General features: G+C 37.1%; 6 protein-coding genes and 1 long non-coding RNA gene across 13 annotated transcripts; 3 read left to right on the top strand and 4 right to left on the bottom strand.

Annotated features, from left to right (window-relative positions):
- Window positions 1-2015: 2015 nt before the first annotated feature.
- Window positions 2016-37441, top strand: LOC123877671 (probable sodium/potassium/calcium exchanger CG1090). 2 transcript variants are annotated; one of them, XM_045924518.1, is made up of 16 exons: window positions 2016-2380; window positions 25846-26020; window positions 27126-27259; window positions 27627-27734; window positions 28342-28483; window positions 29195-29305; window positions 29566-29743; window positions 30529-30675; window positions 31300-31394; window positions 32227-32333; window positions 33318-33434; window positions 33805-33889; window positions 34422-34586; window positions 35106-35208; window positions 35998-36128; window positions 37040-37441. In XM_045924518.1, the coding sequence occupies exons 1-16, from the start codon at window positions 2366-2368 to the stop codon at window positions 37237-37239; spliced, it is 2013 nt and encodes a 670-aa protein (XP_045780474.1). In that variant the 5' UTR covers window positions 2016-2365; the 3' UTR covers window positions 37240-37441. The 2 variants fall into 2 exon arrangements, with proteins under 2 accessions (XP_045780474.1, XP_045780475.1); XM_045924519.1 differs by lacking the exon at window positions 2016-2380 and adding an exon at window positions 24822-24964.
- Window positions 20421-33508, bottom strand: LOC123877692. Its single transcript, XR_006798649.1, has 3 exons — window positions 33497-33508; window positions 27818-27823; window positions 20421-20617 (listed from the first exon to the last, which is right to left on the bottom strand). It is a non-coding gene; the product is annotated as an uncharacterized LOC123877692 (long non-coding RNA).
- Window positions 37442-47033: 9592 nt separating the features above from the next.
- LOC123877678 (casein kinase I-like) lies at window positions 47034-71644 on the bottom strand. 4 transcript variants are annotated; one of them, XM_045924530.1, is made up of 9 exons: window positions 71153-71642; window positions 60135-60241; window positions 56515-56636; window positions 54630-54824; window positions 53910-54009; window positions 53522-53624; window positions 52797-52883; window positions 51078-51257; window positions 47034-47875 (listed from the first exon to the last, which is right to left on the bottom strand). In XM_045924530.1, the coding sequence occupies exons 1-9, from the start codon at window positions 71282-71284 to the stop codon at window positions 47873-47875; spliced, it is 1029 nt and encodes a 342-aa protein (XP_045780486.1). In that variant the 5' UTR covers window positions 71285-71642; the 3' UTR covers window positions 47034-47872. The 4 variants fall into 4 exon arrangements, with proteins under 4 accessions (XP_045780486.1, XP_045780483.1, XP_045780485.1 ...); XM_045924527.1 differs by lacking the exon at window positions 47034-47875 and adding an exon at window positions 49302-49926 and having other exon boundaries at window positions 71153-71644; XM_045924529.1 differs by lacking the exons at window positions 47034-47875; window positions 71153-71642 and adding exons at window positions 49302-49926; window positions 66429-66679.
- Window positions 71645-72031: 387 nt separating this feature from the next.
- LOC123877676 (4-hydroxybutyrate coenzyme A transferase) lies at window positions 72032-87145 on the bottom strand. Its single transcript, XM_045924525.1, has 10 exons — window positions 86590-87145; window positions 79718-79880; window positions 76831-76969; window positions 75863-75953; window positions 75400-75588; window positions 74954-75080; window positions 74455-74543; window positions 73724-73843; window positions 73165-73311; window positions 72032-72999 (listed from the first exon to the last, which is right to left on the bottom strand). The coding sequence occupies exons 1-10, from the start codon at window positions 86777-86779 to the stop codon at window positions 72815-72817; spliced, it is 1440 nt and encodes a 479-aa protein (XP_045780481.1). The 5' UTR covers window positions 86780-87145; the 3' UTR covers window positions 72032-72814.
- An 822-nt stretch (window positions 87146-87967) lies between these two features.
- Window positions 87968-96808, top strand: LOC123877675 (V-type proton ATPase subunit B). The gene is made up of 11 exons (XM_045924524.1): window positions 87968-88148; window positions 89293-89411; window positions 90580-90709; window positions 91218-91349; window positions 92063-92187; window positions 92634-92864; window positions 93910-94012; window positions 94667-94821; window positions 95521-95658; window positions 96392-96520; window positions 96628-96808. The coding sequence occupies exons 1-11, from the start codon at window positions 88064-88066 to the stop codon at window positions 96763-96765; spliced, it is 1485 nt and encodes a 494-aa protein (XP_045780480.1). The 5' UTR covers window positions 87968-88063; the 3' UTR covers window positions 96766-96808.
- A 2770-nt stretch (window positions 96809-99578) lies between these two features.
- Window positions 99579-108437, bottom strand: LOC123877673 (serine/threonine-protein phosphatase PP2A 65 kDa regulatory subunit). 3 transcript variants are annotated; one of them, XR_006798645.1, is made up of 7 exons: window positions 108045-108437; window positions 107289-107523; window positions 106565-106751; window positions 105477-105631; window positions 102477-102594; window positions 100740-101877; window positions 99579-100158 (listed from the first exon to the last, which is right to left on the bottom strand). XR_006798645.1 is itself a non-coding variant. In XM_045924520.1 (6 exons), exons 1-6 carry the CDS (start codon window positions 108268-108270, stop codon window positions 101026-101028), a joined length of 1773 nt encoding a protein of 590 aa, XP_045780476.1. In that variant the 5' UTR covers window positions 108271-108437; the 3' UTR covers window positions 99579-101025. The 3 variants fall into 3 exon arrangements, 1 of the variants encoding a protein (XP_045780476.1); XR_006798644.1 differs by having other exon boundaries at window positions 99579-100246; window positions 100824-101877; XM_045924520.1 differs by having other exon boundaries at window positions 99579-101877.
- Window positions 108438-109069: 632 nt separating this feature from the next.
- Window positions 109070-111292, top strand: LOC123877684. Its single transcript, XM_045924538.1, has 2 exons — window positions 109070-109509; window positions 110854-111292. The coding sequence occupies exons 1-2, from the start codon at window positions 109353-109355 to the stop codon at window positions 111270-111272; spliced, it is 576 nt and encodes a 191-aa protein (XP_045780494.1). The 5' UTR covers window positions 109070-109352; the 3' UTR covers window positions 111273-111292.
- Window positions 111293-119150: the final 7858 nt, after the last annotated feature.

Raw genomic sequence — 119150 nt, 5'->3', positions numbered from 1 at the left:
TTTCATCTCAAATTAATGTTCGTCAACGCGCTATCTAAAGTATGGCAAGATGCCAGACGTCGTGACCTTGTGACCTTTGGAAGACATAAGGGTCAAAAGGGATATCTACTCCTAATAGACTCAAAAATATAGATTATTATATTTTATATTGTGGATAACGGATACATACCACGATTAATTTGGTGTTTTTTACTGCTGATATTTCGACTCAGTTGCTTGAGTCGTGGATTAATTTGGTTTTTTTAACTGCCGCTAACTGAAACTAATAGTGGTATGTACTAGTTATCCACAATATACAAGTGTAAATTAAAAATTTATAATACCCCCGACAAGTGAAGGTTATAGTAACTAGAAAAGAGCTGATAACTTTCAAACGGCTGAACGATTTTCTTGGATTATAGCTAAGAACACTCTCGATCAAGCCACCTTTCAACCAAAAAAAACTAAATTAAAATCGGTTCATTAGTTTAGGAGCTACGATTCCACAGACAGATACACATGTCAAACTTATAACACCCCTCTTTTTGGGTCGGGGGTTAAAAATGTCGTTTAACAATGAAGTAAGCTTAAAATCATTAGATTTGTTTTAGAACTATTTTAAATGCACAAATATGTACATGTCGTATTTACCTTTGCTCTTAACTTCACCTGCGTGTTTTATTTTATCTTCACATCCATTATAATCTTTTAGCTTTAGTCTAAACTAATATTATAAAGAAACAAGATTTGTTTGTTTGTTTATAATCGTTTAAATTCTAAAGACCGATTTTAATAATTTTTTCACCATTAAAAACCTTCTTTATCCAAAAATAATATACGTTATAAAGTATAATACATTATGTACCGAGGAAAAGCAAGTAAGTTTATAATTTATTAGCAAAGTATGTCTTGTTTTAAGTATTTCTTATTATTTAAAAGTTTCAGGCTATGTATTTTGGCTGCAGAAATAGAAATTTAAAAAAAATGTTCTAAAATAAGTCAATTGGCTTCGTATTAAATAAATTAAATTTGGCCTAGGGCCTAGATTTGGCAGAAATATGAGTTTGTTGTACATATAAGTACATTATACCTACAACAATTTTCCAAAATGAAAGCCGAATAAAATATAAAAAGCGAAAAACAAGTATCCACAACAAATCTATGATAATCAAATATCGAAGCAGCTACACGCATGATGTAGCGATATGCTACGCGCGTAGCAATCCGGCTACGATATAACGTAGCTCGCGGCATCATTCAATTTCGTAACTTGACTTTCGTGTGTGTTAATTCGCTTTTGCTTTTATTTTTAACCCCCGACCCAAAAAGAGGGGTGTTATAAGTTTGACGTGTGTATCTGTGTATCTGTCTGTGGTATCGTAGCTCCTACACTAATGAATCGATTTTAATTTTGTTTTTTTTTTTTTTTTGTTTGAAAGGCGGCTTGATCGAGAGTGTTCTTAGCTATAATCCAAGAAAATCGGTTCAGACGTTTGAAAGTTTTAAGCTCTTTTCTAGTTACTTTAACCTTCACTTGTCGGGGTGTTATAAATTTTTAATTTAAACTTGTTAGACAAGCTTTTTAAATTGTCACTATGGGTATTTTTAGCCCCCGATGGATGACCTACAAGAGACCATATCCAGCAGTGGACATCCATCGGTTGACAATGATGATGAAATCTAGTACTCATGTTTTACAAGGAATTCACTAAAACAAAAGGGCAGACAATTAATCACTATACTTTTGAAAAGTATGTCGACGCCAACATGTCTGTTCCATCAATTCTAGGACAATGGTGGCATCCAATATCACCACATTATTCAACGTAATCTTTTACACAAATCTAGCTTTAATCTCCCAGATTTAAGGTTCAGTGAAACTGCAGTTAAGTGTTGCTAGTGACCGATATTCAGCGAAAATTGAATTTCAGCTGTATGATATTAAAATAAAGTTGATAATCGAATGAATTAATATTTTTGTGTGGACGTGAAAAGCCGCGCAGTCGCCCGTTTTCCACCGTCAGTCGGCTCCGTGGCGCCACTGAGCACGGTTGTGTTTAGGGATATTTAATGTTAAGGCATTTCCCGTGATTCCCGTCAATTGTGCATTAAAATCTACCCAGTCAATTTTCGCCTTCCACTTAGACAATAGCTTCCATAATCCCTAATTAACTAGATATTTATTCCAGTCTCGGTATATCATAGGTTCGCTTTATGTAGGTATAGGGTTTGACAAATATCGAAATGTGCAAGATCTTATGAAAACCGGCAGCGTCAGGGGCGCCAAACCTTCGGTGTGTGTAAGTTACGTAACGGTTCCGGGGAAAATCGATAGCTGGGCGTAAATAGCGACCTAGGGTTGGAAACAGCTGGCCGGCAGCCAGCCATGATGCAGCCCGCGGTAAGTTGGAGTTTTTATTGAAACAGTTTCGAAATTAATAATAATTATGATTAATTATGATTTAAAAAAAAAAAAAAAAAAAAAAAAAAACTTTTATTGCATAATGCCAAAGGTATTATTAGTTACTCATTTTTTAAATCAAAGTACTATAGGTACTTATTCTTTATTGTACACACTTAAACAAAGAATAGTAAACGTTTGAACAATAAGCGACCTTATAGCTAAAACAGCTAAGTACCTATCTTTTCTAGATACCCTGAGAGATAAGGGATATTCAAATATAATGTACAAGTTCAAATTCAAAATCTTTTTATTCAATCAGACGTTTACAAGTACTTTTGAATCTTCAAAAGCAATACACTGGTTCGGAATGCCTTTCCAAGATGCCAAGATGTACTTACGCAATAAATCACACTATAAATATTATAAAGGCGAAAGTTTGTGTGTATGTTTGTTACTCTTTCACGCAAAAACTACTGGACAGATTTGACTAAAATTTGAATTGGAGTTAGATTATACCCTGGATACATAGGCTACTTCTATCCCGGAAAATCAATGAGTTGCCACGAGATTTTTAAAAACTATATCCACACGAACGAATTCACAGATATCAGCTAGTGTTTCTATAATTTATAAATCCCATTTAACCGACTGATAATGAAAAATCAAAAAGAGAATTAAAACTTAAACTAAGTTTAACATAGGTACCGATTCGTTCAATAAATGTGACGTCATCTATCGCATTAAACCACATAACATTGTAATATGTGTACCAGATATAGATTATATTTCTCGTTCCATCTTTTGTTACCTATAAATAACCTACGATGTTCAAGTACCTGAAGCTAAAAACATAACATCTGCATGGCTGTTAAGGAATAAGGAATTAAAATCAGTTTTCTTTTAAGTTAACTTCCCAAACAACTCAACACAACTTCTTACTTTTTATATCACAAAGTCTGACTTTTTATACATAAAGTTTAACTCCACTTATTAAATAATCTGGTTTACGAGTAAAATCCTTCTTTCATTTATTTATTCAAATACAAGTTAGCCCTTGGCTGCTATTCCACCTGATGGGAAGTGATGATGCAGTCTAAGATGGAAGCAGGCTAACCAGAAGGGGTAGGTATGGCAGTTTTTGTTAAACCCATACCTCATTGGTACACGATATCGCATACAAACACTAAATCTGCCTAGGAAATATGACTAGGAAATTGCTTTAAGAAATTATTAATCAAAAAACTTAAATCCATTCGAAGAAGCCGCGGGAAAAAGCTGATATCTTAATGAAAATCAATTGAAAATTCCATTTAAAAGGACGTGATTGTTATCAAAAGGCTTTCACGCTGACAGGATTACAAAAGGAGCCTTCGAACGCAGCCTGAAAATGAGATTTATTCAAGCGCTTTTCCCATTTTTATATGCACTTTTGAATCGACGAGAATCTGTCTCCTCGAATGTTGAATTTATTCAATCGATTTTGGAGATGTCCTCATCCTATTTTATTTCTTTTCATTTGATTTTTATTACTTTATATTGATAGCAGTGACGTGCAGCTCATTGAGGTATAAAAGTACTGCCTACCCTAGTTGTAATACCTAAATTAACACTTATTTTCCCTTATGACCTGCCAAAAAATAAGTTCATACCTTAATGCTTACCCTGACTATAAAATCTGTGCACGCCACTGATTGATAGCATTTCAAATTAAATATTTCAAGAAAACTCTTGGGGCTTGAGAAAAGTGTGTTTACTAATATGTTATATAACATATGTTTAAAAAAAATTAGTCATGTTAATGTGCCTTAAATTGAAGCAAATATATTATTACTTATTACAATTGAAAAAAAACGACATTGATCTACCTACATGATATTATGTACCTAAAATATGATTAGGTATGGGTAGAAATGAAAATGGAAAAGCCTATATGGCAGATGGATATACAGGAAACGGTAATATACCTGGGCTACCAATAGTTTAACCCTCCAATGAGCCGTAATGAAGCTTATTCTGTGATGATAATAGTCCGATAATTGGGATTTCAACCTACCTCTTTAGAATTCTCATCCTTTTCCCTAAGCCTTCGAATACATGACTCAGGTACTCATCCATACTAATATTATAAATGTGAAAGTGTGTCTGTCTGTCTATCTGTCTGTCTGTCTGAATATCTGCTACCTTTTCACGGCCTAACAGTTTAACCGATTCTGACGAAATTTGGTACAGGGTTAGCTTAAATCCCGGGGTCGGACATAGACATACTTTTTATACCGGAAAATCAAAGAGTTCCCACGGGATTTGGAAAAATGTAAATGCACGCGGACGAAGTCGCGGGCATCAGTATATAATAATCGTGCTAAAATTTCGAAGCCCCGTGCGTAGATTCAAAATTTCGTGCGTATCAGAGGAATTATTGTAGACCGCTTTTTTATTTGCACTGTTAGAGAACTTAAATCCTACTTAGATTAGTTAAAAATATAGTTGGGTGCCACGATAATGTAACCAAAATAATTATTCAAAACAGAAAAATGCAGAAACCTTTTCCTACAGTTATATTTATCCTAACATTTCAATTAGAGATGGCGCGCGAGTGTTAGTGCGAAAATTCTTTTTCCGCGAAAAGCCCACCTGTGTAATCACTGTGAAGAACAAGATAAATAGTGGAGTAAATAAAGCCGTAAAATAGCCAATCTTAGGAAGTCCTCAGAAACAGCTCCGATTTTGATGTTTTTTTTTTTTAAATTCTTGTTTTTTATACATTATTTAAAATCAGAAACGTATTGAAGCGGGGAAATAATTTTTTTATCCATATGTGCGATATTTATACACGAAGTCCAGAAAAACGCTACCTTCTCTTTGAGAAGTTGTAGAGGAGGTCAAATGCTACAAATGACCTCTAAACACTTATGGGCAAAAACCGCCCGTTTTTGAGTTATTGATCGTTTTCAGAAAAATACGTATTTGTTTCTTTTAAAATTCATTAAAAAAAAAGTAAGGCATATTGCCGACTTTTTATTTAATTTCTAAGTACTAGACATCTCAATTAATAAGTGTGAATACTAAAATAAAAATAATCTTTGTAGGTTCCCCGGTTAGGGATCCAAGACTGTACCAGTTTCATAATTTCTATTGGGTTACTTTGCCAAAAAATGGATTTTTTTTTAAAGTTACAGAAATTTTTGGCCTGCAAATTATTTGCAAAGCTTCTACACATTTTCAGCTATCTAATGATGTACAAAACTTTAAAATAAGTTGAAAATTAGCTAAAAAAACGATAAAATAATAGCACAAGGAAGAAATTTCTTAACACTTAAATTTTAAACAAATCGTTTTTTCTTTGTTTAGAGGTAGTCTCTACTTAGAAAGAGGTAACAGTTTACTGTGACTATATAATCTGGTCAAGTCTGATCATAAAATCGGCCACGGGATAGCTCAATTGATCAATAGGAACGATTTGTTTAAAATTTAAGTGTTAAGAAATTTCTTCCTTGTGCTATTATTTTATCATTTTTTTAGCTAATTTTCAACTTATTTTAAAGTTTTGTACATCATTAGATAGCTGAAAATGTGTAGCTAAGCTTTGCAAATAATTTGCAGGCCAAAAATTTCTGTAACTTTAAAAAAAAATCAATTTTTTGGCAAAGTAACCCAATAGAAATTATGAAACTGGTACAGTCTTGGATCCCTAACCGGGGAACCTACAAAGATTATTTTTATTTTAGTATTCACAATTATTAATTGAGATGTCTAGTACTTAGAAATTAAATAAAAAGTCGGCTATATGCCTTACTTTTTTTTTAATGAATTTTAAAAGAAACAAATACGTATTTTTCTGAAAACGATCAATAACTCAAAAACGGGCGGTTTTTGCCCATAAGTGTTTAGAGGTCATTTGTAGCATTTGACCTCCTCTACAACTTCTCAAAGAGAAGGTAGGGTTTTTCTGGACTTCGTGTATAAATATCGCACATATGGATAAAAAAATTATTTCCCCGCTTCAAAACGTTTCTGATTTTAAATAATGTATAAAAAACAAGAATTTAAAAAAAAAAATCATCAAAATCGGAGCTGTTTCTGAGGACTTCCGACGAAAATGCTTCGTTTACTCCACTAAAAGTTGAAAACTAAAACCCGACTGCGATCGTCTTAATAAACGCTGAAATATTATAGTAAAATTGTTTTTCTGTCGCTTGGTATATTTTAATATTGTAGTAACATTTATGAACTCAGAATTTTTTCCTCTTTCATTCCACCCCCACTTCTTACCATGGAACATACCTACGTTAGGTCAATTTTTTTCGTGTAAAGTGTAGCCTATGTCACCCGGCACTAGTAGTTTAGACGCTGCGGTGGAACACACAGAATCTGGATACAACAATACATATCCACACACATACCCACATACATACATTATTATTATTATTATTATTAAGCCTTTATTTATTCCTTATCTTACAAATTTTTCCTTATGTATAATCTTAACTATTACAATTTAGTTTCTTAACCTAATTAATGTTAGTATAATATGCTAGTGTTAGTCTATATACATTTATTTTATCGATAAGGATCCCTCATTGGGTATAGGCCTCCCCCAGTTTCTGCCATTTAACTCTATCCTTTGCATTTTTTATCCAGTTTTTACCCGCTATGGGTACTAAATCGTCACACCAGCGTGACCTTGGTCTTCCCACTCGTCTTTTTCCTGCAGGACCAGGCCATGTTGTAGTTGTGAGTGTCCATCTTTGATCAGTCGTTCTAGCAAGGTGTCCTGTCCATCTCCATTTCAACTGTAATGCTCGTTGCAATGCATCGGTCAGTTTCGTCTTTTTTCTTATATTTTTGTTTGTGACTTTATGCAGCCTGCGTAACTTTAAAATGCTTCTCTCCATAGCTCTTTGGCAAACGGCTACCTTCTGCTTAATTTTGTTGGTGTAGACCCAGGTTTGACTGGCGTAAGTTAGCGTAGGGAGTATGCATGTATCCATTATAATTATTTTTATATGCATACTGTAGTCTCCTTTCATAATCTCTTTTTGCGCCCAGTATTTGTTCCAACTTAATGTAATTCTTCTATCTACTTCTTCTTCTGTATTTAATTCGCTAAATGAGACTTGCTTTCCCAAGTATATGTAGGAATTTACGTATTCGATTTCTGTGTTGTTTAGATATATTTGTTTGTGGTAACTGTTAGTCATAATTTTAGTTTTATTTGTATTCATATGAAGACCGACTTTTTTACTTTCTGTATCTAAGGATTGTATCATTTTTTCAAGGTTGTTACTATTTTCTGCAAAAAGGGCGATGTCGTCTGCGAACCGTAGATGACTTAGGTAGCGTTTTGAAATTTTGATACCTTCGTGTGTCCAGTCTAGTTTTTTGAATATGTCCTCCAATACTGCAATGAACAACTTTGGAGACAGCGGGTCTCCTTGTCTGACTCCTCTCCTAATTTGAATTACATTGCCTCTGGTCTCTAGTTTGATTCTACTGGTACTGTTATTGTAGATTGCTTTGAGTATGTCAATATATTTTCTGTGTATTTGACATTCCATTAATGCTCTCCAAATTGAGTCATGAGAGATAGTATCGAACGCCTTGGTGTAATCGATAAAGGCGATATAGAGGGTTTTGTTAAATTCTTTGTATTTTTCGATGACTTGTTCCATTGCGTGTATGTGGTCTATTGTACAGAAACCCGTCCGAAATCCAGCTTGCTCAATCGGTTGGTATTTATCGATTTGAGGGCCAATTCTGTTCAATAGAACACTAGTGAACAGTTTGTAAATGCTCGAAAGAAGACTGATTGGTCGGTAATTGGATATGTCCATCGGATCGCCTTTTTTATACAGTAATATTATGTCCGATGAGGTCCATTGTTCGGGAACGGTTCCAGTATTTAAAACCATATTGAATAAGTGAGCTATTGGTGTTGCTAATTGATAAGCTGCAATTTTTAATAGCTCATTAGGTATATTATCAGGTCCTGTGCTTTTTTCCGTCTTCAGTCTTTTGATACATTTTATTATTTCGATTTCATCTATTGGTTTTAATTCGTCCTCTATATAGTCTTTTTCCATTTCTATTCCCGTATTTTGTATTTCTGGTAGTACCATATAAAGTTGTCTATAAAAGTCGGTAGCGCAATCCAGAAGTTCTTTTCTTGTCTTTGTTTCTCTTTTACCTGCTTTTAGAGTCTGAATCCAGTCTTTATGTGTATTTAGTTCTTTCAAAGCCTTCTTGCAGCTTCTAAATTTATTAACATTCTTTACTATTGTTGACTGTCTATGTTTTTCATAGTCTTTTCGGATTGCTTTATTTGTCCTTTTGAATGATTCACTTAATTGACGTCGCGCGTCTCTATCTTTATCTGCACTTTTTATAAGTTCGGAGCGCTGTTTTATGAGCTTTTTGGTTTCTTCACTTAGAATGTCATCTTTGTTCTTACTCTGAATGTTGTTGGCTTCTAAACTATTTTTAATAGATGTCTCTAATATGTTGTAGTAGATTTGAATAGCATTTGCATCATACGTTCTGTTGAAGGAATCTAGTTCTTTAAGATTTGTTTCTAGGTTTGTGATATATAATTGGATTTCTGATTCGCTCTTTGGTATGTATATAGAAGATTTGTAAGTTTTCCTACTCTTTTTTAAATGTTTTATTTCTAAAGTGACTCTCACTAATCGGTGGTCAGATGGAAAATCAAATTTACTAAGTACCTCGATATTTGTGACGTATTTCAGTAAGTTAGTCAAAACGTAATCTATTTCGTTTTTAATTTTTCGGTCTGGAGAGATCCAAGTCCATCGTCTATTTGCCTTTTTGTTGAAATAGGTGTTAACAATGGCTAGCTTATATTCGTAGGCGTATGAAATTAAAATTTCACCTTTTTTATTTCTTACTCCGTAGCCATATCTGCCCATTATTAGCTTTTCACTACTCTTTGGTTGACCAATTTTGGCATTGAAATCGCCAATCACTATAACATTTTTATCTGCAATTTCATGTGCTTTTTCTAAAGTTTTGTAAAAGTGGAGTATGTCCTCTTCGGTTGACGAATCTGTTGGTGCGTATACTTGTATAATAGAAATAGGTAGAAAGTTAAATTTTAACTGTAGGAGTGCTACTCTTTCTGAGAGGCCAGAGAAATTAATAATATTCTTCTTATATTCTTTTTTCACTATAAATCCTACTCCGTGTAATCCTGGATGTTCTCCCTTATAGAATAGAATAAAGTCTGTATGTTCTTCTATACCACACCCTTCGCGTCTTACTTCAGCAAGGCCTATTATATCGAAGTTAATTTTTCGTAAGGCAAATTTTAGTTCTAGGAGTCTCTCCGGAGAAGCGAGAGATCTAGCATTGTATGTGCAAATTTTTAATGTTTTGAGTTGAAATGATGTAGATGAAACTGGGGGGTTTGGGTCGTACTCCTCCGCGGTGACCAACCGTGTTGGAGGAGGGGGAGGGTCCTTAGATGATAATTGCTATTCTGCTGCGCCACTATTATAGGATGCTACTGTGGATTCTGGGGTAATGTTTTTCTCATTTTTATTTGGTGTATGTTTGTTGGCCCAGTAAGATGTCAAGATATTCTTTTTTTGTACTTGGGTCGTATCTTTGGTTTTTCTTATAGATCCGCTATTATTTTCAGGAGACGTTTCAGGAAAATTACGTTTGTTTCCTCTGTTTGTGTTGTTTTTTGTCTCTTCTTGTGGAAGGATAATCATTTTATCATATTTAATTATCACTTTTTTTCCTTTTTCTCTCTGTTCTTTCGCTTTTTCTCGAAGTTTTTTTCTAATTTCTAAAATTTTCGGCGGGTAGTCTTCCTTTATGTAATAGTTCACCTTTTCTAGTATTTTTTTCTTTCGTAAGATTTCAATTTTTCTTTTTAGTGTAGAAAGTGTTACAATAATCGGTCTAGCCTTTTCGCCTTTTTTACCCAGTCTTCTCGATGATTGTATTTCCAAACTCGTACAATCTATCTTCATTATATCGTGGAATATTACGAGAATCTTGTTGTGCAAGTCGTCGTAGTTTTGCTCTTTTTCCTCTACGCCGAAAATGACAATATTTCTTTCTCTGGCTTGTTTCTCAAGATAGTCAAGTCTCTGTTCCTGCGAACTAACCGTAATCTGTAGGTTTTGCAGTTTACTTTGAACTTCGTCGAATTTCTCGTTTATTTTGTTAATAAGGTTAGTCTCGCTTTTCGAGACAGTGGAGGGCGCTGCAGTGCGCAGAGCATACTGGATCCGTATTTAAAGTGAATAATAAATTCGAAATTCGCGAAATTCGAGTATTTTTAGTGGAATAAGTGTAAAACTCCATACAACTCGTGAGTGGAAGTGTTATCTAACATATACAACGCAAGATTACTGTGAAAAAGGCTAAAAATACATTGGCCGTTAACAATCAATAGTGGAAATATGGATTGTAAACAAAAGTGTTAAAGGACTACAATACACTAAAATCTGTGCTAAGGTAATTAATAAACATTATCCTATATATTAAAGTACATTATAAACAGTAAAACGAACATATAAAGTGAAATACAAAGTTTTATAATTATTAAACTAAAAAGTGAAATAATGAGGGTGGTCTTAAATTAAAATACACTGACAAGTACTATTCAGACTAGAAAATAACACTTACATATTTCATCATAACAAGTGAGAGGCCTGGTGGCGGAATAAGAACAACGTCGGTCTTCACATAGGATAAATACCGAGTTCGATCCCCAGTCCCGGACTAGCATTTTTCGCATTTTCGGTTTTTTAAATTTATTTAACTGAACAAAGATGGAAGAAATATTACAGCGTCTAAAAAATATTCAACAGGACATCAACGAAACAAAAGAGAGTGTCCGAAAGAGCGAAACATACATACATAGAGTGCTAAAATCATAACCCTTCCATTTGGCTTTGCCGCAGTCGGGTAAAAATAATAATTTTACTGAATGAAAATCATTTACTAGTAATAATACGTAGTAATAATACCCATCTCTCTGACAAAAAACCGAAATAAAATTCCACGTGTATTTTCCGTTCATCAACTCTGCTCCTTTGTTCCTAGTCTTATTATGACTCTCGACAGCCGTTTCAATTCCCTTGGGTACATTTTATTGCCAGTGCTAGATATAACTTATCAGAAGGTAAGCACGTCAATTTTTTTTTTTTAAAGAATATTAGCCATGCTAATCATGACTAATACTCCCCTTTCCCCTCCAACTAAGCGTAAAGCTTGTGCCAGGAGTGGGTACGACAATAGTGCAACGGGTGAGGTTTGAACCGCCGACCTTCCGGAATTCAGTCCGCTCCTCAACCGTTGAGCTATCGAGGCTCTGTCAGTGTCAATTAATATTGTTCCTTTGTTCTTTATTTATTTTAATTGTTATTTGGCTTGTTCTTTATTGTTTGCTGTGCTTTTTCGGATACAAGTGTAGTAGCTACGATGCCACACACAGATACACAGATACACACGTCAAACTTATAACACCCCTCTTTTTGGGTCGGGGGTTAAAAAGACATCGCCAAAAGAAGCTTCATCAGATATTTATCATCCGTATAAGCGTCACATTAAACATGGCGTAAAATCTCGCCACAAAGTCGCCCTCCCATTTACTGAGGCGGCGACCTCGTTCCGAGAGACGTAAACATATACACATATATATACCCACTTAGTTCATATGTAAACCTAATTCGACAATCCGCATTTAGGTCGTTTTATGATGCTTGACTTTATCCCACCTACTAAACCTTGAACCTTTTTTTTAATTACCTGAAAGCCAACTGAAGTTTTTTGTCCACTTATACAATGTTGTGGGCAATCATTTTTACTTATAACTGCATTTAATTATCGCTATGTAGGTACTACCAGATCGGGCTCATTTGGTCACGTAACCCGAGAATATGCCTACGGCGTTGTGCTTCTACGACAGCTTATTTCATAAGAGAGAGAACGAAAGAGACAGAGAGAGTTAAAAGTTTACGCGATAGAAAGAGAGGCGTTTATTTAATTTTAGACTACAGAGCTGTGGGAGATGAATTTCACTTTATTGCATCGTAACAAGAGTAGTTATTAACTCAAGTTCGTCCATAGATTGTATACTAGAAGATGCCCGCGGCTTCGCCTGCGTGGGTTTCGGTTTTTTAAAATCCCGTAGGAACTCTTTGATTTTCCGGGATAAAAAGTAGCCTATGTGCTAATCCAGGATATTATCTATCTCTATCCCAAATTTCAGCCAAATCCATTCAATAGTTATTGCGTGAAAGAGTAACAAACATACACACGCACACACACACACATACAAACTTTCGCCTTTATAATATTAGTGTGATAGTGTGATAGTACGCGACAGGTCAAGATGGCAAACGGGGTGGGGACGCCCTACACACCCGCACAGCCCCCGCTCTACACCGGTGCTGGGTAGCGCGGGTAACGTGCGGATGTGCGGCGTGTCTCCCCGCCTCATACTACAATTGCCATCTCAACCTGTCGAATACCATCTGGCCAGTTTTTCTAGTGAAAACCTTGCAAAATAAAAATCGGTGGTACTAAATGAACGACTTTGAATCAAGGACCTCTATGTGTATTTAACTCTAACGTTATTATATTTCGACGCTCGAATTCTATCAACGAGATGTTAATCTCATACTAAGCCAACTTTCTGAGGCTGCCTCCGCGCACTTCTGCCACAATATGAGTAGATGTGCTTCTGCGGTAAGGGGTAACGTGAGTTAGTTGAACTATTTAGCTGTTCAAGCTATCAGTCTAATGGAAATACATGTAGGTATTCCATTAGATTGATTGGACCAAATTCAGTTTGAAAAAACTTGGCAAAAAGTACAATAGAATAAACCATCGTAACACATAGTAAGAAGTACAAGGATTTCTCAATCACACATCTACAATACATGATCGTATTTTCGTAACCATTCTGTTCCCGACCCAAGAAGCACTTCTCAAGATTGGACTGAAATACATGTCTTATTTAAAAGATTCGAGACGCTACGGCATTTAGGTACAAAGCGTGTTTTTATTTCCAAGAATTCCTACCGAATACGTAGTGGCGTATAGATACATCACTACTCTTATCACTAACCACATTACCAGTTTGTATATGAACAAAAAAGAAAAATAAAACCGACTTCAAAAACCACAAACACTAAAAAGCACAAAATAATTTTTGTTTAGCTACACGTGTAATGTACCTAGGTATCTTCGAGCGAGCATAGGAGCTCGCCCGACTTTATACCTAAGTACATTACACGTGTAGCTAAACAAAAATTATTTTGTGCTTTTTAGTGTTTGTGGTTTTTGAAGTCGGTTTTATTTTTCTTTTGAAAATTTTTTATATCACACTTTCTAGTGGCCCCACTGTACTATAATATGCTGTGCCCAGTTAAAACCCTACTGTTTACTAAGCTATTACACTGATCGCGAGCAATTTGCTCTCCATTGAGGAGTTCTGTTCTCCATCTCCGAAGATATTCATCAGATCTTCACCTTTATATGGGACCACCTGCACAGTATATATACCCTTTCAAACAAAAAAATAATAATTTCCAAATCGGTTTAAGGGTCTTTAAGTAATCGGTGAACATACATTAAAAAAAATAAAAGATTCTGACGAATTGAGAACCTCCTCCTTTTTTGGAAGTCGGTTAAAGATCGTAAAGAGGATCTGTATAATAATACCGATTCACTCGTAAATATTCCAATAAGATATTTTATCGGTAGTCAAGGCTGTGACGCCACTTGACACCTCTTTCATATCACCTTCAGACATTCGAAGACTCGTAAAAGCAATAATTTGAGTATTAAAATTATCTGTGAAAATCATGAATAAATATTTTTTGCAAATGTGAGATCGATTGGAACTTTTCACAGTTCATTCATATCGGTATTCCCAACATTCGTACCAATTTTTAGCTGTATGCGAATTATTGTATCCTTGAATGGCTATTTTGACCGGACTGTAATATATATTATATTCCATAGTCTGAAATAAGCTTATAGCTTGATGAAATTGGCAACAAAATAAGTAGAGAAAATAAGTTTTTCCAAAGGCCTGGAAAAAATAAGTTTTCTTTGAGTTTCCGTCAGAATCTAGTTAAAGTAATTTTTCTATGTCAATCGTGACTTCCTGGCTAAGGCAAAAAGTAAAAAGCAAAAGAAATTTCCAGCAAAATATAAGGAAAAGTAATGCTGGAAACATACTTATCACTAGCTATCCGTACAAACGCCTCGAACCTTCGTTCGAGTGGTGATTTACAAGTATGACTCTAGTTTAAAAACTTTGGATTTTTGTTATTCGTTATATTAACCTGTCCATATCGATTCACTTGAAATGTCATTGAACCTCCGTCCGAGTGGCGTTTCGAAAGTATGAATCTAGCTTAAAAGCTCAGGTTTTTGCTATTCTTGATACTGACCCATCGATTCACGATTTACAACAACATGGGAAGATCACGTTAATTGATTTGAAATATCATTTAACCTGCATTCGAGTGGTTTTTTAAAAGTATGAATCCAGTCTAAAAGCTCAGGCTTGAAGTGGAGAGCAAAAGCAATTCCAAACAAATAAAGAAAAATAAATTGTCTCATCTTATTACGACTCTGGGCACGCCGCGTCGCCTTTACACCTAAATTACAATGTTTCACAATGTTTTACGTTCAGTGTTTCATTCAATTTCTTTTCACTTCGTCTCGCTTGTGGGTGTCTTCTTTGTAGTATCTACACACATAAATAAGTCAATTATGTTAAACAGCATGTTGTCCTTTGTACAAAATGTACACGTCTGTTCACAATCTCTCTAAAATATTTTGTAGTAAACAAGTGTAAATTAAAAATGTATAACACCCCCGACAAGCGAAGGTTACTGTAATAACTAGAAAAGAGCTGATAACTTTCAAACGGCTGAACCGATTTTCTTGGATTATAGCTAAGAACACTCTCGATCAAGACACCTTTCAAATAAAATAAACTAAATTAAAATCGATTCATTAGTTTAGGAGCTACGATGTCACAGACGGATACACAGATACACACGTCAAACTTATAACACCCCTCTTTTTGGGTCGGGGGTTAATGAGTACAGATAGAAACGTAGTATTTAAGAGACATTAGTTGTAACTACATGAAATAAATATATGATTTTGATTTTGATTTCCACATTTTTATTTCGACGGGTAGACCTACCTACATTCCAGCTAAGTTGTCTTCGCCATCAGAAAGTTTACGAGTTTCAATTATGTGTACTCTATTGAAAGAAGATTTCAAATCAGCAAAAAAATAAAACACCACTCAGGCCATTGTGACGTTATTCGTAGGTTACGACGATATTTTATACCTAGTTCAGAGTTTTGCCAACAAAGCAACAAAATGCCGTTTCATTTTGAAACATGTAATAAAACTAAGTCTTCTAAGTTGCTTAAGTTACTTAAATCAGTTTAATTTTTAATTGACTCATGATCATTAAAAATAATGCTACATAAAAAAAATTGAACTATTCAAAATAAGACCTCCAACTTTTGGGGTGATCGGCACCCTAAGATATGGAAATCAAGTACCTATACTCTCTGAGGTAAAAATTTAAACCATTTCAATTACCGCTATTATAAAAAAAACTGTACATAGATTTCCGTAGAAAATAATCACCATCAGCCATGACCATCTCGAGGACAAAGTGACGCATCAATTAATACCTTCGCTGATAAAGCCTTTTAAATGAAGATGAATTATTCCATTAATTACATAACGAATACTTTAGTCTAAAGCTATTAATTCTTGTTCAGATTGTGCAGATTTGAAGAGATTTGCAGTTAGTAGGTTACGAGAAAAGATTAAATAGTACTAGATGATGTCCGCGACTTCCTTCACATGGATATAGGGTTTTAAAAATCCTGGGATGAATAAAGGGTGTTAAGTCAGCGTAAAAGCTCTCAAACAGCCATATTGTTTCAGTCATTGTAGCGTAAAGGAGTAATAAACCTCCAAACCTTCACATTCATAACAGTATATTATTAGGATTAAGTATAGCCTAAATACAGGTCAAACACATAACCTTCCTTTGGGCTTCGCCGCAGTCGGTTAAAAAAGGACGACTACGCGATCGCTATAAACGGGTTGAGCCCACTTTTAGTATTTAACTAGCTGATGCCCGCAGCTTCGCCCGCGTGGATTGGTCAGATCCCCTGCAGCATCAGGATTGAGGAGTTGGAATCCAAATTTTTTATGAAACAATGTCGCAAAGTTCCTCTATCGATTAAAAAAAAATTACGCAAATCGGTTCAGAAATCTCGGAGATTTCGGTGTACATAGGTAGAAAAACACAACTCCCTTCTTGAAAGTCGGTTAAAAAAGTAGCCTATGTTACACCCTGGTCAATCCTCTACTTGCCTGTGAAAATCCCGTCAAAATCGGTTCAGCCGTTCCAAAGATTAGCCTTTTCAAACAGACAGACAGACAGACAGACAGACAGACAGACAGACAGACAGACAGACAGACAGACAGACAGACAGACAGACAGACAGACAGACAAAATTTTTAAAAAAGTGTGATTCAGTTATAGTATCGTTCAAATAACCATATGACCTTAATATGCGGTAGTTATTTCGAAATTACAGACAGACACTCCAATTTTATTTATTAGTAGTATAGATAAACCCTTACAAGTTAACAGAGATGGTTAATTTTAGATTCAAATCTTACTAATGTCGTTCTTTTTGTTATGAACGAGAAGTCCTTAGAATGAAATAAAAAAAGAGAAATCCTCCATCAAAACAACAATGATAATAATTATTGTAGACGGTAAGTACGTAATAGGATCATATTTCTCGAAGTCCTCGAGAAATCAAACTGATCGCTAAAAGCCGCAAACGGCAGAGCATTGTGGGCCGATGCCGAGTGACGTCCGAGAGCCCTCGACACGACATCGGATCCCGATGGGTCCTACTAATAAAAGGGAGAGAACACTTTTCCCCGAAGATATTTTTATTGTATGGAAACTTACAAGTATTATACGAACAATCCTATCAAATATCTTAGATAGAATTAAAAGTTTTGTTTTTGTTAATTTTTGAAGATTAGGAGTACTACCTACTCTCTTTGAAAAAATGTTATTTTCAACGATGCTTACCCGTCAAGGCTGAGTAGTGAGTAGATTAAAAATTGTAGGCTCCTATTTACTTATAATATTATGAACTCCCATAAACATATTTATACTCATACTCCTTGCTTAGATCAAAACTTTAAAAAGTTTATCAGAGCTAAAAATTTGCTTTTCAGTTTGACAGAGATAAAGTTCAAAACAGCCAGAGCGCGAACGCAGCGAGTATAATTAATTTTTTTCTAGAAAGCCAAAAGGATGCGAACACAGTCAACGTAAAAGGTAAAGCACATATTGTGAAGTATGTAAAACACTAACCGAAAGCGCGAGCGCAGCAAGCCCGAATTTTTTTTTCATTTTTGTGTAAAAAATTTCAGAAATTCAAGAACAAGTGTAGATAATGCATTAATACATTTTAATTCATTCGCTTCATGTCTGGAGTTTTAGTTTATTTTTGAAGTCCCAAAAGCCTATGGTCTTGTGAGTTGATAAATATTAATAACTCAAATGCAACCTTTTTATCTCTAAACAATCTATGCAAGCAAAACCACGGGTAGCACATAGTCGATGATAAAATGGATCAGACACGTTATCAACAAGCGGGGGCAGCGTGGAACAGAGCGGAATAGATACCCCTGAGGTATTGATCCGTTCTCGGTTTTCTATACAATACAAGATATTGTGATATGAACTTTAATACATGGATTTTAGAGTTTAAAATAACTTGGATTGTACAGTATTATAGTATTCCTGTATGTCATCATTTAACATATTGTATGAAATAAAATGTAACGGTTAGCGAGCGTTTAATTGTTACTGTACCCATTAACATTTAAAATTCTGCAGTTTGTATTGTAAAAACCGTAAGTGAATTCATAGCACCGAGTAACGCATCGCCAGGTTACTACTGAACAAGGATCTCCTCTCAGTATGAGAAGAGTTTAGGCCACTGTCCGCCACGCTGGCCCAGTGCGGATTGGCAGACTTCACATACCATTGAGAATATTATGAAGAACTCTCAGCCATGCAGTTCTTCACGATGTTTTCCTTCACCGTTAAAGCAAGTGATATTTGATTACCTAACACGCACACCCCGAAAAGTTTAGAAGCGCGTGTCCGGGATCGAACCCCTGGCCTCCAGAATAAGAGGCCGACATATTAACCACTAGTATATCGTCACCTTGTATGTTGCAGTATGAAATCAAAATATCTAAATAGTCATACCAATAAAACGTAAAACTAAAGTTAGAAAAACGTTTCATAGTTCTTATTTTTGTGTACCAACAAGTGTCGGTAGGTAAATTAAATTTATACTTATAACACCCCCGACAAGTGAAGGATATAGTAACTAGAAAAGAGCTGATAACTTTCAAACGGCTGAACTGATTTTTTTGGATTATAGCTAAGAACACTCTCGATCGGCACCTTTCAAACAATAAAACTAAATTAAAATCGGTTCATTAGTTACGGAGCTACGATGCCACAGACAGATACACACGTCAAACTTATAACACCCCTCTTTTTGGGTTGGGGGTTAAAAACGTTTCGTAGTTCTTATTTTTGTGTACTAAAAATAATCGCAAACGAAGACGGTGTGTTCAAAAGAGTGGCATACGTCTTCAAAGCGAAACTGAATAGGTATCTTTATGACTGAATGGCTAGGTTTACCCGCATACCTACGCTCCACATCGAGGCTATACTGCATTACTACTTACTAGGGCCCGTTCATCTATAAACTAGTTTTTCTTAAATCTGACTTCAAAGGTAAACAAGCTTTGACATGATAAATTTTACAAACCACGGATACAGTGCCACGTACTTATAATAGGGGTTTGAAAATAGTCCACGCGGACGAAGTCACGGGCATACGCTAGTACTCAAATAAGTGGATTATGGCCAAAACCTTCTCATTCTTAGAGTAGACGCTTGCTCAGTAGTGGGCCAGCAATCGGTCGAGGGTGATAATTCAAATAAAAAACAAACTTCGTTTGTATGAAGCTCCGAACACACTCCCCATGAGCCACACACGGGTGAATCGTAATCGTTGCCCTCGGCCTGTAACAAAAGGCCGCGTCAGAGTCAACTTACAGTCAAACGGGACACTATCAGGGCTTCAGTAAATGGAACGTCATGAAAAAATTTAAACACTCTATAATCCTTTAATCTTAGATTGTCTGATATACGAAAGGCTCTACAGGGCTAATGTTTTGGCGCTATAGCACTAGTAATCCGAGAACCGTGTGATTTTTTTTTATTTTTATCTAAAAATTTTAGTCATTTTAAACATGACTAACATTCCCCTTTCCCCTCCAACTGAGCGTAAAGTTTGTGCTAGGAGTGGGTACGACAATAGTGCAACTGGTTGGGTTTGAACCGCCGACCTTTCGGATTTCAGTCTGCTCCTTTAACCGTTGAGCAATTGAGGCTATATATTTACTAAATCACATCTCAATAGTCCGTCCGTCATTAACTTGCAGTGTACTACATAAAAGTGTTAGGTTTTGGTTTACTGAACCCTTCTAATGCCAATCCGACTCGCACTTGACCGGTTTTTTGAAGTCGGTTTTTTGTAAGTTCAATCCTAAATTAAAGGTCAAAAATGTTCAGTCCAGTGTCATCATCATCATCACAACCCATCGCTGACTCACTACTGAGCACTCTCCTCTCAGAATAGGCCTACTATTCTAAAACCCATAAATCTGCTTGAATAAATGTAATTTGCCACGTACTAAAGTGAGCGTATTTATTTATAACTGTTTAGGCCTCGAAACCTGATTCAAGTCCCTCGGGGCATGTTAGCGTTAACTTGCGCCACGGGGCTACACTGAGAGTCCTTTCAGACATGCCACACAAATATACGAATAGGTATGTAATATGAAGACTGGTCCTGACTGACTGACTGAATCACCAACGCACAGCCACCAAACCGCAAGACGTCGGGCGAGTTTCCATCCTAATGTCGTCAACATTCCATCTACACGCACAAAACGTTTTGCGTCATCATTCCTCATACGCATGGTTAAGGTTTGAAATACTCTTCCACGATCTGTATTCCTACCAATTACAATCAGGGTCTCTTTAAAACAAGAGGTGAATAGGCATCTAGGTAAACGCGTCCCATCTTAGGCCACATCATCACTTTCCATCAGGTGTGATTGTCGTCAAGCGTTTGCCTATAATGAATAAAAAAACCTCCCACCTAAACCGTTGGAGTTAGATACTTGAAATTTTGACGGTAGGTTTAGGTTGGAATCATGTCAATTATGGATTGTGGCAATCAGTTTGATTAGTCTTCTGAATTCTGGTCAGCAAACCCCATAGTTCGCAAGTGTCTAGTTAGAATTCAATTTTATGTCCAATGACAATGTTTAACATATTTAATTATAGCTAACCTGTTTCAGTGTAATAGTATCGGTGTGAATTGTATTCTATTTACCTTTTATTACTATACAGACCTCGCGTGCCACCTGTGCATTCCATCGCACGTTCAGTTCACAAATTCTATATTACTTAACATTCACAACTAATGTAATGCGCTAATTGAGGTATAAATACTTGTAATAACGTGAGGTCTATGCCCACTGTATTTAAACGCAATGTTTAAATAAAGTAAGATTATTTATTGTATTTTTTTTTAAATCTACAGTGACTGTGTGTGGCGAATTAGTCCAAATAAAACACACTACACACACTATTTCAAAAAAGCAATAAATTACTGCAAAAAAAATAAAACTTAAGTACTAGATTTTTAATGACTAAAGGGCGTCTGCTAAGTGCTAACATTGGTCGTCAAGTACAAAATTGGAAAACACATAGGTGAGTAGATAGTTTATTCGCATGAACGATGAATTTGTGTTCGCGTTCAATGGCTATCGCAAACCTGTGCTGATTTTTGTTTGTTATACGGTCCGTCTAAGCAGACATTAATTTGCAGGGTTGTTCAAATATTTAAGCTGGAATCCAAGCGGCCACGAATTTAAACAGATTTATATGAGAATCTCTGAAAATGTGTTTCTAATTTTAGCTTTTAAGGATGTAGATTATATAAGACCTCCCTCTGGTGGTGCTGTGGTCTTCTTAGTGGAAGGTCTCGGGTTCAGAAAACGATGGTTATTTTTTGGGCCAATTCGAAGCATCCCACGAAGCCACGAAGCATACCGGAAATTTAAATTGACACTTTGTGTCAAATGGTCTTCGTGTTGGCATTACGTTGACCGATGTCTCATCATTTAGTTCAAATGAATGACGCTCGCTGCTGTTATCAGCTATTTTTCCTCAGTCATTACGCATGACTAAGATTTGGAATACTATTCCGTGATTTGTATTTCCTACCAATTAAAGTCCTAGTATCTTTCCCCCATCACCATAATTGTAAAACGACTCAGTTTAAAAAAAATCAGTTTATTTCATCTTTAAAACAAGGCGTCTTCTAGGTTAAGGCTCGACCATCTTAGGACACACTAGCGACCCGCCCCGGCTTCGCACGGGTGGACATTTATTTTTTCTATTTTCCGGGATAAAATATAGCCTATACGGATTCGGAAGAATCCCTCTAAGTAATGGTAAAAGAAATTTTGAAATCGGTCCAGTAGTTTTTGAGCCTATTCAATACAAACATACAAAAATACAAAGGTTTCCTCTTTATAATATTAGTATAGATCATTACTTTCCATCCGGTGTGATTGTGGTCAAGCGTGTGCCTATAATGAATCAAAAACCCAAAATGCCTAAAATCAAACTACTTCAAAACAGGGTCGGCAATCGCAGTTTCAGATCAGTAGAAACGTTGAATTGTGTAAATTTTATCGTCCTCTCGGTAGGTAACGTAATTTTCTCGTTTACACTGTAACAAAACAGGCCGCAAAGCTCTTCAACTTGAACCGTTCCCCGGGGACTACTAGTTCGGTCCGCAAATAAGAATAAACCTGGTAAGCGAAAATTGTTTATTTTCTAGGTTTAAATAAAAAACAAGAGTATACAGTACTTGCTGATGCCCGAGACTTCGTCCGCTTGGATTTAGGATTTTAAAAAACCAGTGGGAATAAAAAAACCGAATAAATGAATACTAAAAATCCGGTAAAACCGACTGTGGTTTTTGTGGCACTGAATTTAATTAAAAATGCCCTGTATGTATATTGTATAAGTTTAATAAATATAAATCTAAAAAAAATTGCTTTTCTGGAGAAAAGTAGCCTATGTCACTCTTCCAGTCTTTCGTGAAAAAATCCACGTCGATCTGTTGCTCCGATGCGATGCGTTGAAGGACAAACTGTCAACAAACTTTTGCATTTATCATATTATTAGCTGTGATCAAGGCTGTGATGTCCAGATTTTTCGACAGATGATTTTATACTCAGATTATTGCTCTTACGGGTCTTGATATGAAACGTGATATGAAAGAGGTGTCGAAAGACTCAAGACTCAAGAGGCGTCGCAGCTTTTACTACCGATAAAATATCTTATTGGAATATTTACGAGTGAATCGGTATCAGGTATTATACAGAGGATCTGTATCTGTAGTATATACGATTTTTGTTCATCTAAAAGTTCATAGTTACTAGATGTACTAGACCATTGATTTGATATCTATTGTAAGGTTACTTTTAAAAATTGATTTGAATTGTCAACAATAATATAAAATTATTAATTTATCTAATGCAGGTAGTTTGATAAAATCGATATTTGGCTCATTCGATGTCATACAATCTGTTGCTAGGAGGCCAACAAGATTGAACTTGCATAAATACGGGTGTTTTGAAGGTTTTAGTTTAGTCTCCTTCTGAGATTCGGAGCGATATCGCATATTTTCGGTATTTGGATTGTGAACTGAATAATTAGATGTTGTGATAGCAATCACGCTCTAATTAAATTATTTATTTTGGCATTAGTTTGTTTAGATTAAGAGTCTCGGATAACCTTTACACATTGAACTTGTGTTTTTTGTGTTGGTTTTGAGAGGACATTCCAATAATTCGATAAAAATATTTAAATAATACCTGCTTTTCTGAGTGACGCCAATACTATAGTAAGTTTGAGACATAGAGATGTTTTAATGTTCCGGTTCTGTGACTCCAATAGTAGTAGACTATGGACTTAAAAATAATATCTGTTATTTAAAACGTTGCTTGTCAAATGTCCATGTCAATTTGTCTGTCATACCTATGTACTCGTAAAAAAGAAGTAGGTAAGTAGTGTTCTACTTACTTCTTTAAAAGTGAAGACTTACAATTTAGTAGGCCACTATCTCTTCTACTCTCATACGTTTTTATCTTCTGTCTTACTCATCACCGAGCACAATTTTTATATACTCGTAGGTACGCCATGTAATGATGAACATAACAGTGAATAAATTTTGCTGAGAATTTACCAAACATCCGGTAAGCAATTATGTCACTAATTCACTTACATAATTATTTTTAAATACTTTGTTATTGTAGACACTTGTTGTTTATCGTATTATGATAAACCCAGACGATATTTTCATAATAAAATTTGGTAATCATCTTGTTTTATGTAGAATATTTAAATGATAAGTATTTAATTATTATTACATGTCATCTTACGTCCATTTGTAATTATACTAAGCCAACAAATAATAATATTATTACTTGAGTTATATCTTAAGCAGACCACCCTGAAGTGCGTCGTTGAGATATTGAAATCAACTAGACCCATTTTGAAGCAAATCAAAGTGCATCATCACTCACCACCAGTTGAGAGTGCAGTCAAGGGCTAACTTGTATCTGAATAAATAAAAATCTCTTGCACCTAGAAATGTGAAATTTTCAACCTCTCTTACCTACAATGTAGACAGAAATAAAACCGAATTCAGCGCGTGGATTTAAGTTTCTAAAAATCCTTCTACTTCTATTCTATTTTTTGGGCAAAAGTAATCTAACCTGTGTCCAGGATGCAAGCTATCTCTGCACAATATAAATGATTCCCATGACTTCATCCAGATAGACTTAGGTGCTTTGAAAATCTCTTGGGAAGTCTTTGATTTACCGGGATAAAGTATTTTATCCCGGTAAATCAAAAACTACGACAATCTATGTCCTCGAGGACGGACATAGGCTACTGCCTTTAAGTCCGTCCTCGCGATACAATCTCTGTATAAAATTTCGTCAAAATCGGTTTAATGGACAATGTGAAGCAGACAGACAGAAATTTCCGCATTTAGATATTTAACATAAATATTAATATGGATGGATTTTTATTCCAAAACGTCACAAACTCCAAGATGTGCCATCTTATCCCCTACCTCTATCGAAATGATAACCCGTAGAGGTCTCCTAATCAGTAAGTACTACGTAAACATAAAAAGCATTCGCCGCGGCATCTTGTATTCAACGGTGCGATCAGTCGCGAATTGTTACGTTTGATAATTTCAATTTTAATGAATTTAGTTTTATCTGCTCCTCGTACCTGCAGCCTTCGTAATTCTTGCAAGAAGTATTAGCTAGTAAAGGTAAGCTATCTATTTCCCAAAGACAAAGGAAAGGGTTTTATTATACTGAACAATTATATTCATAATTTTTTCATTGTACACAATGTCGATAAACCAGTATGTCGTTATACCATTCCCATCAACTGCATACTGGTACCATTGTCATACCAGTATGCAGTGACCTCTATCAATACACGCTGGACCTGCGATTGCCGACTCTTTTTTGAAGCAACTTGATTTTCGCTCTTTTGGCGCTGATAACAGCAGTGAGCGTCATGTGAGCGTACTCTGAATTAAATGTTAGTGATGAGAGACGTCATTTTGACACAAAGTAACTATCAATTTTAATTCCCGATACGCACGGTGATTCGCTTTGAATCAACACCAAAAATAACTGGACTTCCACATACCACGGTCTTACACCGTCTAAATCTTTTTATTTTATTTTATAACATGAATATTGGCCATGCTAACCATGTAAAGCTTGTACCAGGAGTGGGTACGACAATAGTGCAACGGGTGGAATTTGAACCGCCAACCTTTCAGAATTCAGTCTGCTCCTGAACCGTTGAGCTATCGAGGCTCTTAACTTTTTGATGTCGTCTGCACACATAGGCGAAGGACTTCCAACGCTACTCTATCTCGAGGCGTTAGAATAAAGCTCTAAACCTGACACTAGACAGCAAAGCGTTGGAATTATTTATTTGTATTTTTCTTATTTTTTTTTAAGGCCTATACCCAATGAGGGATTCTTATCGATAAAATAAATGTATTTACACTAACACTAGCATATTGTACTAACATTAATTAGGTTAAAAAACTAATAAGGAAAATTTGTAAGATAGGGAATAAATAAAGGCTTTATAATAATAAATGTTCTTATTATTTGTTTATTGTTGCAGAGAATGCGGAAGCCTCGTCGGCACCGCTGGCTGACCCTGTCGGTGATCATGATCGCTTACTCCATATTCCAAGCCGTGATGAGCAACCCCTCCGAGCCACCGGAGAGCCCGGACAAGCCAGAGCCCCCCGTACCGAACGTGCCTGAACACTCTAAAACTAGTAACACAATCAAAGGTAATCTAGACATCTGTGTTGGCGTTTGCTGGCGCGCGTGCGGTGCCTTTTTGAAGTGTTTTTTTTTTGTTAAGTGGCCGGTTTTTGTGTTCCACTGGTCTTTTTTAGTGGTGGAACTGACCTGGGAAGCACTCTAAGGAGGCGCCGGGCGTGTATCGGCGAGTGCCAGCACAGACGAAGTCCATACTTATATAGTTTCCCTAACTTGTAAATAACTACAAAATTGACATTGGCTAATCTTTGTAAAGCCAGACGAGAGAAGAAAAAAAAAGCTATTCTATCTAAGCTATCAAGATGAGCTATGGGGATTTGGCATAATATGGACGAGACATGGCTTACTATGGTCCTCATGAGAAAGCTTAGAGTCACTTAACGAGTTAAACTTGGAGTCCATATAGGGTGAAACCAGAACGCTAGCAAAAAGAAAACAGGTGATAGTACTGATGATTAGTGATTACTGATAAAATACCATAAAAAACTATTTTTTTTTAAATCCTGTATTTTTTAAAAGTTCACAATATATTGCAAATAAAACATCTGACTGACACTAGAGGTCAACGAACGTTCCGTAAATAGGTCATTCGAAGTCAATGCCACGTTGTTGGTGGAGCATTGACCCGAGTTTTGCACACCATACAATGCAGGTTTGAAAAATAATAAATCACTAAAACTACAAGATAAGGCAAATTAATAAAGGTTATTGACATTGGATAATAATAACGCTAAGTTTTGCTCGCGTTCTGGTTAAACTTTGTATGTGATCAAATCAGAAATGAAGAGATTCGTAGGGGAATCAGAGTAACCGATTTATTTCAGCGGGTTGCGAAGCTGAATTCGTCATGACGTTTCCCTCCTGCGGTGCAGAAGTGGTGAATTATCTAATCGTTAAATATATCAAAAACATTACTTTTACGAAATATATTATGAAGATACAAGTACCTACCTACAGGTAAAAGTTTCAGTCATCAACAGTCATCAAGTAATTTTCTGTAACAATGTTATGCCACAAATAGGTAAACCACTCAGTTTTGTGTTACTGGATTTAGGAGATCAATCTATCTCAAAAGTCTACTCACCTTTTTATAAAAAAAATGCATTTTCCTAGAATCTGATGTGTCTCCAATCGGCCCCAAAGAAGAAAACACACACGAAACAGATGGCAAGAAAGCTATGAAAGGAATAGAAATAGAACCAGAAGAGGGAGAGAAGAAGAAACAAAAAGATGCTGGATATGAAGAGGTAAATTCACAATACACATTTATCATCGGTAGTTTAGTCTTGAATGAAGTTTCTGAATCAATCAATATTCTACTCAAATACGAACAAGAAAACAATATGGATAGGTGTTATCATCATCATCATCAGCCTATGGAAGTCCACTGTTGGACATAGGCCTTCCCTAAAGAGCGTCACCACATCCAGTCCTCAGCCTTCCTCATCCAGCCACTCCCCGCCAGCCGCTTTATATCGTCGGTCCATCTTGCTGTTATGATAATCTCAAATTCAATTTCATATTCAAATTGTAAGCGTTCCGTTTTGGGGCAACATACCTATAGTTTAGTAATCAGTTTAGCTTGAAATGTATATGAATGTGTTTACTTGAAAGGGAGAAGAAGCGGTAATTGTCCGTGAAAATGAGAAGATAGAGGAAGAAGAAGATGCTATTCCTACCGTGCATCCTCTCCGAAACTGTACACCACCGGCCATTGAACAGGTAAAGTTTCTTTTATTTAAATAAAAAAATGGACAACGAGCAGGCGGGTCCCCTAATGTTAACTGATTACCATCACACATGACCATTTGCTCAGGAACCGCCAATGCGTTGCCGGCCTATAAAGAATTTGTTATAATCTATTGGGAACTCCGCCGAAGAGAGTTTCATACTGATGTACCAACAAATGCCGATCTGCAATAGTGAACGCTATGGTCTTGGAGGATCATAACTTCTAATTTTACTGGTCTGGACTGGTGGGAGACTTCCAGCATAGTTCAGTAGTTACCACTCTACCAGCAAAGACATGCCAACAAGTGATTTAGCGTTTCAGTTCACGGTTTATTAAACTGCCATACCCCTACCAAGTTAGCACGCTTCCATGATAGATTGCATTGTCAATTGCCACCAGGTGAGATCGGATTCAAGGACTAACTTGTCATCGAATCCAAAAAATCTATATAATTTTTTGGAACTAGGTTTAGGTTACGTTATAATATGTCCTCCATCCATTATTCCATTTATTTCTTCCATAAAGGATACATGAGCGAAAGTTTTCTTTGGATAACAATGTGGTCAGTTCCCAGATCTTATCAGAATGTTTTTGCAGTTCCCGCGTCCACTGATGGGTCAAAACGCGAGGAAACATGGAGGCTTGATCATTCACATTCTGGTAGCGGTGTTCACTTTCATCGGCCTAGCGATCGTGTGCGACGAATATTTTGTCTCCAGCTTAGACAGGATTTGTGAAGGTGAGATTATAATAAACCCAGATACCTTTATTAGGGTCGAGACTCAAAACCACAATGCAACGTTGTATCGTCATAACCTACGAACTCAGAGTTATACTCTTCTGAAAAATTTCGCTTTTACGCGTTGAATATTCACCTTGCAGTTTTGAGTTTAAATCCTTTTACTTAACATGTCAATTCTGGTTCTTTTCTGGTTGGCAATACGACGGTTGTAATGAAATAATACCTATAAGTACTTAGTTTACGATATTTCCTGAAACTGTAATGTACTGTCACCACGCTATTTACCTACAAACAACCAATTGCCCATTGGATTTTAGACCATTGCCATTTGCCCTCTGGCATCAAATATACCTACAGTAAATCTTCGGGCCAAGACGTTCACCTATTGACCACAATCAATAGTCCAACACGTAACAGAAATACAATTAAGGTATAAGAGAAAAAAGTATCTGTAGACTAGACTAGACTAGAAAAATGTAGCTGTAGACTAAAAAACTAAGGAAAAATGTTCTAAAGTCTAAACTCTTCTTCTTGTCCTTTATCCCATATTATGTGGGGTCGGCACAATATGTCTTTTTCTTCCACTCATTTCTTTCAACGCATTTTCCACCCCTTTTACACATATATCCCCTTTCACGCAATCCCTCCACCTTTGGTCTTCCTCTCCTCTTTTTCTTTCAATGTTCTAAGCATTGATTTTATTTGCAGAACTAAAACTGGCGCCAGACGTAGCGGGTGCCACGTTCATGGCTGCAGGCAGTTCAGCCCCCGAGCTCGCCACTGTAGTCATCGGCGTCTTCTGTGCACAGGACGACATTGGTCAGTATATTTTTTTTTAAATTTCGAATATAATAAGTTTAGGTATTACATAATAAGTTTAGGTTTCCGTAGAAATTAGAAACACGTAGGAAATGAGTGAAGTTGTGAAAATTGAATTGAATTGAGTTGAAAACATTAATAATTTCATTATCAATTGCACGTGTAAACGTCTTATTTCGCATCCATTACAAAATAAGATGTTTCGTAATTTTTTAATTTCGTAATGTAAATTCCGTTTTACGCATGTTGCTTTCTTGCAGGTGTTTCCGGAGTGATCGGTTCGGCGGTGTTCAACATAATGTTCGTGATATCCGTGTGCGCGCTGTGCGCCGGCACCGTCTCCCACCTCAACTGGTGGCCGCTCTGTCGTGATTGCTTCTTCTATGCCATCTCTATACTGGTCATGCTGTGCACTATCGCCAATGGATACGTGTCCTGGTGAGTTGATGATTTTCGACGCTATGTTGCCGTCGCAGATGTACACGTTCACACATGTGTAAGCGTAGACGTAGCGCGTACCATTGCGTTGTAATGTATGGAACTGTATGAAACATGGCATACCACTTGCGTGGCGTGAACGTTCACGTAGACGTAATGCGTGCAGTTACGTCTACGGGTACACGCGCGTCACTACGCACTTTATCGGTCTTTATACTTCAACTGGTGGCCCCCTATTGTGACTTCTTCTATGCCATCTCTATACTGGTCATGCTGTGCACCATCGCCAATGGATACGTGTCCTGTTAAGTCGGTGATTTTCAACACTATTTTATTTATTTACTAGAGGATGCCCACAACTTCATCAGCGTGGATTTAGGTTTTTTAAAAATCCCGTGGATTTTTTCGGTACCTCTAAAGGAAAAACGGAACCCTTATAGGATCAATTTGTTGTCTGTCTGTCTGTCTGTCTCTCCGGGAACCCTTATAGGATCAATTTGTTGTCTGTCTGTCTTATCTGTCAAAATAATCTATAGGGTACTTCCCGTTGACATAGAATCATGAAATTTGACAGGTAGACAGTTCTTATAGTACAAGTTAAGAAAAAGTTCGAAAACCATGAATCAGTGGTGAAAAACGTGTTCACGAAAAATTTCACATCTAAATCACATTTAGATTGCGCCGACCGTTATTAACTTGCAAAGTTCTACATAAAGATCTTGTATGATGGTACGGAACCATTTGTGTACGAATCCGACTCATACTTGACCGGTTTTTTCTTACAGGCCAGAAGCCCTGTTCATGCTGATCATGTACGGGGTGTACTGCGTGGCGCTGCGCTTCAACAGCACGCTGGAGCGATGGGCCTTGACGATTCCCCTGCCATTCAAGCTGCCGTCCAGGGAAGAGCAGGCTGCGCTCGTTACATACAAGTTAATATTATTTGCAGTAGTTTTTAGACGTAAGATTTTGTAAACCTTTATTAGATACCTGTTAACTCTCAAAGTCACCATAATCCAAACTTCATAGTCACTGATCGTTCCTCCCCGTGTTGGACATAATACGCAGAGAAAGTTGCCATTCCATTCCATCAGCCTGAATGCGCCCACTGCTGGACATTGGCCTTTTCAAGAGCGCACCACCAAACACGGGTCTCTGCCGTCCTCGTCCACCCGTTCCCCTCCACCTTCTTCAAGGTCATCGGTCCAGCGGGCTGGAGGTCGTCCCACACTGCACTTACCGGTACGCGGTCTCCACTCCAGAACGCGTCTGCCCCATCGGCCGTAGGTTCTGCGATAGACATAACCTCCCCATTGCCACTTCAGCTTGCTAATCCTTTGAACTACTTATGTCGGTCACTTTCGTTCTTCTGCGAATTTCCTCGTTCCGGATTTTATCCCTGAGATTGATCCCAACATAGCTCGCTCCATAGCGCGCTGAGCGACTCTTAGTTTCGTTTGAGAAACTTTCAGCTGTTATAAAATAACGAAGGTCTGGCACGCACTGGCTCTCTCTCTTTATGTAGTTACTCTTTTTTAATATTCACTGTATAACAGAAGCGGCGCAGGTCAACCAGATGCAGCGCCGGCGGCTGAGGGGCAGTACACGCAAATGGAGGGACAGAACAACGACCTTCCGCAGAAACCTGCGGGTAAATCATACTTAATATTATAAAGGAGAAAGTTTGTATGTGTGTATGTGTGTGTGTGTGTGTGTGTGTATGTTTGTTACTCCTTCACGCAAAAACTACTGGACGGATTGGGCTGAAATTTAGAATGGAGATAGATTATACCCTGGATTAGCACATAGGCTACTTTTTATCCCGGAAAATTAAAGAGTTCCCACGGGAATTTTAAAAAACCTACATCCACGCGAACGAAGTCGTGGGCATCAGCTAGTCAATTATATTATGCCATAGATATCATAATGGAAATATTTCATAACGTATATCATCGCTTTAATTGAAATAGATTTAACGTATGTTTTTGTCTTTATCGCTTTTGGTTTTTGTCGTAAACTATCAAAATTCTAAATTCTAAATAATTTTATTCAATTAAACTTTTACAAGTATTTTTGCATCTACCAGTGCTTCGGAATGCTTTTGCTGTACAAATAATGTATTTATGTAACGTGTATCTAAGTTTATTTATTTTTATACATATATGTAAGTCTATTATTAATATTACCTTTCGGCTTTTATATTATTATGTACTTATTTTGTACTCGGTCGTGAGAGCAAAAGTATAAAGAATGCCTTTCGGTATTCTTCTCATTTTTATTGCACAGTTCTTTAATAGAAAGAATGGCACTTATACAACCTGGTATTCTTTTTTGTGGGTTTTTTTGTATTTATAAAGAGAGTGTCATATGCTACTTTTCATTCCAGAAAATCAAAGAGCTCCCACGGGATTTTTAAAACCTAAATCCACGAGGATGAAGTTGCGGGCATATCACCTGATAAAAATTATAATAATTTCCTTCAGAATACAACCCGGACGGAGCCTACGTGAACGCGGCTTACAACGCGGAGTCAGCTTGGAACCCTAACACGACTTGGGACCCCATGAACGCCTGGGATGAAACCTCATTGGTGAGATATATGCTTTTGATTATCATCACTTTTTGACGATTTCCCTGCCGCGCTGGTCTTATAAGACTGCTTTTCCACCAGAGATGTGCTATGCTACGTTGCTATGGTTGCGTTTGATATCCACCAATCATATTCATTGGTGCACATAGCACTGGTGGAAACGGATTCAACTAAGATATGTTTTTTATATGGAAGGATGCGTGCTATGGATGCCTACTATGGGCCGTCGCGAGTGGTGTAGCTATGTGCAGGCACGGCAGGACACGTGAGCGCCTCTCTCCTCACCGCTTCCCTACTATCGATACATCGCATAGCTCGAGCTGCGCATCTTTCTCGCGCAGCTACTTTGCGGCGGCGCATCTTCATAGCGCATCTTCCTCGCATAGCTACATAGCTTAGTATTGGTGGAAACGGTCACATATTTTCGTAGCGTAGATTTCACATCTTCGTAGCATAGCTGCATAGCACATCTCTGGTGGAAAGGCACCCTAAGCCGAACTTCCAGGTTTGATACTTGACAGGATTCATTACATTTTCAAACATTTGCAAAATATCGTTCCTGTTCCTGCGCTTTGTGATACCTACCTCGAACCTTATTTTGGTGTGTGCTCTATATATTATTATGTACATTGCTTGATAAAATTCAGACCCATAGTAAAATTGTTAATAATGATGTGTACATTGACCCATTTTAGGGTAAAAAATTAGCCTTCCAACTAACTTTTAACTAACTAACTATAACCACACTTATAATTATGCGAAAGTGTGTATATCTGTCTGCTAGCTTTTCCCGGATTGACGAAACTGAGTAGGCATAGCTTGCATCTCTGGGACATAAAGGTTACTTTTGTTAAGGTTAAAATCAAACAGTTCCCACTGGATCCTTAAAAGTCTAAATCCGAAATCGCGGGCATCATCTAGCTCCGAATAAGATAAACTAGCATATTTTTACTTTGGGGGCATTAAATGTTCGTGATTTTTCAGCAACAACCGCCGACCGCACCTGCACAGAGCTGGGGCGAGCCGGAGCCAGCACAACAGTTGCAATCCCCCAACCAGAGCGAGCCCAAGCAGGAGGGACAGGCCCCGTCCGCGCCGAAGGTGATAAGACCATAAAAAACCGGTCAAGTACGAGTCAGACTCGCACACGAAGGATTCCGTACCATCGCACGAGACTAATGTCTTTTATCTGCAACACTGCAAGTTAATGACGGACAGCGCCATCTATGTGTGATTTAGTAAACTATATACTATTGAGATATTTTCACGCCATTCGAAAATAAGTTTTCTGCACAGGTATATTGGCGTAACTTATAAACGTGACAGGTACCTAGTGCTGTAACTGATTTTTCGTCTCTTTTCAACTGTTTGATCGAGTTGAAATTTTACGAACATGTGCGTGTAGTTAGGATGGCAAAAGATAAATATTGTTGATGAAATAAATAAATGTGAACTAAAAATTTTCATTCAGGCTCCCACACAACCGGCCTATTACAAAGCCAAAGAATACAACGCTGAGACCGCGGTTAATCCTCTCGTCAAACCAGTTGGAGCAAGTGAGTTGTGATTTGTTCATTATTACTTACATATACCTTTACTTCAGACAACACTGCCCATAAAAACTGTTTCCCTCCTCATTAACATCTGGTAATAATTAACTGTAAAACCTAAGAATCGAAATCTCGTGTTCTCAGTGAGTTGTATGTGGATGTATCTGGGGACTCACCGCATTATTATCAAGAGACCTAATGCCATTATGTGAGTAATATAAAAGAGTCACGACCCTCAGTAAAACGGTAAAGAAACTTTATTCCTTCTTTCTTTCCCTAACTTATATAACCTATACAACTAACCTAACTATACAAACCTGACATTGGCTAATCTGTGTAAAAAAAGATATTACTACGTTTAATGTTTAGAGCCTCGATAGCTAAACGGTTGAGGAACGGACTGAATTCCGAAAGGTCGGCGGTTCAAACCCCACTCGTTGCGCTATTGTCGTACCCACTCCTGGCACAAGGGGAAAGGGGAGTATCAGTCATGATTAGCATGGCTACTATTCTTTTTTTTTAAATGTCTTTTTTTCAGACCCCGTCCAGCTGGCGTGCTGGTACGTCGCGTACCCGGTGCACTGGTCGTGCCGCCACACCATGCCCGACTGCCGCGGCCGCTGGTACCCCGTCGCCTTCATCATCTCCATGCTGTGGATCTCCTTCTACTCCTACTTCATGGTTTGGATGATTACCATTATTGGTGAGTGTTATACCTATCATTTATTAAAGTCGTAGTCAAAGAACACCGAGCACTTAACCAACAAGTGTAAATTAATTTATAACACCCCCAAGTTGAAGTGAAGGTTACAATGACTAGAAAAGAGCTGATAACTTTCAAACGGCTAAACCGATTTTCTTGGTTTATAGCTAAGAACACTCTCAATCAAGCCACCTTTCAAACAAAAAAAAAACTAAATTAAAATCGGTTCATTAGTTTAGGCGCTACGGTGCCACAGACAGATACACAGACACACAGATACACAGACACACACGTCAAACTTATAACACCCCTCTTTTTGGGTCGGGGGTTAAAAAGTAATAGTAATTACGCTCGGATCACCATGTTCGTAGCTTAATAGTGCTACGTTCGTAGCCGCTGTAGCTTTGTTGGAGATATTAATAAAGTAAGTACCTACCTACGCATATTTTGTTTAGTACTAGTCTTTGGGCAGTATATTTTAAGAAACATTTTTGATAAATTGTCTTTCTTGTCTTCCAGGCTACACCCTGGGTATCCCGGACACCGTGATGGGGCTGACATTTGTCGCGGCGGGCGTGTCGGTGCCTGACGCGCTGTCATCACTTGCGGTCATCAAGGAAGGGTAAGGAAACTATAAAATACAGTTAAAATATTTTAATTTTTATATTATACTAGCTGACGCCCGCGACTTCGTCCGCGTGGATTTAGGTTTTTCGAAATACCGCGGGAAGTCTTTGATTTTCCGGGATAAAAAGTAGCCTATATGCTAATCCAGGATATTATCTATCTCCATTTCGAATTTCAGCCAAATCCGCCCAGTGGTTTTTGCGTGAAGGAGTAACAAACATACACACACACACACACACACACACACACACACAAACTTTCGCCTTTATAATATTAGTGTGATGTGATATCCAAAAAGTTGCAGTGATAACAATTTAATCGTCTTTTGAAATAATTTTTCTTCTCTCTGTAATTTATTTTTATTTAGAAAACTTTATTGCATACACAAACATATTATATAGGTACAGAAAAACATTAGAAGAAACTATACTAGATGGTGCAAAGGCGGCCTTATTGCTATAGCAATCTCTTACAGGCGACCTTTGGTGTACGGATTTAGTGACCGCAGCGCGAGATGGTGCACAAAGTAAAATTAATAGGCATAAAAGTAACACACATTACAAAGATAATAAAATACATATTTTGTGTAAAATAAATACATTTATTTATTTTAAATATTTAAATATTTTGCAGATTCTTTAACAAAATAACTTTATAGCGATGACTAATTTTTTTTAAAGTATTACAAAAAAATTACGTCTTTTGCAGGTATAGATATTAATTACGCTTTTACATATTTTCTGTTCGCACATTCTCCATAACATATTATCCATTTATTTGACAGATATGGTGACATGGCGGTGTCTAACGCGGTCGGGTCTAACGTGTTCGATATCCTGGTATGCCTGGGCCTGCCGTGGTTCATACAGACCGCCATCATCCAGCCCGGCAGCCACGTCAATGTTATCAGCAAGGGTACGTTACCTATAAAAAAGCCTTGCATATTAGCGTATGCGCGCTAGTTATAGGCCTCACAAAAAAAGTCGGTTTACTGACGATAGTTGAACGTGACAACAAAGGCCGATTGTGCTTCTTTGTCGCTCGTTCTGCGCTCTCGCTTGCACTTCAAGCCTTACATGGAACGCCTCAGAGCGAGGTAACGCCGCATGAGTCATGTTTTTTCGTACGTGCAGCCGGCTCTATCGAATTATAAGACGTTGTCACGTCAAAAGCTCAGTCACTCAGCGAGCGATGGAGAGAGCTATGCTTGGAGTTATTACTCTACGTGATCAAATCAGAAATGAGAAGATCCGTAGGAGAGTTCAGCTTAACCGGTTGTGAAGCTGGAGTAGCGCTTGGCTGCAATCAGACCTGCTAGCAAGTGATGATGCAGCCTAAGATGGAGCGCGTTTGCCTAGAATTTGCCTTTGCACTCTTGACTTGAAGGTATCCATATTAAAAGTGGAAGGGAAAACTGTTCCCGTTTGTGTATTAGATTTAACTATATTATTAAATGTAACCATTTTACTTGCTTGGTTTAATGAACTAAAATCAACATGGACAATCTGCCCATAGAGCATAAACATAGCATACGTTCCATGACACAATTATTATCTATTAATACCATATAGATATATTGAGCCTCGATAGCTCAACGGTTGAAGAGCGGACTGAATTCCGAAAGGTCGGCGGTTCAAGCCCCACCCGTTGCACTATTGTCGTACCCACTCCTGGCACAAGCTTTACGTTTAATTAGTGGGAAAAGGGCAGTGTTAGTCATGATTAGCATGGCTAATATTCTTTTTTTATAAAAAATATATATATACGACAGTTTGTTTGTTGGTACTGGCAACCTGTACTTAAGTAATTAAAAACTTGAATTCCAGGTTTGATCTATTCAACCCTGTCGCTGTTCTCGACGGTGGTGTTCCTGGTGGTGGCGACGCACGCCAACGGCTGGAAGCTGGACCGCAAGTACGGCGCCGTGCTGATGCTGTGGTACCTGCTGTTCATCACGCTGGCCAGCCTCTACGAGCTCAACGTCTTCGGGAACATCCATCCTCCCGACTGCGAATCTAGTTATTAGACTGGACGGGATTTTCTTTTCGATGTGTGAAGGGACTTTGCTTCGAAAGGTATTTACAGTCCGACAAACCTCTTTTGGCACTTGAGTGAGGGCGCTGTTGCAGCTTTATGGTAACACAGCCAATAATCAACAAGTGCACTTCTCAAGGTGGCGGCTTTAGTTCCGATTTTGGCCACGCGCCAAAAGAGCCTTGTCGGAGTGTATTTTAGAATCAAAAAACCGGCCAAGTGCGAGTCAGACTCGTGCATCGTGGGTATTTTTCCGGCACGATAAATCAAAAACTATTATGCGTAAAAATAAATTAAAATCATTTTTAAAATGTACAAGTAAAGCCCTTTCATATGATATGATATAGTTATCTTACTTTGATAATTATTGAAAATACTAGGTAATTTATTTATTGGTTCATGAACACATTTTAATTTTTGACCACAAATTCACGGTTTTCGGATTTTTTCGTTTAGGTACTTGTGCTATAAGACCTAGATACCTACCTGCATAGTTTGAGGTCAACGGGAAATTACCTATAGGTATTCTTGACAGACACGACAGGCAGACGGACAGACAGACAAACAACAAAGTGATCCGATAAGGGTTCCCTTTTTCCTTTTGAGGTACGGAACTCTAAAAAATTCAGTAATGGTTTTTAGGATGCAGTTAGGTACGCGACTATTTGCATTAAACGTTCTTTCCTTATCAATAGATAGGTAGCTACTATTTTCAGAGGTAAAAAATGAAAAACTTAAAACCTACCTACTAAGATCAAACTGCCGAAGCAAAGTTTCTTTTCAACGTAAAACCAAGTTGATAGAATTCTTATTCACCCGTTAAGTATATTTACAACTGTTGACGAGTCACTTACTCACTAGTTTAGATTTTGTGCTCTCTCGTTAATGTGTGAAAGTTCATGTAAAGCTGTGCACCCACTACGTTCGCGCACCAACAATGCTCCTAGGATTCTACAACTATATCCATTCAAAAATCAGTTTGATCCATTGCTCTATTGCGGTGTGATGAAAGGACTAACTAACAAACATACACACTTTTGCATTTATAACAGGGTAATGTAGTCAACTTAGTTGGTCAAAAAATTACAAATATAAATAGGGCCATTTTATAAAATACTTAGTTTGACATTTATTTTTTGGACAATTTCAAGTTCATTTTAACATGCTGAGTGCAGCTACACGTATCACAGTTGGTGCGCGAACGTAGTGAATACACAGTCTTAATACTTGATGATTGTATGTTTGAAACTAACAAAAAGTGTAGTAACAATAAAATTAATACTCAGTATTCAGGACTTTCTACTTACAAGTAATTTAACTTTGTTTTTTTTTTGTAATCGGAGTATCCTGTGACTGATTTTGCAGTTTTGCAGTGAATCGTTTTTCACAAGCCTTTTAAAAAATGCCATTCATTCAAATATGCCTGCGCTACCTTAGTCTACTATTTACTTATCACCTAAAATAACGCCCAAGAAACTTGTTAACTGTATTAAATATGTAAATTGACATAAAGTGCTAAGTTGTGGGTATGTTCCATATTACGTGAAGGTATATAAAAACGATGATATCCTAGTGGTTAAAGACTTTGGCCTCCTGTCAGCCGATAGGCTACCGAGAAAATCTTGTGAGGAATTATGTTCAGGGATAATATGTACAAAGGTGTATAAAGTCTGCTAACTTGCACTTAGTCAAACTCTTCTCAGGCCGGTGATGGAATTTGATGATGATATGCATCGAGGTACGCCCCATTCTGTATTTGTCTAGTTCTTTTTTTATGTAACGTAATGTAAATTTGAAACAAAATTAGTCACATGATATTCTGAAAGCAGTCTTAGGCTTTTCATAAATAATTACTTAAGAAAATTTTAGTAGAATATAAAACTGTTTATATCGCCTATAGAGTTAAACAAATGCCACAATCTTATGATTGAATGAAACATCGATTGTAGCTTATTTAAGAGTACATAATGTTTATATTGATAAGAGTAGATTTTTCTGTGCGTTTCAATATTTTTAAAATTAGTTATTACTCTTGTAGATAAATAGATGATTTTATTTTTGTAAATAAACTATTTAAATTCCAATTAATTGTTAAATATAATGCCATTTTATTTTTTCTTAGTTATCCAGTTTGAAAGTTGCTAAAATATGTTTTGTCATTAACCTTTTCAATTACTTACCTACATAAATAAGTAGTTACCTATGCAATGATCTCAATCAATGTACTTTAAGTACATAATTGTTGATAGATTTTGCGCACAAATTCAATACGTGAATGATGGCGATCTATTTTTAAGCAAATAAATGAAGTTATTGAGAATGTCCTATTTTATATTACTAGGTACCTAGTTAATTATTTATATCAATATATTATATTATTGAACACATGAAATGAGTACCTATATACAAAAATGCAACAGTTCTAAGTAGATACATAATATGGATATTCACTGTGAAGTTTTATAACTACTATCTCTTTAGAATAAGTACTATTAATTAATAGATGATAGTTTCATCACTAAACGAGGACTGAAAGTCAAACATTGTGCTTGATATTGTTGTGTCATATCCTTGTAACATAAAGTTCACACTTAGTTTGGTAGTAAGGAATGGGAAAATGAAGGAAACCACGTTTTATTACATATCTAATACTCATTTCAATAAAAAATACCAGATATTAATTTCATAATACCACAGTCTATACCTATATTGTGACTACACCTGTTAGATAAAATGGGACATTCTAAGTAAGTATCCTACCCAAAATAAAAATCTATAAATAACTACTTATGTTAATTATAAAATTCGAATAAATATATATATTATATTTAATTAAGGCGACCAATAATATAAAGAAGAAAAGAAAAATATCAAGATAAATGTTTCTATAATCTAGTCATTCCAATCCAAAGATCGGAGAATCAGCAAACAAGCCCGGCTCAAGAAAAGTTGGTAAGAGCTTGCTGGTTCTTCTGCAGAACAAGCATACTACAAAGTATCAGCTTTTTTCGCGTTTTTTCACAAGCTCTCCATTTATTTATTGATTTACCATCAAAATATGTCAGAAAATGTAAAGTCAAAATTATACACGGCGCATGGCACCGGATTTATGTTATAGTCCAAAACCAAAATGCCGAGATTGGCCCAGGTAATCCTTAGAAATACCCAAACCACTCGTTCTGAGGCCAATCTAGAAGTTCCTAAATTCCTAGTCCAAAGCTGAATTGATAAAAAAATTACTTTAAACTTTACTTTGTCAAGCAAAATTTAAGTTTTAAAAGACTTTCTGACTCTGAGTTGACGAGTCGCCCTACCAGCCCTCTTAGCACGAAAGTTGTGACTATCATATTGCTGTGATCACAATATTCTTACTTCAACAGCTAGGTATTGCTGTGAATTTTAGTCATATAGCTGACAGGGTCAATCTGTGCGCTGGTAGAAAAGCAACACTTGCAGGGTTTTTTTGACGACTTCCGCGCGTGCAGTTCGTGCAGTACGTGCTAATTGGTGTGCGATCATTACAGTGTATATAAAACGTCACGCATATTGTGTGTGAATATATTATTTTTTCATCCTATCCGCATATATTAAATTGTAGATGTAGAACATTACTTATTTTAACATACCCAACTAGTTGTTTTAAAGCTGTTAATTAATAGTTAAGTAGTAATTATCATTTGTATCTCTCAGTTACGTTAATTAATTAAAAATTAATTATATATGAAATGAATAATATGATTGTTATCTTATTATTGTACCGACATTGAAATGTATTTATGATTATTTTAAGGTATAATTTATGAATGTTTGTCTAGGTTTAGTAAGAATTAATTTTTAAATGAATAATTGTTGGTAGCGTACATAATATACCTACCTGAATACATATACATGGCGTCCTATCACATAAAATATGTCCCAAAAAGTATGGATGAAAGTACGTAATATAATTAGGCCCATAGTTACATATTTATTTTAATAAAATATGTGTAAAACACACTCTTTTGTAACGGCAGTTTTTGATTAAGAAGTTAAGTACGTAATGCAATTACCTAATTGTCTATTTACCGACTCCGATATTAAATTTTTCAATCTGTTTAGACCTTTAGAACCATGATCGCACATTAGGTATATAAATACAACTGAGCCAACCCGCACGCAGCGAATTTTTAAATAATATCTACCTACCCAATTTTATTCAAAATTTTGATTCGTCAAAAAATTAGGACCTATTCCCAGCGATTCAAAAGACTCCAAGCGATTGCTCTAATGTGCGATTACTTTTATACTAAAAATCAAATTATCTAGTATCGGCATCAATTTTTTTTTGACGTGACAACGTCTTATAATTCAATAGAGCCGGCTGCACGCACGAAAAAACATGACTCATGCGGCGTTACCTCGCTCTGAGGCGTTCCATGTAAGGCTTGAAGTGCAAGCGAGAGCGCGGAACGAGCGACAAAGAAGCACAATCGGCCTTTGTTGCCACGTTCAACTATCGTCAGTAACCGACTTTACAGACAACCAATTTTTTTTTTTACTCAAGGGCAGATCCAGGTGTATTTAGACGAATTGCGACGATAGAAACTCTTCCTAATATTTCTTGATGATAGTGTGAAATGTGACTTCCGTCTTAGCAGATGTTAGAGCTATAGTTAGAACCAACTTTTGTATATCTTGGGGGATATTTCCCAACGACTCTTGCCTTCATCTTCCGTATGAACCTATTCTCCGTTATGTATCACTTAAATTTACATTTATATCAATATTGTATTTGTTAGTTAACTAATTAAGTATTTTGTGTGCAATAACTGAGTAAGCATGTATTATTTGTAAAATTAATAAAGAGTCATTCGTTAAATGTTTATATATTTTTTTATTTTAGTGAAGGAATGTATCTAAGTACCTAACCATTTTCATTTAGAATGCTCATTGAGTTGAAGTGCCAAAATTACAACTTCCAAAACTCATAGAGAGACATCATAGAAGGCTGTAGTGTCAAACATACGAGTACTTAATAGTTTATTTCCTATCCTCACCTTACCATCTTTTGTATAACAAGTTATCAAGGAAAAAGAAACTCAGATTCAACTGAACTGCTTATGTTATATTTTATGTATTTTTTATTTTATATAACTGGATCTGTCCTTAGTTATGTTGAGTCAAACCGAGAGGAATTTCGTGCGGAATGCGGGACGGACAGGTACCTATGTATGTAAGTATGCGACTACGCGTACTATCTGATTAGAATCGCGGTAATAGTCTCGCCGTATGACAAAATTGGATACAAACTGTTAAGCCGGCTCTACACTCGCACGTGAAGTCGCGCCGTTATTTCACGCCGTGAATGTATGCCGCGATCCACGCGTGAACTGTGTCCCTCCACACTCGCAAATCTTCACAGTCTTATTCGTGACTTTGACGATGCGTTCACGTTCGCGCGCCGCAAACCCTTTGTCGCGGACCAAAAACCGACACTGTCGGGGAAAGGCGCGAAGCGCGAACGCGAAGGCGTGAACTACACTCCTGTTTGGCAGTTGTCGCGGGCTTTCGCGGCTGTTCGCGCCGCGAGTGTAGAGCCCACTTTACAAACTCTAATGGGCCAATTTCCTCAGGGCGGATACTATCGCTGCGATACGAGTGACTCTAGTAGACCGTAGGTATCTATTATTTTAATAACTAAGTAGTGACAATAATAGATTTAGTACCTACCTAGACTTACCTACCTAGTAACTTCACGATTTTGCTCAGCTGTAAACATCGTTTGCGGATTTGGAGGTGCACGCGATATTATGTTGGCACATGCTTCCCGTATCATCTAAAAATAACCCTAGTTACCTATATAAGTACGTTAAGTACGTAATATATCTATCAATTATTAAAGTCAATTTAAAGTTAGGTAAGTAAATAATAAATATTTTAATTAAGACAAGTATTGTAACTACGTCTAACTAAGAAATAAAACTTGTAATGCTTGATGAAGACAGACAAACTCCCGTTGTAGTATCAACTGTAGATGTTGCCGTGATGTACCATATAGGCGCTTCTGGAATCATACGAAGACTAGTCTGCAGTGGCATGCACATTCAAAGCAAGAGTATGCATTAGTTAGCTGTTAGGTTACCTATTTACCGAATTTCATGAGGGAAAACGTGCATGAGCTATAGGTATATTTATCATCACATTATCATATCACTCATTGAGCTACTTCAACTTGGGTATGCAGTGCTTTTATGCCTCCATGATATGCACGCCACTGCAGTAGTCTTTCCGATCATAAACCATTTCTGCTACGCAACTATCCATGACCATACCTTCTGCACCAACAGCTTACAAAACTTATAGGTATAACTTAACTTACTTATTGGTAACTTAAGTACCAATAAGTATGTAGGTAAGTAGTAATAAGTAAGGTACCTACCAATTTCTTATCTTCCATTTGTTAGTTGTACGTGTATACTTCGCTGGTTCAGTAAACATGCTGAAGTATAACAGATGTTACTTACGAACTAACTTATAATAATAAGTAAATAATAATTTAAGTTCATAAACTATGTAGGTGGTGGTGATGAAAGTACCGTCAATTGTTTTAAAATGATTAGATACGTGTAATAAATGTATGAAGAGTTGAATAAATGGATAATATATATTGGTTTTTTAATCATTATCTTCTTCTCTTCCTAATAAAATGAGCATTGAGCTAATAATTCAACCTGGGTATGGAGTGCTTTTATGCCTCTATGGCCTGCACGCCATTAGCGCACTGTTAAGACTAAAGTACCGGTCCAGACGAGAAAAAAAAAGAACCGGTCAAGTCGTATTTCAACCAGCACTCGCTCGGTTAATCCTAGATTTTACCGGCAAGAAACCGGATTAAATAACAAATTATTTAGTAAACAACTACAAACTTTTATATGTCTCAGAGGTAAAATGCAGCGGTGCCGCCGAATAGCTTTGCTGCTTGCAGCAAGCGTAAGGACGGACCAGTGTTATGCTTGTCAACGCTTTGGAGCGTTTCGATTCATTTTCGATCTTTGGCAGGCAAGCCATCTGTAATGTTTGCCGATGCTTGCTGTGTTGTTTGCCACAAGCGTGAAGCGGCACCATAAAATGTGAAAGTCCGAAATACTAGGTGTTATGGTTTTACCGTACTTCTTTAAAATAAAATAAATACAGTAGGTAAGTATTCTCTATCTAGAATATACGAAGATTCAAAAGCTTAATTTGCTATAATCCAAATTGTTATAAAGCAAATTATTAAGCTTTAAATTCTTTGTAGATATATCATGGACTTCCGCAAAGTAACGCCTGCTTCTATACAATATACTCTAGAAGTCAAAAAGCAAAAATAAAACAAGAAAGCACGTTTATTATTATTTATTAATTTAGAGTAAGTGCGTTAAACATGTTCTATGGAGACAAAATAACCGCTGTCGACTGCGCCGCGGAGATTGAACTCACCGCCATTTCGAAGAGGAATATTGAGATCCATGTTATCACAAGGTAAAAAAAAAGTAACGATCCATAACATATTCCAGTCATTGTTCCATGGGTAAACACGTGGCTTTTGTCCCCATTCAATCACTCTTCTCAATCGTACATACACTTTTATATCCCATAATATGTACCGCGATTCGTGATAACAGTCGTGTGAATTGTGAAGTTGCTATGGAAGCATTAATAATGGCTATACCTAGTTTATTTCAATATAAAAATATCCTGACGGCAGGGGCAGTATGTCAATAGACTAGAATCACGACTCGCCGTAGAGGACAAACCGAAATTAGCGTGTTCTTAAAAAAATAACAGTTAAAATGAACACTTCCATATATTTACATTTTTTTTTTCTTGTAGTACTTAAAATATACGATACATATGCATGTACCATATTCCTTTAGGGCGACTCGCGCGCACCGAACTATTTACAATTAGAGTAGGTATGATTGTCACAAACGTTAAAAATATAGTTAAAACAAAGGAGCTTACATCTATGAAGGCGGGTGCGTTCGAGCCGTCCTAAAAGAACGGATTAAATTTTTTCGTTAACCTATAATTTTTCATCTTTTTTTTACATTTTTACGTTTTTCAATACAGAGAAACCTATTATATTAGTAATCAGTAAATTTTAGTACATTATAACCAATAGTGTTGTACAAATATTTGATTTTTTTAAAACTGACTAAAACGAAACTCAAAAGTGAGCTTATTAGACCTTCATATTATATTTTCACAATAAAAGAAATGTGCACACTTTAGGGACGTTCATAACTCATAAGCAAATGTGCACACTAGGAAAACTATGTATAACGTATAACTAATTAAATTCATTAACACTAGCTAATTAGGAAGAAACTAACATTGACAACTAAGTAAGTAAATATTGAGAGAAGTACCAACTAAAATTCAGTGATTATAATATCCAGATGTGTTATCCTGCATTAATTAAATCTATTCTTGTATGTAATAAAACTGTAACTGTAAGATTTCTGTACATTAAATAAATTTTGAAAATTTTCAATTGGAGGAATTATTTATTATTGATATAGTAGCAGGTTCAATTTCCATTAAAAAAAATAGTATCAGTGTTTCATTATAATTCTGAAGGAAAAATTTTCAAGTTTTATAAATTATAATACATAATAACTCTCATTTCGTCTAATGTAATAGGCAGGCAACCCCGTCTCAAACCAGGGTGGTTTAACTAGTATGTAATATTACAATATTTCTTTATATAAAAAAAAAAAATTATACATGTCCAAATAATATTATTACTATCAATTCTTGCATGCATAACGACAGAACCAAACTGTGATTTAATCACACCAAACAAAATCCTCTGTTCTGTGATTAATCATACAAAGAAAAATATTCTATTACATATATATAGTCCATACAAAATGACTTCTCACGCGTCATTTTTAACCCCCGACCCAAAAAGAGGGGTATTATAAGTTTGACGTGTGTATTTGTGTATCTGTTTGTGGCATCGTAGCTCCTAAACTAATGAACCGATTTAATTTAGTTTTTTATTTTGTTTGAAAGGTGGCTTGATCGAGAGTGTTCTTAGCTATAATCCAAGAAAATCGGTTCAGCCGTTTGAAAGTTATCAGCTCTGTTCTAGTTACTGTAACGTTCACTTATCGGGGGTGTTATAAATTTTTAATTTATACTTGTAACTCCATAGGTCAACTGTCATGACAGGTTAAAATAAGGAATAAAATCGAACTTTTGACATAATATTTGACACATAAGCTTAAAATGGCGCGTGGGAAGTCATTTTTTACGCATTATAAATAATTATATTCTTTTACAGAACGTAATATAACCACATAATATAATATGAGTACTCAGAAAAGTTAGTTACCGAAGTTTTTTATACACTTAAAGGCGCGACCAAACGGCTGCAATGCTTTACTCTGACGTTAACTTAAAAGGCCTCTGTAATAGAAAAAGAATGTCTATACAATATGTCGCGTACGATGACGCCGCGAAGAGTTTTGGCTCATTTCATCACCTGACACGAATGTTAACATCCGACGAACAATAACGTTTATTTCATAATTTTCACTTTATAGCAGCGGTCGGCAACAGGCGTGGTCGGTCGAATCTTGGACCTCTAAATATTTTTAATACTTATCTATGAATGAATGAATTAAAAAGTTTAACTTTTACACATTTTGCATGATAATATGCACTTTGGTAGGATTAAAACTTTCGCATTTGCTGTTCCTCACGTGAACCAAACTACAATAAACTGGCTAAAGACCGTCGGTGTAATTTTTCGCATTCTTTTCTGGACCCAATAAAAAATTTCAACAGTATTCGGACCCTACTTGGTTGTTTAACCTTCATCAATATCATCAGCCGTGGACATCCACTTTTGGACATAACCTTCTGTAATGAACTTTATTACCATATACAAATGGTGTGGGCATGATTTTTATTGTTTTAAAAGCAATCTTGAAAATAAAATGATAGCTACTAAGTATTGCTATCCTTTTCCGCATGGTTTTTTTTGGAAAAAGAATAATACTGTGCTCCGCTTGGAATTCGGCCATAGTTCACAAACACAGATGCACTCTCTTTCCTTTACTCTCATAGGCCGATGGGATGGAAATCCGACACGAACGGAGAGAGATCAGACGCGCACCGTTCCGTAGATTTTAGTTTGCACTTGTCATCATCATCATCATCCATTGCCACGGCCTTATTAAACACGAATTTCCTCCCAGAATTAAGATGGCACAGCCACGGTCCACCACACTGGCGCAGTATGGATTAAGAGTTAAGACTTCATATAACCTTGAGAACCAGTTTGCACTTTTATTTTAATTCCATTACTTTTAACTTTTAAAATACCCAGCAAATACTATTTTAAGCCGGCTTCCAAAAAGGAAGTGGTTCTGAATCTGGCCCGTTAAACTACTAAATTAGACATTAGAAATCGTCGGATGGATATATCCGGTCAAGTGACGTCACGAGCCAACGTCGGCAGCGGTGATGGGGACGAGCGTCCGACGCACACACACTCGCACCAGTGTCCACTCTACACACGCACACTCACACACACAACGTTATCGCGCTCGCTTCTTCGCCGGTGCGCCCGTGGCTGCCGAACGACGTCTCTTTCACTGGAAAATAATAAAAAAACATTTAATTTTTTTAAGGCAACATTTAGAAAAAATAACATACCCAGGTAAATATAATGCGTAAAAAATGACTTCTCACGCGCCATTTTACCTCTGGGTCAACTTTCATAGCAAAACTATACTGATTTATTACTGATTTAAAATTAATAGTTTCTATTTTAATTACACAAAACATGCTAATCAATCTACTTGAAACAGAGGAAAATATTTTTGCTTTCCTCTTTAAAATAGTCCCTTGCAGGAAAAGAATAGCATTTATTTTATACTAATCAGTAAAGGCAACTAGGTACTCTAGTTTGTGTAATGAATAATGGATATATTACTCCATATAAAGTGAAAATCTCAGTGGGCGTCGTGGGCGTTAACCATTTTGAGTCACCAACTAATTAAAAAAAATCGAAATTCAATTCAAATCGAAAATGTTTTCCTAAAACATTCGAAGTTCAATTCGAAAAAACTTCGTCTGTGTTGGAGTTTGCAGACGCGCGTGCGGTGTCTTTTTGGTGTTTTTTTTTTTTGTTAAGTCGCCGGTTTTTGTGTTTTACTGGTGCTTTTTGGTGGTGGAACTGACTGGGAAGCGCTCCAGGAAGGCGCCGCGCGTGTTTCGGCGAGCGCCGGCACAGACGAAGTTCATACTTATAAGTTTCCCTAACTTTTTTTTTTCTTCCTCTGGATTCCCTAACTTGTAAATAACTACAAACCTGACATTGGCTAATCTGTGTAAAGCCAGACGAGAAAAAAAAATCGAAAACATAGTTTCGTTTGATTGGTTGTCTCAAAATGGGTAACGCCCACTGAGTTTATTGGCTCTGTCATTTACTCATTTGTATTGGATACTAACTGCTTTTCTTGGATACAGTATAGCTAGGTATTTATCTATCTATGTAGTATTAAGCTTATAGCTTCTAATGTGAAGCACGTGAGACAAGATTTTTTACAGTGGCATGACTAAATAATGAATGCAAACTAAAAGTTATAATATAAAAACCAAAATAGTACCACATGTTTTGTTTTGTAAAGGTAAATATGAATTCCCCATGCACCCACTGGTGGAAGAAGCTGTCGAGCGCCAAAATTTTCTAACTACTCACAGTAGCAACTTAGATAGAAATTACCTCAGAGAATAAATCGAAAATCTAAAAATTTACAAAAATAAAGGTACTAACCTATATATGCAAAAGTGTCTGTCAGTATTAGTTTTTCATTATCCATCCAGTTAACCAATTTTGACATTTGGTGAGAAATAGCTTGCACCTTAGAGTTGTGGTCATAGGCTACTTTTATTCTGGAGAGAAAAAATATAATCTCGTGCGGTTTTTAAGTCTAAATCAATATGGAAAAAGGGACATTAAGAAAATTTATCAAAGTATGATTATCTGCCTCTATTGATGCAATATTATTATATTTATATTAAAAGTCATTAATTTAGTTTCAGTATTTATTCAATATATACAAAGTTACACAATAATCTAGCTAACAGAAGTGACCTTCATACAATTTGCTTTTAAAGAAAATATCATCTTTGTCCATTTTCATAATTTGTGCAATTTTTAATGACTTTACACCTAATAGCCACTAGTTTAAACATATTTTTTAATACCAATCAAATAAAACATTACTTTCGTAAATTCGTCGCTTTATATCTTATTAGTAAAAATTTACATAAATGCACACACCATTCAAAAAATACAAGTATAAACCCTATCCTAAATTATGTTTACTGTTTAATTTACTTCAAGGTTTAGGCACATTTTTTAATTTTAAAATTATGTGGTTTTTAAATGAGTGACACATACATAGTGATGTGTATTTAAAAAAGTATGAGACAAGCCATTTTGTTATTTGGATAGGGCAATACGCAGACACAGTTCATGTTCTAACTACCAAACTTTCTTAAATATGTCATGAAATGAAGGACAGGACAGGACTGAACGGGGCTGCTAAGCTTGGGTCTTAAGCTTCGACTGACTGGCGGACTGCTGTCCCTTTGCTTGTCTTGTGGCAGCGTCGGCGGTAGCGTTGGCCGACTTTACCTACGGGATTCGAGAAAGGAAAGTTCAGGAAATGGATTGAACCAATAGTCACAATCAATTACTATGAAGTCTCTACAGTGCATTCGGATGCATGGTGTAGGTCTCACCAATCAGATTATACATAGAATAATGAAGTCTCTCACATTCATTTTCAATAATCTGATTGGTGGAACCTATAGTGCATTTGGATACACTGAGACTTCATAGCAATGACTCTGAATATGGGTGTATACTGGGTAAGTATATAATTACAAATGGGAAAAATGATTGTTAGTAGCAAAGTATATGATTTTCCTATCATGTAAAATGCCCATTTTTAAGCTGTCTGTCTATGCAAGAAAAGTGCAGATGTGTATCTTTGACCAATTAGATTATTGAAACTATTATTGTCAGGAAATATCATGCAGACTTTTTCTATATTGTCAAAGTTTCTGTGTTAAATACAGTAGCCAAGTTTAAACGATGTTACGTTGTAACGTTGTTTTAAAGCCTCAATAGCTCAACCGGTGAAGGAGTGGACTGAAAACCGAAAGGTCGACGCTTCAAACCCCGCCCGTTGCACTATTGTCGTACCTACTCCTAGCACAAGCCTGACGCTTAGTTGGAGAGGAAAGGGGAATATCAGTCATTTAACATGGCTAATATTCTTTTTTTAAAGAAAAAAAACGTTTGTCAATGGACACACTAAAAAGGTTGTAGTTATAACTGCTTGAAGCCGACTGTGTATGGCTCATAAGCCGAGATCTATAGAGCATACTTTGACTTTGCTTAGAATTAAGTTTCAATTAAAACGAGATAGATTTATCGGCGATACAACACTTTCATTTGAACAACGCTTTAAATCTGAGCAAAGTCAAAGTATACTCTATACTAGATCTCAGCCTCAGGGGGACTTAAGACCGAGTTAAAACGAGACTGATTTATATCTCTACATAAATCTGTGTTGTATTAACTCTGACCTAAGGCTGAGTAAAGTCAAAGTACACTCTGTATAGATCTCAGCTCTAGACCTCGAGGACATCAAAGGGCGGGGCAGGAGCGGGGCCATGAGACAATATGCTTTCAGGGTGACACCATGCATTTGTCTACGGCTCGCTCCCGTCGTCGAGGCTCGAGTGTAGTGCGGTGCGGTTACGGTGCGGTATAGTCACCTCGTTGTTGGGCGGCGGCTGCGCCGGCTGCTGCGCGGCGCGGCGCTGCACGGACGGCGAACGGCGGTCCGCGGGCGCCGCGCCTGCCTCCATGGACTGCTGCTTGCGTTGGCGCAGGATCGTCCAGTCGAACGTGTAGTCGTACTGGTAGTTCATCGTGCGGAACAGGATGCGGAACAACTGGCATACCACAATCACGTATTAGTAATAGCCCTTCCATATTTTATTTATTTATTCAGATACAAGTTAGCCCTTGACTGCAATCTCAACTAGTGGTAAGTGATGATGCAGTCTATTATATAAAGCAGGCTAGCCTGGAAGGGGTATTGCAGTTTTTTATTTTTTACTAAACCCTTTGGTTTCTACACGGCATCATACCGGAACGCTAAATCGCTTGACGGCACGGCTTTGCCGGTAGAGTGGTAACTAGCCACGGCCGAAGCTGACCAGACTACTGATTTAGAAATTATAAAAGTGCAGCCCCTGCTGGGAATCGAAACTGGGACCTCCCACTAATAAGACCACAGCTTACCACTGCGCCCAGGAGGTCGTCGTAATACTCTCAGTGCGAGTTAATATCATAGAATTGTTAAGGACATAAATCGGTTCATATTACATACTATTACACATTACTTGTAGTCAATTTTCACCATTTGTTCATTAATAACTAGTTAGTATTTTTATTTTCTTTATTTTAAGGCATAAATTTTGTATATTGTAAACTTTTTTATTGTTTAATAATAATTATTTTTTATTTCTTTTGGCACAAGTTGTGACACCTAATTAATAAGTTATATATTTAATAATGTGTGTGTGTGTATATAGATTTAAGAATGTATTAATATTATAATTTTCTGGTGTCCTAATAAATAAATAAATAAATAAATAAATATTTAATGCAATGGAATTAAAATATAGATCAAAATTAATGCATAGATCACAGATGGAGAAATTAAGAAAACAACCACATGGATGTGTGCCCTCCACTTGGCCTTGTGCCAACCACATCTTTCCTTCTTCTCTCTGGACTGGTTTCCGCTCTTAAAGTGCCAACCACATGGTGCTTGATGGAATTACTCTTCATTTTATTTTATTTATTTGGGACAATAAACAATTACATATTATATATTAAAATTATAACTTAAATCTATCGTAAAATATGAGTAAATATGTAATCAACTCATATGTGCCTAAAGAACTTGAGGATTCTGTTACAAGCGACAAACCCCTTCATTTATTTTCAGTTCTTTGATTTTAGAGACGTCTGTGCAATGTCACTACATAGTATAAAACAAAGTCGCTTCCCTGTCTGTCTGTCCCTATATATGCTTAGATCTTTAAAACTACATAACAGATTTTGATGCAATTTTTTTTAATAGATAGAGCGATTCAAGAGGAAGGTTTATATGTATAATACATGCATTCTAAATTCACGCGGGCGTAGCTGCGGGCATCAGCTAGTAATGTATAATTGTGCAAATTTTTGCCGCAAAAATGTCACCGTGCCATTTACTCCCTGACACACAAACGTAGCATCTTCTTATTTTACTTGATTTTCTAGTATTTACTTCCTGGTTGATTGACCAGACCGGACTGGGCCAGCTGGGAGACTATGAACATAATCTATATAGACATAATCTCCAAGTTGACCCAGTTTAGACTGACTATGAATGGACAGTCTGACGAGCGTTCTGCTGTGCCTTTCTCTCTATCACTCACCTGTCTGAGATACATGTAATCTGGAGGTTCGTCGAAGCTAAGACCACGGCAGTAATTTAGGTACATCGCAAACTCAGCCGGGAATCCCTGCAATAGAACAATAAATTTATTTCTATGAACAACTAAACAATATAGGAAATAAGACACCCCTTTATATTAATAGTCCTCATCTCTAAAGACACTTTATAATGTATTTTTGCGTCATGTTCAATTGGGACTATAGCCCTGGACTGCAATCTCACCTGGTGATAAGTGTTAATGCAGTCTTAAGATGGAAGCGGGCTAACCCGGAAGGGGTATGGTAGTTTTCATTAAACCCATACATCCTTTGGTATCTACACAGCATTGTACCGAAACGCTAAATCGCTTGGCGGCACGGCTTTGCCGGTAGGGTGGTAACTAGCCACGGCCGAAGGCTCCCACCAGACAAAAAGCTCGTAAGCAGTGAAAAAAGGTGGCGAGACGCGCAAATGTTACGGGGCACCGGCCGGAGGGTCCTCACAGCCATTGAGGGCTAAGGACCAAAAAAAATTCGTGCTTGTTTTACCCAATTGCGAGTACCTAGATTTGATTTCTTTCAAGAGGTGCCGATAAGGAAACAAAATATGCGCCTTCCATAATGTATAAAACTTCGCGATGACGATAGTATAATAGACCGTATATGACCTCACTAGAGGCAGGACTTACCAGTTTTAATAATTTTTTTTTTGTTATAAAACATTTACCTTGCAAAGCACTTCAACTGGAGTGGACATCTTTTTCTCGCTAATTCGTTCATACTTTTGCTTCTTAGTGATCGCTTTCAGTCCTTGCCATGGCAGCGATCCTCTGCAAATATAAAACAAAGTAAGCATTTCATTACAATTTAATACCAAATACATATTAATGTACAACAAAAAATACAGTCTGTATACAATAACCAGTGCTATATGTCTGGCAAAAGTTTGGAACAAAATTATTTTTATTCTTTTTGATTTGTACATAATACATACATGTACGTCAAATGGCTTTTAAGCTCGATTGGTGCCTGGACCTGACATCTCAGTAATACCATCTCACGTCAGCCATTTCTGAAAATCCTCATACTTTCAAAAGCTTGTAATACATACATACCTATTGAAATACATAAGTACGTAGCCGAGTGATTCCATGTCATCTCGCCGAGACTGCTCGATGCCGAGGTGCGCGTTGATCGACGCGTAGCGGGCAGTGCCTGGGAGAAAAAAAAATCGGTCAAGTCGGACTCGCATACGGAGGGTTCCGTACCATCACAAGATATTTTAACATTTTTATGCGCAACACTGCAAGTTAATTACAATAGCGCCATCTATATGTGATTTAGTAAATTAATTGGCATATACAATAATAATCGCATATTATTGTAAATTAAATGTGTACTTGAAAAGAGCAACCGCCGAGTTTCTTGCTGGTTCTTCTCGGTAGGAACGGCATTCCGAACCAGTGGTAGTATTTTGACGATTCAAAAGCACTTGTAAAAGTTTAATTGAATAAAAACATTTTGAATTGAATTTGAATTTTTTCGTGAACACATTTCAATTTTTTTTGTGATGCAACCACAAATTCAGTGTTTTCGGATTTATTCCGATACTTGTGCTATAACACCTACCTACCTTTCATGATTCTAGGTCAATGGGAAGTACCCTATAGGTTTTTTTGGCAGACAAAAAGACAACAAAGTGGTCCTATAAGGGTTCCTTTTCAGGGTTCCGTACCTCAAAAGGAAAACCGGAACCCTTATAGGATCACTTTGTTGTCAGTCTGTCTGTCTGTCCGTCCGTCCGAGCACGAATCATCTCGCGAAGATAAACTCACCGGTCAGGTTCTTGTCCTCGCGGTAGCTGATGTGCGCGCGCGTGCGGATGTCGCGGAACTTCTTGGCGAGGCCGAAGTCGATCATGTAGAGCTTGTTGCAGTGGCGGCCGATGCCCATGAGGAAGTTGTCCGGCTTGATGTCCCGGTGGATGAAGCACTTGCAGTGGATGAACTCCACGCGCCCCATCATTTGATCTGCGTTCACGGTATTCTCAATAAGGGAATCATAAACCGATAAAATCACATATTAGAAAAAAAAATATCTTTCATGGTTTATATTCTACTAGCCGATGCCCGCGACTTCGCCCGCGTGGATTTAGGTTTTTCGAAATCCCGTGGGAACTCTTTGATTTTCCGGGATAAAAAGTAGCCTATGTGCTAATCCAGGATATTATCTATCTCCATTCCAAATTTCAGCCAAATCCGTCCAGTAGTTTTTGCGTGAAGGAGTAACAAACATACACACACACAATATTAGTGTGATGTATTTGCATCAAAAGGTGAGAAAGAGCAAATCATGCGTAAATTCTTCACGAACCTGTATTCCATGCCATCAGTATACACTAGTATACAAGTTCGAATATTTCGTGAGTATGATTACTACGCCTTAAAAGATTGTAGTGAACTATAGCCTACACCCCTCTCATTCTGCAAGAAATGGGCCGACAATGGGTTGAGATAATGGTGATGATTGAAACATGATGAATGATGACATTTAGACTTGTCAATTCAGATATGTATTGTACATCTGAATTAGCAGTTCACAGTTCAAGACAGTTAGGCCTCATTTACACGAGACCTTCTATATAACGTCCGTCAAAAAAGTGTCCGTTAAAAAAGCGTAAAATAGAACAAATGTATTCCCAAGTATATGTTCACACGTCAAGGCTTTTTTACGTGTGATACTTGCGAATATATTTGTTCTATTTGGACGTCTTTTTAACGGACGTCAAAAAAGCACTCGTGTAAATGAGGCCTAAGGGGACTTGTAACAAAACGTCGAGGCTTCGACGTCTCTGGCAGACATCCAGTGTTCCTACATTTGACGCATAGATATAGATAGGAACTTCGTTAATCTGAGATTTGACGGTAAGCTGAATCGCCTATTTTTGCTTGATTTTATCACCTATAGCCTAATATTTGACATATCGTTAATTTAGGATCAAACTGAGTTCCCTCACTCTAGTTCACCCCTAACAGAGGCATCCTATATATTTTAAATATCTTCGGTTTACGTTTACCGCAATGAAGCATAAAATTCAATTTCGACACAAACGGCGGCATAGGAAACGTGAGCCTTCGCCCGCTGCCTTGTGGCTCTAAAGTTCTCGTAACTTTGTTTCTCAATATACCTTTGCTTTGCTGTAGAAATATTACTTCAATCCTATTGACACCATAAAAACATCAAAGTCTACAATAAAACCAAGTGACAAAAAAGCATTTTACAGATTTGTAAGTTATTAGAATCTGTGCCCATAATTCAACATTTTGTCTCATAACATGTGATTATTTCGGTATGCTAAAGCTGTTTTTGCTCTAGCAAACGGAAAGACTGTTGTATGTCTTTATAGTATAATATCGCGTAGTCCTTACAAAATGAGAACTCAATCGCCATTTTAACTCAATGTGTCAATTGTTATGTCAAAAGTACGGTTCACCTTCAAAATAAGGACTAAAATCGTACTTTTGACATGACCATTGACACAAAGTTAAAATGGCGCATGAGATCTCATTTCGAACGCATTATAGGAAGGTAATTTTGACAGCACGATCAAATTTCAATGTTCTACATAAAATTCTTTGCTCTACTGGAATAAGTGGGAAAACCCATATAATTGTGACGAAATAAACGCAGGGAATTATATTATAATTGGAGTTCACAGACCTGCAAGCATGAGCACAGTCTTGATGGTGAATTGGCGCGAGCAGAAGTTGAACAGGTCCTCCAGCGATGGACCCAGCAGGTCCATCACGAGGATGTTGTGGTCCTTTTCGTAGCCATACCATCTGCAACAAAATCGCTATGTTATACAAGCCATATAGAAAACTAAGATAATAGATGCTCTTCAGTATGCCCTGGAACAAAAGTGGAAATGGGTAGAACATTATTTGTCAACAAAATGGCAGGGCTCAACAGGCAAAAGGAGAGTAGGAGGGCAGAGAAAAAAATGGAAGGACGATATCATCGACATGGCAGGAAAAAAGTGGATGGAAATCGCAATTGACAGAGGCCTGGAAAAAGATGGAAGAGGCTAATATCCGAAGGGGGTCGCACGCCAAAGATGGTTAAAATATTGTAAAAAAAATTGTAGGTATAAGTGTGTGGAAAAAATAAAGCTTTAAAAAAAACAAGTCGTCACATAAAAAGGATAGGATAAGGTCTGGTAGAAACGCAAAAGCTACATCCAGTGTAACGAACGCAATCAGAAGTGATTGCGTTCGTTACACTTTTAGTTTCAGGCAGTTGCGGTGCTCGACTTTATTTATGGTATTTTTGCTGCAACAATGTATTTTAGGCAATAGCGAGAGAGTGTATGGGCTAGCGTTAGATCTAGCGGTAATCTCACGTACATATGGTGCGCGCCTCAATACAAAACTTGCCGCACCCCCTACCGCACCCACGCTCGGGAATACACGTGAACACGCACAGCGACTGATCAACCGTGAACGCATGTGCATCAGCAATAAGAGATGAATTATTGTCATAATAAAAGATGATTCCTAGTGCTTCGTAGATGCAGCATCAGCAATTAAACCATTAGGGCTTGCGCACACGAGGGACTATTGTCTGCGGAAGACATAGTCCTTCGTCTTTTACTACGGTTTTTCGCAGTCCATAGGATGCGTTATGCGATACCGCTGATCGATTGCGGAAAAACTGCACTAATCATAATTACAATCTCTATTGTTTTGATTGGCTGAATTTATGGTAATCTTGTTGCAACAATGCATTGTAACCAATAGTGAGCGAGCATCGATCAATCGGAGGTGATTGAGATTGTGGCAATGTAACTGTATCAATGATAATGATGTAATGATCAATTTTTGTCCGCTGCGGACAATAATCCATCAACTGCGCAGACCTTTAACGTTATTGGCTAATCCTAGTCCGAAACTCAGTCTGCTTTACACTATACTGAGACATAAGTTTTCATGTATGTGTAAATTTTAATAATGGTTATGTATGAAAAATTGAAATGTGTTTCTAAAGACTGACTTCTGATAGTTGTTGCTAAAATAACTATTTCAATAGGCTACACTTCCGGTCGTTTTGACACTTCCTTAAAAATATTAGCTACATTAAACATGTCTAATATTCATCTTTCCACTCGCAACTAACTACGACTCACTCGCACCCAGTCTGCGCGTTCCCATAGTACCTATACTTGGAAAGTCGCAATTGTTCGTATGTGTTCGTACGTTCTTCGATTTGTTCGCACGAGTCAAATTCGTACGAGAACGCATCCAAAGTGCGGTCGGCCTTAGGCTTTTGCTAATAGGTTCGTCAATGTGCAATGGTTGGGCTTAGATTTTGGAACCGTCCGACCTTTCCGATTTCAGTCTTATCCTTGACCGTTGAGCTATCAAGGCTTTTACACAATTTACTAAAATAATAAAATGTTGCTTGTATCTATACTATATCTATACTAATAAATAAAATTGGAGTGTCTGTCTGTAATTTCGAAATAACTACCTCATATTAAGCTCATAGGGTTATTTGAACGAAACCTTAACTGAATCACGTTTTTAAAATTTTTGTCTGTCTGTCTGTCTGTCTGTCTGTCTGTCTGTCTGTCTGTTTGAAAAGGCTAATCTTGGGAACGGCTGAACCGATTTTGACGGGATTTTCACAGACAAGTAGAGAATTGACCAGGGAGTAACATAGGCTACTTTTTTAACCGACTTTCAAAAAGGGAGTTGTGTTTTTGTACCTATGTACACCGAAATCTCCGAGATTTCTGAACCGATTTACGTCATTTCTTTTTTAATCGATAAGAGGAACTTTGCGACATTGTTTCATAAAAAAATTTGGAGTCCAACTCCTCAATCCTGATGCTGCAGGGGATCTGACCAATCCACGCGGGCGAAGCTGCGGGCGTCAGCTAGTCACTAATATAATTGGATTGCGCTCACCTCAACTTTGTCATTTGTGCCAGATTTGGTCAACTTCAAGGACAAGATGGTGTAGAATAGGACAATTTAGTCATTAGACGACGTGAATTTTTGATAGATCCATAATAATATTCGGATAAAGCTAATGCAGGCGTAGCTAATTAGAAATGACCTTGAAACACTTGCTAAATGTGTACTAAGGCCACTCGGCGATTTACATAATATGGTTGTGAAAATCTCTTACAATGAAGGATTTTAGGGGCTTTGTTTTATTATTTAAAGATCCAATGTCTTTATATTGTTACTTGTCTTTAGCAATTTTAATTTACGTTTGAAAACAAGGCGTGGCCTAACGAACATTGTACCTACTAATCAAAAGTACGAAAGAAAAGAATGGGCAATGTAATCGATGTAGGCGCAACAACGAAAGCCGAAAACTGTTTATCCTTTAAAAAACCAACATCGTGCACATCGGAATTAAGCTTTTTTAAACCATTACTTACTAGCTGACGCCCGCGACTTCGTCCGCGTGGATTTAGGTTTTTCGAAATCCCGTGAGAACTTTTTGGTTTTCCGGGATAAAAAGTAGCCTATGTGTTAATCCAGGATATTATCTATCTCCATTCCGAATTTCAGCCAAATCCGTCCAGTAGTTGTTGCGTGAAGGAGTAACAAACATACACATACAAACTTTCGCCTTTATAATATTAGTGTGAAGTGTGATAGTGTGAAGTGTGATGTGAAGTGTGAAGTGTGATACTTTCTGTTCTATAATAAGTATCATCTAAACAGACACTATCTCTGTGAAGGTCTATGGTCAAAATCGGTTGAGTTTCGAAAAAATAAACCATGACAGCTGAATGCTATGCTCTCGCAGGTAAGATATTGTATTTACTACCTGATCAAGTCTTTTTCCTGAGGACAGATACTCCTATAATGATACTGGACCCGTAATATGATCAAGAAATTGTTGGAATGACAAAATTAATGCCAACAAATAAAAAAATATGAAAAAAACATCAATTCCACAAGTGGTGTAGTGATGTAATGGTGGGCAACAGTTCTCATTCTCCAGTCATGCCTTCATGTTGAAGATACCTAGTGTACCTGGCGGCTTCTGCTGGCAACTATTTTTACAATGTTACAGACACTAGCACAGCTAGTATCAAACAGAAAAAATTGGTCCATTGGAAGTGTTCAATACCATCTTACAAGATTACAAACTTTTTAAATTTATATTATTTGTTATAGTCAGTGAAAATTTCAACTCTACCTATTACATACAGTTCACGAGATACAGCCTCCTGACAGATAGACGGACGAACAGACGGAGACTAAGTAATAGGGTCCCGTTAACAGCCTTCGGGTACAGAACTCTAAGAAGTGACTTACCTTATGTGTGGTATTCCGATGCCCCCTTGGAGCATTTTATACACTCTGCTCTCATAGAGAAGCTGCGGATGCCGCGCTTTTATAGATTCTACCTTTACAGCTACCTCCTGCAACAAACAAAATTATGTTAAGCTAAGTAATGTAACTATACTTATCTAGCTTTAAGTTATATAGTTATTAGTACATGACAGCAATGAAATAAATAAATAAATAAATAAATAAGTACCAGCAAAGAACGAACAACTTAATTTGCTATAATCCGCTAAACCAATGCGGATTGGACTTGGGCTACTGGAATCTGCAAAGTAAGTTCTGCTTCTGTACAACATTTAAGTACTGGCAGTCCAGAATTTTAACCATATTTAAATCCATAATAATGTGGTGTCAGTGTGTACAGGGTGTCTGTCTGCTAGCTTTTCACCGTCCAACAGTCTAACCGATTTTGATGAAATTTGGTCAGAGTTCGCTTACATCCCGGGGACTGACATAATCTCCTTTTTATCCCGGAAAATCAAAGAGTTCCCATGGGATTCTTAAAGGCCCCATCTGTTAAACTGATCTATATGAAATTTGTTACAAAGGTAATCTGTGTCCTGGAAATTAATGTAGGCAACTTTTTATCCTGGAAAATTGGAGAGTTCCCATGGGATTTTTAAAAAACCTCAATCTATGCGGATGAAGTCACTGGCACCATGTAGTGCTATATATTATACAATATCCTATTTAGGTCTTTAAAGAGATCACCTCCTACTCAAGAGTGTCTGGGATACAACCTCAAGCACACAATTTTGTGCATTTTAAGCAATTAAGTATCACTTGCTTTAACAGTGGAGAAAAACATAGTGAGGAAACCTGCATGCCTGTGAGTTCTCCATAATATTCTCAAAGTGTGGTAGAGTATGGCCAAACCCTGCTCAATTCTAAGAGACCCATGCTCAGCAGTGAGCCGCAAAGAGTAGCTGATGATGAGTAAAGTGCTAACTAGCCTAGCTAGCTTGATACTTCCACTGACTTCACTCAATGTAAGATAACAGAGCCAGTAGCTATGCAGAGTGAGATTGATGGACGCAAGACCTTTTAATAGGATAATAATCATCAAGCAATAAGACAGCACTGCTAGACTCTTGTAGAGACATTCACATTCTGCCGTCTTGCATATAATAATAGGTAATAGATTATTTAAATAGTTTTCCTTTTAAATACATCCATACTAATATTATAAATGCGAAAGTGTGTCTGTCTGTCTGTCTGCTACGTTTTCACGGCCCAACCGCTGAGCCGATTTTAATGAAATTTTATCCCGAAAAATCAAAGAGTTCCCACGGGATTTAAAAAAAAATCCAAATCCACGCGGGCGAAGCCACGGGCATCCCCTAGTATAATATATGTTACAGTAAACTTATAGCTAATTTACCTTAATTAACTAGTACAAGTCATGCCTGTATAAAACGGTGCCAGATTATTTGATGTATTCCCACACTGAACAGCCAGGCTCTATAAAATAAGCCTGCCACTTATGTCAATTAAACATTATCCATCCATGCTTACTAATATTATAAATGCGAAAGTGTATCTGTCAGTCTGTCTGCTACCATTTCACGGCACAACAGTTTAACTGATTCTAAGGAAATTCGGTACAGGGTTAGCTTATATCCAGGGGACGGACATAGGCTACTTTTTATCCCAGAAAATCAAAGCATTCCCACGGGATTCCTAAAACCAATCCGCTTAACCAATTTGTATGAAATTTGGTATTGAGGTAGCCCTTCATCCCTGTAATTGACATAGGCATTTCATCCCGGAAAATGAAACAGTTCCCACAGGATCTATAAAAACCTAAATCCACACAGACAAAGTCGCGGGCATCCTCTAGTAGTCAATAAGATTTTTGTAATTTGTGTCACATCACTATGGATGCTTTATTTTCACAATGTTTTCTGTGAGTAATGTTACTAATAGTACAAGAATGTAAATCTTACTGGATGCCTAAGAAGGAAAGTAATTTTAATTATATTGGATCAACATAAATTACAATAAACAGCCACTAAAGCTCAGGTTTCCTAGTGTTTTGATGCCAATGTATTGGCCCTAGGAAAATGGAGCTTTATTGGTCTTGTATTAGTTAAAAGAATCACCAGTAGTTAAAAAACAAATAAAATATGCTAGTTACCCTGTTTTACCAAGTTATATCAAAGGTCCATGATGTTATTATATCAACAACTAAGATGCTCTGGTCCTCTTTATATAATAATAATGTAATAACTTTATGTTTATGTACTTATGATAACATGAGCTATGTAAGCAATGTCTGGACAGTTTTGACATATAGAAGGTAAATAAATATCAAATAACAAAGTAATTTGAAATGGCACAATATGTCCTAGATATTTAATTCTATTACTGTATATGTAACAACCCTTTTCTATATTCAATCTATCTGTAATCTACTTAGGTAATCTATCAATAAGTTACTGGCAACATTGTAAGACTTAATATAGCAAGCGCCCTGTGCAAGGTGGCAACTTTGAAAATAAAATGTATGGCACTCTATGGATCAAAATAAAGCCCGCTGGATGCCCATTTCATTCTCTTATTTGTGGAAAATAAAAATCAGCCAAGAGTTTTCTAAATCAGAACTAATAAGTTATAACATTTATAATAATTGTAAGGTCTATATTATTACATGAGGCCTATGTATAGCTTGAGTCCTACAGTATGATAATCACAACTGACACTTGTTTAATTGGCTTAAATGACAGTTGCAGCAAGAATACAATAAATTCAGCCAATGACAACAATTATTGTACTTGTAGTAATTTTGTTATTGGTTAAAATCAAAACTTTTGTGCAAAGGGAGCATATCTTACACACAGGACTCCTAGTGGGAGAAACTACCATAGAAATATTAGTTTTGATTAAATTCTAATTATCCCTAGACGTACAGGGCCAACACATTCAACCAAAAATAAGGACATTGTTTCATACTGATGTTCATTATCTACCCAAAATGTTAGGCCAAGATATACTGGGTATTTTAAACTTAACCTAATTATAGGTTTGATGCTTATTACAAATTAAAAGTAAGTGTATCAATGTCCCACAAGTGGGCAATTGATGGACTGGAGCCTACAACATAACTTAGTGACTTGGGGAGACCTTTTTGCATTCATTTAAAATAAATAGATCAACAATTAGTCACTGATCACAAATGCAAAGTGGCTTTATTTTAATTACTTAGACAACACACAATATAGTACAAATACTTTTAATTGGTGAACTCATATTATTCTTATCTACTTTATCTATAGTATGATATTGACTTATTAAAACTTGTCAGAAAAGATTCATCACGAAATATCTACAGCTAAATCAAGTAATGGTGTTGGAAGAAGCGTAAAACACAAAGGGTCTAGGACTGCGATTCGGATTATTAAATTACGTAAAGCCAACTCTTATTTTTGAGAAATACTGTATGAAAACGTTATATTACTGTTCAAGTTGACTCTGAAGACAAGAAATCTCGTGAATACAATATCGAATGCACAGTGAACGCCATTTTAGACAAAAAAATACCCAGTAACACTGGCGAGATCGTCTCTCAACATCATAGTTTTTGTAAATTGGAATCGTATGTATTCACCTGCAAGTTATGTGTCACAGCTAAATAGATATCGCCGAAACTTCCACCGCCTATTTTGCGGACGAGTTTATAAGTCTCATTTAGATATATATTTTGTTTCCTTGCTAACATGCGCTCGAAGGAAGCCATTTTCTTTTGCCTTCATCACTTGCTGTCACTAAAGCTAAATGTTGACCATTGCACTGAGTGTAACGAACACGACACTTTCATAATTTTGTGTTTACACTTATTTTAAAACACTACACTTCACAGTAATGCTACGTAAAACTACGTAAAATCATTTTAAAATACGAAGTGGCCTTCGTCAGCTTCTCCTCAGTGACGTCACAATGGCGGTGATGCCTAGTGCGACGCGCCGATTACTACTATTTAAATTCAAAATCCTACCATTGTATAGTAGCTTTAAAAAATTATGAAATTACACAAAAAGATACTAATAGCATGGTTTTAATCTACAAAAACGCTTAATTAACATTTTTACAAATAAAATTTTAAATTTTAATCCTGGAGAATATAACGTTTTACGAGCGTTTCTATTACTCCATCGATCCGATATTGGATCCGATACGAATTTTACATTGGACGACATTTTATGTACTTTGTCAATGTGTAAGCATGGACCTATTGTGTAAACGGTTGAAGTTACACCCAAAATACAAATAAATTTTTTATTTTCTGTACCTTGTACACTTATTATAAATTAAGTCTGCCTATATGAATGAACGAACACTGTTACGTCATGTTTACAATTTACATCAATACAGATAAATCAATACAGTGGGGTCAGTAAAAACTGGGTAGAGTAGGTATGAATTTTTTTTGCAGTGAGAATGAATTACTTTAGAAAGACAACAGTAGCAACATTTTATAACTTGCTAACTATAGGGTCTGAAGGTTATCAAATCTGATCACCAAATCCCTTATATGACCTGATTAAAATGTTATCTAAATGTTTCTAAACTTACCCATTTTCAGTACTACAAATATAATCATTCTAAGTCTGGCTTACTCAGCATTTGTTTTAGAACCTGATTGTTCTGTTCGGCCTTATTTACATGTAAAAAAAGCATTGACTGTGAACATATTATACTTAGGAATTTGTAGCTTTTTTAAGGATGTTAAAAAGCTCTCAAAATTAATGAATAAAATACTTATACATAGTTGATTGAACTGATCCTAATACAATTGCGACATAAAGATGATTATACTCTAGATATGGCTCTTTTTACATCATTCTATATGAATATCTGTTTCCTCTAAATTGAAGAGAATTTAGTTTACCATGCTGCTAGTTTGGTTGTATACAAGCATCAACAGATTAAAGATTTTTGTTCAGTCAAAATAGGCACAGTTAAAGGGAATTAAATAATTTCTATCACACTCATGATTGATGATACACTTATGATTCCCTGAGATCGGATTTTTGTAAAGTAATGAAAAAAAAATGCTATTTCTAAAGAGTAATTGAATATGAAAATGAGGATAGCACTCTTTTTGACATGTCAATTTTGGGTTTTTATGACAGAATAAGCACCAAACCATATTGTAACTGTCTTCCTTGATATCTGTTTTAAGTGTTAACTATGGGGGGCTAACATGCACATTGCACAGTCCTCCAGGTTTCGCCTTGCGACTGTCTGCCACATTATCAAGTCTTATAGTCACATAATACAATCTTACTGTAGAACATGTGTGACTTGCGAATACACACAATGCAATAACTAACAGCTAAACAGGTTGATTATTATACCTATCAAAGATAACTATAAGCACTTTTTGCAAAAAAATATCTTATTTATAAGAGACTAGCTGACACCCTATATGCATTGCAACACAACTTGTCTATCACTACAGCATACTGATGGTACTATGTTGAAAATCTTCATGCAAATATTGATAACAAATTACAGTTTCAACTTGATCGGATGAACAATTTGCGAACTGTCTGTGTTCACAAATTATTTTTCATAACATCAAATAATATGTAAGTATTAAAATCTACATTACCTGTACATTAGTGACCATCTGTAACTTAGCAATAGCTAACTGCCTGTTAAATTAGGTAAGTACTTAGACAAATTAATAACACTAAATTGAAACTTTTGTCTATTAAGCCTTTATTAGGAGCTTTAAAATGGCTGATGGATTTTACCAGATTTTTATGGGTAGCTGGACTATGAAATGATCTAGGGCCTAAGCTATTTTTTTTATGCCAAGAATACAAATTGTACTATACTACAGGACTTTTAAAAGCCTAAATCTATACTCATACATAAAAGCTAAATAAAAATAGCAAACGATTGCCAACCTTTGTCCAACAGAGGGACAGAATCTTAGGTATAGTATCTTATACCTCAGTGAAGCTGTCTTTTGTAATACTAATTTTCTTAAAACGCTAATATTGTGATGTATTTTTTATAGTATAAGGTTTTAGATATTTTCATAATAAAGGAGGCCTCTATTTAACGAAAATACATTGCAAATATAGCAAGCAAACCCGTGTTCTAGATAACACATCCGTAAAATCTACATATTAAGTGAAATGCATCATTATCTAATGTGTGAACTGTCTCTGTAAACAAAATATCTTTCCGTAATTCTGAATGTCCTTGAAATAAATATAAACATGTAGGTAATTAGGAAGTGTATTTTACCTCGCCGCAAGCTATATTGATCGCCAAATATATGTCACCGAACGAGCCGCCTCCGATTTTTCTCACGATCTTGTATTTGCCCGTAATCAATAATTCCACCTTTCGGGAGAGCCGAAAGGTCGACATGATTGTTAAATTTATGCACTGCCAGTCAAATTCAATTCAAAACTCACGAAAATTCATACAAAAATGCACACACGAACGAAAATTAATAAAATCTTCGGCTACATTTTACAAAAATACGCCAACCACAGATAAAGAATAATATAATAACTGCGTAGATAAAAATACAATAGACCGTGTAATATCTATGGAAGTTGGACGTTCCGCATCCGGAGTCTGTTTTCGTTGAATGGAAATAAGGTTGCGTGTACACTATCAACTTGGTGTTGGTGTAGGCCTGCAACTTCGGTAAGTTTCGCGTTACAGGTACTACTTCTACTGAGCTAATGATGGTAATTAATAAAACATTTTGAGCAATAAGTATATTCTACAATCACGTGGTTAAAAATAGAATTATATTAGATTTTCCAAGTTCTTGAAAAAATCGGCTTTAAGAAATATTCAAAATCCTAATGACCGTTAAGTTTTAGCTATTAGCTTGCTACGGAACCCTAGTTCCTACCTTAGGCGTTTTCTGCGTTCTGACTCGTACTTGACACTTGTTAGGGTTCCGTACCTCCTCCGTTATAGGATCACTTCGTTGTCTGTCTGTCTGTCAAGAAACCTAGAGGGTACATCCCGTTAACCATTAATCATGAAATTTGGCAGACCGGTAGGTACTACAAGTAATGGGAACAATCCGACAAACATGGATTTGTGTGAATCCTCACCGTTTTACTTTTTCTCTAGTACGGATTACCCTCACGAACCCTCAGTGCAAGAGTCGGACTCGCACTTGCCCGGTGTCTTTTAGAGAATATTAACCATACTTAATAATTTTCTCCTTCCAGGTTTAGGTTTAAACAAACAGCATCGTTCGCACCGCACGTCACCTCACACTGATCGCACGTATACGCCTGTATGATTTGCGAATTTCAATACAAGAGACGCGCAACTGCGGGTGCGCAGCTGCGAATATTATTAATTAATATCATTATAGGTGCTTAAAACTTCTAAAAGTCGCGTTAGAAAAGTTGTCGTTGCGCCGCGCTACCTTTATTTCAGTCATTTGGACACGACCTACATTAATTATACAAAGAATGGCCGCAGCTGGGGGGAGGGTTTGGGGTTCCAACCCCCCCGAAATCTCAGGTAAAGAGAAATTATTTTGCATAGTTCTTGCATTTTTTTATGAATATTATATCAAAAATTTCATGCGCGCTTCGCTCGCACTTTTATTTTGGATTCAGTATTTCCTGCACGCAACTTCGTCCGTGGATTAAGTTTTTAAAAGGTCCGTGAGAACTCTTGAATTTTAATTAGTTAATATTGCATAAAAAGTTTCCTATGTCAATTTTCTCTGAAATAAATTTCATATAAATCGGTTAAACAGATGGACCTTTAAGAATCCCATAGCAATTCTTTGCTTTTCCGGGATAAAGCCTATGGTCCTGTATGCAAACTCTGTACCTTTCATCAAAATCGGTTAAACTATTGGGCAGTGAAAAGCTGACAGACAGACACACTTTCACCTTTATAATGTTAGTATTTATGATAGTAAGTAGGTATGGAAGTATGGATATGGTTTCGAGGCCGGAGGACAAAATTACGTCAGTACTGACGTGACGTTACTATTTACCCACGCTGTCGCCGCGGCGAATTTGCATGTAGGTATCGGAAAATACCTTCCTTGAGTGTGCTTTTTAGGGTTCCGTACTTCAAAAGGAAAACAGAACCCTTATAGGATCACTTTGTTGTCTGTATGTCTGTCTGTCCGTCGTGTCTGTCAAGAAACCTATAGGGAACTTCCCGTTGACCTACATGGGCAGGTAGGTAGGTCTTATAGCACAAGTAAAGGAATAAATCTGAAAATCGTGAATTTGTGGTTACATCACAGATAATAAAATAAGATGTGTTTTAATTTTCAAAGTAAGAAACTATACCAAGTGCGGTATCATATGAAAGGGTTTTACTTGTATATTCTAAGTAATTCTATTTTTATGTATTTTTAAGCATAATAGTTTTTGATTTATCATGCAAAATGTCTGAAAAATACCCGAGTACGGAACCCTTGGTGTGCGAGTCTGACTCACACTTAGCCGGTGTTTATATTATACTGTTGTGCTGTTTGCTTGGTTTATGCTATACATACATACATAATTTACTTAGTATACAATACCAGGGGGTTGAGCCTTGAGGCAGAGGTGTGGGGAAAATCAATATTTCTGATGAGTTTGTTATTTATAAACCTAGCTGGCTCTTTTGAAATAGAGGGTGCAAACTTATTGTCTTGTAGGTATGCCTTGTACAATAAAACCAGTTCTTCAGACTAACAAAGCACAGCTCTATATTAGTTGAAAATTGTTTTGGTGAATCCATTTAGCTAACTATGAGATCCTAATATCGCGGTTGGGATGGTTGTAAGATTTAAAGAGGCAACATTTTGGGTTTACCATCTAAATATATATAAAATCTAAAGGTGACTGACTGATTAGCTGACCTATCAACACACAGCTCAAGGTACTGGACAGATCTGAAAGGCATGAAGATAACTATTATAATGTATACAATCGCTAAGAAAGGATTTATAAAAATTTAACCCCAAGGAGGTAAAATAGGTGTCTGAAATTCATGTAGTCCATGAGGATGAATTCAAGGGCATAAGCTAGTAATCATTTATATCTTATTAATGTGAAAGTTTGGATGTTTGTTACTCCTTCACAACACAATGACTGAACTGATTTGAAATGAAGATGACTTATATCCTTAATTAACACATATACCCCATTTCCATCTAAGCAGAGCGGCAAGGAATCTGAAGAATCTGATAGGTTGATTGAACACATCTCCTCTTTGCTCCACTTAGGTGGAAATCGGGCATTTTATTTTGGAACATTAAAACGTTCATATTTCGTAGGATTTTTAATAAACCTATTTCCACATGGACAAAGTCACTGACATCATCTAGTATAGGTAAAAAGTATATAAAAACATACCTTATCCCGTTCTGTTGTCTGTAATCTGCTTCTGCACATCTTTCAATAGGAAAAACCTTAACACTACTTCAATAGATTCTAAATGACCTCATATTTACCTTTTTAACCCCCGACCCAAAAAGAGGGGTGTTATAAGTTTGACGTGTGTATCTGTGTATCTGTGTGTCTGTGTATCTGTGTATCTGTCTGTGGCATCGTAGCGCCTAAACGAATGAACCGATTTTAATTTAGTTTTTTTTGTTTGAAAGGTGGCTTGATCGAGAGTGTTCTTATCTATAATCTAAAAAATTGGTTCAGCCGTTTAAGAGTTATCAGCTCTTTTCTAGTTTTCTTGTAGAAAAGAAGGTTAGATAACCGTTAGGTTCATAATATTATGTCAATAGACAAATGTCAAGCTGTCAGCTAAATACATAATTATTTATTTGAAAATGATGTTTTGGAAAACTCAGATACTTTGGATCGTCGGGGGTGTTACAAATTTTTAATTTACACTTGTTATTAGAATATATTCATTAACTATTATGCATAAAAATAAATAAAAATCTGTTTTAGAATGTACAGGTAAAGCCCTTTCATATGATATCCCACTTGTTACAGTTATCTAACTTTGAAAATTGAAACACATTTTAATTTTTTTTTAATGATGTAACTACAAATTCGCAGTTTTCAGATTTATTCCTGTACTTGTGCTATAAGACCTACCTACCTGCCAAAATTCATGATTCATTCCACCAATCAGAATCATAATGTCTTTTACTTCGTCAATAACTGATACATCATATCATCACAAAAATATTATACATCAAGGGTTGCTTATGAATATTTTATACAGTTTTATTACTCTCCTGTAGAGTTTTTTAATTTACACACTGTTAGAACTTCACTGACGATATGTTTGAGTAAATTTATCATTTTAGTTTAGTTTTGAGATTGTGTACCCACTTACAACAGAATTAATCACAATATCAGGATAGGTAGTAGGCATATGTACAGGTTTATGATAAAAACTGCTATAAATTCTAAAGTAACTTTTGAATCTCTAGTAATTAATTACAGATTATTGAGTCATGAAAACAAATACCATTTCTCAGTTCATTAGTAGGTAATAACAGCTATAAAATTTATAGGATCTATGGTTTTGGTTGTAAGTACATAGTTGACACCCATCCCAGTAAAATTCAATCACCATTGATTCTGATGCAATCCTTGATTTATGCTTTCACAACTAAGCCAACCAGCCCACTTTCTCGATTTTACCATAGTTTAATAATAATTACTTGCCTACTTTGGATTGACATTATGAATACTAATGTACAATTTATAGATCCTCATGATGTTAGTGTTTATCTTGTTGATTTTATTAGGTTATATTATTATGCTTATACTATAACGATTTTGCTCAAAATTTTTGTGAGTGGTACTTAAACAATTTCAGTATTTATCAAATAACATCAAAGGTATTCGGTTCTAAAATGAAATATGGACTTTAAATCAGGCGAATCCAACAAATGCGCAATTTATGGTCAAAATACGCACGAAAAATCTGACTCATCTTTAGATCCTGGGGTTTACGACGTTAGAGTAAATGTCGTAAATTATGTCTATAAACGAAAAGTAATCACTTACCTCGCCATTGACGATGTTAATGCCGAGATAGATGTCACCAAACGAACCACCTCCGATCCTACGTATGATCCTGTATTTCTCCGCGACAAGAATCTCTTTTCGAAAAGCCAGTATCTGCTGGAACGATGACATCTTGTTGGACTGCGTAGTTCTTTCCTCAAATTACAAGTACAGCTGTAGTATCACTTATACGGAGCTACTCTCGAATGGAACCAAGGACCATTATAATGTATTCGGTGAAGAATATAGACACTTGGCACGTACACACAGATGTTCGTCCCTTGATTTAAAACAAAACACTCCAAATGCTCTGCAACTAAAATAACTATTGATACGCAAACACTTCTAACTATTTCTAAAATTGAATGAAATTTATAAGGTTTGTCGAATGGAAAGAAATAAAATGATGTGACTCGAAACAATGGCCTCCGCCCTCGGTGCGTTCCAATTTTCTCAAAAGAATTTGCTTTTCATTTGTACGCCATAGACAAGTGTTGTTTTATTTTTAATTTTTCTTACAGACACAGATTGTGAAGGCAGGTGAAAACTGTCAAGTTCTGCAGTTCACAGACCATACCAGGAAGTTTTTAATTCTGTGTAAATGCCACAGACCAACAGGCACAGGCACACACAATGTTGATTTGAATCCATTTGTATCACAGGTTTAATTATTGTAATGGCAAAACTTTACAACTACTATATCTTTGTGCAAAACCGTCCAAAGTAATAAAATTGCGGCCGATGCAGAAATGAATGTTTTATTTTTTGAGGAAACTGTTGAACAAAGAGGCCTGCCGCCTGGCCCAATTTCGTTCAAGGTCCAAGCAGATTTTTTAAACATGAATAGAAATTATGGTTATGGAGAAAAAAATACGCAAGTATGGTTAATAATACGTTTTATTCAGATATTAAAACTAAAATATAAATATAAAATAAAAACATTATATCCACTAAACGTTCCACTAAAAATAAGACTTCGCAAGAAAAAGTTAATGCTTAAGTATATCTATTCAGTGGTGTGTAAAAGTAATGTATGTATAACAACAATATTTATATCATTAACTTCGACAAACAACATCCATTTCTATTTCATTATAAGGCCATGATAATACTACCTAATTCATCTATAGCTTACAAAAAAATCCTTACCAGCAACAGTCAAAATGCATCTTTAAATTCGAATTCCAAAATAAAATAGTGCTCGTAGTTTTCTAATAGCGTTACTCTTATTAGTAACTAATGAAACTACTAAATGGTAGACAAATTTCTACACTGGTAACACTTACGCAAGGTCTAAGGCCCAGAACACATTAGCAACTTTTTATCACGGTTATTCCTTTAAATTGTTTTAAAATTGCATATTCTTATGATAAAAGTAGTTAAATACTGTTTAATTATGGTAATTATTGTCAACTCTAGCCGAAGCACATACCTGAACAAACAATGAGCAAAATTGCCTTCACATCCTCCTCAGTACCATTTAATACATAATATTAACCAAAATTCAGACCAATAAATGTGAGTCTGTCTTGCCTTTTTAGCAGTCATACCATTCTAAAGCTTTTTCTAACAGGAATTAAAAAAGCGTCTAGAACAGTGATCGTGAAAATAAACGTGACAAAAAGCTACAAGTACCAATGCTCTACAATGTCTATGGTACGCTTAAGGCGCGGGCATACACTTCAGGCGTTCGAAGGCTGCCTTCTCGAGAGCTTCGCGGTGGTCCGGGTGCGAGATCTTGATCAGTTCGTATGCGCGTTGCCGGAGCGTCTTTCCGAACAGATTGGCAATGCCTTGCTCGGTCACCACGTAGTTGACGTGTGCTCGGGTTGTTACTACGCCAGCACCTGTTTGAATTAATATTTTTTTTTAAATACAATCCATACAATAAAAAGGAAAAGCCAGAGTCCTGACATACTCTCATAATAGTGGTCTAGTATCGGCAGGGACATAGAGCCATCTCACCATTAAGACCCAGAACAGAAAGGGCCCCATGTGGCAAGGAGACTTACCAACTTTAAGCGTAGGCACGATCTTGGACTCATTCCGTTTAGTCGTGGACACCAATGCGATGATGGGTTTGCCGCGGCCGTCCACCGCCTCCGCCGCGCCGCGGATGAAGTCCACTTGCCCACCGAAGCCAGAGAACATTCGGGTTCCTAGCAAAAAGAATTAACCATCATATTTTTGTCCAACCATCGCCGGTGCACTACTGAGCACGGATCTTCTCAGAAATGAAAAAGGAGCCTTGTGGTTAAGACGTCCGCCTCTTAAGCAGAGGTCGGGGGTTCGATCCTGGGCACGCACCCGAGTTAACTTTTCTGAGTTGCGTTTTAAGTAATTAACTATAACTTGTTTTAATGGTGAAGGAAAAACATCGTGAGGAAACCTGTATGCCTGAGAGTTCTTCATAAAATTCTCATAGGTGTGTGAAGTCTGCAAATCTGCACTAGGCCAGCGTAGTGGACTATTAAAGCCCTTCTCATTCTGAGAGGAGATGCTCTGTAGTGAGCCGGCGATGGGTTGATCATGATGATGAAAATTACTAATAAAATAAGAAAGCAAACTTACCAATAGAGTCCGCGCACACTTGGCCAGTGATGTCCACTTCGATGCAGGAGTTAATGGCTGTCATGTTGGGCAGAAGCGAAACTACGTGCGTATTGTTTACGTAGTCTATCTCCAACATTTCTGAATGGGACAAAAATAAAGAAATTCAGTCAATGATGACTGGTTAATCATGATGATGTTAATGATATCATCATCATGATCAACCCAACGCATTGACCTAGAATCATGATATTTGATTGGTAGGTAGGTCTTATGGCACACATAAAAGGAAAAATCCGGAAACCGTGATTTTGTGGTTGTATCACAAAAAAAAATATTGAAATGTGGTCATGAAAAAATAATTAGTCTTTTCAACTTTAAAAGTAAGATAACTATACTATACCAAGTGGGGTATCATATGAAAAGGCTTTACCTGTACATTCTAAAAAAGATTTTTATTTATTTTTATCCATAATAGTTTTTGATTTATCGTGCAAAATGTCGAAAAATACGACTAGTACTGAACCCTTTGTGCGCGATTCTAAATCGCACTTGGCCGGTTTTTTTTTATAAAGTATTTGTTGTTATAGCGGCAATAGAAATACATATTCTGTGAAAATTTTAACTCTCTACTATTACGGTTTACGAGATACAGCCCGCTGACAGACAGACCGACGGACAGATGGACAGCGAGTCTTAGTAATAGCGTCATTGGCGCACTTCGGGTACGGAACCCTAAAAAAATAACTTACCAATGAAAGGGTTGTTATCTACAAAGTCGTAAAGTTCCTTGTTTCCAACCAAAAAACTGCCAACGATCCTTCCTTTGTGGAACTTTTTCCTGAAAAATAAAATACCAGATAAATATGAAGTACCAAACTTATTTTTGTCTGGCTATTTATAGTCTGGAGTATTTTTTCCGTATCTCCAGAGAAAAAAAAGACCCCTTAAAGTGTCTGTCTTTCTGACGTGTCTGTCGACCCGTCATTTAATTAAATCAAATTAGTATTTTCAATTTCTAAAGTAATGTTACTATACCAAGTGTGTTATCATATGAAAGGGCTTAACCTGTACATTCTAAAACAGATTTTTATATATTTTTATGCATAACAGTTTTTGATTTATCGTGCAAAATATCGGAATAAAATACCCGAGTACGGAGCCCTCGGTGCGCGAGTCTGACTCGCACTTGGCCGGGTTTTTTCCTCTGTGGATACATGCTATCATTTTTTCGGCCTACAGTCTACACACCTGTTGTTGGTGACACATCCTCGTCTGACCAGGTCAATGATACCAACGCTGAACATCTCAGAATGGATGCCCAAGTCTTTGTGATTCTTCAGTGCTGATAGCACCGCGTCCGGAATGCTGCCGATACCTGCCATCAAAGTACAACAATCAAACACTTCACTAATTTATTTAGTAACTATTGTAGCTTAGCCTAACTCTGTGATATTTTATCACTATCTAAAAATCCTTAAACTGTGCAAGCATTTTTTTTTAATTAATTTCAAAAAGAATTTGGTCTCGAACTTGAGCTCGCGATACAGTTTGTTGGTGTCGCCATCTGTTGTCGTCAACTGGCACTACATTCAGCGAGATGTCATGTTCCACAGCATAGACCAAAAGCAATGCAAAATGAATACGCGATAAAAAGTACGGTGGCGCCATCTCTTATCGTCAAGTACTAAACTCACCCATCTGCAAAGTAGCACCATCTTCTACCAAGTTCTCCCCAATGAGCTGTCCGATCTTGGTTTCCTCCGCACTGGCAGGTTTGCCTCCATGTTCAGGAAGGGGGGTGTTGTCTTGCACCGCATAATCCACGTGCGATACGTGGATGATCGCATCACCGAATGTACGGGGCATGTTGACGTTTATTTGGGCTGGAATATAAAATATGGAATATCTTAATTTGCGCAACGGATCAACCTGGCTGTCCAGCGCGGAAATGCAGCCAGTGTTTTTGGCACCATTCCACGCGGATATGATTTGTACAGTAATTAGATAAGGCTTGGATAAGCTTTTAAGTTTATTAAAAAAATTTGGCCATCACAATAAAACCCGAATGGGAATTAATTAATAAGAAAATGCAACAATAAATAAATAAGAATCAATATAATAATAAATAATCAATACAATATCTATAGGTAAGCTTACCGATTATAATCTGCGAGTTGACAAGAGCAGCCCTGACACAGTCTACAGATGTACCCAAACTGCAGTAGCCATGCTGATCCGGGGGCGACACCTAAAAACCAAATACTAGCTTAAAAACTTGTAAAAAATTAATTTAAATCGATTGGCGTCGATTCTCTTGTTTTTTCTAAACTTAATTTAGAGTATTTGCATCTTTTTCTTTTTAATATTGCTGCAGAACATGAATTTCAAATTTAAAGACACTAAATTTTATGTTGAAATCTATAGACTGCACTTTGACTTTGCTTAGACTTAAGTTTCAGTTAAAACGAGACAGATTTATGCCAACGAATATCGTTGGCATAAATCTGTCTCGCTAAACGCTGTCTCGTTTTAACAGTGACTTAAGTCTGAGCAAAATCAAAGTGCGCTCTATAGATCTCAGTCTTAGCTCACGACTGGCACGGGTAGTCACGAAAGTTTGAAAGTTCTAAATTACATCAGGTTTGTCTGTCTTTTCCTTATTGCATTAGTAAGAAAGAGATGCGAATACTCGTAAATTTTAATTACGCTCTGAATCAGTACCAGCCCGGCTAGCATGGGCAGTAGATAAAAATTATATCCCCCGATTATATCCACTGATGTCATAGAAATCAGTGGATATAATCGGGGATATAATTTTTACCTACTGCCCATGCTAGCCGGGCAGTATTGACTTTGTTATAGGTTAGAGCACTGATACTGTAGTACATTGGTTTTCAAATTGTAGTCAAAGGCCCGCTTTCCCAATTTGAAAATCAAATTAGGTGAACCATTTGATCCAATGTTCAAAAAATCGTGTTTTAATAACTGTTTGTAACATTAGATTTATCCAACTATTCTGATCTGAAGAACTTTGTCGGATATTTAGGATATTCTACACAAAAACCGTCAGTGTGAAATTAATTTCTCAGTTAAGATTATTTTGCGATTGATATATTTGTTCAAACCTGAATGAGAGCGATGTCGGGCCTTATGATCTTCCTATGGAACAGCTTAGGTATGTCCTGTAAGAAGATTGGAATTGCATCCGATCTACCTTCCGCGACCGATTTACGTACGTTGGCTGCCATGAACAGAGATACGGATCTGGAAGAAGGAGAGTTAATAGATAAGTACCTACTCTTATATCTTTTGTATAGTCATCATGATTAACCAGCCCTGAGGGATCTCGTCTCAGAATATAAAGAGTTTTAGGCCAAAGCCCGCCACGCTAGCAGATGGGCAGACTTCACACATCTTTGAGAACATTATGGAGAACTATCAGGCATGCAGGTATCCTCAGGATATTTTTCCTTCCCTGTCAAACACTTATAACGCAAATAACTCCGAAAAGTTTTATTTTTCTCTCTCGTCTGGCTTTACAAAGATTAGCCAATGTCAAGTTTGTAGTTATTTGTAACAAGTTAGTTAAACTATACAAGTATGGACCCCGTCTGTGCCGGCGCTCGCCGACATACGCACGGCACCCCCTTAGTTAGAGCGCTTTCCAGTCAGTTTTAACAAAAAAAAAACACTCCAAAAAGGCAGAGCACGCCCGCCAGCTAACACCAATACAGACGAAGTCCCTCCGAAAAGTTAGAGGCGATGTATAAGTTTTGATAGCTGTCAGAAGTATAATATGTTTCTGATAAAAATCGCAAAGGTATGAAATATCCTTCCAGCCTATCCTTGGTGCCACATAATTACTAATTAGAACTAAAGAACATTTAAGACAAGACTAAATAGGCAGCTTTTAGGCTCTGCTTTCCTTCAGGATTGCTGTCGTCAGGCACAACAGCATTTGGAACCAGTGGTAAATTAGTGGAAATCAAAACATATATCAAAATATACTTGAATAAAAATCTATTCCATTCTATTCTCTATTCTCAACGCTGTCTTATAGCATTCAAAAAATATGTAACCACGCGTTTGTTGTAATTGCCCCAAATAAGGACACTACTAGTAAAACTGTCTATTTTTAAGCAAATGGTGAAAGTGCGCAAATAGCTGTCATATGAAGTATGTTGTTATTTAGCCCTCTCCGTAAAATAAGTAAAATTTTGCGTGTATTTTCGTCTGTGTTGGTGTTAGCTGGCGGGCGTGCTGCCTTTTTGGAGTGTTTTTTTTTTTTTTTGTTAAAACTGACTGGAAAGCGTCCTAAGGGGGTACCGTGCGTGTGTCAGCGAGCGCCGGAACAGACGGGGTCCATACTTGTATAGTTTAACTAACTTGTTACAAATAACTACAAACTTGACATTGGCTAATCTTTGTAAAGCCAGACGAGAGTAAAAAAAAATTGCGTTGTTGAATGACAGATATTTGGATCAATGTAAATCAACCAAACCGCTATCTCACTTGATAATGATGATAAAATGAAGCGTTATCCAATGTCAATTGTCCATGTCAACATCACAGTGCATTTCGAGGCTCATAAAATCTAATAAAACACCAACCCTACTAGATAACGTCATTTATATCGCACGAAAATGTTATCAGTTATCACGTATTTAGATAAACCATCGATATGAGAAAAAATTATATACTTATATTGGTGGATATATGATGGATTATATTATGTCATATTTGAAGTTGAAAATAAAGTTATCCATCCATCCATCCATCAGCCTGTATGCGCCCACTGCTGGACATAGGCCTTTCCAAGAGCGCGCCACCACATACGGTCCTCCGCCTTCCTCATCCACCCGCTCCCCGCCACCTTCTTCAGGTCATCGGTTCAGCGGGCAGGAGGTCGTCCCACACTGCGCTTGCCCGTACGCGGTCTCCACTCCAGAACACATTTTGATGCCATTTTTCCTTTTTATAAAATGATGTAAATGAAATCTACAGACTCTCAAGATAGTACCACAATTAGTCCTATCTCTATAAACATCTTTGCAATAAGCATAGGTATAGGATCTTAGTATTTTCTGAGGTTTGAGGTTAAGGATCTAGGTATGGACTTGCTAGCCAATTTGTTATCATTATAAGATTACATTTCTATATCTGCTTACATATATCCTTGAATCAATAGCCATTCGTTAATGTCCGACCTAAGTCATAGTTAATCAGAAAGAATATAGTTTTGCCTTAAATACGGATGTTTGAAGGTCCGTAAGATTAAAATAAATAACAATTTTCTTTACTTTTACCGTAATAGGGATGATGACTTTGAAATCAGCGACCTTTTATCAAACGTCAAAACATTCGCATAGTAAGGGAGCTTGTATGAAATACATACATGTGACGTCATAAACATTTGATCTAATAAGTTAAATCGATAATTTCAAATGGTTAGCAAACTTGATGTAACATCCGTTAGATCAATTTTTTCACACAAAATGTAGCCTATGTCACCCGGACCATAATACGAATCGATTGACACCTCATTTATCAAAATCGGCTCAGTAGTTTAGGCGCTACGGTGGAACACATATAAATACAAATTTTGTCGTTCTTTTACCCGACTGCGGCAAAGCCAAAAGTAAGGGTTATGATTTTAGCAGTCTAGGTATATATGTATGTATATGTTTGTATCCAGATTCTGCCTAACTCCACTGTAGTGCCTAAACTACTGGGCCGATTTTGGTGAATGAGGTGTCAATTGATGCTTTGTAAAGGCCGGGTGACATAGGCTATATCTTATACGAAAAAAATCGGCCTGTTACATCAATAAAAGTGAGGGTCTCAAATTTTTTTTATTGCTATTGTGTCAGAGGAGAAAATTCTGAGTTCATAAATATAAATATTAATTATTAAAATATGCTAAGCGACAGAAACCCCATTCAGCATTTACTAAGACGATCGCAGTCGGGTTTTAGTTTTCAACTTTTTGGTCGGGTAAAAAAACTATCATACCTGAATATGTCCTTGTATTCCGGTGCGACGTACTTCGCTTCCTTCTCAGTATGCATGTGCACCACTTTGATGTCTCGCAAATTGCCTGCCTTCCCGACGTCTGTCATGGCGTCCAGAAGTGGCACCGGGGTGGCCGCGGCACCCTGAGCGTATACCGTTTGTCCTGGAATTTACATAAGGAATTTTATTATCTTAGCTTAATTATTAATTACTAGCTATTACCCGCGGCTTCGCTCGCGTGACTCAAGGTTTGTTACAATATTTTTTGGTGCAAATCTTAAGTATTTTATCATGTGTTAAAGCATGCCATGTTTTCTTGGAAAGAAAAGTAGCCTATACCTATCACTTCTTAAGTCCTCAACTATGTCTATGCAAAAAACGACGACAATTCATAGTTCTGTTTTGGCGTTACTGAACGACAAATGCGTGAAGTGCTCTGTGCTATCCCGCGGGAACTGTTTGTTTTTCCGGGATAAAAAGTAGTTTAATTATGTCCTTTCCCGGAATGTATCTTAAGTCTGTACTAAATTTCATTAAAATCGTTTCAACGGTAGAGCCGTGAAAACGTAGCAGACAGACAGACAGACATGCACTTTCGCATTTATAATATTAAGTAACTATAAGTAAAATAAGTAAAATATAAGGAAAATAAGTAATAAGTATGGATTGCTTGCAGAAAGGAGGGGTTTTTAGTCGGTAGGAGTCCGGCACTATGCCCATAGGGATTCACCCCTCCTACGGAAAAAAGAGGTTAATTATTCGGCCATGGATAGGTACTTCCACAATAGAGCGTGAGTTTAGTTGCTTTTGTACATATTTATTATTTATCTGTAACTATGACTTTTTATAAGTTGAATAGGCCTATTTCTATCCCAGAAATTTAGCAAGAAAAATTAATCCGATGATTCCAAAGTGTTTATAAAATCCTAGATAATGCCAGCGACTTCGTCCACGTGGATTTAGATTTTTTTTAAATCTAAATGCAAATGGACGTTCTAAATCTCTTTGATCTTCGGGGATAAAAAGTTGCTTATGTCAATTTTCGAGATGCTAACCAACTCTGTACCTTTCATATCAATCGGATAAACGGATCAGCTTTCAAGAATTCCGCGGGAACTGTTTCATTTTTCGGGGTAAAAAGTAGCCTATGTCCGTCCCCGGGATGTAAGCGAACTGTATCAAATTCATCAAAATCGATTAAACTGTTGAGCCGTGAAAAGCTAGCAGACAGACACTTTTGCATTTATAATATTATAAAAATATGGATTTCATTATCTGTAACTATGACTTTTAAGGTGCCCACGCACTCGAACTGAACTGCAGCTGAACTGCGCGGCGCGGCAGCGCGCTGCACTATATTCTCTCCAGCCGCGACGCGCAGTTCAGCTGCAGTTCAGTTCGAGTGCGTGGGCACCTTTATAAGTTGATAATACTATGTTTTCCGACTGTATCTATTTTGGAAACTTGCTATTATTGACATACTTATTAAGTTCATATCTTTGTTATATTATGTTAACTTAGTATCAATTCAGAATGATTTGCGAAATGTTTTATTCTGTGCGGGTAGACCATTCCTACATATTCCACTCGTAATTCTCGCCGATAAGCATTTTGATTCAGCGGCCAAGGTCGCCGATCGATGATGAAACTTTGCCAGGATTTCGTTGTTGTAAAAATCAAAGTAAGTAACTAGGTATAATCTAAAGTTTTGGCAACTTCTCTTACAAATAGTAACATTGTAACGTACTATATTCTGTTTATAGGGTTCCGTACCTCTAAAGGAAAAACGGAGCCCTTATAGAATTACTTTGTTGTCTGTCTGTCTATCTGTCTGTCTGTCCGTCGTGTCTGTCAACAAACCTATAGGGTACTTCCCGTCGACCTAGAATCATGAAATTTGGCAGGTACTACTTACTATAAGACCTATCTGTCTTATATTACAAATTTATTTATTAGTATAGATACAGGAATAAATCTGAAAAGCGCGAATTTGTGGTTATATCATGTAAAAAAAAAATGTGTTTCAATTTTCAAAGTAAGATAACTACACCAAGTGGGGTATCATATGAAAGGGCTTTACCTGGACATTCTAAAATAGATTTTTATTTATTTGTATGCATAATAGTTTTTGATTTATCGTGCAAAATGTTGAAAAAATACCCGAGTACGGAACCCTCAGTGCGCGAGTCTGACTCGCACTTGGCCGGTTTTAAGCCCATAATATGTAATGTATCATTGCTCATATCGTATTATCTAGAAAATACAGTCGCAAATAAAAGTTATGAATTAGGTCAAGTTTCTCATCTCTGTGTTTAAAAGCATCTGAACTGGTTTTATAAAAAGGAAAATGAATTCAATAACAACGTACAGTCAGCATATGAATTAGCCAAACCTTAACCCACTTTTATCTGTTATACTGCACAATGAATATCGTTCGCGCCGTAATCAGTTTCAAGCTCTTGAACGTTGGATTACAAGGAAAGTAAGACAATAATATTTTTTTAGACCAGTGGGTGGTTTAATCTCGCCTGAATATCGGTTTTCTATAGTATTTAGGATCTTTGGAGACAGGAACTCTCAAACTTGTTTGGCGGTTGCTCTTTGAAAAGAGCAACCGCCGAGTTTCTTGCTGGTTCTTCTCGGTAGGAAAGGCATTCCGAACCAGTGGTAGATGCTTTTGACGATTCAAAAGAAATTGTAAAAGTCTAATTGAATAAAAATATTTTGAATTTAAACTTGTTCCTCCTTCACAATTTTAATCGTGAAGGAACAAAATTGAGAGATTCGTTCAACCGTTCGTTGGCATTATTATGTGGTCGACATCCAATCTACTCACAGCAAACGTTTTTGCTCAACATTTCTGATACGAACGGTTTGGATCACTCTTCTGGCGACCGTGTTTCCTGCCACTTCCCTATCCACCTTCAAGGCAAAAGTGAATAGCCAAAGGCATCTTCTTGACAGGCGCGCTCCAAATTAGAACTCATCAATGCTTTTCAAGCGACATTTATCTCGTGACATTAACCTCATTTAAGGCACTGATAAGTTGACGTATTTAAGTTACCAGTAACAGCTACATTTCTTACTAGCTGATGCCCGCAGCTTCGCCCGCGTGGATTGGTCAGATCCCCTGCAGCATCAGGATTGAGGAGTTGGACTCCAAATTTTTTATGAAACAATGTCGCAAAGTTCCTCTATCGATTAAAAAAGAAATGACGCAAATCGGTTCAGAAATCTCGGAGATTTCGGTGTACATAGGTAGAAAAACACAACTCCCTTTTTAAAAGTCGGTTAAAAAACATAGCCTATTTTACGCCCTGGTCAATCCTCTACTTGCCTGTGAAAGTCCCGTCAAAATCGGTTCAGCCGTTCCAAAGATTAGCCTTTTCAAACAGACAGACAGACAGACAGACAGACAGACAAAAATTTTAAAAACGTGTGATTCAGTTATGGTATCGTTCAAATAACCATATGAGCTTAATATGAGGTAGTTATTTCGAAATTACAGACAGACACTCCAATTTTATTTATTAGTATAGATAATACAAAAACATAAATATTAAATATCTATAATAATTTGTAGTGCGTATCGCGGTTGTCTTGAGAGAGGGATGTGTTATCTTTCTCTGAGTCTTGAAAAAGATTTTTGTACAATAGGATGAGTAGGTTATTAGTATCATTTTCCACTGTCACTGTCAGCAATCGTTGTTTATGTACCTAGTTACCTACTATCGAGTAGCTAGTCGTTCGCCTATATTTTCCATCCGAGAGCGGTCGTAGCCGGCGATTATAGTCGGCAGTACGCAATAAATATAAGATCGCCATTAGGTATCTACTACTACGCACCAAAAATGTTGAAAGTGGGCAATTACGTGCAGGGTTGCATAAGATGGGTCAGGAGTTAGGACTCAGGATACGCACAAAGAGCCCCAGACATAGAACTTTACAAGTAGGGTAGTTACTTATATGTACCTACTATGATGTCCTGTCTATGGCAGTTATTGCTACCTCTTATTAGTATAAGATGTTTATACAATATACGGCAGGTCCTTTCAACTGCTGCCGCGTAAGACTTATCTGATAAGAGAGACAGAGTGAGAGAGCTCTCTCTTTCTTTAGAGAGAGAGAGAAAGAGAGAAGAGTAAGAAAAGAGTTTAAATGCGATAGAAAGAAAGGTGTTATTAAATTTTAGGCCACAGTGCGAGAATAATTGTATTTTATTCCGTCGATACAAGAGTCGCTATTTATTTAAACGTCTTTGCGGAGCGAGCCCTCTGCTCTGTGCAAGGCACCTACTATTTTGTATATTGTGTTGATGTATCTATATTAAATTACGTAGGCATTTGCATCATAGGCAAATAAAATGTAAACAACGCACGTCTCAATCAAACTGTTATCTCAATTCTGATAAGGTACGTAAATATGTAATAGATTTTATTAGTTTATCAAAAGCACTTATAGTTAGTTTAACATTTATTACTTAGTTGTATTGGATGGCGTTAATTTCATCTGCCTTAAGAATATTTTTAATTAAGAGATCAGAAGTGGGATCAGAGTGGTTTTAATATAGTATTTTTTTATTTTAACCCTGATTAAAGTAATTAATGATGTAATCTCCTGATTTTCTTTATGCTGATAGAACAGCGCTAGACTGCGATTATATCTGATGGCAATTGACAATAATTAAATAGAAAAACTCAATGCCATAAAGTCAAGTAGGACAAAGACTTTTTCAAGAGGCCTCAATCATCAAAATCGGCTCAGTAGTTTAGGCGCTACGGCGGAACAGATAAATACAAACCTACATACATACATACACACATAAGCAGCTAAAATCATAACTCTTCCTTTTGGCTTTGCCGTAATCGGGTAAAAAGGGCATCCAAATTTAAAACATCAAACAAGCCAAACTTGAATTTTTTCGGGTCAAACAAGATCCAAGTGTTGGCATCATGTGCCATTAAAATGCTAATTTTGGTTTTTCGCGGGACATAAGGCAATGACATCGTTTTTAAATCAGCTTTAAAAATATTTTTAAATATTAAATTTTATTAAGGTTTAATTTTTTTTGGGTGCACCGCAATTGATTTGATTAGATGAGGGTAGGTATATAGTACTCTAAGGCATGCAGATTAACTCAAGGTTATTAAATACTAGCGACCCTCCCTGGCTTCGTACAGGTAGCTTATTACAATTTTCGTAGGGATCTCTAATTTTTTGAAAATAAAATATAGCCTATGTCACTAAGGAATAATGTAGGTTTCTTCTGGTGAAAGAATTTTCAACATCAGTTCAGTAGTTCCAGAGATTACCCCCGCCCTACAAACAAACTTAAAAACTTTACCTCTTTATAACAATAGTATAGATTAGTGTAGATATAATTATCATGTAGTCAAACTGTATACTTTCATATTGTGTGATGTATGCAGAGTGCAAAGCAGTATCACTATGATACTAATTTGCTACATATTATATATTACAAATGAGTTGTCACAAAGAGATTAAAATCCAATAAAGATAAAGAAAGTGGGTTTATCGGTTCTTTAAATAGTTTTTGAGATAACTTTTATAACTAGTAGACATTTTATAGATGTGTTTTTTTAAAGATACCTACTATGTTGTACGTCGTCATCTGTCTGTTGTACTATGTCGTATGATGATAAGATGTTAGTTAAATATAGCATTTGGAAGTCATTTTTACATAAAGATACCCATAATAATATTACAAATGCGAAAGCTTGTTTGTCTGCTAGCTTTTCGTGGTCCTTCCATTTAACTTTCTCGTCAATATCAGACGGGAATTAGTACAGAGTTAGTTTACATCCAGAGGACAGACATAGGCTACTTTTTGTCCTGGAAAATCAACTATTCCCACAGGATTTATAAAAATTCAAATCTACATGGACAAACTCGCGGACATCATTTATTTAGTACAGAGATAGCTTGCATTCTGGAGATGGACATCAAATTGTTCCCTCAAGACTTTTAAAAAACTAATATCCACATGGATAAAGTTGCAGGCATCGTTTATTTAAAATAATAATTCAATTCACTCTTTCTAAGTTGTGATTTTTAAAGGTTAATTAAGAGAAAAAGTTGGGATTTTAATCTTTGTTATTCATCCAATAACAAAGCTATTTTGTAAACATAGTGATTGTTACAGTCCTCTAATCTTGCTAGCCTCGAAGATCATTTATCAATAAACAAGCGAAGTACAAAGTACAGACAATTGACCCCACACAGTAACTATTATTGTATTTCCTCTATTAGGTCTCTAATGGTTTGAATTACCAAGTAAACTGCCATATAATTTATAGATAGTTTTCAACAGTTGGATGGTAGGTACATTATTTTTATTCTATAGTACAGTAAACAGGTATAATTTGTTTAGCGTAATTTGCATTTATGTTTAGTTCAATATCAAATAAGCGAGTATAATTTGGTCCCTCTGTAACATACAGTTCTATACTGATCAGAGATTCATCTAATTCACACTAGTTTCAAAGTCAGAATGTCTGTTATAATTTTTGTTCTATTATTGAATGATTTTTGTTTCTCAAGGAAAAAATACAGTAGATTAAAGAGTGAAGGATTATTTGGATTTGCTTTCTCTAAACTGTCCAATCTAACATAAAGTATTCTCAATAATCAAGCTGCTACTCTATCAATAATTCCATTTTAATTAGGTAGGTAGTAAGTGTGGTAGCTATGAAGTATGCATGTTTTACCTTTGCCCTGTGGTCTGATTTTTGATCTTCATTCTTAACCCCACAAGTACATTAACATACTTTCTCAACCAAGCAGAAGCAATTGATATCTTTACTCAGAAACTAAATTTAGATTCCAATAACAAGGATATTTATAATTCTTACCAGATTTCAAACATTTTTCGAATGCCTCTTTCGCAGTCAAAAACTCCGGCTTGCGGTCCAATGGTTGAGATAGTTCTTGAGTATACGTAAAATAGTTTCTATTTGATTTCGCGGCTTGCAACGCGGCACCTATTTTCGCAAAATTCCGCACTGACACGTTGGGCACAACAAATTTCCCCATCACAGACATATTTGTGCTGTTATTTTAGTATATCTTACTATGTTATTAAAATTGCACAAATTGAACAGTTGTTTTTATGGGTGGAGACTAGGCAATGATGTAAAATATATAAATAATTTAATATTTTCTACAGCCAGAACCACACAATACAAAGTAGAATCGAGACGCCCGCGGCTGACACGGTCCGAACTTTGAGCGTTCGCAGTTCACTGGTTCACACAACAACACCACAACTGAATCAAACAAGCCGACCGAAGCAGAAAGTCCCGCGCAAGCCCCTCGCTTCACCAATTACTGTCCTCTCCTGCTGTCCAGTCGACTAACCACTTTGCTTCGCAATTGTGTTGTTTTTTTGACATTAAGAAGTAAGGAACACGTCATACAGTAGGTAATTTATACCAAATTAGTCTTCAGGCTTGTACTTGGTCATGTTTATACTTACATTTTACCCTATATCTGTACTACAAAAATATTAAATAAACACAAATGTAATTTGTGTATTTTTAAAACAAATACAATAGTAATAATCATTGATTCTAGTAGTATAAAGATATTATTATGATTTTCGTTTAAATATTGGCGGTAACTATGACAGTTAGATAATAGAACAGACAATAAAAACGTAGGCGTAGACGAGCTCTTTATAAAGTACCAATTCAAATAAAAATTGATATGAATTAAAAATATTATTCTGTAACTAATTGTAGATTTTTTTTTTTGATTTTTTTTGTGATTAGTAGTAATAAAAGTAATTTATTTTAATTTTTGGATTATAATTACGAAACCATAGATAATTTATCTTTTTATTTTCATTATTGCCACTTTAATTTAATTCCCAAAATAAAAGCAGATCGTACGTTTTTCATATCTTAGCTAGTAGTTTATTAAACAACTGCGTGACAGTAAATATAGGGTTTTGTCTTTCACGGCTATCTGGGTATACATGTGAGAGTCTTCATATCCCCAAAGCATCTCAATGGCTAGATGGATTTAAATAATGAGGTTGACAATTAACGTCTATCGATTCGTTTGAAACGTGCAATGATTAAACTCCTTAAATGGTAGTTTTTTTTAATAAAACCAAAGTAGTGCCCATATTATTGTGTTTTTTAAATTGTTTATTAAAAAAGTAAAATGGTAATTGGTCTTACAAGCTGGCAACATTTATCTTGTGATAGGTCACGTGACAGCACGTGAAGTGCCATAGACAAAACGTCCATTCGCCAGTTTTCGGGCGAGAAGGCAGCGCAGTTTGGTATTTTATTGAGCGGCCTGCCAAAAGAAAACTGAAACATGGCAAAATCTATGTCAGCTACCCAGGCAAATAAAGAACATGCCCTGGTTGTATCCAGGGATTTCATATCCCAGCCCCGTCTGAGTAAGTACGCTAACAATTATAACGTCATCTGATTGTACGTATTTAGAACTGGCAAATCGGTGATGTCAAGTTATTGATTTTGCTATCAGAATCCCATATAATGTATTGTTTTCACCTTTTCTACCTCTTCGCTGCTGTATTCTGATGTAAAACTGTAACAGCACATCTATACTGGAAACTTTCGCAGATGTTATCAGAATCAAGGATGATCTTCATCAATAGAGTCATGATTGTAATGCTGTATTTCTTTGCTGACATTAAGGCTAATCAGATTTACTCTAAGTAGATTGTAAAACCACAGTTCAATTTCAAGTTTATCTAGACCTAAAACTTATCGAAAATAAAACAGGTCAGGCGCCGCCCTACATTTTTGTTTTCTCCATAAATACATTGTATAAAGTAATCTGTTTTTTCCAGTTTTACGTAATCTTTCAATTTTTTTTCTAGTCTTCTACTACCTTATTTTTTTAATAAGTACCTAGTAAAATAGTACCTACTCTTGACTCCTAGCATTTAATTTGTGGATAGGGCCTAGACTATAAATTGCAGTTTGCATTTGTAGAAATATTTCAGATTATATTGCCTTTATCATCAGTTCAAAAACTGATTTTATCAAATTTTTTTATCCAAGTTAGCCTTTGTCTGTAATCTTACTTGTTAGTAAGTGATGATGCAGTCTAAGATGGAATCAGTGTAACTTGAAGGGGTATGGCAGTTTTTCAAACCAATTTAGGCTAATCGGTTCCTACATAAGACAATGTTGTACAGGGTTGTTAAATCGCTTTGCAGTACAGCTTTGTTAGTAAGCTGTTAACTAGCTAGAGCAGAAGCCTCCAAACAGACCAGACAGACAATTTATAGCTTTCTAAAACGCTCCTGCTAGGAATCAAACCCAGGCCCTCCCACTAATAAGACTGAAACATACCAACTGCCCCAATGTAATGTATTAAATAAAACACGGACTAACGCACACTGATTTTATGGAGCGGGTGACAACTTAATTCCCAATCTACTTACATGTATTATAACAATTGCTAGTCAAGTAATCAAAAGTAGTAAGGTTACCATAACAGCTAATTCTACTACTATACTATAGTTAGAAGAGCTTTAACTTATTTTTCTAAATATTTTTTCTTATCTACAGCTTATAAGACTGTGTCTGGTGTGAACGGGCCGCTCGTCATCTTAGATGAAGTAAAGTTCCCTAAATTCTCGGAAATTGTCCAGCTAAGACTTGCAGATGGCACCCTACGATCTGGTCAGGTAAATATAATACACTAGTAAAAGCCCGAAACTTTGTCTGGGATTTAGCATATAAAAATCTGTGGAGTTCTTTAATTTTCCAGGATAAAAAGCAGCCTATGCCCATTTCCAAGATGCAAGCTATATCTATACCAAATATGATCCCATGACTTCATATACATTTATTTAAATTTTTTTTTACTTCAGTGGTCTGATTCTCACACACACGCACACTCTTTGATTTGAAGGGACAAAAAGTAGTATATGTCCTTCCCTACAATGCAAGCTATCTCTTTACCAACTTCTCTCAAAAATAGTTTAACAGATAGGCTGTAAAAAGCTGACAAACAGACAAGTAGACACACTTTCATATTTATAATATTAGTATGGATGTAAAAGTTTTTAATTAAAATTCCTAACTGAATTCAAACATTCTAATCTTAAATAATTTTAAGCTTAAGTTATGTTTTAGATATTATTATTTTGCAATTTGTAGATGAATAACAATAAGTAATAGAATCTTCAATAAAGAAAGCCTTGATGCAAAATCTCAGTTTTAGCTAGGCAGATTTTTCAACTGTCAACTAATGTCTTTATTCCTCTGAGCTAGATAGATAGATGTAATATTTTAGCTAATTCTGTTTGTTGTACACAATCTTTAAACTAAACTGGCAGGTCTGAATATATGAGTACTCCCCATAGAGAAGGATAGCGCTAGTTTTAGACCTATGAATTCAGTTAAGTTTATAGATTGTATACAACAGAATTAGCCACACTAGTACTAATTCCGAGCGCAACTACATTTTAAAGTATTCACATCTTTTTCTTACCAATGTAATAAGAAAAGGACAGACAAAACTAATTTAATTTAGAACTGTCAAACCTCATGACTTTAGTTGCCATGAGTTTATTGAGTTTAGGTCGTGAGCTTATTGCTTTTTGTAGGGTGCACTTAAAAGAGCCTGTAAATTTAAAATTTACTTTCTGTCCCTTTTTAGCAATATTAAAAAGAAAAAGATGCAGATACTCTAAATTTCGTTTAGAGAATAACATCAGAATCAACACCACAGTCTCATTCAATATGTTTTAAACTGAAAACTCAGTTGGCATGACTAGGTCTTATAGTTAAACCTATTACTACCAAAAATTATTCTGTATGTGTCATCTGTCAGTCTGTAAATGTTCTTAGGTTCTGGAGGTCAGCGGCACCAAAGCTGTTGTACAAGTATTTGAAGGCACATCAGGGATTGACGCCAAAAACACCCTTTGCGAGTTCACGGGCGACATCTTGCGTACCCCAGTATCTGAAGACATGTTGGGTGAGTGGAACCTATCATTTTCTTGTTTTTTTTATTCAGATAGCCTTTGACTGCACTTTCACCTGGTGGTAAGTGATGATGCAGTCTATGATGGAAGCGGGCTAACCTGGAAGAGTTATGACAGTTTTTTTAATACCCCTTTGGTTTCTACACAGCACCATACTGGAATGCTAAATGGCTTGGTGGTACGGCTTGCGGCATTAGAAGGCGCCCTAAATTTACATCAGTACCTCAATACTATAGAAAAAGAACAACAAAAATATGTTTATTATTTAACTATGCTTATAGTGAAAGAAGTTTATAAAGAAATATACTTATATATTGAATAATATGTATGTATAAAAATATGTACATTACAAAACTATAAACTGTGGCCATAGAAAAGCCAGAGAGATGCTGGCTAGTCTAATCTATTACAAAAAAAAAATCTAAATTGAAATGACAGATAAATGTATTGGAGAAAGGAGCTATGAATTTCAAGTTGATTTTTTTAATTTTTGTCAACCAGGACGTGTATTCAACGGTTCTGGTAAGCCAATCGACAAGGGACCCCCAATCTTGGCAGAGGACTTCCTTGACATCCAGGGTCAGCCCATCAACCCTTGGTCCCGTATTTACCCCGAGGAAATGATCCAAACTGGTAAGTGTCACTCTTCATCATTTATGATGCCATACTTCACCTGTTTGCGACTATAACATGTTATTTAAAAAAAATCGGGTTTTCTCCATAATGGCAGCTTTATTGCTACTACCATCTAGCCTATGGGCTAGCAAGTAATATTATTCTAGCTTAGATATTATTCTAGATTAATTTCTAAATCTAATTTACAGTCCAAAAATGTCCTTAGTTTATTCTAATACATACTTACAGTTTACTATGACAAAAATATTTGTAATGGTTGTAAATTAGTTTCAAAATATTTTTGTTCAATTAAACTTTTACAAGTACTTTTGAATCTTCAAAGCATCTACCACTGGTACAGAATGCCTTTCCTACCGACAAGAACCAGCAAGAAACTCGGCGGTTGCTCTTTTCAAAGATTTGTTATACAATTTTATGCCAAGTACAAAAGTACCTAATTGAAGTCCCGCGACTTGCTGGAGCGAGCTGCAGGTTAAGAACCATTGACTTACGCTTGAATTAAGTTTTTCATATGATTTTTTCTTGCTACGTGTAATAAGAGGCTCACTATACGCCGGCCATACGCCCTTAGCTTATCGCGAACTGACAAATAGTGACCCAAGTGAAAAATCTATGAACCTAACTCTAACTAGAATGTCTAAAATCACGGCCAAGTCGCTTTGCTCTATCCGAGGTTTCTGCGATTTGTGATTTTTCAATTTGTTCCTAAGGTATCTCCGCCATTGACGTGATGAACTCCATCGCTCGTGGACAGAAGATCCCCATCTTCTCCGCCGCTGGTTTGCCCCACAATGAAATCGCCGCCCAGATTTGTAGACAAGCTGGTCTCGTCAAGGTAACTACTAAAAAAAAATTCAATGTCTTGGGACTGATCTTTTATTGGCTTAATAAACTTAATTGTCAAATAAATACCAACCAAAATGTTACTTGGTGATTGAAAAATCGGCTTTTAATGGTATTTTTGTCATTGAAAACTTATTTTCTTTTGTGAAATCATTACCCATAAAAACCAGTTTTAAAAGTAAACAATTACATAATATTTTTGGAAATTGTAATTATCTACCGAAAAATGAATTACTAGTTTCAATAAAATACTAAAAAATAAGATATTTGGAGCAGTTTTCGAAATAAAAGAAATTGTATTGTAATTGTGTTTCTATTTCACAAGTAACTTAGATTAAAGCCGCAAAAATCACATGATATTGAAGTTTTTCGAATAAAAAGTTTCCAAAAATCACATATGAGCAGCTGTTAAGAGTATTTTCTTTTTTAATTTGCCAGGTCCCAGGCAAATCGGTGCTCGACGATCACGAAGACAACTTCGCCATCGTGTTCGCCGCTATGGGTGTGAACATGGAAACCGCGCGATTCTTCAAACAGGACTTCGAAGAGAATGGTTCCATGGAAAACGTGTGCCTGTTCTTGAACTTGGCTAACGACCCCACCATTGAGAGGATCATCACTCCCCGCTTGGCGCTTACAGCTGCCGAGTTCTTGGCCTACCAGTGTGAGGTAAGCCAAGTCACCCTTTAACAGGTCTTGAAACAGAATGTTTCTATAGTAACAAACTTGGCCAATTACCCCACCATTGAGAGGATCATCACTCCCCGCTTGGCGCTTACTGCTGCTGAGTTCTTGGCCTACCAGTGTGAGGTAAGCCAAGTCACCCTTTAACAAGACTTGAAACAGAATGGTTCTATAGTAACGAACTTGGCCAATGACCCCACCATTGAGAGGATCATCACTCCCCGCTTGGCGCTTACTGCTGCTGAGTTCTTGGCCTACCAGTGTGAGGTAAGCCAAGTCACCCTTTAACAGGTCTTGAAACAGAATGGTTCTATAGTAACGAACTTGGCCAATGACCCCACCATTGAGAGGATCATCACTCCCCGCTTGGCGCTTACTTCTACTGAGTTCTTGGCCATACCAGTATCAGGTAAGCCAAGTTACCCTTTAACAGGACTTCCAAACAGAATGGTTTTGTGGTAAAACATATTTGTTCTTGAACTTGGCCAGTGATCCAATTATTCAGAGGATGATCTTTTCTCACTTAGCGCTCCCTACTAGCGAGTTTTTAGCCTACCAGTGTGAGGTAAGTTTATATTCCATTAAACCATCCAAGACCCACTAGCTAAAAGATATAAGAATATGGGCCTATTTTTGAAGCTTTGAAGTTTAATATTAGTCTCCGAAAGTGTTGTCGTAGTCACATTATTATTTTTGATTTTATAGAAATTAGCTTACTTTAAGGCGAAAATCATATCTTTGTCAGGATTTTTATGTCAAATGATTTTCTCTATTGTTTACTAACTGATGCCCGCGACTTCGTCCGCGTGGATTTACGTTTTTTCAAAATTCCGCGGGAACTCTGACTTTCCGGGATAAAAAGTTGCCTATGTGTTAATCCAGGGTATAATCTATCTCCATTCCAAATTTGAGCCAAATGCGTCAGTAGTTTTTGCGTGATTGATTAACAAGCATCCATACATCTTTCACATTCATAATATTAGTAGGATTTTGTTCACAGTAGTGAGTGACATGGTAATGTTGTTGACAGAAACACGTGCTGGTCATCCTAACAGACATGTCCTCATACGCCGAGGCTCTGCGTGAGGTGTCCGCCGCCCGCGAGGAGGTGCCCGGCCGACGTGGTTTCCCCGGTACATAGTCTTTTTTTAATTCAGTTACAATTCAGCCTTTGACTGCAATCTCACCTGGTGGTAAGCGATGATGCAGTCTAAGATGGAAGTGGGCTAACCTGGGGTGTATGGCAGTTTTCGTTAAAAACATATTCCTTTGGTTTCTATACGGCATCGTACCGGAACGCTAAATCCCTTGGCGGCATGTCTTTGATCAGACCAGAAATTTAGAAATTATAAAATTCCAAACCCCTGCCGGGAATCGATCCTGGGACCTCCCACTAATAAGCGATAAGGCCGCCTATTGTACAAAAATCTATGTTGTTATACATTTCTATGATATTCCATATACAATAGAGAATATTTTACTTTCACTTCACTTTATATCCCACTTAACTGCGTAGGTACCTTATGTTGTAAAACAATTTTCTTTTAATTTCTTTCTAGTGGGTTTCTTGCTGGTTCTTCTCGGTAGGAACGGCATTCCGAACCAGTGGTTATTTTGAGGATTCAAAAGCACTTTTTATTTACATACACGTTTAATTGAATAAAAATATTTTGAATTTTGATTTTTTTGAATTTTGAATGTAAAACTAGTAACCTGGGTGAAAGTAATTATGAAAAAATCTGTAAGAATCTTAAAGGGCTATCACTAAAGAGTTTATATAACCACAGGTTACATGTACACGGATTTGGCCACGATCTACGAGCGCGCCGGGCGTGTGGAGGGCCGCAACGGCTCCATCACGCAGATCCCCATCCTGACGATGCCCAACGACGACATCACCCATCCCATCCCTGATTTGACTGGTTACATCACTGAGGGACAGGTGAGAGCATTATCAGTATCTATGTGATCCCGTTAAAAGGACTCCCGGCGTTAAACCTGCGGGAACTCTTTGATTCTGTGGAATAAAAACCGGCCAAGTGCGAGTCAGACTCGCGCACTGAGGGTTCCGTACTCGGGTATTTTTTTTTTCGACATTTTGCACGATAAATCCAAAACTATTATGCATAAAAATAAATAAAACTCTGTTTTAGAATTTACAGGCAAAGAAGCCCTTTCGTATAGTTATCTTACTTTGAAAATTGAAACACATTTTAATTTTTTTTAATGATGTAACCACAAATTCGCGGTTTTCAGATTTATTCCTTTACTTATAAGACCTAAGATATAAGACCTACCTACTTGCCAAATTTCATGATTCTAGGTTAACGCGAAGTACCCTATAGGTTTTCTTGACAGACCCGACGGACGGACGGGCGGACAGACAGACAGACAACAAAGTGATCCTATAAGGGTTCCGTTTTCCTTTTAATAAAATTAAATAAATTTAAAAAAAAATCCGTCGCTCGATGTATTTTTTTAATTTTAATTTATAAATTTTAAATTAATAAACAAAATACATCGAAAAATAATTTTACTATATGCAACTAGCGCTATCTATCGGCGGTTCGCCGGTAGTAGTCGGGTTTTAGTTCTGTTTATCTTTTTTTAACCATTTGTACAATGAAACTTCTCTTTCTAGATCTATGTAGACCGTCAACTCCACAACAGACAGATCTATCCACCAGTCAACGTGCTACCATCTCTGTCTCGTCTCATGAAGTCCGCCATCGGCGAGGGCATGACTCGCAAGGACCACTCTGATGTCTCGAACCAGCTGGTGAGTATTTGATTTGTAAATTAGTTACCTGATCCGGTTCGAAGGACCATTAATGTATGGGGTAAAATATACAGAACTACCAATATGCTGCCGGTGAAGTCCGCGATCGGTGGGGTATGACCCACACGGACCACTTAGGCTGAGATCTATAGAGACTTAAGTCACTGTTGAAACGAGACAGCGTTATACCGCTGCCATAAATCTGTCTCGTTTTAATTGAAACTTTAGTCTAAGCAAAGTCAAAGTGTGCTCTATAGATTTCAACCTTAGACATCTCTAACAAGCTGGTGTAGGCTTTCGAGTTTGAGTGATAAAATGACTGGATGACTATTTCCACTATAGAGACCTAATGGAGGGTTTCACATCCTTTCCTTGTTCTTCCTCTCCTCTTTTTCCTCCTAAGAACCTACCTTTTTAACCCCCGACCCAAAAAGAGGGGTGTTATAAGTTTGACGTATGTATCTGTCTGTGGCATCGTATCTCCTAAACTAAGGAACCGATTTTAATTTAGTTTTTTTTGTTTTAAAGGTGGTTTGATCGAGAGTGTTCTTAGCTATAATCCAAGAAAATCGGTTCAGCCGTTTGAAAGTTATCAGCTCTTTTCTAGTTACTGTAACCTTCACTTGTCGGGGGTGTTTTTTAATTTACACTTGTATTATTGGTATTGTATTAATTTTATATTTATCTTAAGCTAGTAGAATAATTAAAAATAATGTACGTCATATCTCCACAGTACGCGTGTTACGCCATCGGCAAGGACGTGCAGGCGATGAAGGCCGTGGTGGGTGAAGAGGCCCTGACGCCTGATGACTTGCTGTACCTGGAATTCCTCGGAAAGTTCGAGAAGAACTTCATCACGCAGGTTAGTTTTACCATCTTCATCTTTACTTTATTCATCTTAAAAAGTTCATAGTATGAACTATTAGAGTGATTTTTCACATTTTCTTAAACCAATGACCTTTTCCACAGAGCAACTACGAGAACCGCACCGTATTCGAATCCCTGGATATCGGCTGGCAGCTGCTCCGTATCTTCCCAAAGGAGATGCTCAAGCGTATCCCGGCCTCGGTTCTCGCGGAGTTCTATCCCAGGGACTCGCGCCACTAGACCTCTATCCCGACACACGGCCCGACATTCTATCCCTAATACTTTTTTTTATTAAGCTGTTTATCGCATATTACAGCTGAGCCTAACCGCAGGTAGCGAATTTTTCATTTCATATTGGATTCATTACGATTCGTTAAAAAAACAAATGACATCATTAATTGATAGAGCCTCGATAGCTCAACGGTTGAGGAGCGGACTGAATTCCGAAAGGTCAGCGGTTCAAACCCCACCCGTTGCACTATTGTCGTACCCACTGCTGGCACAAGCTGTACGCTTAATTGGAAGGGAAAGGGGAGTATTAGTCATGATTAGCATGGCTAATATTCTTAGTTAAAAAAATATTATACTATATATAGCTCGATTACCACTGACTCACTGACTGACTCATTGACATAATTGTTCTCCTAGTAAATAAATATACAATTCGAGCAGTTGATGAACAATATTCACGGACCGCTCGAGCAGTCGACTTGTCAACTGCTAGAGAACTGCAGTCAATTCTATATGACATTAAAAGGAAATTGTAGATTGTAGTTCGCAATACATACACAGCTTGATACAGTCCGACGCACCACTTTAACACGACATTTCACACGTTTTTTTTGCTGAAACTTACCAAATACGTAGTGCCTAAGTATTTGGTAAGTTTATAACACTACGTATCCAGTAAGATTTACTCTGCAAAAAACGTGCGTATTGATACCGTGTGAAACCATACTTACAGTTGTAATGTGTGATCAGCTAATATCAATTATATTGTAATGCATTGTGAATACTTGACACTCTTTTATTACTCGTATCCGACTAATAATAATGGCATTGGCATCGGTTTGGTCGGATTATTATTGAAGCAAAAATTAATAGTTTCTTTCTGTTTTATTGTTTTCGTAATTTTGTGTATAGTAACCCAGATGGGACAAATCGCTCTTTATATACAACGATTTTCTTTGTAATGTTTGATTTTGTAATTTATTTTATTATTTATTCCCTCGTACGGTTAGAATGTCGGACCGCAATATTTTGTAAGATATTATAACTAATGTTTATTAGTAAGTTGTTAATAGTTTATAATAATGTGTATTACATGTATTACAATCAAGTTACAAAATTATAACAATCGTGTTGCTAGTAATAGTAATAAATAAAATTATTGGGTAAAAAAAAAGATTATAAATCGTATAATTGGAAAAAGAAGTGTTGCCATGTGTATATATTTTCTTCTATAATAGTAGTTTTTGCTGGACAAATTGAAAATGTATTTTAAATAATAAATAATTAATGTATTTCTGCTGGTGCTTTGGACACTATAACTAATTTTGTGAGTTGTTTTTGTGCACAAATTGTTGATGGCGTGTTCAATGGAGATATTTAAACAGGAAAATACAAAATATATTGTAATATGCGTCCATGTGTGATATTCTTGGATTTGTAACGATTTGTGTCAGATTTTATTTATGTAAATAGCAATAATAAATAAAGAAATAGCCCCGTAACAACATGTTACATTCCAAATCGATTCCTCTTTCACTCTATAGCTTGAAATTCTGTATTCGATGAGTAAAGTGAATTAGGACATTGTTGTTTTATGGAAATAAAAAATATAGAAGTTAACTACTGATTTTATTTGTCGACATACCTATTCATATTATTCTCTACACAACAGCATGCTAAAGTCTTGGTGGAGTTCAGTAGCTAATGGTGATATCAGACGGTTAATTGACTGTCTTTTAATCGGCATCTTTCACACGAAATGAGACGACACGAAACGTATCCATCGAATGATCCAACAATGTTGGATTTCGGCATTCTCGTCTTTCACATAGATAAGATAGAGATAGAGAAGAAGGATAAATCTTACCGAATACGTAGTAGCGCATAAGTTTACGTTACGTATAGCTATACGTTCGCATTTACGTTATTTTGTTCTGGAAAAAATAATAATAAGTACATAGTTTAACCCTGTGCAACGTTTCCACTAAGTATTCGGTAAGATTTATTCTGCATCAGTATACAAGTGTAAATTAAAAATTTATACTCGTAACACCCCCGACAAGTGAAGGTTACAGTAACTAGAAAAGAGTTGATAACTTTCAAACGGCTGAACCGATTTTCTTGGATTATAGCTCAGAACACATTCGATCAAGCCACCTTTCAAACATAAAAAACTAAATTAAAATCGGTTCATTAGTTTAGGAGCTACGGTGTCACAGACAGATACACATATACTACACACGTCAAACTTATAACAGCCCTCTTTTTGGGTCGGGGGTTTAAAAAGGTGTGGTGTGAACGGGTTCTACTGTCTGTTGAAACCATAGAATCATTTTGCTAACGAGATTCCTATATTTTTTTTCTGATTGACCCGCGAAATATGCCTACTTGGTCGATTCTTCGACGGTTCTCTCATGAGAGTTGAAGTCTCAGCCTTCTATACCTGGAAAATACTATTTAAGTATTCTGTGGCGTGTAGAAGTTCCAGTAAAACCATCTCTATCAGTTGTTGATGACAAAAAAGTATTGTTTATCCATACTTAATATAATATTATAAATGCGAAAGTGTGTCTGTCAGCTACCTTTTCACGGCGCAACAGTTTAACCGATTCTAACGAAATTTGGTATGTAGTTAGCTTATATTCCGGGGGCGGACATAGGCTACTTTTTATCCCGGAAAATCAGAGTTCCCACGGGATCTTTAAAAACCTAAATCCACGCGGACGAAGTCGCGGGCATCCTCTAGTTATTGCATAACCTTGTGGAAATAATACAAACAATGTTTACAAACAAACTCCATCCAATTAAATAAAACACACCAGCTTTTATATTACGTTTATTAAACTCGTTTACAATGTCATAGTGCGATTTAAATGCATGCCGCTTGAAATGATTCACTATTGATTTACACTGGAATGAAAATTTACCGCTCGTATGTGTAGGACTTAAAATCTCTGAATTTCCGATATAAATACAAACTAGACAATACAAGATACAGCAATTGTGAGTGGTCAAACGAAAACGGTTGGAGTGATTTGGAAACGGGTTTTCGGTGTAGTATTTATATACGGCCATAAACTGTGTCAACGTGCATACCATAAGAAAAGTGCAACCATAGACAGTGCCAAAGCTTTGACATTTTTCCATAGAGAGAGATTTTTCTCAGAGACGACGTAGTCTCCTGGAAAGTGTACAATTGATAACTTGCAATTTCTTCATAGGTATCTTCCTGGTATCCATCTATCTTCCATGATATTACAATTCTATTTTCTACTTTTGACAATTTGAGCTCGGGAACCGAAGGCAAGGCTTTCCAATTCTGTGGTTGATATTGCTTTACAAATTCTGGCAAAGGTGTCGGATGTCGACTTGGGGCTCGCTGCATTCTTACGGCACTAGGACCTTGATTTGGTTTCGCAACCCCAGGTGTAGGAACCCTTGCCTTGGACCTTGAGGAGAAATGGTTCTCAACATAATTGTCTGTCCAGACCTACCGCCAAACGGAGTTTATGACCATCATAGTTGTTTCGATAGGGGCAACATCTCTTAGATTCATAAATAATGGGATAAGTTTCTTGATTTTATTAGAGGTGTTATGAATATGAGTTGACCAGCTAAGATGTACATCTAATGTAATTCCAAGATATTTAACAGTTGTCTCTTTGGTTAAAATGTCACAGCTACAAAAGCGTCTAGCCCACTTTTCCGATTACAAGGATAAGTGTTAATAGGAAGTTTAAAGTCTTTGTCTGGGTTATTCTGAATTGATGTACACACATACTTTTTTTTCACTGTGTTGATTGTAAGTAGGTTGTCCTCTAACCATGTCGTGATTTGTTTAAGTCCTTCTTCAGCAAGCAACTTCACTTCTTTCCAATCACTGCCTTCAAATAAAACCACAGTATCATATATTTTCTGAGGGCTACTGACATTTTGTCCAAATAGTTGTCTGTTCGGTGCCAAAGATCTTACGGCAATAAGACTTTGATTTGGTTTCGCAACCCCAGGTGTAGGAACCCTTTGCCTTGGACCTTGAGGAGAAATGGTTCTCAACATCTGTCCAGTACTGACGCTAACATGAGTTTGTGAGCCACTTATGGGTATATATACTTTATCAAGGGTATATTTTTAGATACCAATAAATAGATATGGGTATATTTACTTTTTGAGTTTCAATTTACTAAAAATCAAATTATTTTGACTCCAGGCCCCTTTCTGTTTGACCACTCACAATAATTAAAATTAACAATAATAATTAATTTTAATTTATTAACCGGCGATCCCAGCGATGGCTTCCGAAGCGAAATACTTTACGTCCACATCCGGATCTACGTTTAGTTTTTCCAAAACGGGTTTAACTTGTGGCTGGATAACAGCTGGATCGAGGTACGGTGCCATTTTTTGTAAAGTTTTGGCAACATTGAATCGTACGTTGGCAACATTATCGTCGGCCATAGACAAGACGGTTGGCAGAAGTACCCGAGTAGTGATGTCCTTTCCACAAACTTCGGATAGCACATTAATGCAGAACAAGTATGTCATTCGGTGTAGGTAATTTTGTTCACGGGACATGGCTAATACTTTGGGTATGACATTCGTTTCTGCCCAGGGTGCTCCGTACTGTTCGACAAGCTTCTTCAGATTCAACGTAGCCGCTTCACGGATAGCATACACATGGTCGATTAACCAGGACATGCATAGTCCTGTGAGTTTCTCGTCGAAGAACTCTTGTCCCAATTGTCCGGCTAGTAAAGGCATGTGTTCGATTATGGCAAGGCGTACTCGCCATTTTGTGTCTTCAGCTAACTCCACGATGGCTGGGAGGAGGGATTGTACTAATTGTTGGATTCCGATAACTTCGTTCACACATTCAAGGTTGGAGATTATGTTTAGGCGGACTTCAGGGCATTCGTCTTTGAGTTGTGTCAGGAATAATGGCAGTAGGTGTTCGATTGTGTTCTGTCGTCCCACGATGGGGCTGAGTCCCATGATAACGGATGCGAGGGCAGATTTCACGTGTTGGTTGGGATCGCACACTAGATCCTTGATTTGGGGTAGAATCATGTTCATGATTATATGCTCTTGGTGTGCTTTATCCAAGTTCATGCAGAAGTCTTTCACCTGTAACAAAATTAATGATTAATGTTTTAATCAAATATATCAACTTTGACCAATTTCATAGTTTTTCTCAGTTTTTATCATCTTCCTTTTCGTATTTTAATTGTTTAGTCATCAAAAACTGGCCAAGTGCAAATCAGACTCGCGCACCGAGGGTTCCATACTCGGGTATTTTTTCCGATATTTTGCACGATAAATCAAAAACTATTACGCTTAAAAATAAATAAAAATCTGTCTTAGAATGTGCAAGTGAAGCCCTTTTACATGATACCCCACTTGGTATCTTACTTTGAAAAATGAAACAGTTTTTTTTTTCTGTGATGTAACCACAAATTCACGGTTTTAGGATTTATTCCTGTACTTGTGCTAAACCAGCTACCTACCTGCCGAATTTCCTGGGTCAACGGGAAGTACCCTATAGGTTTTCTTGACAGACACAACAGAAAGACAGACACGCAGACAGACAACAAAGTGATCCTATAAAGGTTCCGTTTTTCCTTTTGAGGTACGGAACCCTAAAAAAAAAGCTTCAAACAGGAGGAGGTTCTCAGTTCCTCGGAATCTTTTCTTTTTTTATAGTCATGTCGGTTTATTCAACTCACCTTCCCAGCTGCAGCAGCTCGTACCTCCGCCTCAGTGTCCTTTAGAAGTGCTTGGAAGATCTGTGCAAGATCAGAACGAGCCAGCTCTGGGCCCACAGCTTGCTGAAGCTCAACAAATCTGGAAATATTTTTTTTTTTTATAAAGAATATTGGCCATGTTAAATGACTAATATTCCCCTTTCCTCTCCAACTAAGCGTCAGGCTTGTGCTAGGAGTAGGTATGACAATAGTGCAACCGGCAGGGTTTGAACGGTGGACCTTTCGGTTTTCAGTCCACTCCTTTACCGGTTGAGCTATTGAGGCTCTAAATTGACATCAGTTCTGGTATATACAGGGTTACTGGTAATATGTCGGCAATCCGTTAAGGGGGTGTGGGCGAAGTAATTTGCAACCAAATGACCCCTTATGACCCCTAGGCAAATGTCAACCATTTTCGAGTAATTTGACTTTTTGTGTTTTTTAGAAGAATTTGAGGTATGCAACTTTGAAAATTTATAAAAAAAAAACCAATGCATGAATTTTTTTATTATGATTATTATTTGCTTGCTAACACTTCAATACATAATAATCAAGCATAAAATGACACTTATCTTTAATAGTTTTCAAATCACAGCTACAAATCTGTACAAGTTTCATAATTTACGCCAGGTGGGCTGACAAAAATGGTCGATTTATGTAAAAAATTACTGAAGAACTTTATCGGCAGAACACATGAAAAACATGTACAACTTCTCAGCTACCCAACGAAATACAATATGGTACCAGAAATCAGAAAATGGCCGAAAAAAAATACAATTATTGTTAAAAAGACGAAATCGTCTGCAATCCAAAATTACAATAATCGTTTAGGAAGTTTAAAATAATTACGTAGATAAGTTACACTAAGCCATTAAAACTAAATTCTAAAGTTCATTTTCAAAATGTGACCCTCTATTTCTTATGCACAGGCGCATTCTTTTTCTTAATTGAGATTTTACTACATTACTAGTCAAATTGGTTCTTATTGAATTAGCTGCATTTATTATTCTAATTTTCAATTCTTCGACTGATGGCACTGGTGAGACATCGTACACTAGGCTCTTCATATGTCCCCAGACATAATAGTTCATAGGTGTCAGGTCTGGACATCTTGCTGGCCAAGGAATTGGGCCTCCTCTGCCTATCCATCGATTGGGAAAATTAGTGTCTAACCATTGCCGAACTGTTATTCTCCAGTGTGCTGGACATCCATCGTGCTGGAATCTCATTCCTCTTCTTATTTCCAGAGGTACGTTTTCTAATAATGCAAATAAATGTTCTCTCAAAAAAGTCTCATACGAGCACTTCGTCACTTGGAGCGTACACACGTGGTCTTCCAGAATCGGATTGTCTCCTCTGCACCCGTCCCGTCTCTCTAATTCTTCGATAAACATCACTGAAGACAGACCTGTGTGGTACTCGGCGGCCAGGAAATCGGCGAAGATATTCACGGCGAGCGGGCAAACCATTGCCGTCACAATATCCATAACAAAAAAGGATATTGCCGTATTCCTCATTGGAGTACTGGGTTCTTTCTGCAGCCATTAGTCCTTTTGACGCGCCAAATTGTCGGGAGAGCAATAAATCAGAGTCCAATCACAAGCCAAATCACAGAGTATGCCAGAAACAGTCCATAAGAAAAAGCCAGGTCAATTCACTTCCAAATTCACAATGATGTAGGTACCAACTTAGGTAGAGATGATCTGTACAGTACGAGTGGCACAAGCAAACTGTAAATTTTTGCAGTTTTGCGCAAATCATGAAACATTTTAAATGTCTTATCTTTTAAGTCTAAGAACTTATAAATACAATACAATTAAATAAGTTAAGGATCCCACCCTTCACCTAATGTTATTGTACTTGCCAGTGCTTTAATTATTATCCTATTCTCTGGAAAATGTTAGGCAAATCTGGCTATTTATGCCTTTGTTTTTTCTATCCAGTCACTAGATAATGTTTTTAAGCTCTTCTTATCCGAGAGCGCTGATTGGTGCACGTGTTCACTCATTATTTTTAGAGTTTTATACTTCGAAAATGAATTGTAAGATTAATTATAACTCATTACTCATCCTAAATAAGAAATAAGAATATTACCATAAAATTCGACGTTGAGATATTATTTCGTATTCTTAAGACGATTTCATTTTTTTCACAATAATTGCATTTTTTTCGGCCAATTCCTAATTTCTGGTACCATATTGTATCTCGTTGGATAGCTGAGAAGTTTTACATGTTTTTCATGTATTCTGCCGATAAAGTTCTTCAGTAATTTTTTACATAAATCGACCATTTTTGTCAGACCACCTGGTGTAAATTATGAAACTTGTACAGATTTGTAGCTGTGATTTAAAAACTATTAAAGATAAGTATTATTTTATCGTTGATTATTATGTATTGAAGTGTTAACAAGCAAATAATAATAAAAATAAAAAAATTCATGCATTGGTTTTTTTTTTATAAATTTTCAAAGTTGCATACCTCAAATTCTTCTAAAAAACACAAAAAGTCAAATTACTCGAAAATGGTTGACATTTGCCTAGGGGTCATTAGAGGTCATTTGGTTGCAAATTACTTCGCCTACACCCCCTTAACAGATTGCCGACATATTACCAGTAACCCTGTATTAAGACCTGCCGCATATTAGCAGAAATTGAGACTAATTGTGACCAATCATGAACATTTATTCGAAACATTCGAATTTCAATTAGAAAGCAGTTTTGTTTGTGATTGGTCGTTGGCTCAAAATGGTTAGCACTCACTGAGATTTTTGTCTCTATCATTTGTATGGGATTACGTAAGAGAGAGAGAGAGAGCGCTGTAATAACTTTTTTCCACAGATAGAGTAGAGGTGCGATTCTTTCATAGGAACCATTATGAAAGAGATGGCAATACATTTCAGGGAGTAGCAGCGCGGCCATCACCCACCACGGCCCGGAAGGTACACTGAATATTGTTCATCCTGGAAGAGTTGATTGTACTCACTTGTCAGCGACCATGTATCGCACTCGCCACGAGGTGTCTCCAGCTCGGGCGCGTACTGTGGGCATCACAAGTTGCTCCATATCCTCAGGGGGCAGCAGCGCGGCCACTGCGGCACATGCCTCCGCCGCTAGAAGACGGACTGAGTCTTGCTCATCCTGCAAAAAAAAAAAAAAAATAGAAGTTTATTTTGAGTAACAACAAAATACAAGTTATTATAGGCTTGCACTTGATGACAATCATGGCTTTTAAGGAAAGCAGTAATGAGATCTGAGTTGGAGCATACTTGTTTAGAAGATGTTTATTCACTCTTGCCTTGATGGTACTTAAATTACTTAAGCCACATGGACAGAATGGCACTCCAAACACTAGCAGTTTGTATCAGATACATTGAGCAGAAAGATGCAAGTAGATTGGATGCTGACCACATAAGGATGCCAACGCTGATAGTTACTTGCTGTTATATCATAGAACAATGAAGTAAAAAAACAAGATTGTTGAGTACCTTAGCACATTACCCTATCAGACCTTATAACAAAATAATTAATTACAGTAGAACGCCGATTATCCGAATCGGTCCTAAGCGTAATATAAAAAATTAAAACCAATATAAAAAATTATCATCTGCCGCGGCACTGATGCTCTTCCTCTCTCTATCTCTAGTGCACTACTTACATATTGTAGAATTGAGTTTGTTAAATTTAATAAAGTTTATTCTATGTGTGACAGTTCGTTTTTCTTTATTACCAGTCTATGTCCGACTATCCGAATTTTCAACTATCTGAATCGACCCCAGTCCCAATTAATTCGGATAATCGGCGTTCTACTGTACCTACTTTTTACAAAACAAAGTCATCTGTCTATTCACGTTAATTTAGAGAGCCATAGAAAGCCCTCCGCCTTCATAGGGGCTGAAAGGAGAACAACTCAAAAACTCAAAATCCTTTATTCAAAGTAGCTATTGTACACCTTTTGATAGTCAGAATTGTTAGATTTATAAGATAATTTATAGTCGTGTTACGTAAACTTAAAACTAAAGATACGAGGGTTCCAAACGCGCCCACATCTGAGTAGAGCAAAATCAAGTTTACCTGTGCCAAGTTAACGAACATGGGTATGAGGTCGCTCTTGACGTACTCCACCTCGACGACGCGCGCGAACTCGCCCAGCTTGAAGGCGGCCGCGCGCCGCACCATGGGCGTGTCATCCTGGCACAGCGAGCGGAAGTGTTCCCGCAGCTCTGCCTTCACCGGGGCGGACACGCGCGGGTAGCACACGCTAAAACAAATTATGATTTCTCACATCACACTCACACTAATATTATAAAGGCGAAAGTTTGTGTGTGTGTATGTTTGTTACTCCTTTACGCAAAACTACAAGATGGATTTGGCTGAAATTTGGAATGGAGATAGATAATATCTTGGATTAGCACATAGGCTACTTTTTATCCCAGAAAATCAAAGAGTTCCCACAGGATTTCGAAAAACCTGAATCCCCGCGTGGATTTAGCGAAGTCGCTGGCGTATACTCATTACAATCATATTTAACGAAACCCAGTCTAGTGTGAGTCAGACTCGCACACGGAAGGGTTCCGTACCATTGTACTTACCATTACCATTTTGTTTGTGATTGCACTACAGAGCTTGTGGAGAATGATGTGGGGCCACCACCCTGAGGTGTGTAACAGCTTTGTCCCTTACTACAGACTCTGTTTTTTAGATGCAAGTTACTCTGTGCAAAATTCTGTCAAGATTTCAAGTATAACCTGATGATTGCTGTATTAAAGAAAATATAGGCTATCTTTAAAACACCAACCTGAATAATCCACATGCAGATGCCCTAGATGTAAACCAGTCGCCTCCAGCAAGACGCTGCACTAATGGCACAAAATGCTGTTCTAAAGCTTGCGGAGAATGATGTGCAGCTACCGCCCTGAGGGATGCTACGGCTTTGTCCCTCACCACAGTTTCTTCAACTGTGGCCAATGATTCCAGAGGTGGGAGCAGACAGTGTGCATACTCCCCACCACCAACCAGGTTAATGAAGTTACCTGTAGGTTTAATTATGCTAAGTGTTTGTTTTGACAGAAATGTAATAATAGACAGGATGTCTTATTTTATTTATTAGAATGTTTTATTTTATTTATTGTTACTTATAGCTCATTCTCTTGATTTCATTCTCCTGGATTTGTTTATACAAATCGCCTGGGATTTTTGATTTATTGGCAGGCCTAGGTGTACTAAGTCAATACTTGATGTTAAAGCACAGCTTTTAGGCCTATAAACTTAGTATGTGTGCAATTCAATAATCGTTATGTGGAGTTTAATCAGTCTTATTAGAGTAACCAAACCTGATCATATCACGAATATTAACCTAAATATGTCATAGAATATACATATGAAGACAAAAACAGTAGGCCAAGCTTATTTTTAGCCTAAAGCTAAATGAGCTTTATCTTATTGACTCTGATCAAATAATTATTTACAATATTCTATTACTAATATAGTTTCATATTTTACGACCACTTCGTATCGACATTACTTTCAGGGAAAAATTTTACAAGGCTCTTACCAAGTTGCTCAGCAAGTGCAAGCAATACTTCATCTTCATCGTAAATCGTTTCCGTCAAGAAGGGAATGAGCTCAGAGCGAGTCCTCTCGACGCCTAGAGCCAGCGCAATAGTCGATAGCTTCTTGATAGATATCAATCTCAGCTGAACATCCTCATTCTTGAGCTCGTCGATGAGCACCGCAATGGGGTACAGTGACTCATCCGTCCCGGAGTCGCTGGCTGCCATCCTTAACTATTTACTGCGTTTCTCACGAATTTACCAAATAATCACGTTTTATACCACAATTTTGTCTAATTTTTGTAAATTCTTGCGCATTTAACGCATTTAACAGCAAAATGGAAGCCACTTTTTGATAGTTCTTCACAATTTGTCTATTGTCTATGGTTTAGTTGGGAAATAAAAATGACAGTGAAGTGACACATTACTTTACCCAACACCTGGCAACTACGATAAAAATTATCGATAAAACACTTAAAACATTATCAACATTTGTAAGTTACCATCAGACGATAATCTTCTACATAGGTACCTACATTATATTTTTCAAAAGATTCAAATTATCTGCAAAAATAATCTCAATAATAATAATAGGACCAGTATTTAGTTTATTTAGGGCTTATAAGGCATAAAATAACAATAATTATTTTTATCACGTCATGGCTTATGAATCATGATAATAAACTGTTTCTAGGGTGATATTTTTGCTTAAACTTTAAACTCGATTAAGACATCGATTATTGAAATCGGTAACCACAACTTTCACAACACTATCCGGCTGGTTACCATAAAGTATAAAATTAGTGTGACCAGCCATCACCCAGCCATAGAATTTTAATTTATTGGTGGTGCCACAAGCTTGCGACAAAAAACATACAGCAAGCATCGGATCGGCAAACACCACAGTATAGGTACTTTTTATTATACACTGTGTTTGGCGTGCGGCCTGCTAATCGCATTGAACGGCAAGCGCTCCCAATCATTGGCAAACATACTACCCAAACACCCGTCCACACACTTGTCAGTGTTTGGTGTTTGCTGTTTGATCGATATAATGTGGCGCCACCAAATAAGTTACAAGTTCTTTTTATTTTTGCGCAAGTTTTTACGCTAAAATGATTTCAAACAAGACAAAATAAAGACTAAACGCTTTTGACAACATCGTCCTTAGACACCGTCAAACTTTGTTTTATTTAACACAAACAATTTATACTTCGTTTTATCAAGAGATAATTTTACAATAAAATTTTTGAAAATGTTTTAATTTGTTTATGTACATACCTAGGATTTTATTGTTAAAAGTTTAATTGATGGGCGAAGATGACCTTAACGCCTCTATTGCACATATCGTGCTGTGCTGTGTGGCCGGGGATGGACTGGCTCGAACGCATGTCAAGAGTTTCACACATCCGGGCATGCACGCCAACTTCTTCATACACGGAATACTGGGGTTCTTGCACTATCAAAGTATGACTAGTAAAAACGTTAATGTTTTCATTCTTTTATAATAATAATAATAAATAATATCTCGGGGTTTCAAACAATAAAAAACAAATATTAAGCCGCAAACTGTTGGGGCGCCAGCCAGGTAACCTCCCAGTGTGCCTGGATGCTGCTGGTCCCTTTTGGATGCGTCCGAGGGGAAGAGCAGTGTTCGGGCCGGTGCGCCCCGGTAACATGGCTAATAATTTCTCTTCGGAGATATTGTTGGCTATGGCTAATGACCTGGCAGGGGGGGAGGTTTCTCCGCGTGTCCCTCTGACTAGCAGAGGGCACAGTGGACGAAGCGGAGGACGGGACGCGGGCGACGTGCGCGTCCCAGGGTCGGGGGACGCACTTCGTTGGTGCGTCCCGGAGGTGCGGTGGTGGGGACCGAGCAGGTCCCCAGTGGAGGGTCTGCTTCGGCAGACGTCGCTGGCTGGGTTGCGGTTGTTTGCTTCGGCCGTTCCCGTGACCCAGTCGCCAGGCGACGCGCAGTAGCGCCGCTGGGGTTTAGTGGGTATTCCGGTCGCCTCTCGGCCGGCGAGTCCCACATACCCTCCCTTCGGGGGGGATGCGTAAATGCATTCCCCAGCGTCAACAAAAAAAAAAAAAAAAAAAAAAAAAAAAGCCGCAAACTGTTGAATGTTGCTTCTAAAATTCATATTTTTGAATAAGGTAGAGTTTACACGAAGCCAGTAATGCTGGCGCCAGTCTGCAGACAAGCCAGCGTTGACCTGGCCCTTGTTGTTTAGACGCGGCCAATCATTCACGGATTTTTTCTTCTGGTGTGCACACTTTGGAAAAACAACAAAGAACACACACCGTACGGACGTTCGCCAGTGACTGTCGAGACTCGTCTACACGTGTCCGCAATGCTGGCGCGGGGGTCGAAGGGTATGCGGGCGGAGGTCACTGGCTAGAAAAATAGACGGTCGCTCTATTCTCGCCAGCGTTGGCAGCCAGCGCTGGCTTGGCTTGAAAAACTGTTTACACAAGGCCAATACCAAGCCAGCACTGGCTGCCAGTCTTATTGGCAGCCAGTGTTGGCTCCGTGTAAACTATGCTTAACGGTTAAGGCCTCAGACCGTTAGGCTTGGGCAACGGTTATTTTACTTTACCTACTGATTCTATCATTGTTTATTGGGATCGAATAATGTAAACTGGGCATCATCATAATCAACTGATAAACGTTGGACATTATAGGTCTTTAGTAGGGGTCCTACCCCACCTATTTTTTTGGATCTTTCAATTTATTTTGCTTCAAAGATTTTGTAAAACCAATTAAGCTCCAGAATGTATAAATAAAATTTTGGTTATTTTGTATTGCAGGCGGAAAATTCAACACAGATTTCAAGGCAGCCTACGTAATTAGTACTCACGCGACAAGATATCTAGCGCTGCCGTGTCTGATGGCGGATCTGTACCGCGGGGACCACGGCGTGAGCACGCTACATCTTGTCTCTGGTCTGATCCCATTTGCGATGTCGTTGGCGGGGCACGAGCACCAACATTTGGGCAACTTGGTGATCGCTTGCAACATCGTCTCCCTGTGTGTGTATTCCCACCAACACGACAGGGTTTGGGGGTGGTACACAGCTGGAGCTGGCGTGCTAGCGTATTTTTGCACCCCAGACGTGCCTAAGAAGGTTGTCTATCCATTACTGCTTACGTTGTTGGAGTACTGTGCGGTCAGAATGTTCCATGTGGACTTTAATGCGAGTAGTGGACCTTCTGCCCCCAGGCGGTGAATAAAATTCATTTTAAGATATTTTCTGTTGTTTTATTTACCCAACTACTTTAAGGAAGACTGTCCACTGAATCGAGGTAGAGCGGAGCTATGTGTTTAGAACTACCAAGCACTACAATCAGATAGATACTAAATGAATTCTGACGCTTTTTTATCAAGGTGTCTCATTGATCTGCTGAAACAAAATATCTCCGCTACGTTTCAATGGAAAGGCACCTTAATACTAAAAGGCAATCTTGCATGTATTGTGGAAAGGCAAAGGGCCCCTTTCACCTGGCTAATGGCGTACATAGGGGTTGAAGCCAGAGTCTACATTTATGTAGGAATTTAGTATTATATTTACTGACAGGGTCATATTCAGTCATTATGAAAGCATTGAGTTATTACAAGTCAAGCAGTGCTTTTGTGATATAAACGTACATAGATGATTTAAAAAAAAAATCTAAGTACCAGTTATTTTGATGTTTACCTACCTATACTACTAAGTATAAAATAACGCGCCCCAAGCATTTTTCCATTCTAAAAAATAATTACACTAAAAATGCCCTACGCATAGGTACGATTTTAATACAATATGCCCGCGACTTCGTTCGCGTGGATGTAGGTTTTTTAAAATTCCCGTGGGAACTCTTTGATTTTCCGGGATAAAAGTAGCCTATGTGCTAATCCAGGGTATAATCTATCTCCATTCTAAATCAGCCCAATCCGTCCAGTAGTTTTTGCGTGAAGAAGTAACAAACATACACACACACACACACACACACACACACATACAAACTTTCTCCTTTATAATATTATAATATAGTGTGATGTGATGAAGCGTGATTACTTAAAATCTCATTTTGTTCTCACGGAAATAATATGTTTCCGACAAGCGTTTAATATAACTAAGCATTGGCTTCATCCGTGAACTCTGCAACATAGCGCGGTATTGTTCCCGTCAGCTGCATTTTATAGTTAATCTAGTTGCACTAACCGACATTTTGTGAGTGGTATATGCTCGTGCAGTCGTTATAAGTTTGCTTTATAACTTGTGAAATAAATGTTTTATGTACTCTCCTAACTAGTATTAAAATTGAAAATCAAAAATATAAATATTATAGATAGGCGTCACTAAGAAAAACAGGTATTTTTAACCTCCGACCCAAAAAGAGGGGTGTTATAAGTTTGACGCGTGTATCTGTGTATCTATCTGTGGCATCGTAGCTCCTAAACTAATGAATCAATTTTAATTAAGTTTGTTTTTGTTTGAAAGGTGGCTTGATCGAGGGTGTTCTTAGCTATAATCAAAGAAAATCAGTTCAGCCGTTTCAAAGTTATCCGCTCTTTTCTAGTTACTGTAACCTTCACTTGTTGGGGGTGTTATAAATTTTTAATTTACCAAAATATAATGACAAGTAATTATTCGTATGTTCTTCTAAAACCTACGCTAAGACAGAGATCACAACGCGTGTCTAGAGATTATTCGAGAGTTTAAGTCTAAAAAAAATGAATGACAAAATAAATTATTTTATTATTAGAGCACGATTGCTTTCGCAACATCTGATTCTAGGTAAACGGAAAGTACCTACCTAACCTATAAGATTCTTGACGCACACGACAGACAGACAGACTACTAAGTGATCTTCTTTTTGAGTTACGGAACCCTAAAAATGACGAGGCGGGTTCTGCCGGATTGTAGACAAGTTTCTTTATTAGTAGGATTGAAAAGTTGAGCACAAAATAAAGGAGTCTGTGAGTAAAACAACTAAGTAAACCCTGAAGACGAATATTTCGTTTAAAACTTTAATAATCTCCAATCAGACTGACCACATTCTAGACTAAGACTAATTGTAGACAATACCTACTTGTACGGCAATTAATACATCAAAGCTTCGAGATTTACGTCGCTGTTCTTAGTTAAAAGAAAACGAACTTTAATCGGTTTGATTAGGATTGAGAGTAGCGTGGTTGGCAATGATCTTCAATCAAAGTGGTGATTATGTGGTTGGTTTGTGATTTCAGCATTGCTATTACAATAAAATTGACAAAACTATCTGAGTGAACACGGTCGCGTCTCAGAATAAGATTAAGGGCCATAGTTCACCACGCTAGTCAAGTGTGGCTATTGGCAGACCTCAAACTCAAACTCAATGCTATTACCAATTGACAGATGAATTGGCAGAACTCAATGCAATTACTTATTTAAAACTAGCTGATGCCTACGCCTTCGTTCCCGTGGATATAGGTATTTAAAAACCCCGTGGGAACTCATTGCTTTTCCGGGATAAAAAGTAGTCTATAGATAAAATGTATTAATCCAGGGTATACTTAATCTACCTCCATTCCCAGCCAAATCAGTTACTTAGTTTTTGCGTCAGAGTAACAAACATCCATACATCTATCCATTACATAACGAGTAGGTACAATTTTTCAATTGTTGAATTTGTAAGGTGATGATTTGTAATGGTGATAATTATTAATTACTTACCTACCTATTACCTATACCTACCTACCTAAAACTTAAAACTAGAACAACAAAGGTTCCAAATGCGGCCAAAAAATTTTGGAAAAACATACTCCTGTTTGATAGATGCCGGGCAAGTAGTCTTAGGAATTAAATTTTCTTGTATAGAAACATGAGTAATTTTGATTTATTAAGTACCTACTTAACCCATTTTATAAGTTTTAAACTACTTATAAATTCACCTCTAAATAATTTTAAAAGTAATGGCACTTTTTCCTGTTCTATTTTTTCGGCAGATGTCGTAAAGCTATTAATGCGTAGGCCGGATTAATTACGGTTTCTCTCGCACTGTGGGAAGAAAATAATCATTAACCCAGCCAAGTGCGAGTCAGACTCGCGCACCGAGGGTTCCGTGGTTATTGCATCAGCCGCTGCGGACCATAGGTCTCGTCTCAGATTGAGAAGGGGTTAGGCCATAGTCAATCACACTGGCCAAGTGGCAGACTTCACATAGGAACAACGTTAGGCTTTCTCAGGACTCTGATATTTCGCCAATTACTTAGCATACTTAGTTACATCAATTTTATCTTATAATGCTGTGTCTACAGTGCGCGTGTACCCTCGGTCAACGCTTGATCATTATTCTAATCCTAAACTCTATTTGGAACTAGGCGTAATATGATAATTAACAAACCATACGTGCCACTTGCTTTATGTGCCATTCACGCATTAACCCTGATTCCTGCGGCTCTTTGCTTCTGGGGCGTGAATTTAAGGGTCTTGTTTACCCAAAACTTTCTAGCACAATATTCGAGTCTTGGTTGAACTGTGTCGCTCGCGTTAGGGCTGAAACAAACAGAACGCGCGGCGGCAATGTGTAAAATATGTTATAGAAGTGTTATATAGACATACTAGCAACCGCTCGCAGCTTCACTCCTGCGGAAATTTTCTAAAAATTTACCTTTATTTCTTGTCTGAATTATAATGCTTTCAGTCTATGCTTTCAGTTTTCATAATCCAAAGGTTTGGGCTAGGCGTTGATCAATCAATCAGTTAGAGAAGACTTTTCTTAACTGACTGACCTGGGTCTAGAAAGTTAAGATTTTGCAAGTTAACATGTAGATTTTCTCTTCAACGTTGATTTCACTGAGAAAGGATTTTCAGAAATTGTACCCGAGTGACGTACTGGTGCGTCGCGCTGCCGTACCGCGGTGTGTTTATCTCAGACTTTTTGTGTATTGCGTATGTTTAGCGACAAGGGAAATGGGGCGTCATTTATTAGAGGTACTTACAATCAACCTAAAGAGCCATGACCTTAGTTGTGTAGTTAAATAGAGACTGCAAACAATTATTGTGACGGCGTAGGCTGAGACCTAGAGTTGATTTCGAATCTCTTCCTATGTTTGGAAAACAACATTAAGTTGAAAAAAATACCCGGCCAAGTGCGAGTCAGACTCGCGCACCGAGGGTTCCGTATTTCGTACTACAAACACCACTTCAAATAATAGATACTAGATTTTTATAAAGGCCTTTCTATAGTACTTAAAAATGAGAAAAGGAGCGGTGTTGCTTTCACCACATGGCACACTCGTCGACCCATTACTGCGTCAATTGAGACGAATGAGAAGGGGTTAGGCCATAGTCAGTCACACTGGCCAAGTGGCAGACTTAACATAGGAACAACGTTCTGGAGAACTATTAGGCATGCAGGTTTCCTCACGATGCTTTTTTTTTCAAATTAAAGGAAGTGTTTTTCTTCCAATGAAATAACCTGTTAGTATTTTTTATCCAACCACCTTAAAGCTATAAAGCTCCGATTTTTCAATCGCCAATCTCCATCCGAGGAACAAACTTGAGGTTTTGACAGATTTCATATACAAAAACTGTAAAAACCCCAACTCACATTCCCCCAAGGAAGGGTTGTTCATATCTAACTCCAAAAAGTTAGAGGTGGGTGCCCAGGATAGAATCCTGGACTTCTTAATAGGAGGCCGGCCGACATTGTAAACTAGGCAATCCATCACACTTCACACTAATATTATAAAGGAGAAAGTTTGTATGTGTGTGTGTGTGTGTGTGTGTATGTTTGTTACTCCAAAAACTACTGGACGGATTGGGCTGAAATTTAGAATGGAGATAGATTATACCCTGGATTAGCACATAGGCTTCTTTTTATCCCGGAAAATCATAGAGTTCCCACGGGAATTTTAAAAAACCTACATCCACGCGAACGAAGTCGCGGGCATCAGCTAGTGGAACTATAAAATCAGCTTAGCTTATACCTACTAAGCAGTGTTCTGTGAGGCTATTACCACTCCAAATAATAAAGAGTAGGTTTTAATAAAGACCTTTCTGTAGTACTTAACAATGAGAAAAGCGGTGTCGCTTTCACCAGATGGCGCTACCCGTGGACCCATTACTGCTACCGATACTCTAGTTTTTTGCCGATATCAATTTCCGATATTGATTCTCGCGGTTTCAGCACTTATGCTAGATTTTTTTTTGTAACGTGGTGCATTTGTAAAATGTTAGTTATTTGAGAATTTAATTAAATAATAAGTACCTACCTTTTGTACCTACTGTCTTCGTGTACATTTTTAGGGTTCCGTACCTCAAAAGGAAAAACGGAACCCTTATAGGATCACTTTGTCGTCTATCAAGAAAACCTATAGGGTACTTCCCATTCACGTAGAAATTTGGCAGGTAAGGAAGTCTTATAGCACAAGTAAAGGAAAATGAGAAAAATCCAAAAACTGAGAATTTGTGATTAAATCATTCAAAAAAAAATTAAAATATGGTGACGAAAAGTTTAATTTACTGAATCACATACCTACTTATAGATGGCGCAGTCCGTTATTAACTTGCAGTGGTCTACATAAAAGTGTTAGGTTTAACTTGTATGATGTGGTACGGAACCCTTTGTGTGCGAGTCCGGCTCGCACTTGACCGGTTTTTTATTCTTTACCTACCAACATTATGTGGCTTGATAGAGTTATATGGGAGCGTTTCGTTCAAAGGAACACTTAATGTATAAACAAAGCAATGGGGCCAACCAACCGTTTCGTGAGAGGTCCTAATGCACTCCGCGGGGAGTCCGTCGCGCCACGTGACACAATCACATTACGTAATGCTTTGTATATTGCTTTCAAATAAATGAAACTGGCCAAGAGTGCGGGGGACGCTGGAAAACGTATTCCGCATTTTTCAGAAAAGACGCACGAAAAATCAGGAAGCTCTGTGGTCTTATTATTAAGGTACTAGCTGATACCCGCGACTTCGGTAGCGTGGATTTACGTTTTTCAAAATCCCGCGGAATCTCTTTGATTTTCCGGGATAAAAAGTAGCCTATGTGTTAATCCAGGGTAGGGATGTTATGGATATATAATTTCGGATCCGGATATGGATATGGATATTGGTAAAAAATAATATCGGTTTCGGTTACGGTTATGGATATTAAATTATTTCGGATTATCCGATAGTTTCGGTTACGGATATAAGGAACTTGTTAAGGAACTGTAAAATGTGAACTGATGAAGGTGTCGCATTCCAGCGGAGTGCACGCACAGTTAATTCGTACGAGTGTAGTATTTAGTTAGACTCCGCCCTATCCGAAACTATCCAAAACTTTTATTACGGATTCAGTTACAGTTACGGATATTTTTTTATTTCGGATATCCGATAGTTTCGGTTACGGATATGGATATCCATAGCAACACTAATCCAGGGTATGATCTATCTCCTTCCACAGCCAAACCCGCCCAGTATTGTATATACAGTGATTGAGTAACAAACATCCAAACATCCACACGTTCACATTTATAATATTAGTAGGATTAGGATTAGGATTTTTAACGTTAGGTATGTTGCTTGTTACCACTGTCTTAACGGAGGTGCAGGATAGCAGATAAAATTATTGACGTTTTGGGTATTGGATATGAATGGGTTTGAATCACGGGGAAAAACACGGACAAATACATTCCCAAGTACCTATCTATTCACACGTAAAAAAGCGTTGCCGTGTGAACATATATCTACTTGGACATATATTTTGTTCTATTTGTTGCTCTCGTGTGAATGAGGCCTTAGGGTTTCAAACCTTTGAAAAGCCATGCTTTACAAATGTCTACAATAGGTAGGTATTTGTGTTTAAGTAGGTATATTATGTGGTTATAATGGGATGCGTATTGCGGGATTCTAAAGAAGATTAAGAATTTATTCTTTCAATCTATCCCTTCTTTTATGTAAGGTTACTGATCTTGTAATAAAAGAAAATTCCCCCTTTACTGCGGCCGTTAAAGGTGATTTAATTTCTTCAACAAAAGAATGTTAAATCTCATTTGCTTTTGTTTTTATGGGTATTCTGTATTCTAAGGAGTGATTTTTAACCGACTTCAAAAAAAGGAGGAGGTTCTCAATTCGTCGGGATCTTGCTCGCGATCAGTGTAATAGCTTAGTAAGCAGTGGGGTTAAAACCCTACTACAGGCATAGCATATTATAGTACAGTGGGCCACTAAAAATTGTGTTTTTTTTTTGGCGCGTTCTGTTTATTTCAGCCTTTATCCTCAAACCCTTTCGATCATTTGTTATTCCTGACAGCCCATTAGGTACAATATGCTCCGAGATGGGAAGCCATTATTTTTCAATCGATTGCTTCTTAGAGATTATTAAAAAATTGAATTTTTTTATAAGGCACTAGCTTATGCACGGCATATGTGTGCCATCTATTGTACTTTAACGGTACAGTGACAGAAACTATCACGCAAGTGTCAACAACAACTGAACAAAGTATTAACTCAATCAGATGAACGATGTACGTACGCATCGTATACAAACGAAAATACACAGAAGTATTAAAGGCCATAAAGCTCATTAGAGCCGCCCGGCATCCGACCTCAAAACACAGGAAGGAAATTTTAACCCTATGAAGGTTCAAAGGGTGCAGACTATAACTAGATGAAGCCGCGATTTATTCCTCGTGTAAGTACTAGTACTCTTAATTAAAAATCTCGTGAAATGTCTTTGATTTTCAGGTATTTTCAGTAGCCTATTCTACTCCTCAGGTCGTTAACTATACTTATGCAAAAAATCACATTGATCCGTTGCTCCATTGCGACTTGATTGAAGGACAAACAACACACCAATAATAAATCAAACACACTTTTGTATTTATAGATGGATTTCCACGATCTCTTTCATAAAACTACTAAGTAGGACGTAGAAAATTCATTCTTCAGTGACCGGACCAATAAGTTCAATATTATCCTTGCGTCTAAACAAAGGCTTCCTTAGGTTTTTAATAAAGATGCCCAGAGGACGAGGAATATTTCTAATAAATTTCCTCGACCGTATAGAATATTTCTTCGCAACTCTTTGTTGTGTTCGGCACAAAGAAATACTTGTCATATTATTCCGGGTCAGGCTTTCCAAATGAT

The sequence above is a fragment of the Maniola jurtina genome, chromosome 24, assembly GCF_905333055.1.
Source record: "Maniola jurtina chromosome 24, ilManJurt1.1, whole genome shotgun sequence".
NCBI classification, from domain to species: domain Eukaryota; kingdom Metazoa; phylum Arthropoda; class Insecta; order Lepidoptera; family Nymphalidae; genus Maniola; species Maniola jurtina.
Note: the sequence above shows the minus strand (reverse complement) of the source record. Positions and strands in the feature narration are given on the sequence as shown.

Coding starts and splice junctions, on each gene's coding strand:
- LOC123877678 (XM_045924527.1), bottom strand. CDS start 71,284: ATGTCATCGTTCCAGCAGATACTGGCTTTTCGAAAAGAGATTCTTGTC. Junction 60,242..71,152: donor TTAACATCGTCAATGGCGAG/GTAAGTGATTAC, acceptor TGTTTGTTGCAG/GAGGTAGCTGTAAAGGTAGA. Junction 54,010..54,629: donor CGAGGACAAGAACCTGACCG/GTGAGTTTATCT, acceptor TTTTTCTCCCAG/GCACTGCCCGCTACGCGTCG.
- LOC123877673 (XM_045924520.1), bottom strand. CDS start 108,270: ATGGCAGCCAGCGACTCCGGGACGGATGAGTCACTGTACCCCATTGCG. Junction 106,752..107,288: donor TCTGCATGTGGATTATTCAG/GTTGGTGTTTTA, acceptor AATTTGTTTTAG/CGTGTGCTACCCGCGCGTGT. Junction 105,632..106,564: donor TGTTCGTTAACTTGGCACAG/GTAAACTTGATT, acceptor TTTTTTTTGCAG/GATGAGCAAGACTCAGTCCG.
- LOC123877671 (XM_045924518.1), top strand. Junction 32,334..33,317: donor CCTGGGATGAAACCTCATTG/GTGAGATATATG, acceptor GTGATTTTTCAG/CAACAACCGCCGACCGCACC. Junction 33,890..34,421: donor CGTCAAACCAGTTGGAGCAA/GTGAGTTGTGAT, acceptor TCTTTTTTTCAG/ACCCCGTCCAGCTGGCGTGC.
- LOC123877684 (XM_045924538.1), top strand. CDS start 109,353: ATGGGCGAAGATGACCTTAACGCCTCTATTGCACATATCGTGCTGTGC. Junction 109,510..110,853: donor GGGGTTCTTGCACTATCAAA/GTATGACTAGTA, acceptor TTTGTATTGCAG/GCGGAAAATTCAACACAGAT.
- LOC123877676 (XM_045924525.1), bottom strand. CDS start 86,779: ATGTCTGTGATGGGGAAATTTGTTGTGCCCAACGTGTCAGTGCGGAAT. Junction 75,954..76,830: donor CCGACATCGCTCTCATTCAG/GTTTGAACAAAT, acceptor TTTGGTTTTTAG/GTGTCGCCCCCGGATCAGCA. Junction 73,312..73,723: donor AGTGTGCGCGGACTCTATTG/GTAAGTTTGCTT, acceptor TCTTTTTGCTAG/GAACCCGAATGTTCTCTGGC.
- LOC123877675 (XM_045924524.1), top strand. CDS start 88,064: ATGGCAAAATCTATGTCAGCTACCCAGGCAAATAAAGAACATGCCCTG. Junction 90,710..91,217: donor AGTATCTGAAGACATGTTGG/GTGAGTGGAACC, acceptor TTTGTCAACCAG/GACGTGTATTCAACGGTTCT. Junction 92,188..92,633: donor GACAAGCTGGTCTCGTCAAG/GTAACTACTAAA, acceptor TTAATTTGCCAG/GTCCCAGGCAAATCGGTGCT.